Genomic DNA, 144179 nt, shown 5'->3' on the forward strand with positions numbered 1-144179 from the left:
CAACATATAAAAAATAAATTCCATTTATCCACCAAATGCACCATCAAGGGAAAGATGAGTGTTTGAACATGCTCAATTTCTTCTGGATTGTATGCAACCTTGCTTCATGAATGGATACCTTTGTGCTTCGTGTATATCACTTCTTACTCCTATAATTTGTTCTCAAAAGATTCAATTTGTGAGGCCTTTTTCATGTAGCTGGATACTTCTATCATGCATTGTATTCATCTTGCACACCAACATTGCAATACAACTACCACGAGATGTAAATTCAAAATTACTATACTTAGAAAACATAACTTTTCCAAACAAAACTTGTCGTGTCTGTCATTATAATTTAAGTGTTACTTTGAGCTTTATGTTCTATGTATTTGTGCTGATAAAAAAAAGTTGAAATATTGTTGGTACTAAGTCTTCCAAGAGAGAAATTGAAGTCAGTTCAATCAAAGTTTGATATAATCTCATATGTTTATAATCTGAAAACTTTTTTTTTTAATGTTAAAAATTTCGTAGATCCATTTCTCATGAGTGAGAGAAATGAAAAACCAGACAAAGGAAGAATTAAACTAAAAGTAGTAACGCTAAATGAGTTCATCTCCTAGCTTGCACATTTAAGCAACTAGAAATAGAGATTCCACTTGAATTCAAGAAAACAAAATCTATAACTTTCTTTAGCAATTAAAGCTTGTTAGTGCTCCTCCAGCAAAGGCAGGGACTCGAGCTGCACACAACCCTTGTTTTATTTGAAAATAAATTGATTATATAGATGTAGGAAGGGTTTAATTATTAAGTGAAGTAATAGTATAAGAATAGGGTAAAATATTATGATAAATTAAAAGTATTCTTCTACATATTCTTGGCTCTCTTATTTGGTGCATGCAAATTAAAAGTCTATTAATAAATATATTTGTGTTCGTATTAGTATTACAATACAATTATTCACCAAGTAGTCAATTTGCTAACACTTTTTTTTATTACAGGGTGGAAGGCAGGGATGCTTAGCCAACAAATGAATGGGCCACCTTTCCATCAAAGGCGTAGTCCTCACGGTCGGCGTGCTACTTTGGAGATGTAGGGATAGTGTTTTCACATGGAGATGATATGGGCTAGGGTATGTTGGATAAGCTGACAATGTATAAAGTTTTTGTGCAAGCGAATGCTATGTTTTTAGTTGGCTGATATGATAGTGGTAGGGAGCTAAGGCTTGTAATGGGTTGGTGGTTTTTTGCATATGTATGGCTACAGATTGTATTGAAACTAGGATTGGGAATCAGGTTGGGTGCTCAAGCCTTTAGGGCTTTTTTGTTAATGATGTTTCGTTGATATTCGAATGACTTGTATGTAACTACTTTATCTTTTATCTAATATACTATACCATTACCGATCAAAAAAAAATTAAAAAATCTATTTTGATTGAAAACAATTTGTCTTATTAGAACACTTCCTCTATATTACATTTAGGTTTTGAGATACCTCATTATATATGAATGCTTAATAGATATATACTTATATTTAGTGTGAGGGAAAATGTTGGCTTATAAAATCTACACACAATCTAAATCTAGAAACAAAAGCTATACTCATATATGTTAAATTATAAAATAGAATATATATAAAGTTCAATTTAAAATTTCTATCAAAAATTAATATATTTAAAATATCTAAATTTTGATTAAACTTAATAAATGATTGAAATTTTAAAAAGTAATATATTTAAACTACATAAATTTTGATTAAAATTAATAAATGATTGTGAATCTTAACAAATATATAGTATTTGACACAACAATAATTAATATGGCTACACCATTCTTCAACTTTAGTAGTTTCCCTACATACTATTGAGTTTTAGTGCCTCGTAATTAAAATAAACTATATCAATCAATTATAGATAAGTATTTTTTCATTTTAAAATTTTAAATTATCCACAAACAAGTTTTAGGTACTCGATACAGGTCCACGTGTGCCTGAAACCTCTTTGGCTAAGAGCCAAGAACTAAGGAGCATCCACGCAGCCAAATTTGCCTAGGGCACGATCCCGGCCTCATCCCTTATGATGTCTTCGACCCTTGCAACTCAACAAGACTTGATCCCAAGTGGGCTCTTTGTAAGCCATTCAACTTCACCAGTAGACCAAGGGCCCATTGACCTATTTTTAATTTAGGAAAATGTTAATTGCAAAAACCATGTAATTGTTTTATTATAATTAGAATAATATATATTGTTTCACAATTTTATATTATAATTTTTTATATTAAATAATTATTTTAGACAAATTCTTTTGTAAATAAATACTCTGGTTCAAATAATATTTTATTTAGATAAAATAATTTATAAAATTTATTTATTATTAAATCATTATCCTTTTCATTAAATTATCGATTATTTTCGTTAGTTAAATTATATTTAATATTATTTTAATATAATAACTATAAGAGGCAAATTCTAGCCACTACACTGGCTTGTTTATGAATGTTGATATAAATAGATTATGGGACTTATTGTTGTAGTGCATTGTTATTAGGGCATCTTAAGTAGGCATTTGAGGATACTTTGAAATGGCTACTTTTTTATCTTATCAATCTGGGCAGAGTTTTCAATAGTTAAAAACAACAAATTGAATACGGTAATAGTGTGAGCTAAAATGAAAATTAAAAGTTTATTAGAATTTTAGTAATAAGTATTTTAATGACTATTAGGACATTTGTATGTAAGTGTTAGCATTTTTTGAATGATTATTGAGATATTGTGCATAATAATTGACAACTTTTTAGGTAGGGCATCTAAAGTAGGTATCTATTGACACTTTGAAATGACTACATTTGATCCATGGGCACATAACATATCCCAAATGTGTTGTGGCTAGCCAAAAGTCAATATAATAATTAAGTCAAAAAAAAATTTGAAAAGTCATCAAAATTTGATTTGTTATTTAGAATTTATGATTATAGCTAGTAGTTCATTTCCCCTAAGGATAAATCTAAATTGCAAATTATCTTAGGTTAACCAACTACACACCGATATCTATAAGATTAAATGTTAGAACTTTGATGAATGGTCTTAATTGTCTAAATAATCATTATAACAACTTGATGCATCTTAAATTTAAAAGTAATTATAATTGATTACAATTTTTATATTTTATAATATATATTTTTTATATTGTAAAATTTTAAAAAGTTACATTATATAAATATTAATATCTATTATTATTATAGATAGAATGAAACCACTTGCATGGAGAGTGGGTGCAAGTGAATAGTCGATAGTTGTATGAGGTAAATCTGTTGACTTACATGATTCAATATGTAAAAATAAATTGTACATATAACTCTTGTGTAATATATATGTTCAATAGCATAGACATTTAGAAAGTTACTTCGTAATATTTATGTCTATTTCTACCTTCTTTTTTAAATGCACTTGATGTCAATGCTCTCAATATGACGATTTCCGTTCAAAATCATAATTGAAACATAACTGTCATATTTTATTTTCATGCTTTGTTTCTCCCATAATAATATAATAATATTGTAGTTATTAAAGGCCTACATTTTTTTCTTTTTCATAATTATTTGTAATAAATGAATCTTTAATGTTAATATATTTTCAACTAATTTCGTAAAATTATTCTTCCCTCCTACATATGCTACAAGCAATTAATTTTATGTAGAATTTTAAATATGCTTTTGTATTTCTCATTATTACAAATTGGAACATATGTTGAACAATTCCTTCATGCTGAAATGTTTTTCTGATATATTTTTGGCTAGTTCTAAGTTTTTTATAACTATTTTAAAATCTTTTGGAAGATTTTAATGGAGAGAATGATATGCAAAACTATTGCAGCAAATAACAAAAATATGATGAAATCGGTTTGGTAAGAGAGTTTGAATTATGTCTCTAGTGGTAGAAATACCATAGTCAATCAAGAACATATATCAAGAAAATTGTGAGAAATAGATATTCTAAACATTTGTGTAAAGGCATAATACATAATGAATTATCTTTAATTGAAAGATTTGATTATTATTTTAGGAAGTTCTTTGGTTATGAATTTTAGAGTTAGCCTAAAACATGTACTACTAAGTTACCAATTAATAGTGTTCAGAAGTAAAGCTTCACTTTTCGTCAACAATATATTTGCATTCCATTTATCTAAAACATGGTATATCCCATAGCCTCATTAATCTCCTCATTAATCTTGTTAAGAGGGTGTGTTGGGAGAGCTACAAGCTTAGCTAAGAGAAAAGCTTCAAAGAGTTTTTGCCCATCAATATGCTCAACAATGCCATGCGAGTAGATCAAGGATGTGAACTTGAAAGACAGCCTTTGTAATTAGTGAACTTGAAGCCTCAAAACCTCAAATTCCTAGCCATTGCAACTCAACAATTTCAGATATATATAATCTTTAAATGATTAGAATTCTATAACTACAATATACTTCTAAATGCGACCATTCCAAAATTAGCATAGATAATTAAAGTATATAATTAGTATAGATATTCAAAATATATTTATTTGTTAAGGGACAAGTTTATTAATTAAAATATAAGATTTTTATTGTAGAGATTGAAATTTAATTTAAATAAAGACTAATTTAACTTTTCTGGGTTTACAATATAGAGGCGACTTCTTAATCAAAGTAGATTATTGTACTTACTGTAGGCAAATACTATTGCATTCAGTTTGCTCGAAGATTCAATTAGTTTTAGCCAATGACATAAAACTATTTTTGAATTAAACACATTTTTCTAAATTTGAATTATTTAATTATATATTTTATAAACTATATAAATTATATGATTGGCTCAATTCCTTTTTTCTTATAGGAGCCGTTTTCTCGAAGTTGCTCCATATTGCATTTTCAGCAAAAAGATTTTCGGTATGTAGAGAATATTAACTATCCTTAACCTCATAAATGCTAATGTTTTTCTTTTAACAAAACTCTATATCCTTTACTAGTTTTATAAACATAAAATTTTAATAAACAATAAATTACTATAACATTATATATTAATTTTTACATATTTAAAAATATAAAATGTAAATCATTATATCTCTATTCTATATGAATCTTTATATCTTCATTATATCATTGTATACGATTGGAACTCCCCAGAAAATAGGATGACCATTGTCCAAAATTACTAGCAAGTCATTTGCCGATTACTTCAAAATTATCGAAAAATAAAAAGCACGTGGGTGAGACCATTTCGGCAGAGCTTTGCCTTGACGTAAAAGCTTATTGGCTAATTATATTGAAGATACACATGTAGTCTCATTATAACAAGTGACATATCATTTGCATGTTGATACGTGTAAGCTAAAATAGCGTTCTCATATAAATGTTTTACATTGCTTAATTAATGATATCATGAATAATTGAATTTTAAAAATTCCTCTTATGCCTAAAAGGAAAAAAATTATTATTGAATAAATAATATAAAGTTAATAAAGATATTAAAATAGATTTTAAAATGATTAAATAATGCAATGACATTTAGTTTTAGATTTGATGCTGATTTATTTGATTGTGACAAATATTTCTCTATATTATTTTTAAGTCTTGTTAAACTATTGTTTAAGATTTATAAAATGTTAATTATTTTATTGACTCGTATCCATGACTATAGAACTAGTTTCTCAACCAACAAAACCTTGTATGTAGATTTAAAATTTATTTATTGTCATACCAAAAAGTTATTTACTTTAATATTTGTCACCTATTTTTGTTAACAAGTGGTGTCTACAAACAACATTGATGAACTTGTTAGGCTAAAAAGTATTCTCCTTTAGTTAAGCTCTTATTAATGTCGGTAGGCATTCTATAATGGGAGAAAGGGTGGAGTGGGATGATGTGTGTGTGCTAATGTTAACATTTACCTTTTAGGTTAAATTTAACGACCATCTACATGTCAAAATCTTAATATTTGTAGGCTTGTGCCTTTGGTGAAATGGCGGGGCTTCTTGTTTGTAGTGCCTACAACCAAGGTTCAAGTCTCCAAAGGGTTGCTCTCTAGTGTGGTTCTTAATTGAGAGTTGTTGACTTTGACACTTGGTAAAATAGTGGGGCTTATTTCCTGTAGTGTTACAACCAAGGGTTAAAGAACATTGTTGGCTTCAACCTATTACCCCAAAATATTGAAGTATTTAGTGGATGCACACAAAGTTTTGGTAGATGCAAAGAGGCATTGTTTGATCTTACATCCCATACTCTTCCCCTCTCCCCTGTGTGTCCCCATATATGGAAGATGAGGATCACCATTTTTTCCTCAAACTACAAATTAGAGATTCCTCATCCGAAAGCTCCTTGGTTTCAAGTAATTAGCAAAAATTCAAGACATTTCTCACAAGTTTCGCTCGCAAATCCCTCTTTAGTTTGGCAAGGAATCACGTGAAGCTTAACCCTCCTATAATGACTCAAAAGGAAAGGTGGGAAAGAGCCAAAAAACAAAGGAAATCTCCTACTACTTCAGACATTCCCCTGAATCAAGACATGTCACAAAGAATCAAAGGCATATGGGCTATTCCACTATCATCCCAAATCCCCTCCTTTGCTATAGGGGTAAATAAAATCACATTAGGGCAGCTTGTGAAGGAAAAGGGTGATCAAGCAAATCCGTTCATTGTAGATCCATCACATAACCCCAATATCCCAGACCTGAGATTAGTGGAAGATACTGACAGGGAACAAGGTGATCACACATCATCAAGTTGTCACAAAATTTTGGCATACTGGAATGGACACAATTGAGTGAGGATGATGGACTAGTGGAACACCAAATTTCGTGCCTAGGTAAGTATCTCATTCTTAGACTATAATTTCTATTGTATAGAATGCTCATCAAAAAACCTTAGTAAATTCTTGGTTAATGAGAAAAAAATCTTCTTTGAAAAGTCCCCTTTTCTATTTCTCAACATGCCTTCCATATTCAACTCTCACCACTATCAACTACAAATGATAGCTATATGGTAAAACTTGGGTACCCTCCCGATATCATTATTGAGGAAAGACGTTTTACATATCATCGGGGACTACTTTGGTTTTTTCTTAGGAATTGAAAATCTACCATCTCCCCAAGAGGAATGCATGATCTTACTCCTAGCCCATCCCTATTTTGGATTATCAAATATGACCATTCACAATGATACATCCTTTAGCATCTTTACAAAAACCTACTCGAGCAATCGAGGAATTTACCACTTCCCAAGCTCTTCTGAGCTCCTTTAATCTTCTCCCCCCTACTCCTTCCTCACCAAAACATAACTTAGATATCAATTCATAGGATATTCCTCTAGAGAGAAATCCACATCCTTCTCCCCCTCCCCTTCTAATTGATTTGGGCAACAGTGAGGTTGCCATGTCTACTAACATGCAAAATCATTATCTACCACATGGTTTGTCCTTGTTGGATATGGACCCAATCAATCCTCCTCCCCCAATGGTAACCCCTTCAATACCCCCTCTATCTATTCAAAGTCTTCATTTTTCTACCAAAAAAGAAGCAAATTCATTATCAATTCACTTGAAAATAGGCTCCTTCAGCTTAATAACCTCATGAGAGAGTTTACCTATACTAATGAGGCAATTCAAAAGGAATTACTACACTGGAAAGAATTAGAGGCAAGCCGACCACATTTCACAAGTCCTGCACAAGCAACCCTTGAACAAGTAAATGGAGATTCTGAACAAATCCCAATGGAATTAGCTTTTGTCTATGACATGATGAGTCTCCACCAAGTCTCTAACCTAGTCAATGAATCCCTTGGTTTCCCCTCTGGTATCCTAGACATGGAAGCGTTTCATCAACTCGCATACCGATCTTCAAACTCTGAACATTGTATGGAAATTCATAAATCTATGCTCCAACATTTACGTGACTCTCTGGGGATTACAAGAACATCCCAAAGAAATAAACCACCCAACTATGACAAGATATCCAGGGAACGTGGAATGAAATCAAAGTTGGACCTGCTAAAAAAAGAAGGCAAAGTCAATAACCAAAATGAGATTGCCTCTATTTTCAACAATGGTAAGGGTAAGTGCCTTCCACCCCCCTCATGAAGATCTCATGTTGGAATATAAGGGGTTGTAATGCCCCTATCAAATAGTTCAACTTCTAAAACATTGTCTCAAAACCTTTGAATTTGATTTCATTCTCTTGCAAGAAACCAAGCTAGATCATGAGGAATTGGCCCATCTTAACAATAAGTTAGGCATTTGGAAGGTGTAGGGGTGCCCTGTCATCTCAGTCTTTGGAGGATTAGTGTGTATCTAGAATCCAAAATCCATTCAATTCAGCCTGGGCATCAACACTGTTAGGATCAACCACAAACAGAAATAACAATTGCATGCAAATATATCCAATATCATAAAATAATAAATCACATAGAAGAGAACACAAGACACAAAGATTTAACTTGGTTCACCCAATCCTTAGGCTATGTCCACCAATAATAGGTCCAATATTATTATTACCCAGTGATTACAATCTACAACCCCTTACATTAACTCAATACCGCCACAAGAAGCTACAATCTCATCATACATAGTGAAATCCCTAACCCTAAGTCATTTTATACAAGCTTTTTTTGCTTACAAAGTTAGGGTCAGAATAAGTCATCCAATATAAAAATAGCAACCAACACCTTTTAGAATAGTAGTCATTTTTGGCTTCGGGGGGCACCCATAGGGGCATTGCCCATCAACCCCACCTTGTACTATGACAGGTAGCGCACCTAGGGTGTTGTCCCTTGACCTTGTCTTGGGGGTGCTACCCCCAAATCCCCATAGAAATACTCTAGGGCATACCATGTTGAATAAACCTTTGAGTCTAATTAGGCTCCACATCACAACAATCTCCCACTTGGACATTGATCATAGCACTACTAAACCTATAGCTCCCACTAGAATATCAAACCATCTTGGACTCTGTTGTTCTTTTATTCTATTTAGTCTAGAAGACCAACCAAAACTGAAGAGGAGTTCAACTTCTGCCTTGTTACTGTCTTGGTAAACATATCTACTAGATTATCATCTATATGTATCTTCTTCAACTTTAATTGTCCATCATCCAAAACTAATCAAATGAAATGGTACTGCAACTATATGTGTTTTGTCTTTAAATGTAGAGCATAATTCTTGGCAAGATGTATGGCACTCTGGCTATCTATAAACAAATAATTATCCCTCTATGAGTGTCCCAATTCTTTCATGAAGAGCTAAAGTCATATCATCTCCTTGGATGCCTCTGTAGCAGCAACATACTCTGCCTCTGTAGTGGATAAAACATTAACCTTTTGCAATCGAGAAATCCAACTCACTATTGTCCACCAACAATAAATACATAAGATGTAGTACTCTACCTAGTATCAATATCCCCTGCCAAATCTGAGTCAACATAGCCTTGTAAATTAGTAGTAGAGCCCCTAAAATGTAAACACTTACTAGATGTTCCTCTCAAATATTTGAAAATCCATTTAACTACATTTCAATGTTCGATCCTTGAATGACTCATATACTTGCTAACAACTCTCACTGCATGTGCAATATTTGGTGTAGTACAACCATGACATATATTAAGCTCCCTACCGCTGAAGCATAAGGTACCTTGGACATATGACCCTCCTCTTATAGTGTCTTTGGACACATCTCCTTAGTCAATTTCAAATGACCGAGTAAAAGTAACTGACAACTTTAGCATTCTCCATAGAGAAATGTTGCAACACCTTCTCGATATAATCAACTTGAGCTAATGTCAATTTTTTGTTTTTTCTATCTCTACAAATTTGCATACCAAGGATTTTCTTTGCTATCCCCAAATCCTTCATAGCCAATGAATGTGCTAATTGTTCTTTTAAACCCTTAATGTGATCCATGTTAGACCCAACTACAAGCATATCATCAACATATAAATATAAAATAATGTAGTTGTCATCATCCAACCTCTTAAAATAAACACAATGGTCCAAAGATTCCAACACACCTTTACCCGATCATTTGAAATTGACTAAGGAGATGTGTTCAAAGACACCAGAAGAGGAGGCTCAAATGTCCAAGGTACCTTATGCTTCAGTTGTAGGGAGCTTAATGTATGTCATGGTATGTACTAGGCCAGATATTGCACATGCAGTGGAAGTTGTTAGCAGGTATATGAATCATCAAATTTAAGATACCATTGCTGAGGTGTTTGCTTCAAGCCATATAAACTTTTCTTCAATTTGTACACTAAGTTCTCCTTATCTTTGACCTCAAATCCCTGTGGTTGTATCATATAGATCTCTTCACCCAAATCACCATGAAGAAATGATGTTTTAACATCAAGCTGCTCCAAATACAAATTTTTAGTAGCCACAATACTTAAAACAATATGAATAGAAGTCATTTTAACAACAGGAGAAAATATCTCAACAAAATCAATGTCTTTTTTCTATGCAAATCCTTTTACCACTAACCTAGCTTTAAATCATTTCTTACCTCCATCCTCTTCTTTCAACCTGTAAACTCATTTATTCTGTAAAACTCGTTTACCTACAAACAACTTGCATAAGTCTCATGTCTGATTTTTCAGCGAGTCCATTTCTTCTTTCCTTGCAGACTCCTACTGAATCTTTGTATCCACCTACATAGCTTCATTATAACATTCAGGTTCACTAGCATCTGTTAATAATATAGAATACAAAGAGGGAGAAAATCTTTCTGGAGGTCTACTTAACCTTGTTAACCGTCTAACATTCACTCGAGTGTGGTATTTTTTGTTGCGGATGTTGCAGAGCATGAGGAACTGTTGGAACATCATTTTTTGAGTATCATCCAACACCACATAATCAATTTTCTTCTTCTCATGTTGTTGCAACAGATCTTTTTACAACACTTTCTCATTGAATATGACATCCCTACTTCTTACTATTACCCATTTTTATCGCCATGCATAAAATGGATAGGTTGACCAGTTTCCTTCATCTAGGGTGGTGGCCATGTATTCACGTTCATATGTTGACCCATTTATTGTCATGCAATTAGGGATATGTAAAAACACCATGCATATCTTTTATCCCTAAGTCTTTGGTCAATACCTCATTTTTGTCTTTATCTGCTTGGGCCGCAGTTTTGCACCCCTTTTCTTACGAACCGTGTTCTTAGCTGCGACTAGGTAGAAAATGTTATATGTTTGAGTTGCATGGCTTCACAACAATTAAGGCCACATGAACAGTTTGCGACGTGATCGTACGATCAATGTTTAGGTGTTTATCGTGACTTCATAGGTAGGAAGGGATGTAGTCACATTTTTTGCCACGATTGTGCGAGGTGGTCATCAAGCAGTCAGCTAACAGTTAGTCACATCGTCACGAGATTAAATGTCAAGGTCAAGATCTAAGTCGCAAAGTAGCGATTTCTACCTGTTCGCACGGTCACACTGGGTTAGAGGTAAACCATGGTTGAGGTAGTAATAACTCGATTCCCTTATGATCGCTTGGTCACAGAGTTAGGTTGTCAACCCATAGTTTTGACTGCAAAGGCGCAAAGAGATGACACATAGCACGATGGGCCCTCTTTTCCTCAACTTTCAACAGTGTTAATCGTGCATCTTCCTAATCATTAGATCTTCTCATATCTACGGTGGGCATATGCCCGCATTCTGGAAATGATTGATCTTTAGACAATGCGGGCAAGCGCCTTGCCGCCACGTGGACAGGTGGGTCTAGTTCTCAGTGTGGGCCGCAAGCAAGAAGGTTGTTGGTTGAGTTGGCATATAGAAGGCTTCTAGTTGGTCAAGGTACTGACATGGAGAATGAAGTTGGTTGCATGTTTCCAAGCCATCCGATGTAAGAGGATCCATGATCGTCACTTCCCTACTTTATGGAATTGCTCGAACTTTAAAGAATGTGGGGAAGCGAGGTCTCAACATGTGGATTTTGTGACACCATTTCCCTTGTGGGTTGCAAAAGTAAGCTTGTCAGAAAAACTCAGAGACATGTCAGGGCAAGTTGGCAATTTGGTGTTACATCATTGGGCAAAGTCGATGACTGGACCAAGTCATAATGCAGATCTCGCACAACTATTGATAATTTGTTGATCGATGGTTGTCGCTTCCCCGCTTTAAGAAGTTGCAAGGTTTTTAAGGAATGCAGGGAAGCGACATCATGCCACGTGGCCATGTAGGGTCAGTTGTTTTGAAGAATGTCAAGTAGTGTTGAGGTGGAATATGTGTCAGTCAGTTCATGCTGAGTTGCCAAGAGGATTACGTGTCTGCGGAGGTGGATGTTGAGTGTTTAGTGGGCCTGAAAATATTGAAAGGAAGCGCAGTAATACTAGGGTCTTTCATGATTGTCGATCATTTGATGATTGACGATTGCCGCTTTCCCACATTTTGAAGATGCAAGGTGTTTAAACAATGTGGGGAAGCGCCTGTAGGACACATGTCCTAGTGGACCCAACTAGCAAGCCAACATAAATGCATCAAATCAATGGCCGATACGTGGCACTTTTTCAAAAGGAAACAAAGGGGTCAATAGAGGGTGTCTCCTGATCGCGATATCGTGGGTCAACCGGGTCAGCATAATAATATATCGATACAAAGACAAAAGGTGGCAAGCCAAACCTATCATATTGTGACACATAGGTGCGATTTGGTAGTCAGCTATTATTTGACTTCAGGGTGGCAAAATACCAATACAGAGATGAAATAGTGCAAGTTAGCATCGATCGAAGGGATGAGTTGGTGATTCAAACGGCCCAGTTTTAATGAATGCTGATTTGTAATTAAGCACGGGTATGGTGGAGATCAGATTAGATTATTTCTGTGGGATGATCACCAAGAAGATATGACTTATCTCGAACGCAATTGAAGCTGTTAATGGCTATGCCGACAAGGTGGTTGAGGATTTGATCTTTGGATGGCATAGAAAAGAAAAAAGTAGTTAAGGCCCTCCTACAACAAGAAACACCTAGCCTTGCCCATGATGGGGAGAGTATAGAACATAAATGTGAATGTAAGTTCTTCGGAATATTTATACTCTTCCAGTGAATTTATGATATGTGTCCCTCCCATCTAAAGCTTGTTTCAATCCTGGTCTATTTAAGGATTCCCAAGATGTGGAGAAAGGGCTAGCATTTTGAAGTTTTATGCAAGATAGTATTGTCGAGATCTCCCAAGAGTCCATGTTTTTCTTTTGCAGACCACTTTATTATACAGTCAATATGGATGAATGTTGTTCAATGACCTTTGAGAAGGAATAGTCTTAAAACCCTTATTGTGTCTCGTTATTGCTTTTGTAATTGATTTGATATAGCTTTTTGTGATTTAATCCTCGAATGCCTGGGTTGTGTCTGAGTTCTAGTTGCAAGAAAGGTATGAGGTATTCATATAGGTTACAAGTTGAGATACTCTACTTTCCTTCAAGTTTGTGACATTGTGAATGTTAGCATTCCCTTTAACATCTTGTCTGAATTGTATCCTCTTTGTGAAATATTTATATGTGAATGAACCTTTGCAATATTGTGTTCTTGTTAGCTTCCCAGAATTTGTTTCATCGAGCCAAGCTAGAAATATCTTCATCCTACCATTTGGTGTATCACCTCATTTTAATTTTTCAGTATTTATTTCCAAGCAATCCTTCTATGGACCCTTTCCCCTTCAAGTTTATTTTCCTGTTTGAAGAAGTAAATCAATGAAACATCATAAGGAACCAACCTATAACCCGGAGATTCACTCCTAGCTTAGGTACTTCCCACTACCTAGGAGTATTTCCATATTACTCAAAGTTGACTGAGTTAGAATCCAATCTAGGCGCGCAACTTTTAGAGATAGAACTTACAATTTTACAATTTTCAAAATCCCAAAGCCTATAACAAATGCATCAATGACATATCCAATAAATACACATTTCTTTGACTTAGCTTCTGGCTTGGTTCTATTTTCAAAATCAATCTGTGCAAATGTTTCAGAACTAAAGGTTCTTAGAAAAGAATAACTCACCTTCTTATCAGTACATGCTTCTTCTGGAATACCACAACCCAAAGGAGTAGAGAGACCTCTATTGATCAAATATGTAGCGGTATTGACAGCCTCAACCCACATGTTTAAGGGCAGCCTAGCATGCAACCTCATGTTCCATGCACACTCCATTATTGTCATGTTCATGCATTCAGCCAATCCATTTTCTTGTGGAGTCCTTGGAATAGTTTTATGTCTATGAATAGCACTAGTGGAGTAATAATCTTCAAATTCATTGCCGCAATACTCACCACCATTATCAAATCTGAGACATTTTAGCGTCTTATCAATCTCGTTTTCAACCAAGCATTTCCATTTCTTAAAAGTTATAAATACATCAGATTTATGTCTAAGGAAATAAACTCATACTTTTCTAGTTGTTGTCATCAATAAATGTAACATAATAATGAGAGCCACCAAGGGAAGATACCTATGTAGGAGTTGATGAAATCCAACTCCACAGTGCGTCAAGATCACTTACATGAAAATAACCTGTCGAAGGGAAACCAAGAAGGAAGAGGTGGAGCTTGGAAAAACACTAAACGGACTTGCGAGAGAAGATATTGCAAAACAATGAAAAATGTATTTACAATGAGTTGAGTTGTGTTGTGAAAATACAATGAAAGAGCCTTAATATAAAGGCCTCATGGAAGCTTGTAGAACAAGCTGGAAAGTGCAAGAAGATAAGGTTGACAACTAAGCATACATCCACAAAAAGGTGGAACATGCTAGAAAGGAACAAACTCTCATGTTGTCAACAACTCATCACTACAACTATTAACTACATACATTAACCTAGGTAAGCTTAAGTAAAAGAATAAATAATTAATAAATAATTCCTTCGGGGAATGCCTTAAACTCACAAAAACTAAGATGAAATGCAGAATGGGTCCCAGAAATGAGGCCATGTTAGGTACCCATGTTTAATGCAAAGAAATGCAACCTCTAAAAACAGGGAAAGAGGGAAAACTTCATGGGAAAAACTCTCCCCCAAAAAGAAGTAAGACCCTAGTGAAGGACTGAAGAAGCCTCCAACTAGAGGAATGTCCCTAAAAATAGGAACAAAGAGTGATCATGAAGAGCATCACTAAATCAGGAAGAAGCTGCAAATTCTGTCATCAAAGAAACTATTGATCTAAAGAACCTCCATGGAAGAAGAATGCACAAACTAAGCATGTTCATATGGTAGATGATACATCTCACCGAAATGCATAGGTAGCCAGCCACTGCAATTGCCTAGTATATAGGATCAGGTATTGAATACATAGTTCACACTATCGAACCATCAAACCAAAGAAGCATTAGAACAACAAAATAACCCCCCCCTTAATGCAGACGAGGTGAGATGATAGGCAATTGAGAAGGTGGGCCAATATCCTCTACAAAAAGAACCAAGAACGACGAGAGAGTTGAAAAGGTATAAACACCTACAAAGACATGGTCACACCGACTCTGCATGGGGCAAAAAAGGAAGAAGGCAAAAAAACGGCAAACAACTATCCCCCCCATGGTGTTATATAAAATAGTGCAAGTACAACTGTCTCAAAACAACGTTCATGAACCCAAAATGCAAGAGTGGCATTTTATCATATTGTGTGTACATAAAAATGCTTACAAATTATAGCTACAATTATCATAAAAGGAAAAAAGATGATAAAAAAGATAGTACAACCCAAAACAAAAGATCTCATGCTATGAAAACGATCCTCGGACCTGGAACACCCAAGATATCCACCATTGAGCAAAAATGTCAAAAACATGATAGAAAGAGCATGGGGCAAAATTTGAGGGAAATGACAGCATTTCTAAAAAGATGACAAAACCAACTTTTTAAAAATATAACATTTTCAAAAAACGGACATGGGATGCAAAAGATATGCTTGCCGGAGTGAAAAATAGAACTTCGGACTTTGACTGTAAAAACGAGCAACAAAACTACATCAAAACCTAAAAATACCTGCACCGATGTCTCCATCTTTGAACCAACTTTCTGGCGCTTCTTTCAGATCGGAAAAATACCTCTGTATGCTCAAGTTATGGCCAAAAAATTGCGAGTAGGTCAAAAAAGGACCTGGAGTGCTTGCAAGGGTGCTGATACAGGGTGACATCATGCTGACGTTAGCAAACTACTGCATTAAAATTGATGGCCTCCAAGCCATCGCAGCAAAAAAGAAGCCACGTGGCAGTGCCATGTGGCGAGTGACATGGCAGGGGCCACGCGGCAAGTGCCAACATGGTACTCGTGCCACGTGTCACCCGTGGAGTGGTGCAGACTGTCTGAAAAACGTCCACGCGACAGGGCTAACTTTGCACAAACCAGGGACATGTATCGGGTGTTGCAGAAGCCGCAAACTAGTGGCAAACGCTGGCGGAGCGGAGCAGAGGCAGAGGAATCTAGAGGCGTCGTTGGGAGGGTGGCAGGTCGACCGACTTAACAGTGGCCACGGAGAGGTGGCCACATAGTGGCTACCCTACGGTTGCACTGCCGCCGCCACCGCCGCCACCTGGGTGGGGCACAAGCGGGGCCGCAGTGGCCGCAGAGCGGCCTTGCGACCGTGTAATTTTTTATTTTTTTAAGTCGTCTGTATGAGTCTGTACGACCTCCCAAATAAAAAAAAATTGCCTCCCAGAGCTCTTGTCATCAAAATGGACAAATTTTATATGAATCCTAACTGTAATGGGCCTTTTGAACTCAATGGCAACATCCATTTAGGCCCAAAGTGCTCCAAAAAAAATCTCTTCCCCCAATTTAAAGAAAAATGCACAAACAAACTAGGGTTTGTGTCGCCGAATCGCAGCTTCAAAAATCCTTCAGCCAAGAAACAACAGGGAGGCTCTGATACCATGTAGAAGTTGATGAAATCCAACTCCATAGTGCGCCAAGATCACCTGCATGCAAATAACCTGTTGGAGGGAAACCAAGAAGAAAGAGGTGGAGCTTGGGAAAACACTAAATGGACTTGAGAGAGAAGATATTGCAAAATAATAATAAAATGTATTTACAATGAGTTGAGTTGTGTTGTGAAAATACAATGAGAGAGCCCAAATATAAAGGCCTCATGGAAGCTTGTAGAACACGCTGGAAAGTGCAAGAAGATAAGGTTGACAACTAAGCATATGTCCACAAAAACGTGGAATATGCTACAAGGGAACAAACTCCCGTGTTGTCAACAACTCATCACTACAGCTATTAACTACATGCATTAACCTAAGTAAGCTTAAGTAAAAGAATAAATAATGAATAAATAATTATTTACTCTAACAACTTGAGTTGGCCCCCATACATTTGTATGCACAAGCTCTAATTTCTCATTTTTCTTTGCATTCCCACTCTTCACAAAACTTACTCCCTTTTTGTTTTCTATACACAACTTTCACAAAAATCCATATTGACACATTTCATACCTCATAAAATTTTCTTTAAATGAAGTAATTTCATAGCTTTCTCACTCATGTGCCCAAATCTGTTGTGTTATAGCATTGTATCAGAATCTATAGCAATTGTTTGTTCTCCCTGCTCAATTGCAACAATTGTTCATGAACATTCTTTTTTCTCTGAAGCAATTAAAGTAGAAAGAACAATACGACTTGTACAAGGATACAAGGTGTCTACTTTCACAACTTTTGCTACTACAAGGGAACATTTTGAAACCTTCTAGTTTTTTATCATTAAAAGTAACTGTGCAACCTTCATCACCTAGTTGTCTACTAAAATTAAATTCCTACTCAGTCTTGGAACATGTCTTACCTCGTGCAGTAGTCAAATGATTCTAATTCTGCAACTTAATCTTAACTTTTCCCTTTCCAACAATCTGACAGTGTTCATTATCCCGCAAATAAACAAGCCCAACATCCCCTTAGATATAATCAATAAATAACCCCTATGGGGTGTAGCATGAAATGAAGCTTCATAATCTAAAACCCAAGAATCGTCAACACTTTTTAAAAAAAGAAGCAAAGCATCCTCTTCGGATTTGTTACTTACCATATTTGTCTCTTTGTTCCCTTCTAGTTTATCTCCTTTATTGTTCTTTTGAGTCCAGCAATATTTCTTCGTAGCCCTAATTTCCCACAGTACCAACAATCTCTTGGTCCTTTGGATTGAGACCTCTTCCCCTTTGATTTTCCTCTTGATTTCCCATGATTTCCAGAATTACATCCTCTCATAGTCAATCTGCTTCTACTTTATGTGTTCAAAGCACTTCTTGATGTAGATCCACCTAAGGTATTCCTACGAGTTTCCTCACTTAGAATAACACCAATCACATCATCAAATTTTAGGGTATTAGATCCTAAAACAGAATTCCTCACAGCCATTACCAAGCCATTCCAACTTTCAGGCAAAGAACACAAAATCAAGAGAGTCTAATTTCTTCATCGATATTAAAATTCATAGAAGATAACTAACTATTAATTGTATTAAACACATTTAAATGATGTGCAATAGATCCACCTTCTACCATCTTCTTATTAAATAAACGCTTCATGAGAAATACCTTGTTTGAAGCGGAGGGCTTTTTAGAGAGTTTCACTAGAGTTTGCATCAACACTTCTGTTATCTTCGCTTTTGTAATATTAAATGTCACGGATTGTGCCAAGCATAATCAAATACTTCCAAGTGTCTTTCTATCCAAAATTTCACACTCCTCATCTGTCAAAGTTTCCTATTTCTTGGCTTTTCCTTCCAATGGACACCATAAATTCTTCTGATAAAGATAGTCCTTCATTTGCATTTTTCATTACTGAAAGTTCTACCCATTAAACTTCTTAACCTTCAACTTACCCTCATCTATTATCGCTCCCACTCAACCGTGAGACTCCTAGTCAACCATGAGACCTTGCTGTAGAGGATAGCTAAAAACAAAAAATGACAACAGCTTGGGCTTTAAAAAAAATAATGCTTGTCTATCTCTGATACCACTTGTTAGGATCAACCACAAACAGAAATAACAATTACCTGCAAATATAACCAATATCATAAAATAATAAATTGCACAAAAGAGAACACAAGACATAGATTTAACGTGGTTCACCCAATCCCTGGGCTACGTCCACCAACAAGAAGTCCAATATTATTATTATCCAGTGATTATAATCCGCAATTCCTTACAACTCAATACCGTCACAATAAGCTACAATCTCATCATACATAATGAAATCTTTACCCCTAAGCCATTTTATACAAGTTTTTGCCACTTACAAAATTAGGGTTAGAATAAGTTGTACAATAGAAAAATAGTAGCTGAAAACCCCGGTGTGGGCATTGCCCCTCAACCCCACTTTGTACTGCAACAGGGAGTGCACCTAGGGCACTGCCCCAGGACCCCGCAAGGGGCACTGCCCCTTGACTTCGTCTTGGAGGTGCTGCCCCCAAAACCCCGTAGAAATAATCTGGGGGGAAACCACACCAAATAAACCTTCGAGTCTGATTAGGCTCTACATCACAACAAACACTTCCCATTGGATATGTGGTTAGATAAAGAGTATCAATTCAAATTTGTCCTTCATTATTATCAATGTGTATGGTCCAATTTCTGCATTAGAGAAACTATCAATATGGGAGGAATTAATCTACTTTCATCACCACCCATCACTCCAACAATATCATTATTGGTGGAGATTTTAATGCTATTCCCAACCTGGAAGAAAAGATAGGGAAATCAGAATCCTCAATCAAACTTCTATGAACTTTAGGGTTTGGATCTCCTTCAATAACTTAATGGACATTATCATGTCTAATGGATCCTTCACATTATGTAATAGGAGAGCAGGAAATGGCCTTATTGCAAAAAGATTGGATAGATTTTTGTTCTATGGGGATCTATCATCCTTTCCCCACAACTTAACAACAGGTATTATTCCCAGCAACAAGGCCTTATCAGGTACCCAAAACAAAGAAATCTCTGTAAACCAGAGACAAAGGAAAAAACCCAATGGGATAAACCCCTCTCCAAAAAGAGATAGAACAAACATGCTGAAAAAAAACATGAAGGAAGGCCTCAACAAGACCCCCCAAGGACAACTTCCGTAACCCCAAGCATAGATTGCAACTGAAGATAGCGTGGCGATGCAAATGACTTGGTGAAGATGTTGACAGCCTGGGCATCAATGGGAATTTACTCCAAAGAGAGAACACCATCCTGGATCAGCTAACGGATGAAATGCATATGAAGCTCAATGTGTTTAGTGCACTGATGCTCCACCGGGTTGTGGGAAATATGAATAGCACTCTTATTATCGCACCACAAAACAGTGGGATGATCAAGAGGAAAACCAAACTCAATCATCAACTGTCAAAGCCACAAAATCTCTTGACTAGCAAGCACTATTGATCTATAGCCTCTATAGATTAAAGTGCGTAAGCATGCTGCTTCTTGCACAACCATGTGATAGGACCAGAGCCAAGATAGAAAACAAAGCCGAAAGTAGATTTTTGATCATCAACATCACCGACCCAATCTGAGTCAGTATAGCCAACAATGTGAGGAGTCCCTGATGTGTAATGAATGCCATACATAAGGTTGCCCTGAATGTATCTCAAAATACACTTGGCAACTTGCCAATGACTCTCATGAGGCTCGCGAAAATCGAGAGACAAGACCCACTGCAAAGGAGAGATCAAGACAAGTATGTGTCAGGTACAAGAAGTTGCCAACCAACTGCCAATACAATGTGGGATCTACTGAAGGCAAAGTGTAAGAGGTAGAGAAAGTAACACTCGACTGAAAAGGTGTAGGAGCAGGCTTGCAATCAAGCATGTCAAAGCGTCGAAGCATGTCAAGAGCATACTTCTGTTGGTAAACAAAGATTCCAGCAAAGGATTGAACAATTTGTAGACCAAGAAAATAGTGTAAGAGACCAAGATCAATCATCTCAAACTATTCCATCAATGCTCGCTAAACATCCTAGATCATAGAGGACAACCTACCCGTGAGGTCATCAACATATAGCACAAGGATCAAAACCTCAGCGTCAAGATGTTGAATGTAGACTGTAGGATCGGAATGGCAACGTGTGAAACCTGTAGAAAGTAGAAAGGAGTCCATCTTCTCATACCAAGCTCGAGGGGCCTATTTGAGACCATACAATGAGTGTTGAAGTCTGCAAACCAAGGAGGAATCCTGCAAAAATCCCTGAGGTTGCTCCATGTAAATCTCCTCAGTGAGATCACCGAGCAAGAATGCACTCTTCACATCCATCTAAAAAATGGGTGATCCCTGTGAAGCTGAGAGGGATAAGACAAAGTGAATAGAGTTCATCTTGGCGACAGGTGCAAATGTCTCAATGTAATCAATACCCTCAACCTATGAAAAACCCTTCGCAACAAGATGTGCCTTGTGCTTATCAATAAAACCATTAGCAACAAACTTAGTACGATACAACCATTTGCATTGCACTAACTTTCTTCCCTTAAGAAGATAACAAAGATCCTAAGTATGATTCTTCATCAAAGAAGAATACTCCTCCAGTGCACTATCCCACTTAGAATGTCTTGTTGCTATTGCAAATGTCTGAGGATCATCACAAATAGCATGACTAAGAAGACTAGAACCCGCAGTATGAGATCGGGTGTGACGGGAAGTGGAAGGGTCACCAGCTAGAGATCCTGCAGCCTCAATTGTAGCTCAAGTCCATTTAGGCATCTAGGGAGGATCTTGTGGCAAAGGTAAATGGCGATCACCAAGATCATCATCCTCATCATCCGGAAAAGAAACTGAAAAGGATGAGGGAGTAGTGGTAAGTGAAGTAGACTCATGAGACAAGGTATCTACTACAGGAAGGCGCTCATCAAACTGGACATCCCGTCAAAATAGGACCTCTCTGGAATCAAGATCAAACAACCTATAGGCCTTAACACCCTTGCAGTAGCCAACAAAAATGAAGTGTTGGCTCTTCTGCTCCATTGCTCTCTTCTGAGCATCTGGTACAAATGCCCATGCTTCACTACCAAAAACTCAGAATGAAGATACATTAGGCTTGACATGAGACCAAGCCTCCTCAAGAGTCATGTTGAATAGCCTTGTGAGGCATCCAATTCTGAATATAGTTGGCACAATTGACAGCCTTTGCCCAAAAAGACGAATCCATGGACCTGGATTGAATCATACAATTAGCCATCTCCCAAAGTGTTTTGTTCTTTCTCTCTGCCATACCATTCTACTAAGGGGTGTAGGGCACTGAAACCTAATGCTAAAGACCATGTTTAGAACAAAAATCCCTAAAAGCTTAGTTCACATACTCCCCCCCATTATCTGTGTGTATCTATCGAATAGAAAGACCAGGCTGCTTCTCTACAAATGTCTTAAAGAGTCGAAATGAATCAAAGGCATCATACTTGTACTTCAAAAAGTACACCCATGTACATCTAGAGAAGTCATCAATGAAAGTAAGCCCATATCTGGCACTGGAAAAAGGAGTGGGAAATGACATGAGGTCACTATGAATCAACTCCAATAGTGCCAAAGCACGAGTGGCTCGTCCATGTGGAAAAGGACCCCTATGTTGTTTGCCAAGAGCACAACCTTGACAAACACCATCTGTGCAGGAAATCTGGGGAAGCCCAAGAACAAGTGCCTATGTGCTCATCTGCTGAAGATATCTGTAATTGACATTGCCCAAACGCTCATGCCAAAGTTTACTTACTGAACTTGCATGTGCTACAAGACAGGAACCTGTGTCATCAGAAGACTCAAATCCATCAAATCTGTAGAGGTGAGATGCAGAGTCAACACTCCCAGTAGCCACAATCAACTTAGAGTCAAGTAGGTCTTGAATAACCACATCATGTGGTGAGAACTCAACTGTCTTACCAGAGCCAGAGTGGTAGATCTGATAAATAGAGAATAGGTTCGTCGAGATGTCAGGGACAAAAAGAACATCTTGAAGAGAACCCCCAGCTAATTCAGCAGAACCAGAACCCACGACTAAAAGATGTGATGAGTCCCCAATAGCAATCTATGAAGTAGCATAAGGAGCAAGTGAGGTGACCAACTGTTGAGTGTTTGTCATATGGTGAGAGACACAGGAATCAAGAATCCAGGCAAGCCCAGAAGTCATAGCTCATGTAGTAAGAGCGTAACCTTTCCCTGTAGGGGGGATGCAGACTTAGGAGCTGAAATGTGATGCTCCTACATGGCTTCCTCTAAAGCCTCCAAATGTTTCCAACACCTAGAAACGAGATGTCCATCCTTTCCACAAAAACGAAAGGTCTCAATTGATTTCTTCTTAGTCTTGGAGGTAGACTCAATAGACTTCAAAGAAAATTTACCCTTGGAAGGGTTGACTGGAGGTTTGGAATCAATTTTTTGGTGTATCTTTCTTCGGTTTGGCTTTCTGTTTTGGTTTCCCTTGAGAAGTCTAAGCAACCAATGCTTGGTTGGAAGAGCCAGAGGCATCCACCTATCGGATCTTTGTTTGTTCCCGTGTCAACCGATCACAAAATGTTTCAAGAGAAGGCATCTGATGTCTATTACCCAAGGCATCCACAGTGGAGTAGAAAGTGGGAGAAAATATCTGATACTATCCTCACAACTTTGAGAGTATCAAAAAAATACACTCATCATCTGTTTTGATTTTCCCACATCCCTACAAAATTGTACATAGAGATTTGAACTTCATCAAGAAGTCCTCAATGGTAGGAAAGCCAGTAGGTGTCAAAGAAGTCAACTTTGCATCAAGTTGAAGTGCCCAGAACTCATTCATAGTGCAAACAAGTTGCGAAACTTGGTCCAAATAGCCCGAGTGGTCAAACCATCAGGTGAAACAAGAGACTATCTGAAATATTCAGTGCAATCAATCTCATGGCTTCATCCATTTTGTTCCTATGCTGGAGAACCTCAAAAGGGTGTTGCAGGACAGGTTGATTCTCATCCAAACATGACCGCATGACATAAGAAATCGTGTCATGTGTGCTTTCCAAATGTGATAATTGTGTTGCGTTCGCCGGGCCACAGAGGGGTCCAACATTGAGAGAAGACGTAAGCAAAAGGGTCAATTATGAAGTAAATTACAAAATGGAAAATACTCCTTCCCACAACGTATAAATATATCCCTCAAAAACCAAAGAAACAACTATTGGAAGCACAAAAACTGAGAAAAAAACCTGGACACCAGATGTAGAGAGGGAAGAAACTGAAGCCTCTACTTCAATGCCAAAAACGAGAGCTCAAACGGACTTGGAACGAAATGAAACCAATATTATTGTCTCCATCTCGGAACCAGCTTTTCGACGCTTTATTCGGATCGAAAAAAGACCTCCATATGCTCAAGTTATGGCCAAAAAATGAACTGCTGCTCCAAAAACAAGTTCACTGGAGAATTACAATCACGAGAAAAAAATTGATAGTCATACGGCTGTCAACTGCCCGTCGCTGGAAAAAAAATTCGGCTACTAGAAAGATGACATCAGCAGTCGGAAAGATGACATCAACAGTCGAAAAGTGACATCACCCTATGGAAAAATGACGTCAACAGGGGGACCGGGAAGATGATGTCAACACACCTGAGAGTGACGTCAGTCACCTGTCAAGTGACGCCAGCTGCTGATATCGTGACATCAACAGCAGGTTTTCTTGCGTCAGCACGAGGCAGTGGTGGTTGGGTGGTGTGCCACCCGCAGTGGTGGCCGGAGAGCGGCGCTACGCCGCGGAGGTGGCAGGAGGGTGGCCTGCCGGTGGTAGTGGGGCGCAAGCTATGCCGCGGTTGCGCGGTTAGTGTCAAAGGAGCTCGGGCCGAGCGCGGGCGGCGCTCCCGCAACAGTGAGGTCACTAGAGGGTCGTTGTTAGGCGAAGCAGCCCAGACGGCCATTTTTTGATTTTTTTATTATTTTTTTCAAATTTCCGTCCGTATGGTGCTCTTGGAGGCCAAATTTTTTTTTCAAAAGCTACAATGTCCAAAAATCGAAAGTTTTATATGACTTTTTACTGTACCGAGCCTTTTGAGCGCAATGGCAGCGTCCGTTTTGGCCCAAAGTGAGCCAAAAAAAAGTCCTGATTGAAGGAAAAAACTTCGAAAAAGCTGAAATTTTTGTCTCCGAATTGTGGCTTCAAAAATCTTCAAACCAGGAAGCAACAAGGACACTCTGATACCATGTAGAAGTTGTGAAATCCAACTTCATAGATCACCAAGAACACATGCATGCAAATAACCTGTGCTGAAGAGAAACCAAAAAAGGAAAAACAGAGTTTGGAAAATCTCAACAATGTGAGAGCGAAATTGTATTCCAAGTTATAAAAAACAAAAAATACAAAAGTTCAACCTTAAAGGTGAACAAAACCCTAAAGGGAAATAAAACTAAGTTTGCGCATTATAATTAATATAAAATATTAATTATATGCACCTAAGAGAAAGCTTAAGTAGACTAGAGTAATACATGACTTAATTAATTAAATCAACACGATCTAATTAATAAGTGTAAATAAATAATTACTAAACAATAATTCTATAATTGCTATTGCAGATCAGAGTTTATAAATTTGCTTCTAGTCTGATGTTTGTCGTAAGTGTGATTTTTCCTTACAATAAAAGATGCTGTCTCTGATTTTCCTTGATGTACTTAGGAAGAATGCACGATAAACCCAATAAGAGTATATGCATAAATCGGAGGTTGAAGGGTTGCTAAAATATGCAATTGCTGGAATATAACAATTTGTAGATGGAATTATTTGTTCAATTTTCGGATAATCAGAATATATTAATATATCTGCAATTGTTCTGTAGTTGGATATATTCAATATATGTTTATATGGGTTTTCAGTATATATATATATACACACTTTTGGAAGACTGTCTTTAAAGCTTAGTTTATATGTTGCTGGCTGAGATATTGAACGCTGACTGGAAATGTAAATAATAAGTTGGACACTGGGAGTTTTGGTCCCCTGTCTCCTCCGCAATGCTGACTCAGATTTCCACCGTCTTTTTTGACTTGCTGGTGCTAACGCTGCTGTCCTGTACCATAGAGAGTATTTCCTCTTCCCAAAGAAAGAATCATTCATTCCTGCGCAAAGTATTGATATATGTTATCTGTCCACCATCATTCAATTCCTTCTGGATGCCGATGATCGTATGAATTCCTCCATACTTAAGTGATTTACATTTATATTATATATTTAAGATTTCTATTATGCTTATATTGGATTAATATTAATATTATGAGAAATGATTAATTTAGGATTTATTAACATTTTTTATATTAATGTTAAAGAATTTATTATGAATGGCAGATTATGTTATATTCGGTCATTATATTATTGTCTTTATATTATATTTTATATTATATTGGATTATGTTATTTATACAATATTATTTAATGTATTTCAGTTCATAATAATACTTAATAGATTATATTGATAGATATAACAATTTTAATTTAGTATTTCATATTTAGATATATTATTATTATGTATTATTACAATAACTAAAAATTTATCATGCTATGATATATCATAATATATCATATTTTTATAATAGATTTATTATAATTTATCTAATTATATTATTATTTATTCTCGTACTAACTCATTTTATTTTTTTATTTTTTTATTATTAAAGCCTATTCAAGAAACAGGACATCACAGCCTTATGAATGTGAGCATATTTTTGTTTTGGATATCTATTTTTTTAATATACAATGATCTCATTTCAGCACTAACTAAATTTAACATTGTTCTCCAGTGCATCTTGGCAATCGAATCAGCCTTTGCAAGTGAGGAACATAGATTAGCATAGGTAATTTATGTGCTTGGTGCACCTAGGAATCAATTTCACCAAAGCACTAGACCACAAATTGCAATTGGTTGTGTGCTACTCTTCTAGAAGCTTGGACCCCTTATCAACAGTCCTTGCAACATGGCATAGGAAAGTCCTTAAGGCACTTGACCAGTGGAACTACATACGTCGATAAAATGATGAAATTCACATGCATGTCGCTTCCCATCAAACCATAATCTCAAAATCCTTCATCATTAAGTCTCTCCTTATTTGGAAAGAACCTAAATCTTCTTCATTATCAAGAGCATAAATTCCCCCAACCCATTGAACCTAAAGATCAAGAGGATACATGCATACCACTTCTACTAGAAAGCAATTGTCCCAAACAAACTACCCAACTTGCAATGTCACATCCACTCTTGAACTGTTCTCTTTAGTCTCCCCAAAAAAGACACTCTGTGAATCTTAGATTATGATTGCAACAGATGTCTCAATTTGCCGTAGCATCATAATGGTGAGGTGATTGAAACAATGTACTGAAATTTTGAGAGCTCTTGCCAAATTGATGAGTTTGGGTACTGTTAAACATTCAAGCTGTATCATAAGTTACAACAACTTAACTGACTTTAAACTCAAATTTTCAGACTATTCTGGAGCCAATCAAATGATCTTGATTTGGTAGCATGTGTCTAATAGAAACTAAAAAATACTTTCAGCATATAATTTTATCATATAAAGTTTATAACAGTGTAGCAACTCAGTACGTATGGTTTGCAGGTTTGTTCAGCTTGTGACCATTCGAGGATATAGAGAAAACTCAAAAAGTCTACTAGTAAGAATCAGAAAATAGATAAGAGTATTACCTGAATTCACTTGTGTTAAACCTGTGATAAAATAAATGGAATAACTAATCGTGTATATAACTGCAATGAGATGAAAGGAAGTACAATGAATTTCTCCTGTAAATTAAATAATGTGTTAACATCCCCAGGCTCAAACCACCAGCCTGTCACAACGTACTACACCTGGAGATCCTTTGCTTAGATAATGGATCAGATAAAACATTTAAGATACAAAATGTGGTGTGAAAGTCCATCTCACCCTGCATAATCTAAATTTGGCAACAGAGCTACAGCTTCACCATCAAGGACAAGAAGCATCCCTTCCTTAATAAAGCATTTGGTTGCAAACCTCACTCTGAAAAAAAAAGTCACAATCTTATTAACTTATAAAATTGACAATCTTAATATACATATCTACTTTATTTTCTTTATAACAGCATTGAACGATTGAAGAACAGAGCTAATATCTTGATAAATATAAATTTAAATGGATAGAGGCAATAGAGTGCGACACACCTGTACTTTTTTCGATGCTCCCTCAGCTGTAATGCCTGTACTTCAGCAAGTAGTCTATCCTCAATGCAAACGGGAGCCTTAAACTGCAATGTTTGGGATACATAAATTGCCCCTGGCTATATGATTGCATCATCAGATAAACAAACAGATCAAAGTAAGGCAACGAGATCACAAATTTCCAACAAACTAACAGCTTGACTATTGCACAAACCATGCCCAAATCAAAGATTTCCTTCATGTCCTCTACATAAGGCCATGGCACTGCATTCTCATTTTACGTAAAAGTTAATTCAAACAATATGTCTAGACAATCTTAACATCAATAATTTTTAGTTTCAAATGAAGCATCTTGCATGCTATCATGTCATGGATATTAAAAATGCCTTGAATTACAGTGTAAAACAATCGAAGAGAATTCCATTTTTTATCCATCTCAAAATAAGTAACTGCACATTGTAAAATCTTGGCAATAGTTATTAGGTCACTAAGGTTACTGCATTTGTACAAAAGTATCTTTGGCAAGGGTGCAGGACTGCTAAACCTCACCCCTACTTTCAACCATAAGATATTTATCGTTCACAACTTGACACAAAAACTCGTATACTTATATGCACGCATATGGGTGGGGATACCTGAAACAAGAGCAAGATGTCACTTGGCTGTACAGGGATGTACCCAGCTATATCCCACAGTATAGGCGATGTTTCTATTTTAAAATAATAATTTGATTGATTTGTTTGCACTCGTGGGCCCAAAAACATGCCAAATTTGCAATTTCTAGCAGGTAGATACAAGTCAGCCCCTCAATTGTGATCCTCCTGACTCAAGAAACTCTCCAAATTGCAAGAGGAATCAACCCAGCATTGCAAATGATAAAGTGTCTAAAGACCCAATAGTCTTGTATTTGCCTACCAGACAAAAGGGTTTGCCTTGCCCGATATGGCACAGGCTCGAGAAAGAGCTATTATAATTTTGAGTTGGCTCTCAAAATAAACAATTGATAAGGCTAATAGTCTTCTCAGTAAGCATGATGAAAATGAGAGTCAAATGCAAAAATAGAGTAATTTATTTTGAATTACCAATACATTAGCAAATGGTACAGCCTAAATTTTAAAATCTTAAATAATTGTGACACAATACATGCACCTAGCATTTAAGATTAATGATTAGAATGTGGATAAGGGCTATATTCAACGAAGTGGAGTGAGAATGAGGTAGCTATGAAGGGAAAAAATCGCCATTTGAAAACTTGCTAAAACAAATTCCCTAGAAAATGAAAAGCTAGGTTGGTGAAGGATAAAACAACACATTTTAGGTTTGATATACAGGAACTTCATATTCCAATAAATGGCATAAGGGAAGATAGGATCGAGATGCAAGGGACAAACCATAAAAAATTACAGAAATAACACCAAAAACTGTAAAACTTCTTGCATAATACATCATATGATTATACATTACAGTTATGCTTAGGGGTCTTTGTATCCACTCACTTCATTACAAACCCCTTGCTGCCAGTGTAGTTATGCCTCTCAGACTAACAAAAAAATTTAAAATCGAATACTGTAATCTATTTGTGATGTTGGCAGGTGTCTTTTATCCTTTGTTGTACAAATGCTGACAAATTTTGAGTTGGCATTTATACAACAAGGTCGTATTATTATAGTTAAGAGGTTACTTTAAGTTCTAAGTCATTTTCAGAATGCATGTAATAAGATGCTTGCATGGATAAGTGTGATCCAGCTAGGGGTGAAGGACTGCCCTGTGCTTTATACTACAGAAATGCCCATTCATCATGTCTTTGACATGTATCTAAAGATTCTCATTTTATAATTGGTAAGAGGGTTTCAAGGGACTCAAGATAAAGCATTAAGCGCTTGTGGAGTTATGATGAAATGCTGTGAGCCTGTGACCATAAGTTAACAATTGACAAAGAAGTGACTGGATGTAACTGATGTGGGACTCCTCAAAAACTCTAGAATGACATGATTATTTACTTTTGGTAAGGTTACAAGAAAACGATTAAATGTATCTTTCAAAGGTAACATGTCAGGTTAGGTAGCCCACATGGGTAGCAGAGTTGGCTTGGACCTTGGGTTTGCTCCCCAATGGTCTTGATTTTGACTCCAAAACCCCTCACCCGAACACCTAGCTTGCAGCCAGCTTTGTACGTTCCTGACCCCACCTTGTTAGAAAGTAAGACCAAGGTAAGGCAGGTTGGATGCTGGGCTGGTTCATGGAGGTACCGCTGACACAACAAACAACAAAACATATTAGGTTAGGCAATCCAGTGACCAGAAGCAATAACATCCACAAGACCAGCTCACGAAGTCACAATGACTGAAAGGATAACAATGAACTTTGAGGTGGCTGCACAAATAATCCAGTAACTTCAATAAATGGAATGAGGTAGAATACAACTCTAAAAAGCTCCTCTACTATGTTCCACTTACCTCACTTTAGGGAAGGTCAGATTCATGAGGAACTTAATTGAGAGTCTAGCCCAATTAAGAAAAAAAAAAAAGTGCAGAATCCATCTTTGGCCGAATATAATTGTGCTAAAAGAATCACAAACAGACTTCAGATATCATGATGAGATAATGAGACAAAATCTGAGCAGAACATATGACAGCTCAATTTAGTTTTTGGATATCCATCAATGATTGCATTTCATGAAATTGTAACATGTTAAGGCATGTCAACAAATAATTGATGCACGTTCTGAAAAGTGCGAAGTTAAGCTCGAGCCTGACAAAGCCACATTTTACAGATATAATTTCAAAGAAAATTTGATGGACCTTCAGATCTCTGTCCAAAGTTCCATGTTTGGCACAAGTTGGGAGAAAGCTAGCGAAAAAAAATGAGTCTCCTTTTACATCTTCCAAATGTATTTGCTCAAAAAATCTCAAGGTAAGATACCTTGCTTGCACATAACCATAAAATTTGGAGCCCATGATAACATGATTCAATAAAGCATGTACTGCTAATCCTTGAATATTCTATTCCCTGAGACCACATTTCACTGCATCAATTTATCAAAAAAATACATGCCGCCCATGCCCTTACCCATTATATAGAGATAGATATAGATATAGATATAGAGGTGCTTGAAATGTTTTTTAGTCCTACCTTTAGTCTAAAATTTAAATAGATAATATATGATCATCCTTTATGTTTTAGTCCCTTTTGCAAAATCTTCTGCAAATGGGCCTAGGTGCCAAGAAAACATAACTAAAAAAATTAAATGTAATTTTTGTTAAGTCTCCAAGACCCATGTTGAAAACTTCTTCTGGGAGTTTAGGGTAATGCATGAATTTAAAGGGTTGGTTTCACCAGTGATCAAAAAGTCTCCATGCCTATAAGGAAATAAGATTCTACGACTCTGAGTTTCACCAGGTTGCAGGATTGCAGAAGAAGATTTTACCATGTTGCGGTACTATGGGAAAGTTCTATCTGGGGTCTTTCAGAGTTGGTTCTCACCTTCTTCGAGCTCAGACCAATCATCATATTGACAGAGGTGAACGTAGCTATAAGTTGTGTACTCCTGATGATATCGAGATGGAGACTCACTTTATCTTTCGTTGCCCTATCTTTTATGAGATCAGAGGGAGATTTTATTGTCTATTACGGGATTGTTCTTCTCTTTCAGCCTTCTTCCATTATTGTGACCAGCGGTGTCTTGCGCTTTATCTTCAAGAGGCCACTCTGCTCCATGCTAGTACTTTACAGTCGCTACTTCCCCACCGACATACCTCTTATCAGCTTATTACTGCCTTTTTTCACACCCTTATCTCCTTTTGGGTGTGAAAAGGCCGTCTAGTTTTACCAGTTCTACTAGCCATTCCAAATCTGTCAAGCCCGGCAGCCGCTTGTTACGCTAGCGACACTCTTTCACGGGTTCACAACGACAGTTCAGGGCTCCTACCTACTCAAAGTCTTATCCTTTTGTGACTGATTTCTTTTCACCAATGAAGGACTCCTAGTCTTTGCATTGGCCTCTTTCCTCTTCTTGTTTCTTGTTTCTTGCTGTTTGCTTTTTTCGGACACCGTTTGGTGCTCTTGCTGTTGTCAGCTTTCTGGTTGTAAACTTTCAGTCCCATAGACCTTTTGTGATCTTTTGTTGGATATTAATAATCTTATTTTATCTTATCTATCCACTTTGCAGTGGTTTTAAAGGAACTTCAGGTTTCATGCTATGCCATCCACATTGCAGAAGAAGGGATTAAAGCTTGGGATATTGTGGTAAGAGGAAGAGCTTCCAGAATTTTGTTTAGGTCTAATCCACATTACCAAACTTGTATGCTTCTTCTGTCTTCTGCAAGTTATATCTCCTTTTTCCAGCTAGATGTTTTCAAGGAAGTTTTATATGCAGTCCAAAGAGCTGTCTGTAAGTTTTGGGACATTGTTTGAAATTATGATACATTCTAAAAGATCCAAATAGTCATCAAAGGGCCCTGTGAAATCTCAAAGCCTTATAAATATCAAGCATGAGAGTTCACTGTAAGTTTTGTGTATAACTAACAAAGATGACTGTATTATGTTGATGATTTTTACTGTCAATATCGGAATATCCGAAACCCTTGTCAAAAGACCTTGCTACTATTAACATTTAATCTAGTGGGATGAACCCTTGCATTTTATTTATTCATGGAGTAGTTAGTGAAGAGGGTACAGTGTATTGACAGAGCATTTGTGAGAAAGTTAGCAGTTGCAGTGTTGGTATACATACAAGATAATGTAGGAAGAGAAGGGGATATGTATTCCCAGCAGATAGCATGATTTTGGCAGTGGCATTGTTGCTTGGAGCCTCATGCCTATGTAGGAACAAGAAGCCTCAAGGAGAAGCCTTTACTTGTGTGGCTGACCTTAATTCTTCATCAAGGAATTCCCAGTCAATACGAAATCAATGAGTGCAGGTGTTTCATCAAGTACACTTTCTCTGAGGCTACTACTATAGTAGCCTCTTGGCTAACATGGTTTATAAGGTCACTAAACATGGTGAAAGTAGCATTTGGTTTCCAAGCAACTTGAACAGGAAAGATATTGGCTTCTTGTTATTTTGAGTATCATCAACCTTATAATCTTTTTCTTGCTGGTCTATGAGGAAGCCATAACACAGACCTATCAAGCAATGAAGTGAAGGAATGGTTAAGAGGACAATGCACAATTATGAAAAGTGACAAGGGTACCATAATGCCATTCTAGAGAGCAAAAATTCAGAGGACAGTTTTTTTCAAGTGATAATGCATTATGAAAGTTTAATGTGGTGGGCTTAGTAAGCGAAGGCCATTTAATATGCATGGACAGGTCAAAGACAGCCTATTATGCATGATGACATGCTTATGACAGCTTCTTCTAGGTAAAATGGCAGTGGTGTGAGCATACACAGTTCAAGATGGCAGATTACGTGACAGTCATATAACAGTCCTTTAGGTAGTATGGTGTATAGAGATTAAGTACAGTTATCAAGAAAACACTGCATTGTGAACACAAATTATTCTGTTTTTTTAAGTTTCAAAAACAAGAAACTGCACACTACTCAATTTTGATGATCAGATACTGGAAACAACACTAGCTTCTACAGAAGATTTTCTATTTTGTAGAGTGCATGTCCAAACTAATTGCTCTTCCTCATTCCTTTCACTACACCATCAAAACCTCCTACAACTTATTGTTGAGATCTAAAATGGCCAAATATGGATGAAAACTGTACAGAAAATGAGCCATGGCTGAAAGGGATATTCTAAGGCTTCTATTTTCTAGTTAGTCAATACAGTAGAATAAACATGTCAGTTGAACAGTGGACAGAGAACAATAAACAATTTTATGCTCAATAATCAATGTTGACTATCCTCATTATCCATGACCCATAACATATAACACAGAAATGTAAAAACTTATGGACAGAAACTCAACTGAAAAGAAACTTTGAAAAGCAATTTACAGCATTGATTATTCCAAAAGAAAATTCGAACTACCACGGATTTATCTACATTTTCTTAGAGAAATATAACAACACAAAACTTTGCAATCTGGAAAGTATTATGCTAAACAACAATATATCAGAGGTATATCATTTCAAATTCTAATAGACTTACACTTTGTCGTTCGTTAAAATGTAGCTTCAGTCAAATTAAAGCACGTATTAGATTAAGTATATGTATTTGCAATACATTCATATATATGTATGTATGTACATACATACATATATATATGTACATACATAAATATATATATGTATATATATACATATACTTATATTTCTCTGTCTCTTTTCATATATATATATAATCAAAATAATAATTACCTGTTCTTATTGGGCTTCCCTTTATACTCTTATTGGGATATATATATATATATATATATATATATATATATATATATATATATATATATATATATATATATATATATATATATATATATATAATCAAAATAATAATTACCTGTTCTTATTGGGCTTCCCTTTATACTCTTATTGGGCTATATGTATGTATGTACATACATACATATATACATATATTCATAGTTTAAAAACTCGGTATCGGCAATATCTCGGCCGACCCAAAAATTTTGAAAAACTCAGCTAAAAATTCGGCAATAAATCGGCACTTTTATCGAACATTTGAAAATATAAAATTTCTTAAAATATGCTTTAAAATGCATACATGCACCAAATTTGTAGAATATATAATAATTTGAAAATTGAGATACCCACCATATATCATTCAAAGTTTAAGTTAAACAGTAATTTATACTTATAGCAAGAGGAACTTAGTAGATTAATCATTAACAATTTAACATACTACTAGAATCGTATACCAAAAAACAAGTAGAACATTTGAATATAAATAAGTTCGATACATAGTCAAAACTCTACAAAACTACTACTTCTGAATACATATTAAGTTCAAGTCTTGGTATCAATGAAAACTGAAAGTAGCAATCATAAATTGCATCTACAAGTAAAACTCAAAAGAGATCCTTGCTGCTGGGTGGGTGGTGTTGAAGTAGTTGTTGTGGAACATCCTCAACAAGTGCCCTAATAGGTCCCTCACGCTGGATAGAAGCCTCTGATGGATGACCAAGCTCATGTTTCTCCTCACGTGCTGCCACATCTGCATCCCACTCATCTGCTTCTCTCTCAAACTCAGCTAGCTGCTCATCTGTCAGTAAAGGTTCACCAACATCTGCATCCTCACCATCAGGAGGAGCAATCCAATCACCTGAGTATGGATCAATGTCATCCAAGTCTAGTGCTTCATATGAGGCTTGCCCTTTCACCTGCTTCTCATGCAAGAGAAGGTTATATTTGACATAAACCAAATCATTCAGGCGCTTTTGAGTCAACCTATTACGTTTCTTTGTGTGAATGTTTTGAAAAGTACTCCAATTTCTCTCGCAGCCAGAAGCACTACAAGGCTGCGATAAAATTCGGATGGCAACCTTTTGAAGATTAGGCGTTGTGGCACCATAATCTTCCCACTACAGATCTGCAAGGATTAAAAAATTAAAAAACCATTTATAATGTGGTAAAACTTCCAATAAACTTCACGAGAGAAATGAACGGTATGATAAAACTAAACACATTCTTTTTTACTTGGCTGCAAGGTGTATCTCCTACGTTTGCAATCAGGAGAAGAAAACAATGGCCCCTCTTCCCTCTTGTAGCTCTGCAACTCATCAAGTATGAGGTTTCAGAGGTCCGTATCAGCAATCAATCTTCGAATACATGTGTCCAAGCCAATTTGAACCTCTGCATCTGCTTTAAAAGTGTTGGAAAAATAGTACTTGGGGTTCAAGAAGTAGGCAGTTGCATGAACGTGTTGGTGGAGTTGTCGGTTCCACCTACGATCAATAATGTTCCATATGGGGCTATATTTGGTCTCATTTGACCTATAAAAGTGTTGAATGGCCTCTTTTGCACTATCCATGGCCTCATATAGAAACCCCATGGGGTTTTTATCCCCATCCACAATTCGTAGAACCTTCACCAACGGTTCTGATACCTAGACATAATAAAATATACAAAAATCAGCCAAGGACAATATTTCAAAATTGAATATTAAATCATCAATGAATACTTGAAAACTTACTTTGAGGGTCTCTTCCATCAGCTTTTGAAAGTTACTATCAAACACAATCCTCGCAATCTTCTCTGCTTCAGGCTTCCTGGCATAAGGACTCTCTAACCATTTCTTATCAAGAAACATACGCTTGAGGTCTAGCAATGTCTCAGATATGCTTTGCAAGTTTAGAAAATTAGTAGCAAAGCATGTGACCCCTACCTGTACAAGATCCTTACCACCAGTGTGCTCCCTCATAAGGCTCAAGATCCATGTATGATTGTAGATGTACTTAGCAATATTCCTTCCATCTTCAACCACCTTCTCCACCAGGCTTAGTTTCCCTAGATCCTCAAGAAGCAAGTCAAGACAATGGGCAGCACAAGGGCTTGGGCAGCACAAGGGCTCCAAAATAATGTGGGATGTCTCTCCATGAGAAGTCTACCGGCAGCCACATATGCAGCTGCATTATCAGTCACAATTTGGATGACATTAGCAACTCCCACATCTATTACCACCTCATCCAACATGTTACACAAATTTTCTGCATTTTTTACTTAATCAGAGGCATCAACTAATTTTAGAAATACCAGCTGCCCCCCTGAAGCAACTAGAAAGTTGATGAGTGTCTTGTTCCTGCCATCTGTCCACCCATCAGATATAATAGTGCAACCTTTCTATTCCCAAACTGTTCTTTGCTCTTCTACAAGTTGATGAATATTTCTTACCTCGTCCTGTAACAATGGCCCACTCACCTCATAGGGAGTTGGGGACTTGAACCCCTTACCAGACAAAGAAATGGAAGTTACCACTTGATCCCAATACGGACTGAATAAAGAATTGAAGGGAATATCATTGCAGACCCAAAATCTTGTAATTGCCACCCTTGTCTTCTCATGCATCTCTTTGTTCCATGTCGTGCCTAGCAAGTCGAGTTGAGCACCAGGAGTGTTACGTGGAATCCAAAAGTTTGCTAGAGAACCTCTCGTACTTACCGATCCTCATATCCGAGGCCTTATAGAAGAATCCTCTCCACCTATTTCTGATCCCGTAGAACTAAAAGTCCCCATTGGGGCTGCCATAGCCTCAAATGTCCTCTTTTTTTCTACCTTACTTTGTGCATATTTTTGTAGGCTTGTCAAAGCCTCTCTTGTAGCCTCTTTCGGACATTCTTCACACGCTGTAATATCATTGCATGGAATCTTTGCAAGATCGTATTTCAATCGGCTTATCCCTGAAGTCATTTTCTTATGGCAATGGATACATTCGACATGTCCACTGATTATGCCCGGGATCCCACGCTTCCATAAAGGATCCTTACCTCTGCCACCACCAGTCATCCTGTTTCTATAGGTATGTCACTAACACTCGAAGTCTGCACTCTGCAAGTATAAGAATGAACAATCAAATATAAAATAAGATTGATATCAAACACAATTTGCAACAATATGAATATATAGAATTTAATGATTTGTAATCCAACTTTTATCAAAAGGAGGGTAAGATCTACTATCCAATTGTTCGGGTTTAAAATAAACTGGAATTAGTCTATAAGCAAAATAGAATAGAATGAGTATCCAATTGTTATTTACTAATATTAAAAATTTAAAACTATTCAACTGTTATTTACCTTGCTGATAATTAAGGGACATTTATATTAACATTAATAGTTCTTTCCAATTTTGTTATACTGTTGTTATTTACTGATATTAAATTTAAAACTATCCTAAGTTCCTAACTGTGTTTAAAATTGAAATCATACTAAATTACTAATAGTAATTTACTAATTAGTATTACTATATTACTGTTAGTCTGTTACATTATAAATAATAATAATATATAGTTTTATTATTTATACACAATATATATAGTTTTATATAGTTATATTAATATCTATAGTTTTATTTAACAAGTTACAATATGAATATATATTAATTTTTTAAAAAAAATTAAAAAATATTTCACATACCACCAAGAGTTCTGCAAGAAAAGTCGAATGCCGAGAGTAGGAGGTCGAATGCAACTATAGAGTTGAACACTGCCGTCCAAACATCATCACGTACAACCAGACTGCTGGAGGAGGTCGTGGCCGCCTGCACCTCGCTCACTTGTCCAAAATAAACTCGTTCACCTGTATAAAGTTTAAAAGTTGTCGAGGCCACTGAAGGAGGTCATGGCCGCATCACTGGAGGAAGAAGTCACTTTCGTGTGCATATCAAATGTGGTTGGGAGTGAAGATATCAAACGTTGTAAACCTAAAATTTTTACCTAAATTTCTGATGACCACTCAATGCTGTTTTCAACGATTTTTTTGCCGAATTTAGGGTTTATCACGTGATTTTTTCCATATATATCGCCGCGGGTTTTTGATATTTAACGCTGCCGATATATTCAGCGATATATTCGGCTGCTGCAAACTCCCGCGTTATACCGCGGTTTTGGCGATATAACGCCGATTTTTTAAACTATGCATATACTTATATTTCTATGTCTCTTTTCATAATCACACATATATATATACATACATACATACATATAATCAAAATAATAATTACCTATTCTTATTGGGCTTCCCTTTATATTCTTATTGGGCTTTCCTTCATATTCTCATCAGGCATCATATAGTCTGCGATACTATTTTATCGGCAGAATGAACCGACGGTTCAGTTAGTTATTATAAATGATGTTTGGGTCCATGTAGGGACATGACCCTACGTGACCATAAGCCACGTAGAGTCATGTTTCTATGTAGACTTCACCCCAGCCACATATATATATTACTGTCACTGCTGTAGAGAAAGATATCTGAGAAACATCTCAAGTATCTGCAGCAGCAATTTAGATTATCAGTCTTCAGCATTCGATCATCTACAAGTTCACTGTCATATATATACTTTGATATATTAAATTGTTCACTGCAATATATATATATATATATATATATATATATATATATATATATATATATATATATATATATATATAATTGACATATTATATTCAAATCTATTTTGTTCACATCAGATCTTCAGTACGGTATTATCAGAATATTGTATATATCACTCTATCAGAGATCCTGTGCACATTAACATGGTATCAGAGCTAAACTGATACAGCATTTATAATCAGTTATCATCAAAGCTTCAGATTAAAATCATGGTGAACCACAAAGACTGGAAGATAGCCTTGAAGGTGCTTCAAATTTTGCTTCATGGAAAATTTGAATTATGATTATTTTACAAGAACTTGAATTAGAAGTGTATGTGGAAGAAGATAAGAAAATGCATGAAAATGATCAAGACAAATCAGCTTGGAAAAGGCATAATAATAAAGCCATGAAGATTATCATAGATTCTATTAAAGATAACATACTTCCATCCATATCAAATCTCAAAACTGTCTATGAAATGTTCATGACTATTAAAATTACATTTGAAATCAATAACACCAGCAGATTGCTCACCTTGAAACAACTGCTATATATCGAAATGAACAATGGAGAGACTATTACGTCTTATTTCCTGAGAATTGCAGAATTAAAAAACAATCTCGCAACCATCGGGAATCAGTTAGATGACAAATAACTATCTCTAATAGCCCTTAAAGGGTTACCCATGTCCTGGGAAACCTTTATCCATGGAATGAGCTCTAGACCTGAATTGTCAAAATTCGATCAACTTAAGAATGATAGCATACAAGAAGAGTCCAAACTGATTTCAAGAGGAATTGGTTTAAATCAAGAGGGGGAAATTCAAGCTCTTCAAGCAAATTCAAATAATAAAGGGAAGAAGGGTCAATTCAAAAGAAAAAGAGGAAAAGAAAATCAAACATGCAAGAAAAGAGACTGGTCTAAAGTACAATGCTTCAAATGTGACAAATTTGGTCACACTCACAAAGTTTGCCCAGAAAGAAAATGCAAGCTGCCCTAGCAGAAGTAAAGGTTAAAAATTTAGCATTCTTTCTAGCTTTATCAAGTGAGCTAAATACCAACAAAAATACCTGGATAGTAGATAGTGGAGCATCTCATCATATAACTAGATTCGAGGACAAATTTGAAACTTTTGAAGGTCACTCCACTAAAGAAGTAACAATAGGGGATAACTCTACATATCCAGTAAAGGGAATTGGAACATGTTCAATACAACTGAAAACCGGAGTCACTCTTCAACTAAAGGATGTATTATTTGTACCTAGCATCAAAAGAAATTTGGTCTCAATCTCAGGCCTAGCAGATCAAGGGTATCTTATCACATTTCAAGAAGATAAAGTTCTATCCTAGCCCAAGAACTCTAATATTAAGAACACAATCACCATTGGTTTCAGAGATCAAAGCTTGTACAAACTTTGTAATCATCAAAATCTAGCATTAAACCATGAGTTTCAAACTCAAATGAAATCTGGCGTAGAAGACTTGGCCATCTTCAATTTTGTGCCCTGCCATCTATAGAAAAGATTGTAATAGGCTTACCTAGTTTAAAATCTGATCATATTGGAACATGCAAGGGATGTGCATTAGGAAAAAATACCAAAGGATCATTTCCCAAAAGTGAACATAAATCCAAAACCGTACTTGAACTTATTCATACCGACCTGTGTGGTCCTAAGTCTGTCTCTTCCCTAAGTGGGTGCTTGTATTATGTAATTTTTTATAGATGATTTATCTAGGAAAACTTGGATTTACTTCCTAAAACTTAAGGAATCAAATAAGTATTATCCAAATTCAAAGAGTCTAAGGCATTAGTTGAAAATCAAATTGGGAAGAAAATCAAAACACTAAGATCAGACAATGGGGGTGAATACATTTCTAAAAACTTTAAAGAATTATGCACCTCTATTGGGATTCAGAGGGAGTTTTTTGTACCCTATAATCCTCAATAGAATGGAGTGACAGAAAGGAAAAACAAATCTATTATAGAATCTGCCAAAGCCATGATGCATGACCAAAATGTCCACATATCATTTTGGGTTGAAGCCTCTAATACCACAGTTTACATTCAAAATAGATGTCCTCATTCAATCTTAGAGAACATAACCCCTAAAGAAGCATTAAAAGGAATACAAAGCCAAATTTGTAGCTCGGGGATTTTCTCAGAAAGATGGAATTGATTATGAAGAGACATTTGCTCCAGTTGCTCGATACACCTCTGTTAGAACCATTATAGCCATTGTAGCATCTAAAGGGTGGAAGATACATCAAATGGACATTAGGACAACTTTTCTAAATGGTGTTATCGAAGAAGTGGTGTATATAAAATAACCCGAAGGATTTGTTACTCACAACAAAAATAACTATGTGTGCAAATTAAAGAAGGCACTCTATGGTCTTAAACAAGCCCCCAAGGCATGGTACGAAAGGATAGACAATTATCTCTCTACATTAGGATACTCCAAAAATGAAGCTGATCCTAATATATATTTCAAAGTATCTAATGGTGATATGACTATTCTCGTATTATATGTTGATGACTTACTAATAACAGGTGAAGACCATCTTATAGTAAAATGCAAAATGCAAATGGGATCAAGTAGCTAAATTTGACATGAAAGATTTTGGACTTCTACATTACTTCTGAGGTCTAGAAGTATGGCAAAAGGAAAACTACATTTTCTTAAACCAAGGAAAATACACAATTGACATCTTGACCAAATTGGAATGATGGACTATAAGCCTTTGACTACACCAATGGAAACAAATCTTCACAAGCTTAAAAATGACAAAGTCGAATCTGAACCTACTGATCCTACTTACTATAGACAGATAATCAGATCACTAATGTACCTTGTGAATACTCACCCTAATATTTGTTATGCAACCAATACATTAAGCCGGCTCATGTGCGAACCTAAGATGCACCTCATGGCAGCAAAGCACATCTTATGATACTTATGTGGTACGATTGGATTTGGTCTTAAATACGATCAACTTGAGATTCAACTTCATGGGTACTCAGATCCTGACTAGGTCAGTAGCTCCATTGATCATATAAGCACTACAGGATGTTTCAATCTTGGTTTAGCTATGATTTCTTGGTTTAGCAAAAAACAATCATCTATCGCCCTAAGTTCTACAGAAACAAAAGATATAGTTACCTCCATGGGAGCCAGAGAAGCAGTATGGTTAAGGAAGTTGCTAGTTGGACTATTTGGAACACCCTTAAACCTACATTTATACATTGTGACAATCAGAGTTTTATTAAGGTGTTAGTGAATCCAATTTTCCACAACCGATTCAAGCATATTGGAATTCTTATTATTATGTCAGAGATATGGTAGACAAAGATGTTCTCAAGCTAGAATACATCAGCACTAATGAGCAAACTGCCAATGTACTTACTAAACCTCTCTCTAAGCCTAAATTGGAGCATTTCAAAGGTAAAGTGGGGATGATTCAAATGTGATTGTAACTCCTGAGAATGAATCTCAGTTTAAATTGTTGTAATATATATGTACATTTATTTTTTATGTTTATAGAGTTACTATTTTATATATGTGTAATATGTCATGAAAGGTGACAATCTTTCATTGATATATCTAATTAGAAGGAAGCTATTGTAAGGTGACGATCTTATCAATAGTTTGACCTATTGTCATGGAAAACTTGATTAAATTGTTATCCAGGAGTGTCAGAAGTCATGACAACGAATGTATCATGATCAAACTTCATTAAGTTTTGTTCACGCAGTGTCGGAGATTATGATACATGTAATGATATAGATTGTGACATTGTGATTTATTGTTATTTGATAGACTACATTAAGTTGATGTCCTAAAGTGCCGGAAATCATATGACCTGTTCTCCTAATAGGTATCAATGAGGTTGATGCCAGTGTACATATCAAGAGAATATGAGTTCTTTTGTTGATTCACTTCTTCCTCACTAAGAGGGAGTGTTAAAATGTAGCTTCAGTCGAATTGAAGCACACATTAGATTAAGTATATATTTTGTAAAGCCTCAGGAAGCAGAGTATCTATTGTCAAGTCCATAATGTTGGGATGGGAGGAGCAGCCTCCATAATAGTATTGTAAATTTGGTTTCTCCTAGGGTGGCCCTACACACATCGTGAGATATCTGGGAATACCATTCTCAGTCTCTCTAAATCTAAGTTCAATGTGGGAATGGCTCAAGGAGAAGATTGTCAATAAACTCAGCAAACAGAAAAATAATCACTTATCTCTAGCTGGAAGAGTACAAGTTTGCCGAAAGATATTATCAGCATACACCATATATTACTCCTTTGCTTGGTTGTTCAATCAAAATCAGATTTGCTACATTAAAAAAATTATTAGGGATTTCTTGTGGTCTATAGATGAGGTAATCAGAAGAGGCATGCAGTTAAATGGAATTGTTTCACTATGAGGAAAGAAGTAGGTGGAATGGGGCTGAAGGATTTAAGGTTGCAAGAAATTGCGCTAGGAGCCAAATGGATTACCAGGTCCACAAAAGGAAGTGAACCCTGGAAAGTTCTGATAAGACATAACATTGCAAGAGGGGTCCCTTGTATTGGGAAAACATGGAAAGGGATGCATATTCATGACCTGCTCTCAGGTAAATGGAAGATTAAAGTTGAAGGTTTTGTCATCTTTAAAACTCTCTGGAAAGCATGGGATAAGGTGAGACATTGGGTGGTAGGGGCTGACTTGATAGACAACCGAGACAAACTGCGTGGAGAAAGGTCCCCATGGTGGAATTTGGAAAGAAAAGGAAGACCTCTTGCTCTCCTGCAAGGTTGTTCAACAAAAATATGGGACAGGATGGGCATTCATTCCTTTAGCAACCTTGTTATGGATAACCAATTGATATCCTGGGAGAACCTAGCCTCTAAGTTCCAGAGCTCTTAGTCTCAAAAAAGAACCTATGCAGTGCTCAAGGAAGGCTGGCTAAAAGCCAAACTTCTCCAAGTATGTGGCAATGAGATTCACAGACTTCCCCTCCTTACCTCGCCCAATGGCACCAAACTCTTCTCCACCAAAGCTAAACACCTGTATTGCATGTTGTCTAATAACGATGAAGTTTTTGAGTATCTCAATACCAAATGGAACTGCAATTTAGACCATAAAGTATGGACCAAACATTGTTTTGCTATTTGGCACCGCAGAGTGGAACCTAAGATTCAATTTTTTATTTGGCAAGCTCTTCTTCATAAACTTCCTCTGAACAACGTTGATGGTTTTCCTTTCACTTGCTCTTTTTGCTCCAAGCCTGAGACCATGTCACACTTATTCTCAGAATGTGAATTCGCCAGAGAGATTTGAAACTAGTTCGGCATCCAGATAAAACCTGAGCTTCTTTCATTCCTTGCCATTACTGGGAACATCCCTGGACTTCCCAAACCCTTGAATATATTTTGGGCCATCTTTTCCTCTTATTTGCTTTGATCTATTTGGTTAATTAGGAATGATGATGTATTTAAAGATAGAAGATAGGAGTAGAATCCTTATTGAGTCTCTATGGAGACTCATTATGCATAAAATTTGTGTGCAGGTCACTCTCAACTATAAAGTAAAAGAAAAACAAGCGGTGAAGATAATCAATACATGTGCTAAAGTACTGAAAGATGGAGGAATTCAATTTAATATAGAGGCTGAGACATATGAACCAAACACCTTTAAAGTACCCTCAAGGAAATGGTAAAGCAAATCAAGTTGAGGAATCTAATTGAAAATTTGGATGGACATGATGATAGTGGAGGTCAAGCAAGTAACAATGACACTGTGATGGGACTGAGCTCTAGCAAAACCAGGCTGGGCAAAATGGTAAACAGACTTGCTAAAAGTTGTGATGCTCTAAATGTGATATTGGTTACTAAAAACAAAGGAGAATTCAATGAGGTGAGAACCCCATGCATCCTGATTACTGCTTTCCCTCGTGCACCAGCACTATCTTGGAAACAGCTCATGAGGGATTCAAATACAATGATTAGTGATGAAGCCATGAGGCTTAGGTGGTCAGATGGGCCTATTAGAAATAGATAATGCTAAGAGGGGGGGTGAATCAACATTCTACAAACTTTTGCCCACAACTAAATATTGTTAATTACTTTATAACATGCATATGAAAGTAAACCAACAATGTTGAACAGTAAATAAATCCACACACAAAGAGAACTCATAACACCATATTTTGTTAACTAGGGAAACCCCGGCCAAGGGAAAACCCTAGTGGGGATGATACCCACAAAATGATCCACTAAACAAAAGAATTATGTTAAGGAAATTGACCCTACAAAGAGTCTATGAAATACATATAGTGTCTCGATACTTGTTAGAGGACTAGGCCCTGTTAAAAGCCTCAACCTTATTAGGAGTTGCTTCAACCCTGTTAGGAGTTGGTCATACAATTACAAATGTATGCAAGAAGAGCCCACTGCCCAAACATGCAATTATACAATATAGTGCCTTTATACAAAAGAGATAGATACAAAAATCTCTATACTACTGATTGTTATACTTTGCATATCTCTGATCTTACATCAGAATTCACATCACATAGCCTTCACATAAGCTCGCATATCACATACATAGTTCGCAACACAACACACAATTTCGCAACACACAACTTCGCAAGTAATGATTTCTTACATATACCTTACATTTTAGCAAAACTCTATCCAGTCGGCCTTCAAGCTTTCACATGCTTGGCATATTACAAAAGTAACTCTTGCTAACATAGGGTTAACATCTAGGATGTTATCCCTAAATAATTAAGTAATTATTTTGTAACCAAAATAATTCCTTAACATGTTATTCACCTTGTACTATTGTTCTTTGTTCTGCTCTATTCATTGCCTTTACTGGTAAAATAAATATATCTAATGTCATACTGATCATACTGTACTACGCACTTAGCCACGTCATCAGAACAGTCTGTACTACCTGTCCTTGACTACGCACGTGCCAAATATCTTTGTAGATTGCGCATTACCAAAACTGTCTTTGTACTACCAGTGAAATTGTCTAACACTTACAGAATTTTCTGTCATAGATTGTGAGAACTTTAATTGTACATTTTGCCATGTAACAACCTCTTTTCCCGAGTCTTAATTAACAACTATCATATCAAAGAAATACAGTTATTACTTCATTTTCATAGGAAGACAGTTAAATCAGTTACGTTCATATGAATGAGATTAACGGTTAAAATTAGTTAAACAAAATTTCATAACTAAGAATTGAAAAACACCATCAATGAATTTACTATGGAAATTAAATTCTACATACCATGGAATTTGAAACGAGAAATCATTGTAGGGATGCTTCTGCAATCACCTCGATTAGTCCACAAATATCACATAGTATAAATTGACGATTACCATCAAATACTACTACATCAATATCAAATGATGATTACCATGAAATACCACCATATCAATTAGGGCATTACATACCACTATATCAATTAGGGTATCAATTACCATTGGATCATTTAGGGCTTCAGATACCACTGTATCACTTTAAGCTTCAATTACCATTGGATCATTTAGGGCATCAAATACCACTGTATCAATTAGGGCATCAATTACCACTGAATCAATTAGGGCTTCAAATACCACTATATCAATTAGGACTTCAAATACCACTATATCATTTAGGGCTCCAAATACTGCTATATCATTCATTTCCTTCCGATTGCTTAACTGTGGCAATAACATAAGATTAGAAGATATGCTCATATTCAATATTCATATAAATGAAAGACAATCCATAAATCCATCTCTCACATCTAAGTGTAAAATAACTGTAACGATGATATAACTCAATTAATCTTACCTTCTTGCATATACATCATAAAAGTGATAATACCTATTTCCAACAAACGTTTGAATTCATAGCTTATCTTAGTCCGATGCACGTCAGACATCTTGTGGAAAGGGGAAACATTATTAGAGGCTTAACCACCCAACCTCGGACCACAACTTATCCCCACACAATCTCTAACGAGAAAGACCCTCCCTACCCGGAATAGACATGGAAACATTGAGCATCTTGGTATCTAATCACACCACTCAACTTAACAGCAAGAGAATTTATTAAATGTGATCATGCATGAGCTATTAAATGATTTCTTTTAAAAGTAATAAACATTGTTATACCACATCTAATTCAGTTTCATGCTAATGCAGATTCCTTTCTTTCACCTCTTCACCCTTTTCCTTCGCTAACTAGTTGGGTGAGTCCCAGGTGTTGGAATCTCAGAGCAACCTGCTCTTTCTATTGATCCATAACTGGTAAAAGAATATTACAAGTTTCCAGCTTATCTCAAACTGTGACTTAAAACATTATGTTCTTAAAAACTAGCAGAAATATCATTGATTCTTATTTCCAAATTGCATATTTAAATCATGATTTTATTGCATCTTCAATAACTCTTTCTCAAGAGGTTTTATCCAATGATTATAACTAAATTTTAGCTGTTATGGATTTTGGAAACCAAAAGGAAATGATAAGAAGTATACAGCCATTCTTGGAACATGATTGATTATATACTTCCAGCTTTTTCACAATCTATCATTTGAGAGATTATATTCTTTAAAACATGCAGAAATAAAGACCATCCCAATTCTGATGACTAGTAGCAATAATAACTCTTGATGACATGGATACTTTACTATGTTTAATGGTAAGCAACTCCCTAGAGTTATTTAGTTATAAATGAAGATAATCTACAACTGCAACTATGGGAATCGTTTTGCAATAACAATGGAATATAACAATAACTAGGAATGCCTACCACATAACCTAATATAAATCCAAAACTTTCTGGAGTCTTGCTAAGCAAATTGTATCAACTCTTCTTTGGTTTGCTTGCAAGTGAATCCATGGTGTATAAGTACTACTTAAATCCTCAACAAGGATAGAACATGTACGGCAGACTAGATTACGACGGCATTGCTATGAAATGAAAAGGATTCTGAATTGACTTGCAGAAATTCAGCAGTGCATTGATGGTAAAGGACGCCGCATTAAGTAGGGAAGAATACGATATTAAGAAGGAATCGGAAATGAGAGTTCTCACCTCTTTTTCTCACCCCACTCAAAATAAAATAATGAAGGTCGGATGTTATGCGAAGGCGGTAATAATACTAGAAAAGAAAATGTAGCAAGGAAATAGTCGAGTGAATGAAATATATATCCGTCTCTCTCACGGCTTCCATATAATAAGAACAAAATCATGGCAAAATAAAAGGAAGTCGGGTATGCTTGAAAATATAATTCAGGTGAATGCCAGAAGTCAGATATTAGGAAAATATATATATCTTTGCCTCCCTCCCGACTCATGATATAAAAAGGTTTAAAGAAGACTCTTTGGCTTCTATAGCTTAAAGAATATCTTGCTAATTAAAAACGCCAAGTGTTTAATCGGTTATAAACATGGAAAAGAATAAAAAATGGAAAAAGAGTTGGAAGGTTATAATTCGAATATTATTATAATTCGAATGTTATTATATTTTGAATATTATTATAATTTTATATTTATATATGTACATGTAAATATATTAATGGGGTGACATCACTTTATTAAATTATTATAATATAATGGTGTCATTTCATTTTTATATCTATATGTACGTATATAGATATATCTATTATAATAATAACGTGAAAGATCATATTAAATCCTTTGAGGTACGTTTTATAATTCAATTAAATTATTTTACGCTTTAAATTATTTATTTAATAACTCGTGCAGTTTTATCGATTGTATCCTGATGTTCAAGTCGCTAGGTCCTCAACCCGTTTGCCCAGTGATGGTGATGCTCCAATGCCTAATTCTTTTCTGACAATGCTTCCACCCCTTTGACGTGCTTCCTACAAAGAAATTCTCTACAGTTAAATCATATTACCATAACAAGTTATCTAATCATAAATAATCACAATGGCTAACCACCTATTCAATTCCATGAATTCATGATAAATAATTATAACGATTAACTATCTTACCATTTCGCAGGATTATAACAAATTTAACTATCAACTAACTTCATGTGAACCTCAACGGCTATATTTTAAATTAAGTCAAAAATTGGGATGTAACATGTCATCTCATCTTGAGATATATGTTGCCATAAATGACAAGCCTAACTCATCCTACTTAGCCATATTGCCAACAATCTCCCCCTTTGGCATTGATGGAAACATATGGGAAAATTGGCTACGTCCCAAAATGTTGTACAAAAACTTCTTCAAAAATTGGCTTTCAGAACTTTACAAAAATTTGCAAAATTCAAAATTTGTGGATCATTAACCATCTTTCCTTATATCTCCTAATAATACTACTCCCCCTTAGTATATAACTGTTACTCTATACAATTTCCTGTATCCTTCTCCTCATACAATTTTCCTATTACAATTATCCTGTATTCTTCTCCCCCTTTGACATCAATGAAAAAGGTATCAAAACTTATTTACATGTCAAAATTTTGGTTCATTACCTCTTCTCTAGGCTAATAGACGAGAGATACAGTCTACAAAACTTACTGTCAGATTCCATGCTCTTCTCCCATGTGTCTTTTACTTCCTCTGATATGCTGAGGAGAGTGCACAACCCATAAGATGCAATCTCCACTGCATTCAAGTCTAAGTAAATGAATTTATCAAATGATGTCTTTGCTATCAAACATTCTTCTACCTGCTGCTCAATTGTGCTTATCTTCAAAGATAGGTCTTCTCTCAAAAGTGAGAACCTCTTTATAATCTTTTCCTTGCCGATTTCTAATAAACTTATTTCATCATAAGTCTCGTTGACTTGTGTTTCAATTCCTGCAATCTTGACACCAGGTTGGCCAAGCAGATCTGCCAATGCTTCGACTTCATCTTGTTTTTTCTTCAGCGCCTCATCAATGTCCTTGGTGAAACTGAAGGACATGGCACATTTGGCATATAATGCCTTACCTTCAAGTTCGCACCTTCTTGACTCCTTGATGCAAGCATCAAGAGCTCCTAAGTCAATTTCTGATGTTCCAACATATAGTGTAAAACATCTGAGCATTGTGCCTTGCTTGTGCCTGAGTTGCTGCTACCTCTGACAAATTTGTGAATTCAGCATCAAAAGCTTGAATCACAGCTTTGGCTCTATCCTTTGGATTAGGATCTAATGATTTCACTGTCAATGTTCCTTGTAACTTTTCAATTACATCCATAAGAATTTCTGCAAACTCTTTACTTGTTTATTCTTGATGATAATCTTGCTGAGGGATGATATCAATTCTATTTGATCATCATCATCTGAACCTATTAGTGCAGCTAGGGTGAGAAATGTGCTGGGTGCACTTGCCTTCTCATCCTCCTCATCTTTTTTCTTCTTTTGTTCTTCTCTTTTCTTTTCCTCGTCCTCTTTCTTCTTCTCATCTTCCTTCCTTTTGATTTCTTCGTCCTCTTTCCTCTTCTCCTCATCTTCTTTCTTTTTTTTCTTCCCTTCTTCTTCTTTCCTTTTCTTCTCTACTTCTTCCTTCTTCTTCTTCTTCTCTTCTTCTTCTTTCCTCTTCTTTTATGCTTCTTTCTTCCTTTTCTTTTCTTCTTCTTCTTTCCTCTTCTTTTCTACTTCTTCCTTCTTTTTCTTTTCTTCCTCCTTTTTCTTTCTCTCCTCTTCTTCCAATTTCTTCTTTCTTTGTTCTTCATCCTTTTTCTAATCTTCTTCTTGCTTTTTCTTTCTTTCTTCTTCTTCCTACTCATCTTCTTTTCTCTTTTTCTCTTTTGCTTCATTCTTTCTTTTCTCCTCTTCCTCATCTAAGCTGAAATAATCAATAATATTGCCAACAATGTTTGGCCCAAGATCCTTAAAAAGGATATTCTGCAAAGTTAACTGTAACCTTTGTGGCACCAACTTGCATGGTGTCAGTCTCTATTCAGATCTGCGAAGATAAATCTGACATCTTGGTGTCCTTGACTTTCATTGCTGCTGCTGCTGTAGTAATCTGCTCAATAGACATAGGGATTGCTCCCCCTAACTTTGTGCTCTTCTCTGCAATTCTGGGTACAGAAGTCATGTATTTAACAATGACTTCCTCTGTTTCTTTGTTTACCTCTTCATAATTGTCTCCCATCAAAAGAATAGCTCTTCTTTTAATTCTCAACAAGGGCTCAATACCCTTCATTATTCCACTCATGTCATCATCATCATTGACTTCGCAAAGTTTCTTTATTAAATTTTCTCTGATTTTCTTGTCCTCTTCAATGACTCTTCTCCTATTGATCAATCTGTTGTACAGATCTTCTGGTATCTTTCTCTGAATATCTTCAAATCTTTTGTTCTTCAAAACCATATTCCTAACTACAGCATTTTCTAGTTGTAGTCTATCCATGTTGCTATATAGACTATAGTACTTAATTAATTCAACAAAATTGTCATCATTAATTATTTGAACATTTAAATTCTCTACCTTTGGCTTCCAAGGCTTCTTCCCAACTGATGTCCTTGCTTCTCCAAATACTTGTTCAGTTGGTCTGTCTTCTGTTTCCTCTTCATCTTCTTCATCTGATTCTGATTCAATCATCTGCAATGTCTTTCTTCTCTTTCCAGGTCCACTTGACAATTGCTTAGTCCTCTTCTTGCTAGGTGACTCAACCTCTTGTTTTGCCTTGGTGAGTCTCTCTGATTTCCTTGGAGGAATGACTGATTTGACATCAATAGTAGTGACTTCCTCTTCCTCGGTCTTCTTGGCTGGCTGTACAACAGTGGGTTGTACTTGAGCTACTGCGGCATAAGGGACAGTAGGTATCTATGAAGTAGATCTTGCTACTGTTACTCCTTCTGAAGGTCCTGTCACTGCAAGGGGTGTGGCTGCCAGTACCTCAGCTTGTCTACTTGCCTTCATTTTCGAGGCAATTCCTTTAACTTAATTGAATTCCTCTCTGCTCATGCCTGATTCCTTCAAGATAGCTTCTATCTTCTTGTCTACCTTTTTCTTAATATCCTTGCTATATACTTCACTACGAACTTCTTTCATCTTTTCATCATAAGTATCCCATCTAGGGCATTCCTTGTCCCAATCAGACTCCGGGATGATCTTCGCATAGCCTTCATGTAATAACCCCTGTCAGTTATGGCTTAAACAAACATCAACTTTCCTTACTAATCAGAGATTTGGCATTTAGTCAAACACTTAGCAAACAATATAAATGTTGGTCGAGTCGCAATTTTCTCAATTCCCAAGTAACACACCCAAAATATTAAAAGATAGAGGCAATTTTCTAGATAACCATGATGAAGACAACCAATTTACTGAATTCTGAATTTCTCTCTATCCAAAATGTTGATTGAACTGAACAATGTTTTTCTGAAAGTCAAAATGATTACTTTATTTAATTGCATAAAATACTGGTAGCAAAAATGCAACACTTAGAACTTGATTTGTAAGGGCAAGACAATGGATCTTTCAAACTGAATGGCAATGTTCTCCAGTCTAGATTCTCGATGTGATCTTCAAATTTGCAGAATACAATTTTGAAAGAAATATTCAATCACCCCTTTGCTCCACATGAATGCCAATTATGCAATATTCTTTCCTTGAAGTCAAATTGCTGGTGGTAGCAACTAGACGCTATCCAGAATAGGCAGTTCGCTCATCCAATATGTAGATTGCAAGTACAAAATGATGGTCGCCTATCTTGCAAATTCACCCGCAGCTAATAAAGGAAACCCCTCACCACTTGTTATTAATTACAGACTCAATATAAAATGCTGCCCAGCCCTATAGTAATTGACAAATGCAAACATGAATACCCAACACCAATAGTGGGAAGCAACAACACATTTCCCAATCACTTTTGAACATCAATTTGCAGTCTCACAGAATGTGAAGAGACTCTTCGACTTCCTCCACAAATCAATCAATGTCTTCAAAAAACCCTTCAGCTTGACGCCAAAAACAGAAGCTATATGCTCTAGGACAAAGCTATAATAGACGCCAACAACATGCAGAAATATGGCTCCCAAATGCAAATTTAGCAGTCACAAATTCAGATTAATCTTTCAGTCTATAAAACACAAGTATCAAATGTGATTTTTATTAGCCTCTAATTTCCACTCACATCGATATGCACATCAAAACTCCTCACAATAAATTCAAATGAAACACTTACAACTTGCAGGCGGTTATGTAATTAAATTTCCAACAATAGATGTCTTCCAGCCACAGGTCATACAGTAGGAAGACTCCAACAATCTCAAGCTTCACAATTTTCAGAATTTAATCCGCCACAACTCCCAACACAAAGACTTCTTCCAAAGCAACAATAACACAGAAATGGAAGATATAATAAATATTCAGAATATCACAAATCACTATACCTCAGCAGTGAATTGCCCACTCAACTTCAGACCCTTATATCACAACAAGGGCGAAGAAATCAAAACTTAGGAAAAAGCCACAAAGGCAACAAAAACAAATATACATTCAAGCGTGCTTTTCCCAATGAAATGAGCTCTCATTTATAATCTTTTGTTGGCCAAAGTTTCCTAGAAAACTCCACTTCAAAAATTGTGGAAGTTTCCCAAAAGAACTCAACACTTGAAACTTTCCAACATACTTATTATAAATATCACTTAATGTCATTATTATAATAATGCAACTTAATAATTAATGAATAAATAAGAGCTCATGCAATTATTAACTTAATTTACTGCAAGTGACGACCAACAGCCGAAGCCACCCACTACACTGCCAAAAATAGCAACTGCCAAAAATAGACCTACTAAAAATAGTAAATCTATAGTTGGGACCCCCAAAACACCCTGTTAGCTCACGAGTGCCACTATCATGAGCTAACTCCATCAACTACACCGACTTGCCAAAAACGGGGACATTACACTTTAACAAGATCTTCACTCATTTCATAGCCAATTGGGTCTTCGAATTTAATTCTAGGTTCAACTGCTTCCATACATGTGACATCAGTTTCAACCATGAAACATGTCATCGTTGTACTTCTCCACTAGTGATGGAGGGATCCTAAATCTCTTCTTCATCTCAGACCAGAAACTCTTCATCATCTTGGTTATGTCTTCAACATTTCTTTCCTCTGATTGTCTTTTGTAATGATAAGTAATCAAATTCATTGTGCACTTGTTTCCATTCCATTCATGGTCTGGCATACTTGGAAATTTTCTGATAACTTGGAAGAATAGGTGAGTTATCAGTGATTCAAATCTAAAGACAGTACTCTTTGTCCTTTTCAGTTTCTCAATGTTGTCAAGCAATTGTTGCTTCACAATTTCACACTTTTTGATCTTTTCCTTTTCCATTGTCATCAGATATGATGGATGAATAAATCTAGCAAGTACAGAGTTCAACCTTGAACTATGGTTCATCTTATAGCCTATAATTTTGCTAATGATTCTTACATCATCTTCCTTAATCAGATCAATTCTCATGTTTCTGCCTTCTGATTTTGTATTCAGATTGGTTTCAACCAATTTCTTCACGTTCTTCTCATTCACTGGATTGCTCCCTTCATTGCTTAATCCAGTTAGCCTATGGATCATGTCATTGTCAATCATGATAGGGATGTCTCCTACCCAAAACATTCCATCATGGATTTTGCTCAAGATTATTTTGCTCCATTCATGGTTATCAAACTTCGTATAGAACATCTCCCTAATAATATTTAGTTCTTCCAAATGTTGAAACCTTGTTTCAATGATAAATCATTGTTATATACCACATCCAAATCCTTGTAATTATCACTGTCCCCAATGGCATCAAACTTGCAGTGAATGTATGCCCTTACATCCTCTACGTGCAATACATTTGACAATACTTGTGAAAATGCTCCCAAAGGATCATCTTCCATTGACACAAATAGGTGTTTCTTGAACTTATATCGTGGCCTCTCACTTACATCACATACAGTAGGATTTTCCATCTTAACTGATTCAAGCATTTTGAAAACACAATTAAAAAACTCCGTAAAATACCTATAATTCGCGTAACTAGGGTTTCTTACTTCGCACTGTAAATGCTTCAAATTTGCCTTAACTTTGTTGTCAAATCGCTCTCAATTGCTTCTCAATTCTTCACACAATCAAATGGTACTCAAAATCGTGTTTGCATACTTTAAATCTTTTCAAATTGAACTTTGCATTGATTGCGCAACTACCCAATTCGTAAAAGTTGTTAACTATTAGCTACTATACTTGCTTTCATTCGTACGGTCTCATACGATCTCCAAATGACTTGCGCTCTTAACCAAAGCTTCCTTACGATCTGCTAATCCTTTTGCCAACTTCGCAACCTCTAACTCAATCTTTAACCTTTTTTCCATCTTTCTGATAGTCTATCTTTGATAGATAAGTGTTTAATTCAAATAAGATGAATCACACACAATGGCTGACTTCAATCTCTCATCAGGTGCGTCAAAATAATATTCTTCTAAAACCACATGTGACCTTGATGGATCATTTGCTTTCACAAATACTTCCTTGAATTCTTCAACATGCTCTTTAAGCGCTAATTTCTTACTGTTATTGCTACTATCATTAATGTTGTTGTTTCTTCTGTAGTTTGGGTTCCTATTGATGTTCCTCCTATCCATTCTACAAAACCTCGTTGTGTCCAAAGTTATTGCACAACTGAAATACAGTTATACTCCTTCTCTAATTAGGTCCACTTTGATTGACTGGTGCTCTGCAATTCCTCACAATGTGTCCAAAGTTGTTACACTTATAACATGCGATGTTTCTTCTTGTTCCATTAGCTCCTTCTCCATCATTGGACCTGCTTGAGGATCTCCTTCTTTCATTACCTGCAGGTTTAGTATCCCTAAACATTCTACATTTGCCATTATTACCATCAAACTTAGGTTTTCTACAATCTACTACTTTATGTCCAAAACCATGACAATTAACAATAGAAGTTAGTAATAGGTTTGAAAGACTTATCTGTGCAATCTCTCTTCATATGACCAACTTCATTACATATAAAACATCTACCTCTGAATTCATGTCTTACTTCTTTAGGTGATTCAACTTGCTCTATTTGTTTAGGTTCATCACATTTCTCAGGTTGACTTGCTCAACTTCTTTAGGTACTTCTGTAGACTTGCTTGGTTCAATCCTATTCTGATCATTCTCCTTAGGTTCAGGGGTTTCAACAACAGGATCTGGTTCTTTCTAGCTTCAGCTTTGCAGATTTTTTTCCAATGAGATATCCATGACCTATCTTATCTTAAGAAGATCTCTGACAGAATAGTTGTTCATCAATTTTCTCACTACTGGAATATAGCTTCTCTAACTGTTGCTTAGCCTGAGTAAATTCTCCTTTCACAATAGTATTGTACTTCTCTAGTTCTGCATGCTCTATTTTGATAGAATCTAATTCAAATGTCACTTGTGTCAAATGGGATCTTAAATCCGCATTCTTTGTTTTCAGATCTGATTCAATTTTAAAATCATCTTTCTTCAAGCTCAACTTTAGTTCAACAATCTTCAATTCATGTTTCAAAATCTCATTTTCTGTCTTTAGGGTTGCTACCTTATCACTACCACTAATTTTCTCTCTAAGTTCTTTTCTAGATTAGAGATGATCAATCTTATATTCCAGTTTACCAATATAATATTTTGCATCTTCGTACCTTTTTTTCAAGTTGTCTCTTTCTTCAAGATTCATCTTTAATTGTTCCATATCCATAGGGATCTTACTCAAGTTGTTAAGCCTCTTATGAGTAACAAAGCTATGATACCAATTGTTAGAAATAGATAATACTGAGGGGGGGGTGAATCAGTATTCTACAAACTTTTGCCCACAACTCAATATTGTTAATTACTTTAAAACATGCATATGAAAGTAAACCAACAATGTTGAACAGTAAATAAATCCACCCACAAAGAAAACTCATAACACCATATTTTGTTAACTAGGGAAACTTTGGCCAAGGGAAAACTCCAGTGGGGATGTTACCCACAAAATGATTCACTAAACAAAAGAATCTTGTTAAGGATATTGACCCTGTTAGGGGTCTATGAAATACATATAGTGTCTCGGTCCTTGTTAGAGGACTAGGCCCTGTTAAAAGCCTCAACCCTGTTAGCAGTTGGTAATACAATTACAAATGTATGCAAGAAGAGCCCACTGCCCAAACATACAATTATACAATATAGTGCCTTTATACAAAAGAGATAGATACAAAAACCTCTACACTGTTGATTGTTGTACTTCGTATATCTTTGATCTTACATCAGAATTCGCATCACATAGCCTTCACATAACCTCGCATATCACATACATAGTTCGCAACACAACACACTTCGCCATATATGATTTCTTACATATACCTTACATTTTAGAAAAACTCTATCCTGTCGGAATTCAAGCTTTCACATGCTTGGCATATTACAAAATTAACTCTTGCTAACATAGGGTTAACATCTAGGATGTCGTCCCTAAATAATTAAGTAATTATTTCATAACCAAAATAATTCCTTAACCTATTATTCACCATTTATTGATGTGCTCTGTTTACTGCCTTTATTGGTAAAATAAATATATGTGATGTCATATTGATTGTACCGTACTGTGCACATAGCCACACCATCAAGACAGTCTGTACTACCTGTCCTTAACTGCACACGTGCCAAATATCTCTGTAGACTGCACATTACCAAAACTGTCTCTGTACTGCTAGTGAAACTGTCTAACACTTATACAATTTTTTGTCATAGATTGTGAGAACTTTAACTGCACATTCTGCCATCTCATCCTGAGATATATGTTTCCATAAATGACAACCCTAACTCATCCTACTTAGCCATATTGCCAACAGGGCCGTTACCATGGACGGCTTGGATGGAAATTTAAGTTGATAGTTGTTATGAAACAAGTTGTTAGTCTTTTCTTCCATGAACAGATAGTAATTTTTTTGAAGTTTTTTGAATTTCGGTCCAATGTTCAATGAAGATCCGTACGGACCACAGATCAGTTGCATACTCTTTCCTCGTTTTTACTGGTTATTAGGTGGTAAGCAGATGTTGAAATGACTTTACCTTATATTTAATAGAAAAAAATAACCTATTCTTATCGGGCTTTCCTTTATATTCTCATCGGGTGTCATATAGTCTACAATACGATGTTATCGGCAGAATGAACCAACAGGTCAATTAGTTATTATAAAGGATTAGTTTGCGTTTGGGTCCACGTAGGGACATGACCCTAACTGGCCATAAGCCATGTAGAGTCATGTGTTACATCCCAATTTTTGGCCCAATTTAAAATGTTCATATAGCCGTTGAGGTTCACATGAAGTCAATTGACACTTAAATTTTTTATAATCCTACAAAATGGTAATATGGTTAGTCATTATAATTTCATATGAAGATAACATGTTGGTTAATTATTTATCATCAATCCATGGAATTGAAAAGGCGGTTAGCCATTATGATTATTTATGATTAATAACTTATTATGGTAATATGATTTAACTATAGAGAATTTCCTTGTAGGGAGCATGTTGAAGGGGTGGAAGCATTGTCAGAAAAGAATTGGGCACAGGAGCATCACCATCACTGGAAAAATGGGTATGAATCGTGAATCACCATAGTTGAGGACCTAACGAATGCATAACAGGATACACACATTAGACAGGCATGAGCTATTAAATAAACATTTAAAATATTAATTATTTTAATTAAAAATAATGCGTACCTCAAAAGGTTTTTGATTGATCTTTCCTCCACATCATTACAATGTATACCTATGTACGTACACATAGATATAGGAATAAAGTGACACCATAATATTATTTTTATAAATAATATGATGCCACCTCATAAGTATATCTACGTGCAAGTCGATAGATATAAATTATATTTATCCTTGATTTAAAAACTTCAAATCTTTTTCCATATTTATTCATTTCTTCTTACTTAAACCGAAATGAACATTTGGCATATTTTATCGGTAATCAAGAGCCAAGTCTCTTCTTGGTAGGTTACGGCTTCTTGGAAGCCAAAGAGACTTCCAAATACCTCTTATATTATGGAGCCAAGTGAGTCGGAAGACAATATAACTCATCACCCAACTTCTTTAATAGCACCCGACTTCTTTTTGTTGCACTCGATTTCTTCTCCATACCATCCGACTTCCTCTCTTTGGCACCCGTATTCTTCCTATATTACGGATACCTTTGCAGATACAGTACGATATCTCTAAAATTTATCATCGTTATTCATTGTATATTTCATCCACAAATTGCCATTGATGATTTACTGAAGACATGATTGTTAACCACACTGGAGTTTGCACTCCTTCCATGAAGGGTGGGGCTGATTAATAGCGTCCAGCAAGACACCATTCTAATTCCAGATTTAACCAGGTTATGTGGTGTTTATATTCCAAGCATTGCAATATGTTTTATTATCAGATATTACTGCATTCCAATTTACTATAACGGTAAGATGTAATCTTGTATCATGATGCAAATCATCTTGCTTAAATATCATTAGTTAGGCCTTCTCTAAGATAGAGCTATTTATGATAAATAAAAGCCAAGTATCCATGGCATGCTATCATATTTTATTTATACCATTGGAAGTCAAAATTAAATGATATTTATTCTACAAGTTTTAAAGATTACATTTCTCAGAATCACAAATTGTGATGAGCTGAAAACATATAATATTCTTATATTAGTTGAGGATCAACAGAAAGAGCTAGCTACTCTAAGATTCAAACACCTAGGACTCACCCAGTTGTATAGCCAAGAAAAAGGGTGAAGAGGTGAGAGAGAGGAATCTGCATTAGCATGAAAACAAAATTCAGATGTGACATAACAATTATTTATTATTCTAAAAGGAATCATTTGATAGCTCATGCATGTCCAATACATTCTCTGTTGTCAAGTCGAATGGTGTGATTAAGTACCAGGATGCTCTATGGCTGACAAAGTTAACTATGTCTATTCCGGGTAGGGAGGGCCTTTCTGGTTAGAGAAAGTGTGGGGATAAGTTTGAGGTCCGTGATTGAGTGGTTAAGCCTTTGACAATGTTTCCCCTCTCCACGAGGTGTCAGGACGTGCAGCAATTAAAGATAAGTTGAGCATTCAAACCTTTATTGGTAACAGGTATATTTACTTTCATGATATTTATACAAGTAGAAGATATGATGGATTAATTTATTTCGTTGACTTCGGGTATTTCCTTTAACGAAAGCAACCCTTCTCATCAATGCAATTGATGACCATTTAGATTGGTTAACCTTCCAATTGAAATGGAAAATATCCATAGGATTGTTATTTCGATCTTTCATTTATAAGAATAATGATTATGAGCATATCTTCTAATCTTATGTTATTGCCACAATTAGCAATAGGAAGAAAAGAAATGAAACAGAGGTATCTGACGCCCCAAATGATAAAGCAGTATCTAATGTCCAAAATGATATAGTGGTATCTAATGCCCTAAGTGATGTAGTGGTATCTGACGCCCTAAATGATACAGTGGTATTTGATGCCCTAAATGATCCAATGATAATTGATGCCCTAATTGATACGGTGGTATGTGATGCCCTAAATGATCCATCGGTAATCGATGCCCTAATTGATATAAGTGGTATTTAATGGTAATCGTCGTTTGATTTTGATATAGTGGTATTGGATGGTAATCGGTATTTGATCCTAAGTGGTATTTATGGACTAACCTGGGTGCTTGCAGAAGCATCCCTAGATTGATTTCGGTTTCGAATTCCATGGTATGTAGATTTTAATTTCCATAGTAAATTCATTGATGGTGTTTTCAATCGTTAGTTACGAAATTTCGTTGAACTGATTGTAACCGTTAATCTCATTCACATAAACGTAACTAATATAACTGTCTTCTTATAAAAATGAAGTAATAACTGTATTTCCTTGATATGTTAGTTGTTAGTTAAGACCCGGAAAAAGTGGTCGTTACATCATGTCTCTACATAGACTTGACCCCAGCCACATGTAGATATTACTGTTGCTGCTGTAGAGGAAGATATCAGAGGAACAACATCTCAAGTATCTGCAGCAGCGATTTAGAATCTCACTCTTTTGCATTCAATCATCTACAAGTTCACTGTCATATATATACCTTGATCTATTAAAATGTTCATTGCTATATATATATATATATATATATATATATATATAATATTGACATATTATATTCAAATCTACTTTGTTCACATCAGATCTCGAGTAAGGTATTATCAGAATACTGTATATATCACTCTATCAGAGATCCTGTGCACATTAACACTGTTCATATGCATGTGTTTGAATAATATTATAACAGTATTCATCCCAATTACAGATTGAAACATTAACAATTCCAGACTGATTGAGATTTACAAATTTAACATTTAAGTCTTAAAGAACCTGCTAGAATTTTTCTTCAACGATCGCAGGATCCACATTGGGCAGATGATCAAATAGCAGATCAGTATGAGGGCACCTTGGAGTGGCGTCTCCAACGAGGACACAGCTGATCACTTTTCCATGCTCAGTCTTATATCTGAAACATGACTTGATCGCCTATATATATACCAATATATCTGTTTTTCTATTTGTAAGACAACAGCAAAGGAGACAGCAAACTATGCAACACATTATTGTTTCCAATCCTGGGCTACACCCCTGGCACTTACTCTTTGCTCCCAAGTGATGGATCTATTCACTGCTTTTATGCGTGTCAACGTCCGTCCTGCATAATACTTAACTCCACACCTAGACTCTGTAATATCAATGAATAAGGACAATGGCACTGTGAAAGAATAGAGGTGGAAGTACTGCAATATTATTCTGTGCAAGACTATTGGCAAGAATTCCATCCTAACAATGATGAAGTCTCTCAGGTTTGTGTCTGAGATACTCTTTCATTCATTTAATGCAAGTGATAATGAAACTCTTTGATGCCTTAGCCACCATCAGCAACTCACAGATAATATATATACTTGTTCCTTAGGTTGGCCTCAAGATGTAAACTGCCACAAGCAAGCAAGTCGGCCTATAAAGCTGTTTTAAACAAAATTATATAAAAATTGCATTTACTCATAGATTTTTTATTATTATTTATACAGTAATTTGTTTATTTAGCTAAAGCAATGACAAATAAAAGAACCAACCCAGCTCCTTACTGGGGACATCACAGTCCGCCCATCCCAAGTGTTGCTTCTCCTCAAGCAACTTCAGATTTGGATTCCCAATGACTTCCCCACCTTCCCACATTGCATCATCTGTATTCTTATCAGAGACTACCTAGATATAAAGTATTTGTCCCTTTCTCAAACACCTATGACCTGGTTTCCATGGTTCTCTGCATCTGAAGCATAGTTTTTTTCTTTTTAGTTTGTTCTAAGACACCTCTACTTGATTTGGCTTACAAAGTACTTCTTTGGGAGGCATGCTCTGAGAATGTTTCCTCTATAGAATCGGAGATGCTTGCTTGAAGTTAAATTTGTCCCTGTTCAATGTAGCTTCTTGCAATGAGCTCGGATCAGATACCCTTACTAAACCTTTAAGGGGTTTGGCTAGGCCTTCCATTAAGAAGATTATAAGCCTTTTCTCTGACACATCAAAAATCATCACCACAAACCTCTGAAATTCTGCTACATAGTCTTCCACCTTACCCTCTTGCTTCAATTGTGCCAACTCTCTTAAATGAGTTTTTGGGTCTCTCCTATCAAAACTCTCTACTAATCTTTGGCTGAAGTCTTCCAAGGTGGTGATTGAATAATGCCCTTGGGTTATTGTGCCATGATACCACCATTTGTGAGCCACTCCTTCAAGATGCAAAGTGGCAAATTTGATAGCCTCTTCTTCAAACATTGGATTCAATGAAAAATATGTATCTGATTTATGCAGCTAGTTGTTACTGAGGAACTGCCCGCTCCATCAAAAATGGGAGTGGTGATTTTTCCCAAACAATTTTGAATGTCTTTCCTCTGTTCACACCTTCTATTCCTACACCCATTCCTTGTCTTCATCTCATTAAATTTGGTGAGGTCGCGTCCCTACATATGGCAACACTCAAGGCATTCTATTTATCATGAAGCATTGTTATCTCACCTTCCTAGCAAGGTTGCTCTTCCTCACTGCTTGTTGCTCCCTCTTTTTCCAGAAATTTGGCCCTATAAGATTTTTGTATTTTCTGAGGCCTTCTCAACACCCCAGCTGCTTGATTCTGCTCCATTTTGCATAGGTCTTTCAGTGGTTGGTTCATTCCTCTTATTAGTTGAATCATCTCCATCATGGTACGCTCATGCTGGTCTCAAACTCTTTGGTCTCCCTAATGATATCTTGACGATTTGCCTCTTCTCTGTCATCAATAGCAGTGTCCTTTTCTCATTGCTAGTATCTATGATTTCTGTCATTAATCCACAGGCTTGCTGGATGCCAAGCTCTAATACCACTGAAATATACTAGCACAAAATTTTGCAACTCTGGAAAGTATTATACGACACAATGGTAACTTAAAGGCATACTATTTCAAATCTATAATGTTGTTGTACTTTCCAATGAGTTCGAATAACATTATTATTAATTGCAGATTGAAACTTTAACAATTCTCAAACTGAATTCAGATTTACAATTTAATCATTTAAGTGTAAAAGAACCTAATAGAATGCTCCTTAGACAATTACAGGGTCCAGACTGGGCAGATAATCGAATAGCAGGTCAGTATGAGGGGGCCTTAGAGTGGCACAGTTAACAAGGACACAGCTGATTGCTTTTCCATACTGAATCTTAAATCTGAAACATGCCTTGATCTCATAACATAGACATGTATATGTGTGGTGTGTGTATACACTCAACAGATTTTATTTTCTCTGTTGTAAGACAACAGCAAAGGAGACAGCCAACTAAACGAAATAGTTGTTGCTTCCAATCTGTTGGTGTTTTAAAACAACGCAGTTCCAAATTACCCTGATGAGAATAAGATACATCTAGGGGCAGCTACTTTTCATCCTTAACATATCATTTCAGACACCAAACCAACTATAAGGCTAGACCCTTCTTCTACTTCAGGCTCTACAAAACCTAGGCGGGTGGACCTCAGATTCAATTTATATGGTACCAGTGCTAAGCATATTCTTGAATCTATTAACAGCAGATTTAACCCTTATTTCTACTAATGACTTATGCAATAACATAGATCTGCAATAGCTAAATGCAAGACAATGCAATTCATTAGCTGAGTAAGGGCATTATGTTTTAGCTCTTCAACATTATAGGAAAAATATTTGACTAATGATGTTGATTTTCAGCAAAACATGACATGAACAACATAACCCTATGATCCTTCAAAATGATCAGTGTCTTATCTGTTGGGCAGCCATACTAACCCCTAACATAAATCCCTAAAAGTCATTGACATATCCCATATATCAGGACTTCCTAATCTATCTATTCACCTTGTGAACCAAACATCTACATCTTTCTGAACCTCATATTCGACCTATCCCTTCATGAGATTTGCAATCTTATGATGATAAATCAAGCATTTACATAACTCCTTGAGTCATAAGCAAAATAGATCAACATATACAACCAACAAATTGCAATTGAGTTTCATAATCTTTGTTTACAAAACACAAAAGATCACAAACAGCATGAATGGGAGACAAGATATCAGAATGAAGACTAATTTGCTGCTGCCTTTTCATTCATTCCTTTGAAACAAATACAATAAGATGCATGAAATTGGAATGCAAAACTACCTAACAGATCAGAACTATCTGTATTCTCATTTTTTGCTATTCATTACAAGAGAAATTGCTAAAAGAAATGGTATCACAGTCATGAAAACATCTCAAGAATTGGAACCAACCGGTTTCACAGTGAAAAATTGGAACCCCCACAATGAGAGAGAAAGAGAATGATATAGAGGAATGAATTCTCGAATCTGCTCTGTCTGACATGTGTCCACTTGGAAAACTTTCTTAAGAAGTGAAAAGAATCTCTCTAATCTCTCTTTGCAACTGGTAAATCAAATCCTCTATCCTTTGGCCTCCCAAAAGCGTAAAATATCTCAAATACTTGATGGAACAATAACTGCTTTTGATGCCAGATCTCAAATCAAGGCAAAGGCAAAAATCAGTTAAAATGACCTCTAGAGGTAAGAAAAACTTTTTCAGAATTCATTTAGGCTTCAACAAACTTCAATATTTGCCTTCCAACAGATTATGATGCTTAATAATGAATTATGCCCGTTTTGTTGAGAATGCCCCAAAAAATACAAATCTGCTTATAGACCGAACCGGTGAACATCTGTGCAAAATCTAACCTCATATTTGGAAAACTCATCTCATCCCGGTTCCAACAATATATTGGAGTGCACATCTCGGACAAAAAATGTCCCTCTGGCAGCCATTTAAAGTTTCAAGCTCCAAACTATGAACTCAGTTTAAAAGAATTTGAGTTGAAAAGTTTTTAAAAAATTCTATAGTCTAAACTATAGAAAATCATATTTTAAACAAAATTTTCAAATTCTCAAATTAATGTGTTCAAACTAGAAAAGATATTATTTTAAATTTTTCCCTTATATCTTCGTTGGCCACCTACACAACACCACGTGTCGGACTCTAAGTGGCTTGTCTCTTCCTGCGGGCCCCACAACGCTCTACTGTATTTCAACTTTTTCGGGAGGTCGCCATGTCACTTGCCAGCAAAACCTCCTATTTTCCAATGGCGACATGGCGACCACCAGAATCTTCAACTTTTTTGGGACTTTGATGTCTTCGCCAGTCAAAATTAACTTCTTGGTTGCTTCCAGCTGTCCTAGCCGTCTAGGTCAGGCCCACCACACAGGCTTGCCTTTCAAAAGACTCGTGTCTTGAAGACACTTACCATATTGCACGCTACTGTATTTAAAAACTAAAAGGAACCTCCACACTATGAATGTGGGATTAAGCCTGTACCTTTCTTTCCTTTGTTCATGGCGGGCTCTGGGCTCCTTGGCGTTGTCTTCTCTTTGTTGTTCCTTCTTCAACACTGCTCTTCTCCCGTTCACGTCATGAGAGCTCCCCTTTACTTGGCAGATTCATTCCTTACTTTGATGTGATTTATACTCAACGTGGAGCTCCCCTGCCGCTGACTCCCTGCATGCTGCAATTTTGATGGTGTCTCTCTTTCTAATTTTTGAAATCTACTTCCCTTTTCAAAACAAGTTTGACTTCACAAAAAGAAAAACGAGAGAAGGCTGCCACCAAAACGCCTTATCCAATAACCTTTCCACTGGATAAATTACCACTTCTCTACTATCTCGCACAATGAGCCTGAACCATCCCGAGTAGGTATCTGAAGCCTTGCAAAACATGGTGTAATCGAAGGTTTTGTTTAGGTTCGTCGAAGCTCTACCAAATACAAGATAGTTCTTTGCCATGTTGGACGGAGTCATCATGCATGCAGGGGAGATCGTCGAGGATGAATGAGGCAACGTGGATCGTCTCCATTGCATAGGCCACCAGAAAAGCCTCTTCTCTCTGCGGTGCGCCTCCCCTTGCGCTCTGCATGTTCTTCCGTTATCTTCTCCAAAAAAGAAAATCCTACACATTACTTTTGGTACTCTTGATCCTTTCTCTTCGAGAAAATTATCACTTTTAGTTGCTTCCTCAACTAGATGTGTGCCCTTGTGTCTTCCCATATGCAAAATAGCTTTTGCTTCTGATTGCTCACAACTCATACACGAGGGGCAAACCCAAGAAGCCCATTTGAAAAAATCTTTGTTTTCAGCCCAAACGTTTTAAATAGCTCCTGTGATATTTCTTAGTGCAACTTCTGCATGAAAGCATCCTCTCAGCTTGGTGGGTCCCTTCATCTACAAACAACAAATTAAACCCCCTTTTGAAAGTATAAATCGGACTCACGCTATTTATGTTGAAACCAATCTTTGGTGAGTGATACAAATACAGGCACGAGTCTTTGAAATTTTGAATAAAAACCAACAATTCTCCAGAGCCAAGCTGAAAAACTTTAAACGAACTTTCACATTCAGGATTGAGGGTTATTAATTCCACAAACTCATCACATACCGGGACAATTGCAGGTTCAAAATTGGTGGTCAATACGTTCAAGTCTTTCTTCACCTTTCAAAGAAACTTCAAAAGCTTCTCATTGGCTTACATAGAGAAGCCAAATTCATTTGCTCCCCATATGAAACTATAAAACATCTTTCAAGGTAAAACAAGAATGCATCTTGTTTACTAGGTATTTGACATCAAGAAGTGCCATATTCTTAAAAGAAAAGGTTGTTGAAAATGATCAAGACCATTATATCTTATCAAGACAATTTTATTCCACGAGTACTTCTTCGCAAAACTGATGAAATCAGTCGTGCCCCAAAGCGGGTCCGGCTAAAAAAAATTTCGTTTTCAAACAACTGAAGTCTCAAATTGATCTATTCACCATCTGGCACTGATTTGAAACAAATTCGAGCACTGGAAACAAATTTGCAACTCTATACCTTTCTGCAAACTTATGATTTTTTGCCAACAAGGCCTATCGGCTAACCTTAAAAACTGATCCAAACAAATAACTGGGCTCTGAAATCAAACATATTGATTCTCTGTTTTGCATTCTTGCACCATGTCAAATCTCGTCTCATGACGAATTCTTAGTCAAAAGATATTGACTATCAAAGTTGTCCTCTCAGAACTGCCTACAAGCAAACATGTTAGAAAACTACAAATCACGTTCAGAATCGACTCTGTAAAAAGGGCAAACTGGCACTTGGGGGAGCGGGATCTAGGGCGTTGGTTCATTGTCATGAGGACAATATAAATCTGCGATTAGGGCTCATGACGAATAATTGAACGCATTTGGAAACTGATCAAACGGATTCGTCATAAACTCAAAATTGAAACATAGCAAGTCTCTAACCCCTAGAATGCAATGCAAAAGGAATTTTCTCATTTCGATCAACTGGGTCAAAGTTATAACAAGTCAACAGGGCCTCCCAGAATTTTGAACAATTCACATCAACAGGACAAAAATAAATGACCAACTTTGAGGGATTCAAAACCTAGTCAAACGGATTTGAAATGACTCGAAATCTGAAACATAGGCTCTCTGGTATGGACACTAAACACTTCCAAAGTGGCGAGTCATGAAATGTTACTGGGTGCGAGATATTCAAATGCAAACACAGCCTCTTATCGCTGTTTGACACTTCGGCAAAAATGCAGAATTGGACATCGCTCAAAACGGGACTTCACAGAATGGCTCGGAATGAGAATTTATCTTCATGGAACACATAGGCGTACTAAATGCATGGTGTTAGAAACATTAAACACCTCTTAGGCCTCACAAGTACAGCCAGGTACGCATGCATTAAAAAGCACTTATAGGACTTGATTTTTCAATGGTACTCAAAATCAGGGCTTCAATTTGAGTCCCAACACAATCCCAGGCTCCATACTTGGTACTTGCTCCTTTTCTCTCATGCAATGGATCTATTCACCACTTTATGCTTGTTTATGCCCATCTTAGATAATACTTAAATCTACACCTAGACTTTGATATCAATGAAAAGGATAGTGGCATTATGTAGAAATAGTAGAAGTAATATAATATTACTTTGAGCAAGACTATTGATAGAGATTTCGCCCTACCAATGATGAAGTCTCTTAGGGCTGCATCTAAGAGTACATTCATTTAATTCAAATCATAATGAAACTCTTTGATGCTTGCAATGTCCCCAAATTATAAGTATCCAAATTTTGCCCTAGATCACAATTATTGTCAAAAAAAATACGCTTTCAAAGATACCTTTCACTTTGGTTGAAGCCATATAACATAGGATTTATTTTCAATCATAATTCATAGCTAGATTTCTTTAGTTAGATATAAACCAATATGAGGAATGTAGATCAAATCAATAGATTGCTAGAATTAACTTTAAGGTGAACCAACCATAGAAGTGATAAGGTAGTGTGATTTGACGAGGTGTCCAAGAAACCTCCTACCCTAGGCCCAAAAGAAGATATACCATCCCTTTTGGCCTCATGTGGCTCATGCCATACATATAAGGAAGTATACCTAGTGTGAGGTACTATCACCATTCTCCTCCATCTATCCTTCCTAAGCCCAAAGGCAGTCCACTTTGTCCCCCCCATTGGCCCCATGGGGATTCCCCAGTCACCACCATAAGATGGCATGCTTGAAAGGTGACCTCTGTCGTCGGTAAATATTCTGTAGCCGACGGGTCTCGTCGAGACGGTTCTTGTTATATAGCCGACGGACCCCTTCGGGAAGGTTCTTGTTATGTAACTGACGGACCCCTTCGGGAAGGTTCTTCGGAAAGTATTTATACACCCTTCGGGATCATTGTAAATCATCATGGAAGCATAATGTAATGTCTTTGGCATATGCGAATAATATAAGGAGTTTTGTTGTTCGTATCTATTGTCTGTACATTGATTTCTTTACCCAGTACGGTAAAACATTTGGCGCCATTCCCTGATGGACCTGGTACACAAACAGACGGATGAAGACTAAATGCCGAATCAGTTGAATAAGAATAAGAATAAGTTGAAGGAAAAGGACGAAATATGCGTCGCGCAAGAAAATTTAATTTTGGCACAACAGGCTGAATGCAGACGGAGATTTCAGCAAGTTACCGAAGGACACAGAAGCACTAAACAATTGTTGGAAGAGACTTGACAACGACTCGATTTAGTGGAAGAAGCAAGGGAGGAGTTTCTAAACCTGCATACACCGAGGGAAGAGAATCTAGACAGAAGGGGATCGACTCGCACGGCTTGGAGTGCCGAGGGAGCACGAGCGTGGAGTGAACTCTTCGTCCGAGATATACTTCCGGAACAAACAGCTTCAGTTGACGAAAACCCTTCTTCACCAAATAGCGCGGGTGTCGAAAACAGCGCGGGTGTTGGAAACAGCGCGGGTGTGCAGAGCAACGCAGGTGTGTGGAACAGTGCGGGTGTGCAAAACAGCGTAGGTGTGCGGAACAGCACAGGTGTGCAAAACAGCGCAGGTGTGTAGAACAGCGCAAGTGTGATACAAAACAACGCGGGTATTCAGAACAACACGGGAGTGCAAAACAGTGCAAGTACACAACAAAACCCACAACATCTAGTAATGATGGCAGGACCAAAAGAGAAACTGCCGAAGTTTGATGGCGATGGTACCACCGATCCCATTCGACATTGCAAAACATGTGAAACGATCTAGAGGGCAAATGGGATAACTGATGAAGACGACTGGATGAGACAATTTCCGGCCACCCTATGGGGCGTGGCAATTAACTGGTTTACTAGTACAGATCCACAGAAGCTGGATAGTTGGAATAACATTAAAAAGGAGTTTCTAACCGAATTTCAACTGTTGCGTGACGATAATGAAATTGTAGTAGAGATCTTCAATACTAAGCAAGGGAAGAACGAAACTGTCTGTGTCTACGCTAGGAAATTAAAAGATTTGATAAACAAAATGGAAAATAAGCCGGCGGATGGACTTCAAAAAAGGTGGTTCGTGGAAGGTCTACGCCCAAACTTGCGGAAGAAAATGAAAATTGTGCCGCTGTCGTCATACACGGAAGCATACAATCGGGCATTGAACCTCGAAAGTGAACAGAAGACAGAGAAGAAGAAGAAGACCAGCTCATCCGATTTAGATGACGACGAGCCTTCAGGAGAAGATAGCAACGACGATGAAGGCAGCAGCAAGAAAGTCCGTGCTCTTCAAAAGGACATGCTTCGGGTGATGGAGTTCAAAAACATGAACAAGGAGACTAAGGGCAATGACCTATGGTGCACGGAGTGCAAGAAAGAAGGCCATACAAAGCGATCCTGCCCAAAAGATCAATTTTGTGAGATTTGTCAGATTCTAGGACACTCGGTAAAGGAATGCCCTTTCAACCTGAAATCAAGAGCACCACAACAAGTGTTCCTCACGCAGGAAGTGTCTGCGTCAAGAGGGAACGGAAATGCAAACATTGATGGTGCCACTTCGGGTGGGTACAGGAATAATAGCAGAGGGCAAAACAACAACAATAGCGGCAACAACAATAATGGCGGAAGGAATTGAATTCAGTATGATGCAAATGGTCGGTCGATAGTTCAATGCCACGCATGCAATCTGTGGGGTCACTTCGCCCGAGAGTGCACAATGGTGAACACACCAAAGTTGCTATGCCAATGGTGTGGACCTGGCGATCATGACGATGCTAAGTGCTTGAAGTTCGGAGTAAACTTGATTACTATCAGGACGGACGAAGAAGTTTTGGCAATCACTCGGAAGCAGGTGAAGCTCTACCCTGATCCAATGGAGGAAAAGAAGAGACTCGAGGAAGCACGGGCAGAGATCCAGAGAGCAACGTAGGTAGAAACGGCACACCTGGAGGACACGTCGGGTACCTCTTTACGGAACTGCGCATAACAGAACATTGTACGACAAATATTGCAAGCTGAGGTACCCGTCAGGATAAATGATCTCTTGCTCACTATGCCTCATCTCCGATCGGCACTCACAAACATCATTCCTGCTGCTAAACTACCAAGAGAACATGGAAGGGAGCAGGAAAGTGGAGCAAGTACAGTGGACAAAAAGGAGAAGGAAAGTGGCGCAAGTGTAGAAGATCCGATGCTGTTAGCCCTCTCATCGGATGCCATCCGGCAGTAGTCGAAATGGGAATTCTCGGGACTGTATTGACGGAAACAATTGTGGATGGAGGGTCCGGTGTCAATGTGTTGCCTAAAGACACCTGGAAAAGGTTGGGACAGCTGACATTATGGCCGCCTACATTCCAGTTGCTAACGGCCGATCAACATGGAATCAAGCCATCGGGAGTCCTGACAGCGCAACCAGTAACGTTTGGAACACAACCGTTCCTGTTGGACTTCGTCGTGATCCCACTGAAGCGGAGAGGATATGATGCCATTCTAGGCCGGGGGTCAAGGCGAAGCACGATTGGAAGAAAAATACTTTATCACTTGAAAGCAAAGGGCGGAAGTACGTCATCGATCTACACACTCAAATGGTCGGAAAAAAAGCTCTATCGTTAGATTCCGAAGAAGAGGATGAAAGGAGGCAGAATATGGAACCAGATCAGGAGCGAGTCCCACGGTTGGAAGGAGGATCGACAGACGATGATCTAGATTCGGTGAACGGTCTTTACCACTGGCAGATAGAGGACTACGAACTATTTTTGAGTTGTAATATGCTAAGGATCGACGAAGGTAAAAAAGAAGAAGGAAATGAATGACCAAAGGAACACAGAGAAGCCGCAGAAGGAAATGAATGTCCGAAGGAACACAGAGAAGCCGAAGAAGGAAATGAATGTCCGAAGGAACAAAGAGAAGTCGACAGAGGAAATGAATGTCTGAAGGAACATGGAGAAGCCGAAGGAGGAAATGAATGTTCGAAGCAACACAGAGAAGCCGAAGAAGGAAACGTGGGTATGACTGAAGCTGAAGGAAAGAACATACAGTACGAACCTAAAAGAAGGAAAGATTCCACCATACGACCGTGCATGAAGAAAGTATTACGTCGAACCACAGATATAGCAGAAAGGTGCCAGCAGCAAGGAATACACATCATACGGTCCGCACAAGAAACAAAGCGGAAGGGTTCAATAAAAGTTGTAGCAGTACAGTGTGAATGTGCTATTGACGGACAAAAGGGGCAGCTGACGGAGTCCATGGTAGGGAGCTTCGGGAAAATGCTGGGCGATATGGAGATGACACAGAACAGGCGTAGCAGGTTTCAACTTGGACAATGGGTGTTGAAGTACGACGACCGGAATGAGATCAAACCAGGCAAGTTCAAAATTAAATGGGTTGGACCATATCAAATTCGGGAAGTGGGTGATAACGGAGCAGTAAAACAATCGATGGTAGATGGAAAGGAAGTGTTCGATGTAGTGAATAGGTCAAAGTTGAATGTCTGCCATGAAAGAAGTAATGCACCTCCGTGGACGAACAACTGAGAGAAAACTGTAAGTGTTGTATATATGTAACTATTGTACATAGTTGTTCAAAAAGTGAAAAAAAAAAATAATTAATTTTTTTAAAAATTTTTTTAAAAAGATGTGAGAATGCCACCATACGGTTTTTTGGGAAAAGCCACCATACGGATTTTTAAAGCACAGTTGTACGGGTTTTTAAAGGCACCTAGTGTACGGATTCTGAAAGCCTAACCATACGGCTTGGGAAAGGAAAGGTTATGCACCGTACGGCTTCATATCATATAGCGTATGGATTCTAATAAGCTAGGACGTACGGATTTTTTAAAGACATTATTTTTGGCAATTTGTACCGTACGGATTTTTGGATGCTAGAGATTGGCGAACGGATTTTCAGAGTTGATGTATGGTAGAGGCCACCGTACGGATTTTCTAAGCTTGGTCATCGTACGAATTTATAACTTGCTCACCGTACGGTATTTGGAGGCTTTGATTTTGCGGATATTATAAAGTCTAATACCAACTTGGCACATAGCTGTATGGATTTAAAGATTGCTAGCGTATGGACTCTAAGTAACTTTGGTATGCGGGATTCAAGAATCCAAGAGGGGTACGGATTTTGAAAGCCATTCTTACCATACAGCATTCACAATATCTCTTGGCGTACGGTTTTTTTGCATATCTTGGCGTATGGACTTTAACACCGGCGTACGGATTTGGGAAGGCCTGTAACTTGCAATTTCTATACAGATTTCTCAAGCAAAACTTAGTGTACGAATTTCATGGTTTGGGCATACAGCTTCTACATGTTATTGCATAAGGAATTGGCGTACAAGGTTAAGGTTGTAACATAACAGAGGGTGGTAGGAGGTTTTCTTATTAAAAAAAAAACGTCGACAAATCAAGAATGCTCAGAATGAGTATCAGATGATGCCATAGGGAAGGGGAAGCACCAGCAGTTGCTAGAAAGAGTGTGGGATTAGGAGAAATTGCAGAAATAGTCTGTTCCATGCAATTTTGTGGGTTTCAGAGTGCTAACGACAGGCAGCACACCTGGGGCGCTGCCCCAAGACCCCACGGGGGCATTGCCCCCTAGACCCCCAGTCGTTGCGGATATCAGTTATGGGAAGCGTAACCAATTGATGAGACCTGGAGCTGCGGCAGACATAGTGTGCCAGAGGTGAAAAGATCTACGGAACAAGCATTTCGAGAGGGGTGTTACACTTGGAGTAGGTGTTGGCCATGAAGCTGCCTTGGTGGATGCAGGGAGAGCTCGAGAGGAGTTGATCATCCAGTTGAAGGCACTTCAGCGACACTTGGCTCAGTGGACCCAGAGGTGGAAGCAGAGAAAGCAGCACATGTGGCTATCAAGGTTAGCTTGACTAAGGAGACAATATTGTGGCTACAGATGCAATGTGGGTTGGAGACCAGTTTGGTGCAAGCACAGGACGAATGTGAGAGTGATGTGGCAGATCAATATTGTTGTATTAGTTGTTTGAGTTTTTTTCTGTAGTCGTCAGGAGACGACTTTTCTCTTTGGGGGGGATGATGTCGTCGGTAAATATTGTGTAGCCGATGGGTCTTGTCAGGAAGCTTCGGGAAGGTTCTTGTTATGTAACCGACGGACCCCTTCGGGAAGGTTCTTCGGAAAGTATTTATACACCCTTCGGGATCATTGTAAATCATCATGGAAGCATAATGTAATGTCTTTGGCATATGCGAATAATATAAGGAGTTCTGTTGTTCGTATCTATTGTCTGTGCATTGATTTCTTTACCCAGTATGGTAAAACAACCTCATCATTGTTTTTCCAACTGTAACTACCTCATTTTCCTTAACATAGTTGATTACAGCAGTCGAAAAATATTAAATATGCATAACATCTTTATATGTACTTCCTATATTAAGTCATTGAACCAGCAATGTACCTTTTATTGCTAAATCGGATAATTACAAAATGCTTACTACTTCGAAGGTATACAAATGTACCAGAACTATCTTATTAATGCAAGTGTGTACAGAGCTACCTATTATCGCAGATGTACAGAATTGTCCTATTTATGCAGACGTACAAAATTATCCTACTTGTGCGGATGTATAGAACTATCTTACTCATGCTGATACATAATTTTATCATGTATGGAAACTCATACCACAAAATATATGTAACCGCTGTAAGTTGCAATATATCATTTGTACTGTATTTATTTCCTTTTCTTATGATTCCCTTTCCCCTCTTTTTTGGATTTGATCCGTACTATATATCTTGTTAACCACATCTCTCCACAACAGATCATATCTTTTAATAAATGGATTATTAAGTTATTGCAGCCCTTGATATAATGCTTAACAACCAACTAATTTAGGGTCTCTTACTTTGGTGAGGTCAATATGATGATTCTCTTATGTTTTGATGTTTGGAATGCATGTAACACCCTCTCCTTGCTAAGTATGTAACCCGATAATCTTACAGGTCTCAATGTGTAGACCGCACTTGATCTTCTCACCTTGAATATCATACGATTGGCATTAAGTTTTATACTTTCCTTGTGAGCCAGCGATTTCTAAAAGAGTTGTTTAATATTCATTACTAATCTAACACATTGTGTTAGTTAGTAATCAATATGTTTTACCTTGTAGATCGCCGATTTCTAGAGAGGAGATATATGCCAATTTAGGAAGGGACATGTCCCTTTGAGGGACATGCCCTTTAGTGATGATATTTAGATAGGTTATTGTTGTAGTTTGAAGAACACACAATTACATTTCCAGTCTGCTCCTTCAAGCAACAATATCCAGCGAATATATATTGCAGAGATACTTCCATTTCAGATCAGATCAAAGGTTGATCATTCCTCCTTACATTAGAGTTTGAGAAGTTCATTATTTACCACATAAGGATTGTTGTTAAGTCTGATCAAAAGCACAGAATTAGCAGAATATTTACATGGTATCAGAGCTTTGGTAGTCGAACCTAGGCTCTGCAAAATTCAGTTATCAGACTTCATATATATCTAGCAACTATCTCCTATCTTCAATGGCATACACAATCAGACCCAAGGACAAGTTTGATGGGAAAGAACACTTTGATGCTTGGTAATTCAGAATCATGATGTTTCTTGAAGAGAATGATGTAAGACAATTTGTTGATGGAGCATCCAAACAACCTCCAATTGAACCTCATAAATCTATCTAGAGCAAAGGAAATAGAAAAGCCATTCAAATCATTTTAGATGGAGTAAAAAATGATATCGTACCCATGCTTACAAAACATCAAACTACATTTGATATGATGAAAGCATTACGAAATGCATATGAGGTCAGCAATGCAACTAGGGTTCTTGCACTAAAAAGACAACTAAATCACACTCAAATAAAGAAAGGAGAATCAATGAATTCTTACTTCCTAAGGGTTGCCGGCATTAGAGATGAACTGTCAAGTATAGGAACCATTATTAGTGACACAGAATTAATACTAATAGCCATAGATGGATTACCAAATTCATGGGAGACTTTTGCACAAGGAATAAGTGCTAGAGATAATCTTCCTGACCTCAACAGACTTAAGAACAATTGTCTTCAAGAAGAATCCAGAAAGCTAAAGAAATGAGGGAAACTGAAAACAGAAGATGAAGAACTTCATGTTTTTAATACAAACTCCTATAAGGGCAAGAAGAAGCATTTCAAGAAGAAAAAGGGAAATCAAAAGAATGGGAAACCCAAGAAAGCTCTATTTAAAATAAAGTGTTTCAAATGTGAAAAAACTGGATAGTACAGATCTAATTGTCCTGAAAATTCTAAACAACAAGCAAACTGTACAAATGTTACTAAGGAAGATGATACCTATGATCCTAAGAATCGTGTATTGTACTCCTCACTATCAAATGAATCAAGTAAAGCATCGGTAATTGATAGTGGATCTTCTAGGCATATAATGGGATACAAAGAAACAATAGACTCTTTATCAGAAAAGGTTAACGGTGAAGTTACCATTGGTGATAATTCAGCACATTTCGTTGAAGGAATTGGAAATTGCACTTTGAAACTAAAATCAAGAAATACTCTTCTTGTCAAAGGTGTACTCTACGTACCAGGAATTAAAAGAAATCTAATCTCAATTACAACGCTTGAAGATAATGGGCATAATGTTGCATTCGTGGATGGCAAAGTATTAACTTGGGCAAAGAACTCCTCAATCAAGAAAGCGAAGTTGATTGGTCAGAGAAAAGGATATTTGTATGAATTGAATACAGAATCTAATTGACCTATTCAAGCCTTAGTTCATGACGCTGCAGACATAAATGAAATATGGCACAGAAGATTAGGGCATCTAAATTTCAAAATGTTATCAACTATGGAGAAGATGGTTACTGGATTACCTAAACTAAATAAAGACCACTCAAGCATATGCAAAGGGTGCACTCTAGCTAAGAACACCAGAAGTCCACTTCATGATAGCACTAGGAAAACAAATAATGTTTTGGAATTAATTCATTCGGATTTATGTGAACCTATGTCTGTTCCTTCTCTTGGAGGATTCTGGTATTATATTTTGTTCATAGATGACTTCTCTAGGAAAACATGGATTTACTTCTTAAAATGCAAAGAATCAAAAGAAATCCTAAAGAGATTTAAAGAATTTAAAACATTAACTGAAAACTTTTCAAGGCATAAAATTAAAACCCTTAGAACTGATAACGAGGGGGAATATACCTCAGACTTGTTTAAAAGGTTTTGTAAAGAATCAGGGATTAAGAGGGAGTATGTTGTTCCTTATAATCCAGAACAAAACAAGGTAGCAGAAAGAAAGAATACGACAATTATAGAAGCTGCTAAAGCTATGATTTTTGATCAAAATCTAGAATATTATCTTTGGGCAGAAGCCTCTTGTACTGCTATTTATATTCAAAATAGAAGCCCTCACTCTTACCTTAGAGATAAAACTCCTGAAGAATATTTACTAAGGTCAAACCCAATATAAGTCATCTTAGGATTTTTGGGTGCCCCATATATATCCATGTTCCAAAAGAAAAGAAAACCAAGTTGGAACCCTCTGGGAGGAAAGGTATTTTTGTAGGATATAGTGAAACATCTAAAGCATATAGGATTTTCATACCTGGACAGAAAAGTATTGAACTTAGTAGGGGTGTGATTTTTTAAGAAGATCTTGCTTTCAAAAGAGCCCTAAGTTCTGAAGAACCTTCTCTTTTATCTAGTTCTAAAAGAAATAGTGAATCTGGGTCCCAGAGGGAAAACTTAGAAGAAATTGAAGATGAAATTCAAAATCTGAATCTTGAAGAAACTCAAAATTCAAAGAAAAGACCACTTTGGACCATTAAAACAATCGAGGCAGCCCAAGACTTTGTTGCACCTTCCAAAACAATCAAAGAAAGCAAAAGACCTAAAAGATTCTCTAGTTATACAACAAACATGAGTGATTTATCCAAAACAAAACCAACCAATCCTTTTGATGCTATTAAACATACAGCTTGGAAAGAAGCTATGACAGAAGAATATCAATCTATTATGAAAAATGATGTTTGAGAAATTGTTCCTAAACCTAAAAGAAAATCTATTGTTTCTTCCAATTGGATATTTAAAATAAAGCATGTTGCTGACGGCATTGAAAAATATAAAGCTAGATTTGTAGCCAGAGGATTTTCTCAGAAGGAAGGGATTGATTATGAAGAAACCTTTGCTCTTGTTGCCAGATATACCTCCGTAAGAGCAGTCTTAGCAATTGCAGCATCGAAGGGATGGAAAGTACATCAGATGGATGTAAAAACAGCATTCCTAAATGGAAAGATTACAGAAGAAATATATCTAGAGCAACCTGAAGGATTTGACACTCATGATCCTAACGCTTTTGTTTGCAGGCTCAAGAAAGCTCTCTGTGGGCTTAAACAGGCTCCCAGGGCCTGGTATGAAAGAATTGATAAGTATCTCACCAGCTTAGGATTCTCCAAGAATGAAGCCGATCCAAATTTATATTATAAAAAAGATAAAGATGATATGGTAATTATGATACTGTAAGTTGATGATTTACTAATAACAAGTGATGATCATCTCATAGATCAGTGCAAGAAAGATCTGACTAGAGAATTCAAGATGAAAAATTTGGGACTTCTTCATTACTTCCTAGGACTGGAAGTACGACAGATTCTGACAGTATCATACTTAATCAAGGGAAGTATACATCAGGCATTTTGAAGAGATTTGGAATGTGGAATTGCAAGTCTATGTCTTCTCCAATGGAGACTAATCTACATAAACTTAAGGAAGCAGCAGCAGAATCACCTTCCATAGATTCTACCCTCTACAGACAGATGATTGAGTCCCTTATGTACTTAGTAAATACAAGACCAGATATTCGCTATGTTGTTAATGGCTTAAATCAGTTTATGTGTGAACCAAAGGAGATTCATCTAGTTGCAGTTAAACACATTATGAGATACTTACAAAGCACTCTTAATTTTGGACTCAAATACAAGAAGATTGGCTTGGACTTACATGGATTCACTGATTCAGATTGGGATGGAAGTGTTAAAGACAGAAAAAGTACTTCAAGATGTTGTTTCAGTTTAGGATCAGCGATGATATCTTGGATATGCAAAAAGAAATCTTCAGTAGCTCAGAGCTCTACAGAAGCCAAATACACTATAGCAGCGATGGCCTCTCGAAAAGTAGTCTGGCTAAGGAAGTTGCTTGTGGGATTATTTGGGCAAGCCATGAATCCTACAATTATTCATTGTGATCATCAGAGTTCCATCAAGCTTTCAGTGAATCCAGTATTTCATGACAAATCCACGCATATTGAAATTCCTTACCATTATGTAAGAGATATGGTAGACAGGAATTCTGTAAAATTAGAATACATTTGCACTTTAGATCAGACAGCAAACATACTCACCAAACCTCTATCTAGAGTGAAGATGGAACACTTCTGGAGGAGAATTGGTATGGTTGAGTTGTAATCCATTTGTACTCTTTAAATTATTAATAGAATAATTTTATTTTGTCAAGCTATTGATTGTTATGGGCTCCACCATTTGTATTCATTATTTAAGAAGTGACGATCTTTGCGATAATGAACACTTGTATAAAAGACATTATGAGAGATGACGATCTCTTACATAATGTGTTAAACAGTAGAGTTCTACTGTAAGATGTAGATGAGTTTAAGATTATATTGTGATGTTGACATTACTATGTCAATGATTCACAATTTGGATAAAGGAAGAATTTTATTATTTTCCAAATTTATCCTATTTTCTGGTAGATCTTAAGCTCAGGATCATGATTGTGATATAGAAATATCAGTATCTATGAGTCACAACTTGGATAAATGAAAAAATTAAATTACTCTTCAGATTTATCTTGTATCTTATCACTAGTTGTAGTGATTTGTCATATCACAGGTTTAGTAATATGACATTGTATCATGTGTTATATGATACCACATACTAAGAAGATTCAACAAGACATAGAGTATTAATTCTTGCTTATTCATCTCTATTGATGTTGCTAGATATAATATCTCTTTGTATGATTATCAAGTTAAGAGGGAGTGTTAAGTATGTAACCCAGTAATCTTACAGGTCTGAATGTGCAGACCGCACTTGATCTTCTCACCTTGAATATCATACGATTGGCATTAAGTTTTATACTTTCCTTGTGAGTCGGCAATTTCTAAAAGAGTTGTTTAATATTCATTACTAATCTAACACATTGTGTTAGTTAGTAATTGATATGTTTTACCTTGCAGATCGCCAATTTCCAGAGAGGAGATATATGTCGATTTAGGAAGGGACATGTCCCTCTACGGGACATGCCCTTTAATGATGATATTTAGGTAGATTATTGTTGTAGTTTGAAGAACACACAATTACATTTCCAATCTGCTCCTTCAAGCAACAATATCCAGCAAAAATATATTGCAGAGATACTTCCATTTCAGATCAGATCAAAGGTTGATCATTCCTCCTTACATCAGAGTTTGAGAAGTTCATTATTTACCACATAAGGATTGTTGATAAGTCTGATCAAAAGCACAGAATTAGCAGAATATTTACGCTCCTTATAATTTCTCTGGAATACAAATTAGAGTGTAATGCTCACCACTCCTTCCCATAATCAATGCATATTCCATTCTTAATTGCAGTATACTAGCCATACAAATTGCACTATCTTATTCTAAAACACATTGCCACCTTATGGGTGATCTCCTCTAAACTAAGTACTGAATATCGCTACATCAATGACAATGCTTTCTCTTACTTTGGTAAGGTCAACATGATTATTCTCTTAAATTTTGATGCATGGAATGTATGTAAAAGCCTTTACATATAACTTCTCTTAAATACAAATCAGAGTGTGATGCTCACCACGCCTTCCCATGATCAACATATTCCAATCTTAATCACCAATCATAATTGTGGTATACTAGCAATACAAATCGCCCCATCTTGTTCTAAAACACGTTGCCGCCTTTTGAGTGATCTCCTCAAAACTAAGTACTGAATATCACTAAATTAATAACTTGCTGTATATATAATATTTCTTTCTGTTATATGATGCAGGTTACTGGCCTTTTGGAGGCTCTCTGCATGTCATCTTCATATTACTTTTGTTTGTGTATTAATTGCAGTGCTAGAGCTAGTGTAATTATTCTTGATTAATATAATCAGCAGATGTTCATGATCAGAGCATCATTCCTTAGATGAGAACACTGTTGTCTATTTGCTAGTATTCATGAAGAGGATTCTGTAACGTTGCTAATAATGATCGATGTCGTGTCATCCTTCTAGGTTGATCGCTAACCTTCGTTATACATATCAAGATCAAGATCATCGTAGATAAATCATTCATGGTTAACTTCATCTATTGCTCAATGGGAGAATCGATGCATTACTTTAATCTGATTCCTTTATTGCTATTCTTGAATTCATCTTTCCAAATCACGCCCTTGAAAAAAATCATGAGGTCTTAAGTCCAAATGATTCTTCCTAAGGCATTGATTCCCTTCATGGTGGAGACATGACAATGCACTAGCCACAAACTATAACTCATAAGATGGACTTCAAAAGGAAGACCACTACAAGCAATCAAGTTGGCCTATAGAACAGTTTTAGTAAAAAATTGCATTTATTTATAATTTATTTATTTATGATTTATCTAATAATTTGTTTATTTAGTTAAAACACTGGCAAATAATATAGCCAACGCAACTCCTAATTGAGGACATCACACAAAATAACACTTTAGTCTACAACACAAACAATGCTCTTGTTTTAAAATGATACCATTGGTAGTTTTAACTTTTAGCATCTTGGCCATTTTATGCTTATATCAGCACATGCAAGAGCCTGAACTCCACAGAAAACCAAACATTTTGAGTGAAAATCTGAAAACATTCCAACTATGATATTGCTATCAAGATTCAACGGTGTATTTTTTGGGTCAAACTCAATTGACCTATGATTTGTGAGTAGTGGTTCACAAGAACTCATCTCTCATGAGAATGAATGGTCCACTTAACACTCATTGCATCTAGGTGGTGCTCGCAAAGGTGAAGCGTTGGGCCTTCCTAGGAGATCACCCATCCCAGTACTATTCCAACTCAAGCATGCTTAACCATGATCTCACAAGCCTATGTGCTAGAGGTAGAGAAATAGGTTCATGAGCATCTCCGTCGGGGTCTTGATCAGCAACACACAAACACATTTACGAGGCATGCAGACACAGGTCCATAGATAAAATGTTGGTATGGATAGGGAAAGGACCAATAGATCTGATATTGGTAGGTGCCAACAACCATTGGTCTATGCCCGCAACTCTCTCTATGAGAAATAATAATTGAATTATGAAAAGAGAATGAAAACTCAATAATAAAATAAATTCTCAACTATGCGTCCCCCTCCATGGTTAAGCCCACATAGATTGCCCCCATAACAGTCATTGCATCTAGGTGGTGCTCACAAAGGTGAAGCATTGGGCCTTCCTAGGAGGTCACCCATCCCACCCATCCCACTACTACTCCAACTCAAGCAAGCTTAACCATGGAGTTTCCTACAAGGTTAAGCCCACGTAGATTGCCCCTATTTACGAACCTCTAGCAAGTGTTGTGCCTTATCAACCACTCATTAAAGATCTCTTTAGCTCATCAATTGGTAACTAGGAGACATAGTTACACCTCCTTGGGGGACGGAGGGACAAGTTTTTGGGACGGGGGGACAAAGGGGCCTTAATTTGGGGACGGCAGGGGAATGGTGGCAGGGGACCGGGAGAAGGTTGTGTATACTATACATATGGTACTTAAAATGCCAATTATGAAAAGATGTATTGCAATATAAGATATAAAGATGTAGAAGAGTAAATACTTGACCATTACATTAAATTGGAACATTGAACATTAAACATAAATAATCAACGCTGAGACGTCCCCCATCCTCGACAAAGGTGGCAAAATCTGGTGGTGTCGCTGTGGACGAGGGAATGGAGTCCCCAAGTCCTCGGTGTGTCCAAGTCTCCGGGACATGGGGCAAAAAGAGGGGGGATGCGTCCCCATGTTACTATGCTAAAAGATATATTCTGCAGGAAGTCAAATTATGATATTGCTATTAGGATTCAACTATGCAGTTTTTGGGTCAAACTTATTGACCCATTTTTCATGAGGTCCACAAGTACTCATCTCTCACGAAAATGAATTGTCCACTTTGCACTCATTGCATCTAGGTGATGCTCATAGAGGTGAAGCACTGAGCCTTCCTAGGACGTCACCTATCCCAATACTAGTTCGGATCAAGTGTGTTTAACCGTGGAGTTTGCTCCAAGGTTAAACCCACTTAGCTTGCTACACATTTGCAACGTTTGTGTTGTACCTTATGAACCACTCAAAATAGAGCTGCTTTAGATCGTCAATTGATAAGTAGGAGATATTTTCCACAACAAATCAAATTATTATATTGCTACGATGACTAAACTGGTGTAGTTTTTTGGGTCAAACTCATTGACCCATGTTTCATGAGTAGTGGTTCACAGGAACCCATCTCTCAGGAGAATGAATGTTTTGCTTAGCCCTCATTGCATCTAAATAATGTTAAAAGAGGTAAAGCATTGGAGCTTCTCAATAGGTCACCCATCCCATGACTACTCCAACTCAAGCACACTTAATCATGGATTTTCCTCCAAGGTTAAGCCCACTTAGCTTGCTACCCTGTTTGAAAAACCTTCAGCAAGTGTTGTGCCCTATGAATCACTCATTATAGAGCTCCTTTAGCTCATCAATTGATAAGCATGAGATATTTTCCATAGCAAGTCAAATTATGAATATTGCTATTAGGATTCAACAATGTAATTTTGGGGTTAAACTCATTGACCCATGTTTCATGAGTAGTAGTTCACAAGAACACATCTCAAATGAGAATGAATGGTTCACTTAGTACTCATTGCATCTAGGTGATGCTCACAAAGGTTAAGCATTGGACATTCCCAAGAGGTCACCCATCCCAACACTACTCCAACTCAAGCATGCTTAACCATGGAGTTCCCTCCATTCTAACTATAAATAACTGCAGATTGGGACAAAAACGAATTAGATAAATGTTATTTAAAAAATTTAGTACGTAAAAAAACACGCTAAAGCTCAAAAAATGTTCATGTTCCAAACATTTCTCTTTGAGTTAGGTGTTTATGATAAGTATAAATAAGAGCAATGTTAACCTTCTCTAACAAATGGTCCATTCCCCATCTCTCTTCCTATAAAGTAGCACACAGTATGTATGGCTTTTCAATCTATATTAATGAAGACAGATAGGTCATCTCATATAGCTCAAAAAGAATTTGAAAGCCATGACACAAATAGAAAAAACACAATTGTGTCAAAGGCAGTAAACTTCCTACGTATTCCAGAAAAAATCATCATTTTTTCTCTTAGAAAAGACCCAGTCATTTTGGGAAGAAGATAACCCAAAGCTTTACCATAAAGTCCATAAGGCTTGTGCTTAAAAGCACATTGAATTGTATGCCTGCAGCTTGAAAAAAAATCAAAACCACACATCCTGACATTAGTGAGTTTATACAACCATAGTATTTGATTGCATTTGATGGAAAAGCAACAAATTTTCCCATTTGTATGTTTGTTCATTATGTAGACAACTTTTATCGTTTGCAAGTACACCTTGGTCATCAGAAATTTTTCTGAATAATTGGTCATAATATAATTTCCCACAATGATATCAAACTTGAGTCCAGTTTTCTTCTTGCACACTTATAATGCTGACAAATCGGCTCATGCCTTGACTAGAATAGGAAGGGTGAATTACCATGTTAAATTCCTGCATTTTATATTTTATAGTAGACAATACATGTTTTCAAACATAGACTGTTGCTAAAGTACCTTTCGGTCATCATGTTCCATATAAAGCCACCTCCTTGGGTATTTTTCAAACACAATTGCTATGTATCAAATGTTCAGCCACATACGGCTTAAATTGCTGTGCTGCTAGCTTTTTGTAACTTCAACGACAAGGAGGTAATGTTAACCAACCTAAAATGGACTAGTCTAACTAGAGGCCCTATTTTCCCTAAGTCAGAACCTGCTCCTTAATTATGCTAGTACGATTGTCCGATCACCTGCATAATTCAGCAAAATCATCAAAATCCCTAATCAAGCGTCGAATCACCATTAACCAATCAATAATCCTCATTAATTACCTTGGCCTATTTAATAAAATCAATCCGATTAAATCCCTTGGCTAAAGTAATTAATTAAAACAAATTAATAAAAGTTCCTAAATGACAACTCATCAGCAAGTGATAAATCAGTTGTTAATGGACCAATGGGAGTTAACAAACATAGATCACCTCACATGGATCACTTAAGGGTTAATCCTAATCACTCATTAAGAATCAATCTTAACCACTCATTTCATCTCAATTTCTATAAAAGGAATGAATTCAGAGCTCATTTGATCCCACTCACATCTTAAGTGCACATGTTGTAGAGTTTAATACTCATCTAGCTTAATTGTGCACTTTGCATTTAGATAACTTCAATTTCATAATGGAATCAACTCGTTTAGTCTTAATTTGCTCATCTTAGATGCATTGCAATTGCATTATTTCAATTTGAATCTCTCATTCGAGAATGCATTGTCACTGATCATGGTCTGCAATGTCTGAGAGCACCTCAAGATCCATTTCATACTTGTTCTGGATAGATAGCAATAGGACACTCTTGTTAGTCCCTTTTTGCATGATTTACTCATTATGGACTAACAATCTAATGTTCTATTGAAGTGTGGTGTTGTTTGTGCAGGTTCACTTTTTCACACACACAGTGACCATGTGTTTTGTTTCTGTGAGATTATTTTTCTTTTGGTAAAACTCTCCAAGAGGGAAGTGTGATCATCGGTGCTGGTTGTTCAATATAACTTGTCGTTGGATAGATAAGAGACGCAGCTTCTTTTGATTTACAAGCAGCAGAAATATAAAGGAAAAGATAGTCTCTGCTGCATTCATGCAATGTTAAAAGCCCTCAAATTATGGACACGAAGCTCTTAACCTCATGATTGCAGGCTTCAACTTCAAAATTGGTGGTGCATGTTAACTCATTACATAGTTTGCATTCTTTATCTTTCAATAATAGGTTTTGCACCTAAGCATTACGTCTCCATAATTTCCTATTTTAAGCAAGGGATGCTTCATAAAACAAGCAATTGATATAAGTACTCAAATATTTGATTGTCTGAATTTTCGGCTTATACATTTTCAAATCTCTATCCATATGACATGTGAAAGATGGAAAAGGAATGCAATCCTCACGATAGATTCTGTTCTGACAAACAATCTTGTTACAAACATAGTAGCTCGGTGCTAGTCTGTCGCTCATGGAAAGGTTGTTGAAAGTTTGAAACCCAATTAGCCTCAAATAAAAAGAAAATTCGTTGCCAGCAAAAAGAATACCATTCTTGACAGTTTGCATCCAACTTTGCTATATGGCCCCTTGGACTTCAACAATAATAACCCCATCTTTTCATGATTGTTGTATTGATAATTTGAAAATCTTTGAAGCAGTATCTTCTGATGAAGAATCGTAGGAACGGTGATGTAGAGCAGAATGGCATAAAATAGGCTCTCTGACCAGAAAACGAAACCAATTTGATGATCCTTGTAATAGAGGGTGACATGCAGCCTAAAAAGTTGTGTTTTAAGGAAGGAGTAATGGTGGACTGCTTTTTGAGGCTTGCATAAATCAGGTATTTTATTTGATGATAAGATACATTATCAATTATGATCATGTTCAATCCAAGTTCATGTTGCATTCTCTAGTTGTATTGTCGATAATTTTATTTTTAATTTATACAAACCTGTCCAAAGCAATTTTGTTTTCATTCCTTTGTATTGGAAGCTCGTGTGGGGGTTATCAGAAATAAGGCAGCAAGCAACTGGGGGGGTGGTGGGGTGATCACTCTCAACTCTTAAAATCTTTAACCTTGAAATCCTCATGCATGAAAACCCTTATTACTGATTTGCAGTAAAAGAATTATGTAAGCTAAGTCACAGGATTCACCGAATTTCATCCATGAAGTTCCTATTTTAGCTATTTTTACCCTTTTTGAACTTCATCCGAATCTTATGATATTTATTATTTAATATAATATTGTTATTTATAATAATATTATATTATTTTTAAATAATATTGAGTTATTTAATTTAAATATTTAGCAATATCAAACTATTTTTGACAATTTTGTGGATATATTACTTATATTTAAAAATAAAGAAATTTATATATGTTAAACTGAATATCGATTTTTTTCCAAATTTTTACCCTTTCAGAATTTTATGATCAATGAACTCAAATTCAAATTCGAAGCTTGTGACTTCGCATGTAAGCACAAATTAGAAAACATCCACAACACATACAACTAAGATTTTTTATCGTGGAAACCAAAATTAGGTTGAAAACCATAGTGGGGTTGAAACCACAGTAAGGCTAATACCTTGTTAGAAGTATAAACTTAATACAAATGAGGAATGCACATGCATTCAAGCACACTGCCCAGAGCTCACTGCTCAATTGGCCTTGGATTCCAAACCTCAGGAAGACTCACTATCTACAAACACAATTCAGACAACAATCTGAGAATTTATGAACTGTATAATAGCATCTATCTATGCCTTAGTCAAAACCATTCAAGTGCAATCAGATCTGCTATTGCAATTCTCTTTGACTCCTTCAGATTAGCAATTCAACCCCCAGAAGATCTGTAAAACTGCTTCCCAAGCAATCCCTGGCATCCACAACCAACCCTTTTCTGCACACAAATCTTTGCCCTAATTCATCTCCTTATATCCAGAACTAGGTTGACTCTTGCTAACATTCAAGCACTCAATCAATCGCACTGAAATCAACGATCCTGATCAAATAAGCTTTTATGCAACATTAATTTATCTTGCATTATCAACTCGAGATCATAACTCTTTCCTTAAAATGTTTTAGCGATCGCCCATAATACATTTTATCAACATGTTGGTCAAGAACACAAAAACATCACCTATAGTTGGGAAGATCTTTCAAACTCGAACACCTAGATCAATGTGAGCTGCCAGCTCATTAGGCACATAATCCAAGAACATCCTTAGGCATCATGAAGAAGTTAAGAACAATTAAACAATCAAATTCATCGCATCCACTGGATTTGCCAATAGTTCTTGCAAACCCTCAAGAAAATTGTCACCCTCATCTGAAACACTATGCCTTGCAGAGCCTTAGATTCACAAACCTTTGAATGGTAGACACATTACCATATTCTCAACTGCGCAACCAAAGATCACATCTTTCACACATGCACAATATCAATCTCTACAACTTTGTTATATTGGCAAACAATAAAATAGTGGGTCACTTTCTATGATCTCGTAACTCAATCAAATCATCATGTCAACACCTGAAACTTGATGTGAACCATGTAGACAACCTCTAAAACATCCCATGAGGTGCGCAACTCCTCATCCTCAACAATCATCCTTTGTTATGCCAGTAAACATCTTGTTCATTTGATAAAATTGCTTTACAGACATGTTGATATCAATCACAACACATCCAACTTGCCAACAGGTTATTGGCATGTTACACTTCCATAAATTTCGCTACTGGTATGTTTTGAAACAGTTTATCAAGATACATGCACAAAGTAGCGTCTTAAGTACATTTTGCATTAGGCCATAATTCTAAACTCATTTATGCCTTCTTAGATGCACTTTTTGTTGCAGACACTGCAAAGAAATTTACAAGGGACATTTTTCTTATGCTGCCATCGCATTCATGGACTACAGTCAGAAAAGGAACCAGATATTGTTGGCTGATTAATGAAAAACACAAATCAAGCTTGTTCTTAATCTCAATCTTTTACTTTAAAAAAGTTAGAAATATAAGATCGTGATTCAATATCTTCTTAAGTAATTTGCCAAATATTTCTGGACTCCCACATTTATTTTTTTATGGAGGTCATCCACAAACAAGTTTTAGGTACCCGATACGGGCCCACGCGTGCCTGAAACCTCTTTGGCTAGGAGCCAAGGACTAAACAGCATCCACGCTGCCAAATTCGGCTGGGGCATGATCCCGGCCTCATCTCTTATGATGTCTTCGGGCCTTGCACTCAGCAAGACTTGATCCCTGGTAGGCTCTTTATGAATCATTTAGCTTCACCAGTAGACCAAGGGCCCCTTGACCACTCCCACATTTGGCATACATGCCTTTGAGGGAAACACCTCCATGGACATTAAAATCAAAACCATTTCTTTTACAGTTCTTAAAGACGGTTATGTTTTCATTACAAACAGTAAACTCACCGCATACTCTTAGACCTTGATCATGCCCACGTACAGTTTTAATCATAAAAAATGGCACTATACCGTTAAAGAAGAATGACAGCAAAAATGGGAGATATTTATTTGGTTACTCACAAAGTGGGAAGCTATTATAGAGGGAAATAGACCAGCATAGAGCATTCCATGAACAACTGTGTCTTTGAATCCTGCCTCTCGAGCCTGTGCTGAATCCAAGTGGATAGGGTTGCTGTCCTGGCTAAGCTGTGAATATTTGACTACTTCTTGTTGAGTGAAACCCCGTTCTTTCCTCAATGTGTCCCCTTCTTTTAGTTGGGCATTCAACTGCAAAGATGACAGAAATGCTCTGGTAATTCTAATGAGTGGAATCGGCAATGGAATTGGTGGGTAGAGAAACCTCTGACAGAAAATCCTCAACATCTTTTCCAATCTTCCTTAATCTCAACATCTAAAAGATCATGGAACTTCTGTGAGCCATATTTCAAGCTGTTTTCATTCCCTGCTCGCCTCTAATTTCGTTCATTAAATCCCTCACATTTCACAATCGAAACCTGGCTGTCATGGTAGCCATTGCATATATATGAAACTAGAAGCACCAGTGGTGTCTGAAAATTGTTCGTTAATTTTGAACCAGCTCACGGATTTTGTTTATATTTCCTTTTTATGATGTTTTGTCCCGATTCAACTGCTCAGTTTACAGAAAAAATTTGTTGATTTGGTTTTCTATATTTTTATTTTATTTTTATTTTTATGTTTTTTGATGAAGGGTTCATATCTGCAAGGCAACCCAGAGAGGCACAAGGCCTTCGAGCTACCAACCAGCAAAGGCCACCACTTGAAGATTTAGAAACCCGATATGGGCCCACACATGCCTGAAACCTCTTCGGCTTAAAGCCAAAGATTGAGGGGCATCCACGCTGTCAAAATCACTCAGAGCACAATTGCAGCCTCATCTCTTATGGTATTAGAGCTTTGCACTCAGCAAGACTTGATACCTGGTGGGCTCTTTGTGAGCCATTCAACTTCATCAGTAGATCAAGAGCCCATTGACAGGTTTTCTATATTTAGAAGAAAAGGGTTTATAAATAATTAGCGATCTCATTTTGGTGGGCAAAATGTCCCTGACAGTTGTGGAAAGTCAGTTGTGAAAAAAATTTATTCAGGATATTCATTCAACAAATTATGTTGTTTGTGTTCCTTTAGGTTTTTTTTTTTTAATTTGATTTATTAAAAAAAATGAAAATTATAATTGAAAATTTTTAAAGTTTGAAATGAATGTAAATATGAAATATGTAAATGGTCATTTGAAGGAAAAATTTAATTTGTTATTAAATATAGAATAACAAATTTATTTATAATTTTATCTATTTCTCACTACTTGTATCCAACAAGGGCTCTGTGGGAGCAGCAGTTGCCTTGTGCTTAAGTACAATGTTAACAGATGTAGTATATTTTCAATGTAACTTACTCTTATGTTACATGTATATGTTATAATATTATTAAAATTAAAAAGTAAATTTAATAAAATAATTTATATAATTAATCATTAATATTTTATATATATGTGTGTGTATATATTTTTTATTAACAGTTCCAAACATGAGATCTTCTTTTAAATTTATTTTTAATTATATTTAATATTTTACTTTTTTTAATATATGATTAAATATAATATGTTTTGTTACTATTAAAAAAAAATCACAATTGTACCAATATTAAAGTTCTCCAAAATCATAACATGTTATACCATCTTTATCCTTTTACCATCAATCTTCGTCTATCAAATGCATTGAATTCATCTCTATAGTTGTTGTCTGTCAAATGCATTAAATCAATCTTTATCTGCACTTATCCTTACATCCGCATGTTTTTAATAATTTCATTTATAAACACCCTTTAACCCCAGGAAAATTACCATCTTCCAATCATAAAATCAAAAAATGCCAAAGAAAAATAAATTTTAAATAAACAAAATTGAGATTTATTTGGTTTCCAAAATTAATGCAAATGGGAAACCAGGAACATTAGTTCCCAATAAGGCAAGGACTAATAAACATATTATAACAAAAAATTATTCTATCTTTATAAAAATATTTTAACACACACTATTATAAATGGTTTACTTTCAAGATTGAAAAATATTTGAATGCCTTCTCATTTATTATCATACAGTCCAATTAGATTTTTATCTTACTCTTTTATCTCTCCATCTTTCTCCCAATTTGTTTAGTTGTCCTCTTACAAGACTTAGTTGTGTCCAAAATATATTGTAAACAAAATAAACAAGTTGTCATTTAAATGATTTGATAACTACCTAATGCAGGAGCTTTTAGTAGTTTTCTAAGTAGGAGTTTTTAGTAGTTTTTTAAAGCTTTTAATGTTTTTCTTAGTTTTTAGAAAGTTTGTTTTTATTAATAACCTCGAAATAGTACTTCCAATTTTGAATGTTAGTTGGCAGTTTTATGAAAAACTATAGTTTTATGAAAATGACAAAATATAGTTTTATGAAAAAACTACCAAAATGGTAATTTCATATTTGTATTTAAAATTGTAATTTCTCTCATTGTAGGAGGAGGAGGATTTGGAAGTATAATTAAGAATAATTTGGAGTTCTAATATTTATTTTTGTGTTCTTTGTCTCTTATGTTTCTATTAATTATTTGAGAAATTTTGGCTGCATCATCTGGTATCAGAGCACAGAAGATTTTAGAGAAGGAGATTTTTGTGGTTGTGTGGTTTTGATTTTTGTTTATGCAGGTTGAGAAGAGGAAGTAGTTTCTTGAAGACTAGGTAGAGAAGATAAAATACCTAGGTTGAGGCAAAGGCAAAGCAAAAGCAAGGTTAATGGACTTGTTTGAATAACTAGATTTATTGATGAAGTATTTGCATAAGAGAAGAGAAAAAAATAAAATGAAAGAGAAAGAGAGGAAGAGGAAGGAGGAAGAGATGAGGCGATTAGAGTCAAAAGAAATGTTAAGAAAATTACAAGAAAGATGGCAACAATTAAGAAAGCTAATGGAATTAGAAATGCAAAAATGGTACCTATCAATTAAGAAGAAGATCACATGGCCTATTCAGAAGATTATTCAGAAGAAGAAAAGGAAAGAAGAGACACAAAAAATAAAGGAAGATCCCAAAAATGAAATGGTGAGTATACTAATGACTATTTTGACATCAAGAATTGAAGAAGCCAAGATGAACATAGCCACGGAAGAGTCTTTTTGTCATTTTCAACCTTATGTTCAGAATGAGAAAACAGAAATGGTTGTTTATAATGAGATTTCTAATGAAGATGATTTAGATTTTTTTAATGAGGTATATGAATTTTTCCAAAGGTATTATGTTAATTGTGGTCATGGTGAATATGTTGATATATTATTTGTTGAAGACATAAATGATTATGGTACAAAGGTTTATACAAAAGAAATGGAATTTTGGATTTTAAAGGTTGAGAAGATATTGAGTAGAATATGGATTAAGAAAAACAAGAGGAAGAGGGATCCAATGATAGATGCAAAGACAAATGATAAAATGTCAAAAAATTGGAAGATCGGGAAGAAGGAATAAACTTCCATTCCTCTAAGTCAATAAAATCAATGTTTGATACGATGGAAGGAAAAGTTCTAGAAAATAAATTATACACATTCAAAAACAACTTGTAGGAGCTGTGTTCTTTCAACTAGAGGAGAATGATGCAAGAGCTTTTAGTGGCTTTCTAAGCAGGAGCTTTTAGTAGTTTTTTAGAGCTTTTAATATTTTTCTTAGTTTTTTAAAAGTTGGGTTTTATTAATAACCTCAAAATATTACTTCCATTTTCGAATGTTAGTTGGCAGTTCATCTTATCTCAGTTTTAGGAAGCTTCACGAAAAAAATCAGCTTTTTCCAAGTTGTTTTAAAAATTATAAAAAATGGCAAAAAAATAGTTTTATAAAAAAACTGCCAAAAATGGTAATTTTGGATTTGTATTTAAATTTGTAATTTCTCTCATTGTTGGAACGAGGAGGATTTGGAAGAATAATAAAGAAGAATTTGGAGTTCTAATATTTATTTTTGTGTTCTTTCTTTTTGTAAGTTTCTGTTAATTATTTGAGGAGTTTTGGCTGCATCACTACCATATAAACTAGTATAGATATCTAAAATAAATATATCTAAAGAAATGTTGATAGATATCCGCTGCAAAATAATTATAATTTAATTTACTACATCTAAAATTATTCATATTTCCTTTATCTTTATTTATTTAGTTTTTAACTAATTTATGTTTTTTATTTTAATTTCTTAAAAAATGAATGATTTATATCTACAAATATTATAATTTAAACGGATATTTTATGTTCTATCTAATAAATTATTTGTAAAAGTATATTTATAATAAGATTTAAAATTTTGACATGTAGATGGTTGTCAAATTTAACCTAGAAGAATAAAAGTTAACATTAACACGCTCACACCATCTCACTCCCCATTCTGCCATTGTAGAATGCCTATCTGCATTAATAAAACTATTATTATGAATTGGATATGGTTATGAATTAAAATAAAGAAATTGTCAAATGTTCAAGACCATAGATTAAATATGTGGCAAATACTGAATGGTGGAGAGGAAAATATTGGATAGACAGTTGCAATCTATATAGTGTGTATGCATAAGTTTGCATGGACGTTGGGAGAAGACAATTTCTAATTAATGGACTTGTTTCCTATATCATAAAACAATTATGTTGTTATTTGTTAATAAAGGCACGAGTTGAACCTATTTGTAAAATACAAAAGCATCTATAATGTTGGGTGTGTTAATTGTAGGTTTTTTGCATTCAATGTCTTATTTGATTCTTAAAACATGGGCAAGCATGCATACCCACACATACACTGTAAGTTAATTTTTTAAACATCAAGTTTTCCAATAAATTAAAATTTGATTATAATTGGTTCTAGAGGTTGTAAAATCCTTGTTAATACATGTTGGATTGGGTCTTCCTGAAGTAGGAGCCTCTTGGGTTCATGGCAATCTTGCATCAACCAAAAAAATATGTTTGCTTTCAAATTCTTGTTTGTATAGTCTCTAAGTTTTCTTCAGCTAGCCTTTTGTTAGAATATATTGTTGTTGTGAACCTTGAAGTCTGAACCTAAAGTCATGTTGGACCATTGTCTAGGATCGCACCTCGATCCAATGCTTCTTGAGAGATATATGATGGACTCTTAGTTAGACCTATATGTTGTGCATATTTCATGGCCAATTTGTGTTTCTCGTTCTTTCAAAGTTATTTATTAATTAGTAAAGCTTAATGTCGCACATATAGAGGTTCTTGGGTCCTTGGTTGACATATCTCTTGGATTGTTGTTCATATTTCTTTATTTTATGGGTGATTCACATGAATTGGGTCCTGACCTATATTTCTAATACATTTTCATGTTCTTGGGGATTGTAATCCTTTTAAGGTCGACTTGTGGCATTTGTAGTTGTTCCTAGTTTGGCAACATTAAAGTATTTAAGGATATGATTAGCTCTGTGGATCTAGAAGGTAAGGAATTCATGTCTAATCTGGCTTGTATGTATGGTGTGTAAGACTACATGTATCATATCTTTTATAATTGAATTTGTTGATAATAAGAAAGTCGATCTTGTTTGTCTCTCAATTCTTATCTATTGCTTATTTTGTGTTACTCTTGTTTCAAGGATTGGACAAATCTTTTGAGGTCCTTCCTATCCTTAGCTACACCAAGTGGTATCAAAGTAATTTTCCACTCCTTGTAGAGGTTGAATCTTAATTCTGTATGCACCCTAAAATTGGCGCCTAGACTATGGGCCCCAACTCTTCAATTTATCAATTTCTTGAATCAATGCATTGCAATATTTTATTCAATCAATTCAAATCATTTTCTTTGATCAAATTGCAATTAATTTAATTATTTCAATATTTTCTAAGGTTTGATCATTTCATCAATAATCTTATTTAATAGATTAGATTTCCTTACTTGCATTGTTTTGTATTGTTATTATATAGATTAGCTTGCATCTTCATTTGCATGCATATTTTGATCTTTAAATCTCTCATTTTATGGTGTACTTGCATGGGTACAAACTAGGTCAAACTGAGGGTCTCCATTACAAACCCTTGCACTCCATGAATAGAGAGCTATGAGTTGACATTTGAGACATCATTCTTGAGTAATCTTGGATATAATGACTCATAGAAGTGTGTCAGCATTTTAGCACACATTTTTGGCACCCACCATGGGGCAACCCACCTTTATATGGTAGTTTTGGCTATTTTTGGAGCTAACCCGCTTGTGCGGATTCATTTGAAGACAAAAAAAACCCTAGATCTTAAAGATCTAAACATATCTCCCAAATGGCTTGGTATTTTGGCCTGAAATTTGTTTTGAAGGTTGGAGAAATGTCAGGGAAGCTGAAGTTAAAAATTCAGATTTTTCTTAAGTAATTTGTATTTTTTATAATTTTTTCTTTATTTTTCATGAAAAAAATTTTTTGGGCACAAATTATTTAGAAAAGTCTACTTTTTTGGAAAGGTCTCTGAATTCTAAATCGGGTTGTTTCTTTGTGTTTTGAGTTTAGAGCTCATATGAGTGCTCAAACACTCAACTTATAAAAACTGGTTTGTTTTGACAAAATGGGTCCCTAGGGCACAAATGAAAATATTTTCTAAAATTCTAATATTTTTGGAAAATTTTCTATTTTTTAATAGGGGTCTCTTTTTTATATTTAGGGTTGTGGGCTTGAATTCATGGCATATATGTCCAATCTTGTTAACTAGGTCAAAAATTAAAATTAAAAAAAGTGCATTTAATGATTAACTTGCATTTAATTTTCACATGGTTCAATGCATGATGTGAGTTTTCATTTGGGTTATTTGCTGGTTATTATTACTCCTAACAATTATATTTTGAGATCTGACCCTAGGCTAACCCTAGGGTTTTCATAAGACATATCTATCTTGTATTGGTTTGCTTGGTGTTTGCTTGGAGCACTTGCTTGGTTCGTTAGATCAGTGGAGTGATACACATGTGTTGCTTTGGATCTGAGGTATTCTTATACATCTCTATAACTTTTGGAGTTTAGAATTAAAAGTGAACCTCTCATGTGTTTGGCTTGAGTGTTTTACATGCTTTTGTGATTCACATTTCAATTTGTGCTCTAAAATTGGACCTAGATTTGCTTTCTTGCATACATGTTTCACATAGTAATTAAGCCCTGCAAACAATATTGGTGGTGATCTTGAGAGAGTGGTCTTCATTCACTTGCCTTACATATGAAGCTCTTCTTGATGATAGATCCCCTTGTAGGTAGGAAAGGATTTGATACTATTTCATTATCTTGTTTGGTTTGTCTTCGACATTTGTTAGTACTTTCTTTCTTGAGATTGGTGGTGATTGTTGTTGGCTTTCCAAACCTCAGTGAAGTGATTTCAAATTAGTGTGTCAATGAATCTATTTGTTATGTTTGGGTGAGGTGAAGAGGTTAGAGGAGTATGATCTATTTCCTTTTGTGCACATCAGAAACTTAGAACCCTTGAATCTGAACTAAGTCCCATGTGGTCCAATTTTGTGAGTCTTCCTTGATTAGAGAGGGTTAACCATAGTGGACACTCCCTTTATTGGGTAAACCACATGGACAAAACATCAAGTGGTAGTAGCCACTTTCATTGTGGTAGCAACACCCACTATATAAATTTCTATGTGGAAGAAATCTCCACGAGTGTTATCTTTTGTTGGGTTGTCAGATTTCCTCAGCATCTCTAATTGATTAAATTCTCAAAATGTGTCAAAACCCTATTGCACTGGGATTGGATTTTGCCCACTTGAGATTGCAAGAGTTATAGAGTTAACCATTACTAAGAACCATAGTGCAACCCATTTTTTTATTTTCTAGGACTATGTGTGTGATTGGAAAACATTTCAAGAACATACACAGTAGTGGTTCTAGGGATTAGATTCATACTAAGACATTATTCTTGTTTATGTGCAAGGTTGCTTTTTCCCTTGTCCATTGCTTGTAGATGTTTGCTTGAACTTCCTAAGTGCTATCTTGTGTGCCTGATTTATGATAAAAATCTATTGATGCATCTAGTTGGTCAATTAAAACGAACAAGAAAATTGAGTTCCCAAGTTGAAACCTTTCTCAATTTTTTATTTTGTCATTTCCTGTCGTCCTTGGTTGATCTGGGTCAAATTAGGTCACTTACCCCACTATTGGAAGCTTGTTTTCACCTTGGATTGTTGTGTTTTGACCTTTTGAAATAGTAATCTTTGATTTTATGAGTGACCTTTCTTGGAGTTGGTGTGTTAGAAACTGTCCTTCTTGAGAAGATAAACCTTTGGATTCTTTGATAACATGCTTGGAGAGTCTTAGTAATATATTGTCCATTCACTTCCATTCAAATTTAATTTTAATTAATTATAATTTGGGTAAACCATCCTCCTGATCCATATGTACTATGGTATTCACCCAAAGTGGGGGGCACCACTATAGCAGTGTTGGTTTATGCCTATTGCAAAAATTCTATCTTATAATATCTCTTTTGGGCAAGTGAGTGCTTTTACTATCCTAGTTTGGTACTAACATTTCTTAGGGTTGTCCTATCACCTAATACCTTTTGTTTCATGTTGATTATAACAAGATATCAAGTAGATCAAGGAAAGCAACCTCAAGTAGTCTTTAACCAATTACCCTTAGTTCAAACTCACCAAATATGTAAGGGAAAAGAACTTGTATTTGATCAATCACCCAGGAACAACTCAAAATTTTGGTTTGATCCCAAGAGTAACCTTAGTGAGTTGAGTACACCCTTAGCACCTTCTCGCTCGGATATGGATATGAGTTACATGATGACTTAGCAAGAGAGGGAAGAAATAGATGAACACCTTGATGACATATTTGAAAAACATCGAGATACCATTTTGTTTGGCAATTCCTCTCATGAAAATCGACTAGTCTCACCCCTTATCTCAACTAGATATCTGGACGCACACCAAAGGGGTGAAAGAGATAAGAGGCAAACCTATCAACAAGAACCATCACAACATAAAAACCAAGATAATGAACATCATGGCACTCATGTGAATGCAACATATACCAATAACTTGTTTAGACATTCAAGACCAAGTTCACCTCTCAAGATATCTTCAAGTTAAATGAGTGAAAGACTTAAGAGAATTGAATGTGAAAAGAAAGCCTTCCTAGATGAATAAGCTGCAAAGGAAGAGCATATTAGATTCCTAGAGTTGGAGAGACAAGCCTTGTTGGAGATAGAAAGGAAAACCTTCCAAGAAGAGCATGATAGACTCTTGCCTCAACAACTTAATGGTCAATTTAACAACATATGTGTTGGTGGTGGAAACAACTCTCCTCCATCCACCCCTCTTAAGACTCCATGAAGTGGAAGATGTTCAAGAACACCTTCATGATCTCCTAGCCCTAGAGGAAGAGAGGCTTCAAGATATAATCATTATAGGAGACCAACACTTCCTAGGATTTCAAGACAACCTTCACAATGTGTTCACCATGGTTCACAGTATGGAGGAGGTAGTTCAAATTTTGACCATGAATCTCAAGATTTCATGAGAATGCAACAAAATTGTTCTTTCTAAGAGTGTGTGGAGAGGTATATATATCAAAACAAAGAAACATTCCTAAAGAACTTAATTGATAAGGATGCTAAAGTTCCCTACAACTATGATGTAGACAAAATAATTAAGAGGTAAGATTTTTCTTTGGAAGAACAATTTAATCAAGTGAAGAGTATGTTGGACAAGTTCATGGCACTTGAGAGTTCCTTCTCACTTGATTTGATTTTTCCTAACCCTTTTGATAAGAGTGTTGATATGAAAGACTTTCCTAGAAAGGTTGAGATCCCCCAATATGATAAGTATGATGGGAATGGGGATCCAAGTGATCATGTGGATCAATTTTATACCATGAGCTTTGAGTTTCATCGCGAAGACTCATACCTTATGAGATTGTTTCCAAGGAGTATTAAGGGTCAACCAATGGAATGGTTCACCAACATAACTCCTCCTCTTAAAACTTTCAAAGAGCTTGTTCAAAGATTTGTTCAACACTTCGCATACAACCTTTCAAGATCTGTCACCCTATTGGAATTGTCTAACATGAAGCAAAATCAAGGAGAATCCTTTGTCACTTTCTTGCAAAGATGGAGATGACAATTCTCTTGCTACTCTAGGAGTATCCTTGAAAAAGAGAAGATTGAAATCCTTATTAGAAACATGATTCCCGAAAATGTGGTATGAAGTTAAGAAGATGGTTTTTGAGTCTTTTGACATGATGGTTGAAACCACATTTAGAATTGAGGATGTTTTGAAAGAACAAGGAATTTTGACCAAACATGGAAACAATAACAACAATGGCCAAAGTAACAACAACAAAGATAAAGGAAATTATTCGTATTCGAATAGAAATAAATAAGTGGTCAATGATGGAGTTTTGGACTCCTCAAAATCTAATGATCAAGGTGTCCCTCATTTGGTTAGTGTTAATTAGCAAGGAAATAAGCCAAGATACCAAGATAGGCCAAAGGGAGAAAGGTAAGATTTTGCAACATTTGGTGAATCATATGACGAGATATTGACAAAGCTTATTGCTCGCAACTTGGTGCATCCTTTTGATCCCACAAATTTGTATACCTGAGGTTAAGCCATGGTGGTGGGATGAGAAAGCCTATTGCAAGATTCACAATGGCATTGGACACAATGTTGAAAACTATGGGAAAATCGAGCATATCATTCAGGATCTTATTGAGAATGGTAAGCTTCAAGTGGATGGATTGAACACTAATGTTGATCACACGACCTTCAATGAACCTTTTCCCAAGTATGATAAGGGGGAAACCTCTAAACCTAAGAATGGAAAAGATGAGATCAATTACACCTAGGCAAATGCAGAGAATGTTGTCAACATGTTTGAAGTAGTAGAAGAGAATGTCAACATGATAAGAAATAAAGATCCTTATGGTTATAACCTAGATATGGATTCTCCTCCCATCTTTGATGAAAATCCCATCTTGGTGCTAAGGGATCCTCACTCTAGAGTGTGATCTCAAAGTTTCAATGTTGTCACACAAAAACAAGGTCCCCTTGTCATTAGAGGACCCAATTCAAGTCAACCAAGTAAGCCAAAGCAAGTGACATCTAAGAATGTTACCTCAAAACCAAGAGTCAATCCTAAGTCAAAGTATAGTCTTGTCAATTAGTTGCAAAGAACCCCAGCTCAGATTTTGATCTTTGAGCTCTTAGAGTTGTCTCCAAGACATAAGCAAGTCCTTGAGGATGCTTTGCACACAACGAATGTTCCCAACAATTTGGATGTTGATCAATTCCAAAACATTGTTAATCATATTGCTAGCCCTCATTACCTCACCTTTTCAGAGGAAGATGATAAATCTATGAGCCACCCACATAATCTTGCTCTCCATATTGAAGTCATGATTCACAAAAACCTATGTTAGGCACGTGTTGATAGATGGGGGTGTTGGGCTTAATATTTATTCTTTGAGTCTTTTAAAGACATTGGATTATTCTGAACAAGTCATAGATACTAGAAGAATGATCGCTATCAAAGCTTATGATGAGGCAGAAAGAAGTTCAAAGGGGTTGGCCATCCTTTCTATTAGGATTGGCCATGTTGAGAAGATATTTTATTTCAAATAGTTGACGCTAGTCCCCTTGTGTACAATATATTACTTGGTAGATCGTGGATTCATGATATGCAAGCAATGTCATCTACCTATCATCAGTGTGTTAAGTTCCCTTACAATGGAACACATATTTGTATACTTGGGGATAATACTTTATCTATTAACTCAATTTTAGTGAGTACTCATGTGCCCCTCAATAGATAAGAAGATGATTCTGATGTAGCCTTAGCTAAATATAGAAACAAGTTCAAATCAATAGACCTTGGCATGGGAGGGTATCAAATCAACTTCTTCACAACATTACCAATTTCTCCTAGGTCTTATGGAAAACCTTCACAAGAAATGAGACCTTCCTCTTCAGCTATGACATTATTTGACACATTTATATAGTCATCAATGCCTATTCAAGATGAGAAAGAGGGAGTAGTTGTTAGAGACTAGATTTATAGAGAAGAGAAATATGTGCACAATGAGAACTTCTCTCCCTCTCCTAAGGCCTATGGAAGAGGGTATAGTTTTTTCAAACAAATGGGCTATCCTAGACATGGACCTCTAAGTCATAGATTGGATGCTAGAGTCGAACCCCTTGACCCTGTACTTTTTGGACGCAAGTCTAAGGAGACGGTTGACCTAGGATTTGCAAATCATAATAAGAACACTACTATTCTTGAGAAGTCAAATAATGAAGATGAACTAGAATATGTACCTGATTTGGAAAATCAACAAGATATGTGTGAAGATTGGGTTCCTTCCACTAGTCTCCTTTGGGAAAATTCAAATAGTGCAGTCACTCATGAGACAATTGCAATTGTGGAAGAAAATGAATCAAATTTAGATAGTTTAATGGAAAGAGAAGGTGTTACCCTTGATGATATTCAAGCTTCCACATCAAGGCATCCCAAGCCTTCATGGTGTAAGCACCCTACTAGAAGTTGAAATGAGTTCACATGAGTATGAATGGGATTCCTTCTCGGAGCCTTCCATAGTTAACATGGATGTTGATGTTATCCACTCTTATAGTTCTCAACCTAAGGTAGCTAATGAGTTACATGTAGGATTAGAAGATTTGAACTCACATGTTGACTTAGTGGACAATTCGTCATTTGTTAGGACGAATCTTGATTTGGGTAGCTTAGGAAGTTCCTTGATGGACTTCAACTTTTTGGTGACCAGAGATGAAACCATTCACATTCACAACCTTGAACTAGTCATTGACTTGCCCCTTGTTCATCCCAACCTTATTGATTGGTCCCAATGTTATCAAGAACCTAAGCTCCTAATGTTTCAAAATGACCATGAGATAGCATGTTACTTGAATGCCATTGAACCTGTAGTCTCTTCCACCAATGAATTGGCTACTAGCATGACAAAGCCAAACATCAAGTACCTTAGTTGCAAAATAAAAAGAAAAGAAAAGAAAAAGAATGAGAGTTTTGATGATGAAAACCACTATGTGGTGGTGTCAGAACCAAAAAAAGTAAAAAGAAAGGGCGTATCCAAGGGTGAAAACTTCTCTGAGGTGCCCAAGGATGAGGTACTTGATCATCTCCCTAGCTATTTTCAAGATAGATCTTCAATACTTATTGAACCAACAAAAGAAGTCAATTTGGGTATGGATTAGACTCCACAGATGGTACACTTGGCTCAGTCCTTGTCAGTGCAAGAAAAAGAAGCTTACATTGAGTTCTTACAGAAAAAAAAATAGATAAATTTTGCATGGACTTATTCAGATATGCCAAGGTTGGACACTAATCTTGGGCTTATTCAGATATGCCAAGGTTGGACACTAATCTTATCATGCATCACTTATCCATAGCTTTGAGTGTCAAACCAGATAAGCAAAAATTGAGAAAGATGCATCCTCACATAGCCCTCCTGGTGAAAGAAGAATTAGAGAAACTATTTGGTGCAAAATGCATAAGGGCTATTGACTATGCTGAATGGATATCAAACATTGTACTAGTTTCCAAGCATGACAAAACTATTCAAGTTTGCATAGATTTTAGAGATGTCAATAGAGCATGCCCAAAGGATGACTTTCCACTTCCCAATATAGACATGATATTGGATATGACCATGGGTTATGAGATTTATTTCTTGATGGATGGTTTTTCTAGATACAATCAGATTAAGATAGCTCCTGAAGATCAAGAAAAGATTGCATTCACTTGTGCATGGGGTACTTATTGTTGGAACATTGTGCCTTTTGGATTAAAGAACGTAGGAGCCACCTACCAATGAGCTATGATGACTATTTTTCATGATATGATACTTAAAAACATGGAATATTATGTAGATGACACCTTGGCCAAGTCTAAGAAAAGAGACACACACTTAGATGACTTAGAAGTCATTCTAGATCACATGGAACAATTTCAACTAAGGTTAAATCCTTAGAAGTGTGCATTTGGAGTTACCTCTAGAAAACTAATAGGATTCAATATTTCAGCAAAAGGAATAGAGGTAGACCCTGAAAAGGTCCAAGCAATTATGGATATGCCACCTCCTAGAAATATTAGTCAAATGAGGAGTCTTTAGGGATGTCTTCAATCCATAAGGAGATTTATTTCACAGTTGGAAAATAGAGCTCAACCTTTTAACAAGAGCTTACATAAAGGAGTCAAATATGTATGGAATGAGGATTGTCAAAAGAGAATAGATCAAATCAAGAAGTACTTGGAAAATCCTCCAATTTTAATACCTCTTAGCCCAAAAAAACCACTTATTCTATACATTTCAGCCACAAAACCTTCCTTAGGGGCATTACTAGCTCAACTTGATGAACATGGGAAAGAAAGAGCAGTATACTACATTAGTCATACTATTTTTTCATATGAGGTTCACTACACTAGTATTGAGAAAGCTTGCTTGGTGGTTGTGTTTGCCTCCCAAAAGTTCCAACATTACATGCTTTTACACACTATACACCTCATAGAAAAAATAGATCCACTCAAGTATTTATTGGGTAAGGCTTCCCTCGTAGGTAGACTTGCTAAATGGATGATGATCCATCCAAAGTTTGACATAGAGTATGTTGAGCGTAAAGCGATAAAAGGACAAGCCATAGCAAATTAATTGGTTGATTTCCCAATACAAGATAATGCACCTATTCAAGTTGACTTCCCAAATGAGCACCTCATGTATATGACTAAAAGAATGTGGAAGATGTTCTTTGATGGATCCTTTATGCAACATGGTTTAGGAGTTGGTGTGTTGTTTGTTTCTCCTCATGGGTACACGATTCCTAAATCTTACAAGTTATTATTCCCATGTACAAACAACATTGTTGAGTATGAAGCTTTAACAAATGGACTTAAAATGACGGTAGATTGGAGAGTCACAAAGTTACACATTTATGGAGATTCACAGCTCATAATCAACCAAGTTAATGATGAATATTTAACAAAAAATGAGAAATTGGTACCTTACAAGTAGATGGTTGATTTCTTGAGATGATATTTCACATTTGTTATGTTTCAGCAAATCCCTGGAGCAAAAAAAAGTAGCTGATGCCATGGCTACACTTTCTTCACTTCTTCAATTAGAGCAACATGAATCCATATTTGAATTCTTGGTGGACGAGCTATATCACCCTATCTATGATTCCCAAGCAAGTCATGTTATTTGCACCCTTGTTGGTCGTGAGTCATCTCATTATGGTGCCATCTATTCATACTTCGTGATGGTATTATACCCAAAACCTTTAACTAATTTGAATGCAAAAACCTTATCTAAAATGTCTCTCATCATTCCCTTATCTTTGGTGATTTGTATAGGAAGGGTCTACATAAAATGCTTCTTAGATGCTTAGAAAAGCAAGAATCTGATCAAGCATTAGTTGACATCCATGAAGGCATCTGTAGGGGACATTCCAATGGTCTTTCCATGGCTTGAAGGTTTCTTAGGGTAGGATACTATTGGCCCATGATGCAATAGCTTTTGCAAAGTCATGTGAAAAGTGTTAAAAAATGGTAATCTAATACATGCTCAAGGTAGGGAGCTCATTCCTTCTATTTCTCATTGGTCATTTCAGCACTAGGCCTTTGATCTTATTGGGAAAATTCATCCCAACTCATTAGGTGGACATAAGTTTATTATCACTGCTACTAATTACTTTACTAAATGGGTAGAAGTTGTACCACTTTCTACTACCTCAGGCAAAACAATCTCTCTATTCATTATGAACCATATCATATATCGATATGGAGTGTGTTCTGAGATTATTACTAACAATGAAGGCCAGTTCAAAAATAAGGACCTTAAACAACTCTGCAAGATATTCAAGATTAAACAACATTGGTCCTCCATTTACTTTCGATAAGGAAATGGTCAAGCAAAAACATCAAATAAGGCCATTCTAAAGATTCTACATATGACAGTTCAAAAGAGTGGTAGAGATTAGCATTTACAAATAAATCCAGCTTTGTGGGCCTATAGAATAAGTATTCGTACTCCAACAAGGGCCACTCCTTTTTCCCTCACATATGGCATTGAAGCAGTGTTACCTTTAGAGGTTAAGATTCCTTCACTTAGAGTTTCTCTCAAAGGTAGTTATAGATGAAGACTACCATGCCATGAAACTTCAAGAGTTAGAACTTCTAGATGAGAAACATAAAGCATCATTTAACCATATGAGGGTTTATCAAAAGTGCATGTCCAAAGCCTTTAACAAAAAGGTTCACCATAGAGAATTCCAGGTGGGAGACCTTGTCCTACGTGAAAATCCTAAGAATCAACAACATAGAGATCAATAGGGGAAATTTGAACCTTATTGGCTTGGACCTTACATCATTACAACAACTTTTGGGTCTAGTGCTTATTTACCATCTACAGAAGAGGGAGAGCAACTACCTAATCCTATCAATGTCTTGCAGCTGAAGAAGTTCTATCCATGATGCTTGTGGGCATCCTTTGTATATATTTATTGATCCTGAAAAATTCAAGAAAATGATATATTAAAAAAATCCAAAAATAAAAATAAAAATAAAAAAATCCAAAAAAATGATATATTTCAAAAATCCAAAAAAATGATATATTTCAAAAAATCCAAAAAATCCAAAAAAATGATATCTTTCAAAAAAATTTTAAAAAATGATATATTGTCAAAAATTCTAAAAATTAGAAAATGTCCTAAAAAAATGACCATCTTAGTGAAAACCTAGCAATAGGTGCTTTGATGTATCTCCAAAAAAATTATATTTTCCAAAAACAAAGCAAAAATGAAAAAAATTGCAATAAGATCCGAGTGGTGAAAACTTGGAAATGGGTGCTACTTGAGGCCTTTGCACCCCTATATCTTAGCACGTATCCTCGACACTTAGCCTTTCTCCATCATTCCTTGTCTTTGTTTCCTTGGTTTGGAATTGGTCTTTGTCTTTGTCTAGGGGGGCATAACTGTGTTAACTTTGGTCTCTTGGATGCGTTAGTCTTTAAGACACCTCATAAATGGTGTTTTTCAAAACCACCCCAACTATATTTTTCAATACAACCCTTGACATTGAGTGGTTTTTTTAACACTTATTGGTTTGGTCTTACCCAGTTTTATCATCTGATCTTATCTACTTGCAAGCATTTGATCATTATCCTTGGAACTCAGTATTAGTTAACACACTTAAATTTTTTAAACACAAATACTTAATGCTTGAGCTATGTCATGATCTTTTCTTTGTGTACAGATTGTTATTAATTTTTATTAATTGTCTTTGTCTAATAAATCTCTTTGGTATGCATATCTAGAGGACTTGGGGCATGGGGCATATTTTTCATTTCTTTCTACTTGTGGGTGTTGTCCTAAAACTCTAGGTGTCTCTTTTTGTTCCCTTGAAACAGTTAGGATATTTGAGGCATCATCCTTGACTGTTTTTGCACAACCATTCTTATGGTCCTCCCAACAACTATGCCTTGAGGCAAGCATGATTTTGCTACATTAAATGGGGTAAGCTAACATCAAAGTCATCTTGACCTTTAAGTCTTTAATGCTTATGTTAGAATCTTTCCAAATTCCAATCCGATATAAATCGCATTCATATCTTCATAGTTGCGCTTGTGACTAGTGATGATTGTGTAATTTTTGAATGCCCGTTAATAATGGCCCAATGATGAAAATAAGTTCCTTTGCATTCTTTCATGAATGATGAACATAAAATCCTATGTTATAATTTCTCTATTGCAAGTACACATTTGCATTTTAATGTATCTTGCATTGTTAGACTTCACGTTACTTTGCATTTTTAGGTTGCATTATAAGTTTGAGAGGGTTTTCCTTCATCTTCCTTTTGGACTTTTAATCGACTATGGTGGGTTTTCCTTCATCTTTCTTTTGGACTTTTAACCTTCTTTCATGATCTCAATCGATTTTTTCTATCTTAAATAGTTGATTGATTTTGAGGCATTCTCTTTCTTGAGGCAAACTCTCTTTCTTTTTTCCATTTCTTTCCACCTTTTCCAAACTTCTATCTTCCATCACTAATACATTTGGTAGTGTTTTGTGATGTTAATTTGTGACCTCAATGTGTATTTGGCATTTTTTTTTGTCTTATAACCTGACGACATCGCAATTGCGATGTCGTCGGGTTATAAGACAAAAAAAAATAGGCGCGTTGCTCACAATGTTTAAGAGAGCACCCAACGAATCAGATCTCCCAGAGTGAATAAACCCCTTAGGGCTGAACTCCAAGCACAACTTATCTGCCCACGATCGATTCCAGGAATGAAAGATGGTACTGTTTGAACTTCTCTTGATACCGAATGTGGGGTGCGTAACATTCTCTCTTGTTTACCTAGCTATATACTTGTGGAAATAGAGCATAACTAGTTTTATAGATGGCTTTGGTTAAATTTCATAGCATCAATATACATATGAGCCATAAAGGGCTAGTACACACCATCATGATTAGGGTACTAAAGATCAAGCAACCACAACTCATTTTAAACTCCCATCAAGGCAGTAGTTTTTAGAGGAATAATAAGCATTTGATCAATGCATCAAGCATCAACTTCCATGTTTCTGAGTGTTTGGTGAGGAACCATTTATGTTGTGTGTGATATTATTTACTTTTCACCAAGATTATCTTCATCAATAGGAATCATCCACACCATGGGTACTCAACATGACTACATAGATGTATTGATATGTGTGTAACTTGTAAGATTTAAATTAGTTAACCTTCCTTTCAACATGGTCTAAGTCTAACAACAGAAAGATGAATGACAATGCTTTAGGAATTAACTCTTTAGCTCTTTCTTGTATCAACAGTTTGGATTTTACAGATGTAAATCTTGAAGCATACTAACTGATTTGCACTGACTGAGGAACATCATATCTACAACTGGAAACATGTTTTAGAGCTAAGGATTAGTTTTTGGTTAGAAAGATAATTTCTTTCAGGTTGTGACAGTGTATTTCAATACACATTCAAATTTACAATAACAGAAAGAACTATGCTTCTATTGCCAAACAAAGTATAGCTGCAGATTTGCATTACAAGCTATTTTAGAAATAACTGAGTCACATTTATATAGTTCATGTGGATTTGCAAGCACCATATGTGTGTTAGTAATTTTACGAGAGCATAAAAAACCAGGATCTGCACACCCAGAAGTAGCCCCATCAACCAAGAAAGATCTATTTTTTGCTCACTGTGAAGATGCTAGAGCAACTATAAGATAAGCTCCTAATAGTTTACAGAGTAAGGATTTCACAATGGAAACATTGCTCAGAAGATTAGAATCAAAAGAATCAGATATGGGATAGTCTAGAGAACTTGCAATTCCTATATAGTGACTGCAGTAAATTGAAGTTCTTGTAGTTAAGGCTTGTGGTCAATATCTCCAAAACCCTTCTAAGGATTGTTAGTCTAGTTTCCCTTGACCTTGAAGAAAATATGTTGAATGGAAGCATACTAGTAGAATCACAATCATATTACCACCACTTTTTCTATTTTGCACGACCATATTATCAGCTTCGTGTCATCCAAATGTAGACAAGGAAAAGATTTTCCTTTTAAATCTTAAATAAATTCCAAAATGGATTTGTTCCTAGAAAACTAAAAAATTCTAAAGGCTTAACCAAAAACTAAAAATAGAGCTGAGGCCATCCCATATGTATGATCCATCTTTGATTGAGAAAATTTTACAAGGCACAAAACAAGTCTCACATGTTAACTTGCATTCAAAAAAACAAATCCTACAGTTGCACACCCCAATACCTCCATTTGCTAGTCTTTTCTTCCATGATCAATGTTCTTCGGCATTAAAAACTAAAATGTCTCTGCATCATACTGCAACTTCCTAACAATTTAGGATTGGGCCTCTATTACTACGCTTTTTCTTGCCTTGTAATGTGTAGAGCCTCTGGTGGAGAAACTTAAAGTCTAAAATACATCTGTAATGACCAACAGGGACCTACCAAAGCACACATAGTACATGAAAATGTTAAACTTTGATAAAATTTTAGTAGTAAAAGTTTAATAATAGTCTTGGAAAATAAAAAATGAAAAGACATAATTGGTTGTAATAAAAATGATTAATCATTGTTTGAAGAAGAGCCCTTTCACAATAGTTCTCTTCCATAACATGGTAGGAACTAAAAATATGCCCTAATCAATCAACTATACACAATAAATATAGGATAGTGTACCCACTAAAATGAATTGAACAAGAAAAAGTGGCATTTAATTAGAGCTTGTTTGGTTGTAGGAATACAACAGGAATAGGAAGAGAAAATTATAAGATGTTTTATAATCTCTGTTTGGTGTGCCAAATTGAAATTGAGAATGGGAAGACATATTCTCATTTCCCCCCTAAAATTAGCATATGGTCGTTCCAAAAAATATCTTTTACTGTAATGAGACATTCCTATTCTCAATTTGATTTTTCCAAAATATATAATTCTTTAAATATGCTATGGGCTCACATGTAGTTCTACACTAGCAAAATATAATGAGTGTTTAATAGTTAAGGCTGTCATTATTAAGTATGAATTCATTTGAGTTTTCTTACTCAATAAAAACTTATGACTAATTATGAACTGAGAATGTGGACTGAGTGATAACAAGAAGCTCATTAGAGCCCTCCCTTGCTATGAAATGGTGCGATAAGTTTAGAAGGGGTTTTATTACCTTCTATGTCTATGTCATTCATCACTAGGGTAACATTTTCTTTGCTAGATCGAAGAATTTTTCCAAGGATGATGCAAGATAATGGTGGATTCACAGGTAGTGACCATGATCGTTAGAAATCTGGTGCATGACCACTCATGGTGTTGGGATCTTGTTAAATTTATGCAAGAATTGCAATAGAGAAGACCAGAGAGCTTGTCAAGAGTGGCATCTTGCAGAAGTTGATGATGCTACTTCACATGAATTGCTAGCCTAGAACCTATCAAAATTCTCTTGCCCTTGGAAAACTATGATTCTTGTACCCACTTTTTTATTCACTTGTAATTAATCTAACCCAAGACAATCATTTATGTTATGAGTCTTCTACTTTTGTTTGGCATATTTTGCAGAGCACCATTGTGCTCAACAATTTCCTCGATCACACTATCACGTCTTTTGGAGAGAGAGGCATGGTTTTTTTTTTTCAATACTCTTTCTTGCATTGTTACACTTACAATTTAGGGGCCTTGGAGATAATCAAGAGGTGATTTCATTTCTTTCTATTTTGAATTTGATTTGTGAATAAACTTAACCTTATTCTAATTCTAGTTTTGTACAACCAAACAAAGGATAACAAGATTGTAATTTCCATTTTCTATTCCCATTCCCATTCCTATTTTCTATTCTAATTTTCAATTCCTATGCCAACAACCAAATGAGCACTTATGATTCATGTATTTTTTTCAAGTGGTGTCCAAAGTTCAAGGAAAATTCCACCCATTGGTGTGAAATAATGCTAATTTCCACAAATACACCAAATATCATCCCATCTGTAATGGGCTTTATCTATCTTCATCTTTAGGATTGGGGGCATTTATTCCTCCAAGGTAGATTTGGTCTTCCACTACCTCATTTAAAAGAAAAATATTTTCCTTCAATTATTGATCCACACACATTCCCCACATGCCATAAATTTCAGCAATTTGAACACTCCTTCACTCAAATCTATTTCTAAATGTTGTGAATTCAAAATTAAATATTTAACAACTTTGAGAGAACAATGTGGATGTAAAAGGGATTTTATGTATGGCTAGGGGTGAGAATTCCTTAAACTCAAATCAGCTTAAAAAAATTAAGAAAAAAAAATCCACATTGATTTGAGATGAAAAACTACATATTGAAACCCTTACTCAACATTGACACATCTCAAATCAATTGAAGCAATGAAAACTTTAAAACATTATGAAATTCAAGCCAAAAATCATATATTTAAATGCCTTACAATGTAAAGAAAGAAAAAACCTATGCTTGAGGTTAGCCTCTTTGAACTTGGAGAGTTGAGGATTTTATTCTCCATCACCTTCATTAACATCACCACAATCTCTTCAACACACTTAGTGACAACCTAATCATTATCAATGATTAAAAAAATTTATCACAGAGCCTGTCAATGAGCTTGCAAAATGGTAGTGTAGAGGATTTTAGAAAATCATGCATGTTGACTTTAACCCATAGGAGGACAAAAATCTAAGTCACATACATCTCAAGAGAAGGGGATGTTGAATTCCCTGGGAGATTGTGCAAACTTGAGCACATATAGGCAAAGCTATTGCACAATCTTTTTTAAGAAAAAGTCATGGCAGACACAATAATAAATAATCAAGGGAAGATACATATATATTGTTTGGTATTGTAGCATAAATTAAGTTCATTACATAATCATATTCTTTATAGAGGTGTTAGAGGATGAGTAGATAATAGCTATTCATATTACTTCTAATTTGTGCTTAAGTAGTAAAAGTGAATGATGACAATCCTGAATACCCAAATTTGGATGGAGATAGAACGTGGTAGTGAACACCTTATTCCTACTAGCACAATAGATGTGCCACCAAGATTGTACTACCCCATTGCGCCTTCAAATTTTCTTCCATGGTCACCAAGGGAAATGTGTGTATCATTTTCTCTTAAGATCTGTTTGGCTGTAGGAAAAAGAATGTGGGAATAGGAATGCATATTCTAGAATTATTATTCTAGAATAGAAAATAAGAATACATATTTCTATTCTTGTTTGGTTGAGTCAAAATTTGATGGGGAATTCACAGACCCAAAAATTTATATTTTCTAAAAAATATAAAATTGAAATAGGAACACATATTCCAATTCCACCCATTTAGGTAGAATTACAAATGCTCAATTTTACAACAATGTTTTTTCCAATTTGCAATATCCTCCTCTTCACATGCTTAAAAAAAAAAGGAAAATGTTATAATCTATCATAACAATGGTCTTTTATGTAATGCGTATACTACCATAGTCCATACACAATTTTGAAATACTACAATCAAAATCTAGACACCAAAGTGATGTCTAGTTATAGATTAATTAAAAGCAAGGCTTTTCAAATTACTCATAGGTCATTAAGATTATAGATTTTATTTTAAAGATTTATTTAGAATTTTTGTTTCTTATCCACCAAAGCTATATTCACCTATAGAATCTTGTGAAAACAATTATTATACAATCCACATAAACTTTTCAAAGAAGGTAACAATATAAACTTTTCAGAAGTCACCCATGGCTTAAACTTTTCAGAGAAGGTAACAATATAAACTCAAAAGACTTGATTGGTCTTCACCAAGAGTGCAGGTCCCAAGATGATCACACAATACAATAACATGACTCCATTGGCCAACATGCCAAGAGGGTGGATCTCAATAGCATTTAAACAGCAACAATGAGTATATATCAAATCTCCGAACCAGATAATAACAAAGCATTATCAACAACAATATGTCAAAAAATCAATAACCAGATAATTTATGTGCTTTTTCATGACTATGTTTGACTCATATAATTGTGATCTCTCTAGCACTATGATGTTGTTTATTATGTCTTGCTAAAACTTGTAAATTTTGTTCCTTTTGCCATGCCATATAATATGTCTTGCCTTGTAGCTTATATGTTTTGAAATTGTTGTTAGGCCTTGTAGCTTGTATAATTTGATTGCTGGAGAGCTTCTATAGCTAAGCAAGAAGGTCGTTTCACGAGTTATATAGTCGTACACTTGGGTATGAAAATTGCATATTTTAACTAGAATTTTAGCTTATATGTTTTGAAATTGCTATTAGGCCTTGTAGCTTGTATGATTTGATTGTTGGGGAGCTTCTACATCTAAGCAAGAAGGCCGTTGCACGAGTTATATAGCTGCGCGCTCGGGTATGAAAATTGCATTTTTTTAATCTAATGTATATTTTAACTAGACTTTTAGCTTATATGTTTTGAAATTGCTATTAGGCCTTGTAGCTTGTATGATTTGATTGCTGGAGAGCTTCTACAACTAAGCAAGAAGGCCGTTGCACAAGTTATATAGCCGTGTGCTCGGGTATGAAAATTGCATATTTTTTAATCTAATGTATATTTTAACTAGACTTTTAGCTTATATGTTTTGAAATTGTTGTCAGGCCTTGTAGCTTGTATGATTTGATTGCTGGAGAGCTTCTACAGCTAAGCAAGAAGGTTGTTGCACGAGTTATATAGCCGCGCGATCGGGTATGAAAATTGCATATTTTTTAGTGGCTTAATGTTGTAAGGTCTCTTGAAATAAGACCTTTAGGCAGTTGGTCAAAGTTTTACAAATATTCTTATCTAGAAATTTTCCTAGAGCAATTGATTGAATGCTATAAAAGGTGATTGGATTAAATGTCTTAGGAATAAAGTCAAAGAAAGTATTTTTAAAATATTAAAGTATTTAGCTAGGTCTAAGAAGATTTGTGTACTTTTGATAGTTTTTCTTAGTTTGTGAAAGTTGTAGACCGAAGTTTTCATAGCCCGATTTTTGCTTCTGCAAAGAACGATCATGTCAGATAATATAAGTGAAGAACAAAATAGGGAGACAATCGCTAGATTGTGGTCTAACTTGAAAAGAAAAGGTGATGGAAAATGTTATTGTCCTTGCAAAATTTGTAAGGGCTTAAATCGTAGAAGACTATTAATCAAAACAACTAAGAGACATTGTAGGGAGAATGGTCACATTGAAGGGGAGCATGACTATCATCCACTAGTAATTCATTCATTATATCATTTTAACAATTTATATACACATGAAATCACTTGATGATGAGTTGATGATCATGGTTTATTTATGTTAATCAATTTTATATAGGTTGATCTCCCCAGGGAAGTACATGATATGAACCACAACAATTCAAAGAATATAGTTTTCGAAGTGGAGGAACATGGAGGTGCAAATATCCAAGGTGAAGATAATGATCCCATGGAAGATGACGATTATGCACTAGAAAACATAATTGAAGATGATGGTATAAATACATTGATCCATGACACATTTAGTGATCATGATGATGATGATAGCCTTGATGTACCTCTATTTGAGAAGGCATATGAGCCCCTATATAAAGACTCCCAAACAACTCTTCTCTCTGTTGTATTGTTATTGTTGAACTTGAAGGTTATGAGTGGTTTATCCAACATAACAATGTCACGTATGTTAAGGTATGTCATATATGTCTTTATAGTTAACAAAGGGTGAATAATGTACCACTAATATTGTTTATATTAACAACTTATATTTTTTCCTGTAGATTGATAAGCGAGTTTCTGTTACCATCATCAAATATTCTACCTCACTCATATCAAGAATTATCTGCTATTATGAAAGATATTGGAATGGAGTATCAAGCAATACATGCTTGTCCCAATGATCATATTATATATTATAAAGAACATGAATTTGCAACACAATGCCCTCTATGTCATATGAGTAGATATCAAACAGATCGACTAACAAAAAAGGTGCCTCAAAAGGTTCTTCATTACATCCCCATTATTCCACGGATGTGACAATTATTCAGGTGTAGTAGCTTGGCTCAATTTATGGATTATCATGCACGCAATAGAAGTCGAGATGACATTATTCGAATCCCTGTGAATGGTTCAGCATTTATGCACATAGAGGAAAAGTGGCAACACTTCAAAGAAGAACCTCGTAATCTTAGGCTTTTATTGGCAGCGGATGGTGTCAATCCATTTGGAGAGATGAGATATGTTTACTCGGTGTGGCCTATTTTTGTTATCAACAATTCCTCCATTGATGTCAATAAAGAGGGAACACATTATGTTGGCAATGATTGTTCCAGGTATCTTATCATTTGATAGTTATTAATTTACATGTACTTACAAATCTTGCAGTAAAACGGTCACAATAATTATGTAATGTTACTATTCATTCAAGTAGGTAAATATCAAGTTAAAGATATGAATGTATATATTGAGCCTCTTATCGACGAGTTAGTGGAGTTATGGAATGGTGTCACTATGTATGACGTGTCTAGACCAATAGGAAAAAGACAATTTCAATTCCATGCAATACTTGCATGGACAATACATGATGCCCTGGGCTAACACATTTTTGTGGTATGTTATAGTGAATTCAAGTTGCGCACGATAATTCTAATTATAAAAATCAACATATTTAATAATCCAATTATATCATTATCTTGTAGGTCTTCAAAGAAAGGGAAAATTTGCATGTCTAGTTTGTGGTCCAAAAATGAAATCTCGTCATTCAAAAGTTTAGGAAAGCAGGTGTTTGATGAGTGTAGACACTTCCTCCATAGGAATCATAAGTATCGAAGTATGAAAAAACATTTTTTCAATGGGAAAGAAGAGACTACATCAAAGCCACGAAGAATGACACCTCGCCTATGGAAGTTGGAATATAATAGAATTAATCATCGAGGTAATGGCATTCCACCTAATGGTTTATGTTTGTAATTTATATATTTCTATTGTGATTTTTGTTTACTAATTGTGTAATTGATGATCATGAAGGTCATCAAGGCAGTACTGACAACCTTCCAAAGGGACTAAAAAGCTATCCTAGACAATTTAGTAGGTTGCCCTACTATGAGCACTTACAAATTGTGCATTTGTTTGATTCTATGCATATTGGAAAGAATATAACAGAGACATTGCGGAAAATATTGGATGGAAGGCATGACAAAGAAAAAATTGTAAAAATTTGTAATGACATTCATGAATCCAATCATGCATTGAAGAATTTCATTCACTCAAATAGCAACAGAGATCAGATTAATATAAGTGCCCTTCCTTGGTTATTAACAGAGTAGCAAAGTGATGCCATAAAAGAAGTCATACGAAAAATTCGATTTCCCACAGGATTTGCTGCGAACATAAATAATCTCATATAAAAAAAAAGTGAATTTGGGCCAGGGCTCAAAATGCATGATTGGCATACTTTCATCAAGGTAAGTTATGTTCTTCTATATTTACAATATATTCGTAAACTATGTGTACTGTTCATTATGTTATGTTAGAAAATAATGAAATGATTGGTTTATAATTACTACAGTACATGCTTCCTCTATCTCTCCCAGAGCCCTTCAACAATAAAATCAAACAAGTGATATACGATCTTGGAAAATACATGAGGTAAGCAGTAATATCTGTTCAATTTGTTGTATATATTTATTATATTTGTGATTTATTTTTCTTTCTATGTAATCTATTGTATATTATTTTGTAAAGTCTCGTATCTATATATTTTTTGTGACTTGAATCTCTTAATGTAAGTGGTTGTCATCTAAAGAAATCCATAAAGAAGATATAAACTATTGGAAGAGAAGAATTCCTCATTTATTGTGTGAAATGCAAAAGTGTCTACCTCCAACTTTTTTCAATGCACAGGAACACTACCTCATACACCTAGTTGAGGAGATTGAATTGTGTGGACCTATACACACTAGGTCAATGTGGATGGTTGAGAGGCACTTGAAATCTTTGAAGGCTTTGGTTCAACAAAGAGTACATCCTAAGGGTTCTATGGTAGAGGGATATACCAGACTATGGTGTATATTACTGAATATCTTCCTAAGTTTGCATCAAATATCCGTGTAGATCGCATTTGGGATCTCGAGCCTTTTAAAAAATTAGAAGGGGAGTACTTGATGGGGAAAGGTCGATTGAGGAAAGTGAGAGGTAATAAATTATAAGATGTTATTGTAATAAATTATTTCTTAATTTTCAAAATAAATCGTGTAGTGCCTACCCTCATTCACATCTTTTCTAGACTTATTGTTGCTATTATTATTAGACTTTGATGGATTAGTATTATGTTGATGGACTAGTGGTATTGTTTTGAGACTCTCAGACATTATGTTATGGATTCAGTTGATATATGAAGAGATCACTTAGACTTTACATTTCATGCATACATGATGATCATTACATTGCTTTCAGCTATTGTTGATGTTTAGTTGGATGGTTATTATCTTATGTGTTTTATTATGGATACTTACCCCATACTTGCATGTGTATGGTGTGTGTGTTTTCTTATTGTATGGTGTTTCTGATGTGGTTAAGGAAGGGAGTCGTAGTCACCTGCTTAGTCGGGATCTACATGATGCACCACTTCCTGCCATTGTCTATTTAGCTTAGCATTATATATATTGTATGTACATGCATGGTTTTTCTACAGGTTGCAGGTACCAGGTATCGACTTCCCTGAATTGCCAGGATGAGCGTACCCTATTATACTATCTCAATGATAAGAGAAGGGAGATAAATTCTCAAGTCCAAATCCCAAACCTTTAAGCCAATTGTTGTAGTGAGGTAGGACAAGTATTTGGATATTTTACCCACCGAATGTGCCGGATGACATAATTCGTGATTTTTAACCCTTTAGATTGATTTTGAGTGATTTTCTCTATGATGGGTTTTCATATTTTATTCTTGGAGGTCTATGGTGAATTTTCTATTAATTAAGTCTTAATAAATAGATTTAATTAATAAATTAATTATTTGAGAAAATTAATATAAAATATCATGTTATTTGATATTTTGATTATAATTAATTAATTGAAAAATTGATTGAGGAAAAATGAATTAAATAAAAGAAAATTAGAAATTAAAATTAATAATAATTATAAAATAATAATAAATTAATAAATAAATAATAATAATAAAAGATATAAAAATTAAAATAAAAGTTATAAATATTTAAATAGAAATTATATAAAAAGTAAATTGGAGTTATAAGCTTGCATGTGAATTAACGCACTTTTCTATTTCTCATGTGTCAACAACACGGGGGTTTGTGCATCAATTAAACACATAGTGTCTACAACCCTATGGCTCATCAAAAAGGTTGGAAAGGACCCATGCTTAGTTGATGACACCTTCTAGCTGTTTCTAGAAGCATTCTAGATGTTTCCTAAAAGCTCTTTATATTTAGGCATTCTTAGAAGCTTAGAGATAGCGTTGGGAGTGCAATTGGAGCATTGGAGGACTCGAGAATTTTGAAGAAGGGAGGAGCTTGCTCTGCGGATTTTCTGAGGAAGAGCGATTTATCATCAGAATCCGGGTAGTTTCTTATGATTTTACTTATGTTATTTCCGCATCTTGCATTCCCTGTCTTCTTCGTGTCTTCCATATGTCTTCTGAGGAATTTCTTATGCAATTCTCAATATGGTAGCTAATTTTATTTGAGAATTTCATATGCATAGATTTGAAAAGAACACGAGGCTAGGGTTTAGATTCTTAGTCAAACCCAGAACATATTTTTTTAAAATCTGCATATATATATATATATATGCATTATTTATACATATACTGTGATACAAAATTTGTATATATACATATACATGTATATATATATACATGTATATATATATATATATACATGTATATATATATACATATACATGTATATATATATACATATATATATATATACACACACACACACACATATGTATATATATATTTAATTGAAGAACCGAATAACAAATCGCGATAGAGTTCCATGTTAATAATATTTCATATCGCATGGAAACGTTTTTATAAAAAAAACGTTATTGAATAATCGCGTTAATATTTAAAGGGGCGAATGGACCGTTTTTCCCACCCTTGTGGACACCATTATGACACTGCAGTATCGCAGGGTACTGCATGATCACAGTGTACCTGCAGTTTGCAGGGAACCTAAGACCCGTAGCGTACCTGCGATCTGCAGGTCCTTTATGCGTCGACGGTACTATAAACTCACCGCTCGGTTTGCGTTTTATTTAAAACATTTTTTTTAAGACATTGTTAAATGTAATTTCATATGTTATTTGAGTATGAATTTTGACCTTTCAATATTGCATTATTAAATTTTATTATATATATATACGTATGTAAGTATGTATGTATATATAATTAATTACAAAAGATTATTATGAAGATTTGAAATAATGGATCTCTCTTTTAATAATCTAAAATATTAATATTAAGCTTGACAATTATGAAGAGATATTAATAATTAATTTAATTATACTCAGTTTAATTAAGATTAATTATCGAAGTTTTAGGATTGATATTATTGAATTCATTAGAATTGCTAATTGATTATTGAAATTTGATAGAGGTCAATTTTCAAACAATGTTTTTATAAACAAAATATTATTAGATCAAATAGAAAATTGAGTCTAATTGTTTGAAAGAAACTTTTATCTATGGGTTAGGATAAACATGAAAATTTCTCCACTTGACAATCAAATTGGGCAACGTAAATTGAGACTTTTGCATTTAAGTTGTAAACTTGGCAAAACCAAAACATGTGTTTGCATTGTGTATTCTTTATGCTATTGTTTTGGGTTTTGGGTTGACTAGTGTTGACCAGTATAGGACATCTACCAGAGGCTTGGGGGCTATGTGATTGTGATGTCATGATGATGTGTTTAATCTCGATCTTTATAAACCCAACCATGGTTATGTGATGGAATGCTCTATGTATTGGATGTGATTACTGATTGTTATAGTTGAGATTCTTATGTATGAGACACTTGACTTAACCATTATTTTGGTCATCGATCAGTTATCCTTGATTATTTTCTAGTTGCCATGATGGGATTGAAATGTGGATTTATTCTTGATGATGTCATGTTGTGACATGTTTGACTCAACCATTTTGGAGTCTTCGATCAGTATGATTGAGATATATTTTGGTTATTGAGAACCATTGGATACTTTTGATTATTAGTGATGCTTCAGTTGCCAATAGAGAGCTGTTGTGATCATGATTTTCTATGGATGCTTGCTCATGGAGATTTGATGCTTTTATGCATATTTGATGATTTTATTATGGATTATCTTTTGTGATTTTGAGATTTATGATTCCATGAGCATTAGGGTAGGATATCTGCATGTAGTGATGGGAAGTGGCTTGCAATGGGGGCCAGGGCCCTAAGAGGCTGCTAGGGTAACTCATTGTAAGTTGGATTAATAAGTGATAAAATTCACACCTAATACTAACTAAATGAACCTAAAAAGATAAGTGTTTTGTTCTCGCCCATGCCTTGAGTGCTTGTACAAGCTAGGATGGGAGTAGTGAGATGCATGGTTCTGACCTTGCATTCCGTAGTATGCCTCGTCAGAATGAGAGGATACTAGTGGCCACATGAAATCAGTATGGACCCATGGAGTTTAGCTAACTGCCAGGGTAACTTGTACGTGATAATTGCGATGACACTTTCCCGCTTGCATAGTAGGTTCCTACATGTCATTGTGTGCCTCTGGGAATAGATGTCAGATTTTGTGTTTGGAACCTTTGAGTTAGTATACTTTTAGGATTCCTGGACTTATGGAGATTTGTGCTATGTGATTTTGATAGCCTGTTTGAGACTTGAGATTATCTCCTCAGCATGGTGGGAGTGGACCACTTAGGTACCACGCGATCAAGTGGTAGTGTATTTTCCACTCTTATCATTTTGAGATTCATTGAGACATCGTGGCTATTGCATCCTTCATGATGGTGGATATGTATCCTTTTCAGTGATGATTAGCATATGTTAGATGATGTTATCTTATGCTTTTATTTGCATGTTAGATTACTTTCTACATATGATGTTAGATTACTTTGATGTATCATGGATTAGAATAGGATGATGTACCTTATTCTATGTATGTGTATTCTTTTGAGCTTGTCATACCCTGTGACATGTACAGTGGATGATTGAGTATTTGAAATGTAATGTATAAACATTGTATTTATCATTATTATTTCATGTGGATGTTGTACCAGATAGATTCATGTACGTTAGATGTTTTTTAGATGTAAACCAACGTTAAGGGATCTTAAAGAATGTAATTTGTTATGTATGTTATGTTTACTTTCATATGGACATTACTATTGCTTCTGTTATTGTGCATAAGTTATACGTGGTGTTTACTTTCATGGAAAAAAAAAAGCTACTAAACTTAGTGAAATTCTAGGTTAATTCTTTGGATCCCTTGGTGGGGCATTACATTTGGTATCAGAGCCCAAGTTTCTACATTGGGAGCTCTGGGTATTTTGGAACAACTAGAACTTTGAACTATAAAGTGTATCTATTCAACTTGAAACTAGGTGAGCTGAAACAGAACTTGAGCTATTACTTGAATATTTTTCATACTTCAACACTTAATTTCAAAACTGAAAATTTACTTAAACCTAAACATAGAACTAAACTTAGTACCTTGTACTGTTGTAGGATGGTATCTGGGACTAGGTCTTCTGTTAGAGGTCGTGGTCGTGGCAGAGCTATCAGTGTCCATGAGTCTGCCCATGAGGGATCGACTCATGTAGAGAGCAGGGAAGAGCACTCTAGTAGGCAGTAGGAAGAGAGCCGTAGAGAGGACCAAGCTAAGTCTGAAGAGGTCAGTTTGAGATAGATGATGCAGACTATTCTAGAACGTCTACCTCCTATTCAAGAACAACCCAAAGTGCATTAGACAGAACAAGAGCATAGACCTAGATCTAGAAGTCCTCGAAAGGATCATCAAAGGTCCATTGTGTCCACTCAGATGAAGGATCTTTCAAGATCCAAGGTTAAGCCTTTCAATGGGCAAGGTTCTGGTTATGTGGGCGAGCAGTGGCTTATTTCTCTTGACAGGATTTTTTCATGCAGGAGTTCGACAACAATGTTAAGGCAAGATTTGTGATCACTAATTTAGAGAATTTTGGGGCCACTTGGTGGACGATAGAGGAGAAGAAGTTGGGAATTGATATGAGCAATGTTACATGGGAGTTATTCCTAGAGAGTTTTCGTGAACGATTCCTACCAGAGGAATGGAAGCAGCAAAGGGCTAATGAATTTCATAATCTTAGACAGTACACTTTGTCAGTGACCGAGTATGAGTGTAAGTTTTATGAGCTCGTGTCTTTTTCAAGGTTCAGTGAAAATTCAGCTCAGTTGACACAACATTTTATTAGGGGTTTGAATAACTGTATTATTGGGGGAGTTAAGGTATTTGAGCCAAAAACCCTCAAGGATGTGGTGCATCGAGCTATCCTTGTTGAGAAAAGTGTCAACCTTGGTCAAGGTGGTTTTGTAGGAGCGCCAGCAGCATCAGGATCTAAAAGCAACTACAATTCAGGTGGTAACAAGAAGTTTTCTTTTTCTAAGGGGAAATAGTATCAGCAGCAGTCTCAACAGACACAACAACATAAGGGCTCAAATTCTCAAGCTCAAGGTGGTGGAAAAGGTTCTAACACCAAGAACAACAACAATTCTCAATGCAGTAAACATAATCAGTCCAATCAGCCAGCTCAGAGTAGCCAGTCTTTTGTGAGCAGGAACAGTCATCAGCAATCAAATGTACCACCTATGGGAAGGGGTTTCGGTAGGAATACAGAATGTTTTTCATGTGGTCAGATTGGACATTATGCAGCTCAGTGTCCTTAGTGAGCACCTCAGTTTTTAGGACCTAGACCTACCATTTCAGAGCCTACAGTTGGTGATGCAGGTAGAGCTCATAGAGTCTTTGCAGCAGTTGATCAGCGTCAGGCAGATCATCAGGGAACAGTGGTTGAGACCACAGGTGCTATTAGAGGTATATCTCTTTCAATATTGTTTGATTCAGGAGCTATAGATTCATTTATTTCACCATCTATAGTTTCTAAGTGTAAGCTGGATGCGGTGAAGCAAGATCGTGGTCGGCAAGTGGAACTAGCCTTAGGGATTAAGGTCTCCACAGATTCTGTAGTTCATAAGTGTGGGCCTAGCTTAGAAAGCTTTGATACTGTAGTGGATCTTTGAGTCATACCCCTTGGTTCCTATGATGTGGTGTTAGGCATGGACTAGCTTGGATCTCATAGAGCCAGTATAGATTGCAGGAAGAAGATTATTATGTGCCAAGATGACCAAGGGAATGATGTGCAGATAGTTGGGATACCGAGGCCTATATCTCTGCGGATGATTTCTGCTATGCAATTGAAGCAAAATTTCCATAAGGGATGTTAGATATTTGCTATTATGATAAATGATCTTGATGGGGAAGATCCCATAAGGGAGACTGTAGATCACCCGATTTTGCAGGAGTACGCAGATGTTTTTTCAAGTGAGATTCCAGGCATGCCTCCAAAGAGGGACATTAACTTTAGTATTGATCTGATTCCTGGAGTGGAGCCTATCTCTAAAGATCCTTATCGCATGACTACATAGGAATTGGGTGAGATACGTCTTCAGCTAGAAGAACTTCTAGCCAAAGGGAGCATTAGACCTGGTGTATCACCATGGGGAGCTCCAGTGCTCTTTGTGAAGAAGAAAGCTGGTTCTTTGCACCTTTGTATTGACTACAGACAGTTGAATAAGGTGACTATTAAGAACAGGTTTCCTTTACCTAGGATTGATGACTTATTCGATCAGATCAAGGGAGCTACAATATTCTCCAAGATTAATCTTAAGTCAGGATACCACCAGCTTCGCATTAAGGAAGCAAGACCACTTTTCAAACACGCTATGGGCATTATGAGTTCATAGTGGTACCTTTTGGGTTGACTAATGCTCCATCGGTTTTCATGAGTTTGATGAATGGTGTGTTCTGATCTTATCTGGATAGGTTTGTACTCGTGTTTCTTGATGACATATTGATATATTCTAAGACTTAGAAGGAGCATGAGGAACACCTGCGGTTGGTTTTGCAGTGTTTGAGGGATAATCAACTTTATGCCAATGCAGCTAAGTGTGAATTCTTCAAATCGGAGATTCAATATTTAGGGCATGTTATTTCAGGAGATGGTATTTCAGTGGATCCTGCAAAGATTCAGGTGATAATAGATTGGCCTACACCGACTAATGTGTCAAAAATTCGTAGCTTCATGGGTTTAGCTGATTATTATCGTAGATTTGTCCAGAACTTCTTTAGGATAGCACATCGTATCATTTCTCTTCAAAGGAAAGGAAAGAAGTTTGTATGGATAGAGAAATGTGAGGAAGCTTTTCAAAAGCTCAAGGAGCTTTTGACCAGTGCACCGATTCTAGCTGTACCTGATCCAGGAGGCAATTTCATGGTATGTACAGATGCTTCTCTTGAAGGGATTGGGGCAGTGTTGATGCAGAACAGATGGGTGATTGCGTATGAATCATGCAAGCTCAAGGATCATGAGTTAAATTATCCTACACATGATCTTGAGTTAGCAACAGTAGTTCATGCTTTGACAAGGTGGAGACATTTCTTGTTGGAGCACAAATTTGAGCTACACAGCGATCATCGTAGTCTTTAGTACATTTTTTCTCAGCCCAATTTGAATGCTCGCCAGAGGCGATGGATGGAGTTTCTATGTGAGTTTGATTTTGAGGTTAAGTACATTCAGGGTAAGGAGAATGTGGTGGCAGATGCTTTGAGTCGTAGGAGACATGTGGTATCATCAATGACCCTTAGTGTGGATTTGAAGAGTCGAATTCTCCAAGCACTTCCTACGGATTCATGGTATCAGGAAGTGTGCAGAGAGATTGATTCAGGAAAATCTTTGGAAGGTAAGTTTGTAGGTTATGTTTGAGAATCAGATGGTCTTTTGAGACATTTGGGGAGGATTTATGTGCCATTTTTGGATGAGCTTCACACCTTGATACTGGCAGAAGCCCATCATACACCTTACTCAGCACATCCAGGTGTCAAGAAGATGCATGTTGATTTGAAACATTTTTTCTTTTGGTCTGGGATGAAGCGAGATATTGCTGATTTTGTGGCTAGGTGCCTTGAGTGCTAGAGAGTTAAGGCAGAACATCAGCACCCAGTTGGACTTTTGCAGCCTAATCTCATTCTTTCTTGGAAGTGGGATATCATCTCCATGGATTTTATAGTAGGATTACCTATGACTGTTCGTTGTCATGATGCTATCATGGTCACCGTTGATCAATTGACTAAAGTGGCGCATTTTTCACCGATCAGGTCTTCCTACACAGCAGCTTCTGTAGCTAATGTCTTTATGAGTGATATTGTGAGATTATATGGTATTCCTAGAAAGATCATTTTTGACAAGGATCCTGTATTCACATCTACATTCTGGACATCACTGCAGCATGAGCTTGGAGCGCAGTTAAACTTTAGTTTGACATATCATCTAGAGACTGATTTTTAGACAGAGAGGGTGAATCAGGTTTTGGAGGATATGTTACGGATGTATGTGATGGATAGGCAGACACATTGGGAGGATTATCTCTACCTGGTGGAGTTTGCTTACAACAATGGGTATCATAGTTCTATTGGCATGACACCATTTCAGGCATTATACAAACGTCCTTGTCATATACCATTGAGTTGGGACAGTCTTGAGGATCGCATCTTGTTGGGTCCCGAGATGCTTCGTGATATGGAGCAACAAGTAGTGCGTATCCGTGAGCACTTGACTACAGCACAGGATAGGCATAAGAAGTATGCCGATGCTCATAGGACTGATAAGCAGTTTACTGTGGGAGATAAGGTTTTCTTGAGAGTGCAACTGCAGAAGAGTCTGATCTGATATGGAAAGGGTTCTAAGCTAGCACCTCACTTTGTGGGACCATTCAAGATTCTAGAGAGGATTGGCTCGGTTGCTTATCGCCTTGCTCTACCGCCCTGCCTAGCTCGCATTCATGATGTTTTTCATGTTTCAGTGCTTTGGTAGTACATACCTGATATTGTACATATTCTTGATTGGAATGCATTGCAGGTAGAGGACGGGCAGCTAGCTTTGGAGCCGGTTCGTATTCTGGAGCAGCGGGAGTTGACCCTCAGGGGTCGAACCATCGAGCAGGTAAGGGTCCAATGGGACCCTACTGATGATTCTTCAGCTACTTGGGAGGATGCAGCTAGATTGACAAAGTTATATCCCTACTTGTTTGTAGGCTTCCAGAAGTAAGCCTAACCCAAGGGGGGGTGGATGTAGTGCCTACCCTCGTTCACATCTTTTCTAGACTTATTGTTGCTATTATTATCAGACTTTGATGGATTAGTGGTATTTTTTTTGAGACTCTCAGACATTATGTTATGGATTCAGTTGATATATGAAGAGATCACTTAGACTTTACATTTCATGCATACATGATGATCATTACATTTCTTTTAGCTATTGTTGATGTTTAGTTGGATGGTTATTATCTTATGTGTTTTATTATGGATACTTACCCCATACTTGCATGTGTATGGTGTCTGTATTTTCTTATTGTATGGTGTTTCTGATGTGGTTAAGGAAGGGAGTCGTAGTCACTTGCTTAGTCGAGATCTACACGATGCACCACTTCCTGCCATTGTCTGTTTAGCTTAGCATTATATATATTGTATGTACATGCATGGTTTTTCTGCAGGTTGCAAGTACCAGGTATCGACTTCCCTGAATTGCCAGGATGAGCATACCCTATTATACTATCTCAATGATAATAGAAGGGAGATAAATTCTCAAGTCCAAATCCCAAACCTTTAAGCCAATTGTCCTAGTGAGGTAGGACAAGTATCTGGATATTTTACCCACCGAATGTGTCGGATGACATAATTTGTGATTTTTAACTGTTTAGACTGATTTTGAGTGATTTTCTCTATGATGGGTTTTCATATTTTATTCTTGGAGGTCTATGGTGAATTTTCTATTAATTAAGTCTTAATAAATAGATTTAATTAATAAATTAATTATTTGAGAAAATTAATATAAAATATCATGTTATTTGATATTTTGATTATAATTAATTAATTGGAAAATTGATTGAAGAAAAATGAATTAAATAAAAGAAAATTAGAAATTAAAATTAATAATAATTATAAAATAATAATAAAGTAATAAATAAATAATAATAATAAAAGATATAAAAATTAAAATAAAAGTTATAAATATTTAAATAGAAATTATATAAAAAGTAAATTGGAGTTATAAGCTTGCATGGGAATTAACACACTTTTCTATTTCTCATGTGTCAACAACACAGGGGTTTGTGCATCAATTAAACACATGGTGTCTACAACCCTATGGCTCATCAAAAAAGTTGGAAAGGACCCATGCTTAGTTGGTGACACCTTCTAGCTGTTTCTAGAAGCATTCTAGATGTTTCCTGAAAGCTCTTTATATTCAGGCATTCTTAGAAGCTTAGAGATAGCGTTGGGAGTGCAATTGGAGCATTGGAGGACTCGAGAATTCTGAAGAAGGGAGGAGCTTGCTCTGCGGATTTTTTGAGGAAGAGCGATTTAGCATCAGAATCTGGGTAGTTTCTTATGATTTTGCTTATGTTATTTTCGCATCTTGCATTCCCTGTCTTCTTCGTGTCTTCCATATGTCTTCTGAGGAATTTCCTATGCAATTCTCAATATGGTAGCTAATTTTATTTGAGAATTTCATATGCATAGATTTGAAAAGAACACGGGGCTAGGGTTTAGATTCTTAGTCAAACTCATAACATATTTTTTTAAAATCTGCATATATATATATATATATATATATATATATATGCATTATTTATACATATACTGTGATACAAAATTTGTATATATACATATACATGTATATATATATATATATATATATATATATATATATATATATATATATATATATATATTTAATTGAAGAACTGAATAACAAATCGTGATAGAGTTCCATGTTAATAATATTTCATATCGCATGGAAACGTTTTTATAAAAAAATGTTATTGAATAATCATGTTAATATTTAAAGGGGTGGATGGACCGTTTTCCCCACCCCTGTCGACACCATTATGACACTGCGGTATCGCAGGGTATTGCGTGATCATAGTGTACCTGCAGTTTGCAGGGTACCTGCGACCTACAACGTACCTACGATTTGCAGGTCCTTTATGCGCCGACGGTACTATAAACTCATCGCTCGGTTTGCGTTTTATTTAAAATGTTTTTTTTGTAGACATTGTTAAATGTAATTTCATATGTTATTTGAGTATGAATTTCGACCTTTCAATATTGCATTATTAAATGTTATTATATATATATATTTAATTTATGTATGTGTGTGTCTATATATATATATATATATATATATATATATATATATATATATATATATATATATACACGTATGTATTTATATATAATTAATTATAAAAGATTATTATGAAGATTTGAAATAATGGATCTCTCTTTTAATAATCTAAAATATTAATATTAAGCTTGACAATTATGAAGATATATTAATAATTAATTTAATTAAACTCAGTTTAATTAAGATTAATTATTGAAGTTTTAGGATTGATATTATTGAATTCATTAGAATTGCTAATTGATTATTGAAATTTGATAGAGGTCAATTTTCAAACAATGTTTTTATAAACAAAATATTATTAGATCAAATAGAAAATTGAGTCTAATTGTTTGAAAGAAACTTTTATCTATGGGTTAGGATAAACATGAAAATTTCTCCACTTGACAATCAAATTGGGCAACGTAAATTGAGACTTTTGCATTTAAGTTGTAAACTTGGCAAAATCAAAACATGTGTTTGCATTGTATATTCTTTATGCTATTGTTTTGGGTTGACTAGTGTTGACCAGTATAGGACGTCTACCAGAGGCTTGGGGGCTATGTGATTGTGATGTCATGATGATGTGTTTAATCTCGATCTTTATAAACCCAACCATGGTTATGTGATGGAATGCTCTATGTATTGGATGTGATTACTGGTTGTTATAGTTGAGATTCTTATGTATGAGACACTTGACTTAACCATTATTTTGGTCATCGATCAGTTATCCTTGATTATTTTCTAGTCGCCATGATGGGACTGAAATGTGGATTTATTCTTGATGATGTCATGTTGTGACATGTTTGACTCAACCATTTTTGGAGTCTTCAATCAGTATGATTGAGATATATTTTGGTTATTGAGAACCATTGGATACTTTTGATTATCAGTGATGCTTCAGTTGCCAATAGAGAGCTGTTGTGATCATGATTTTCTATGGATGCTTGCTCATGGAGATTTGATGCTTTTATGCATATTTGATGATTTTATTATGGATTATCTTTTGTGATTTTGAGATTTATGATTCCATGAGCAATAGGGTAGGATATCTGCATGTAGTGACGAGAAGTGGCTTGCAATGGGGGCTGGGGCCCTAAGAGGCTGCCAGGGTAACTCATTGTAAGTTGGATTAATAAGTGATAACATTCACCCCTAATACTAACTGAATGAGCCTAAAAAGATAAGTGTTTTGTTCTCGCCCATGCCTTGAGTGCTTGTACAGGCTAGGATGGGAGTAGTGAGACGCATGGTTGTGACCTTGCATTTCATAGTATGCCTCGTCAGTATGAGAGGATACTAGTGGCCGCATGAAATCAGTATGGAACCGTGGAGTTTAGCTAACTGCCAGGGTAACTTGTACGTAATAATTGCGATGACACTTTCTCGCTTGCATAGTAGGTTCCTACATGTCATTGTGTGCCTCTAGGAATAGATGCCAGATTTTGTGTTTGGAACCTTTGAGTTAGTATACTTTTAGGATTCCTGGACTTATGGAGATTTGTGCTATGTGATTTTGATAGCCTATTTGGGACTTGAGATTATCTCCTCAGCACGGTGGGAGTGGACCACTTAGGTACCACGCGGTCGGGTGGTAGTGTATTTTCCATTCTTATCATTTTGAGATTCGTTGAGACATCGTGGCTATTGCATCCTTCATGATGGTGGATATGTATCCTTTTCAGTGATGATTAGCATATGTTAGATGATGTTATCTTATGGTTTTATTTGCATGTTAGATTACTTTCTATATATGATGTTGTATATATTAGGAGTGACATTCCTACTATGTAATACCGATGATCTCTTCGGTGATTTGGAATGTTACGCACGGAGGGATGGCTAGGATCCACGATGGTCTAATGATGCTATTAATGGTTGGGAGGAACTGTGCACTTAGTTTATTATGTTTGATCTTTATGATGGATTTATATGACTTCTATGATGATGTATCATGTGTATCATGTGATTATCTCTACTTTGACGTATCATGGATTAGAATAGGATGATGTACCTTATTCTATGTATGTATATTCTTTTGAGCTTGTCATACCCTGTGACATGTATAGTGGATGATTGAGTATTTGAAATATAATGTATAAACATTGTACTTATCATTATTATTTCATGTGGATGTTGTACCAGATAGATTCATGTATGTTAGATGTTTTTTAGATGTAAACGAACGTTAAGGGATCTTAAAGAATGTAATCTGTTATGTATGTTATGTTTACTTTCAGATGGACATTACTATTGCTTCTATTATTGTGCATAAGTTATACGTGGTGTTTACTTTCATGGAAAAAAAAAAAAGCTACTAAACTTAGTGAAATTCTAGGTTAATTCTTTGGATCCCTTGGCGGGGCATTACAAATCGGTTGTAAGTTGTCTATTTTTTTTGTATAGGTGCTTGAGAGTGGGATGCACTACATTTGTATATTGCAAACAATTTTGATTGGATGATGGTATGGATTGAACGATGTCAACATTCTGGTGGAACATTAACATGGGAAGGTGTATCTTCATTGGTTAAAGAAGCTCATTGTAATGGAGATTCCAATGTTACGCAAAGTGAAATAGATTTATCACGTGGTTTAAGAGATTTCCAGGTATGTACGAATTTATTAATGACCCGTATGTTTATCAACTCATGATACAATAATTTTGACATGTTTCACATATTATTGCAGGTTAAACACCACAAGGCTATGTTCTGTAATGGTAAAAAATTTCACATCAACGTATTGGATGACACGAAGAAAAATTGTGATTCAGGAATAACTGTAGTCTTTCAAGTGACTAATATTTCATCTATAAATGACTTACATCCTCGAGAGTCTGAAAATCAATACTATGACATTTTGGATGATATACTAGAGTGTGACTTTAGTTCCTTCAAATTAGTACTCTTCATTGTCAAATGGTACAGGCTACGACTTAATCCAAATGATCCTGATAGAACTGTTATTGAACATGATAATGAATTTACAGTGGTTAATACAAGGTCATTTGAGCTAGTTGGGGATGAGCCCTATGTTCTTCCAAGCCAATGTGAGAAGATATTTTAGTCAAAGGTTCTACATAAATCGGGTTGGTCATTTGTTGTTAGACATGAACTAAGAGGAAGGCCAACAAAGTATAATGCGATGGAAGAAGAAGATACTGAAGAAGTAGAAGATGATGTAGATGCTGCTACTGATGATGATGATGAAGATGATGGTGATGTTGATGATGATGATGTTGATGGTGATGATGACGACGACGACTATTATGATGGTGAGGATGATGATGATGATGACGAGGAGGATGATGATGATGACGACGATGACGACGAGGATGATGATGATGACGAGGAGGAGGATGGTGATGATGATGATGATGATGACAACGAGGATGATGATGATGAAATTTAGAGGTATGCCATCAATCCTTAATCTATTTAATATTAATTTCTTGATAGAAATATATTTGTCTTATATGGTTACATAGTTTATTCACTATCTATTTAAAAGCTACAAGTTTCAACTAGAAATAGAATAGTGCTAATCTAAATTAACTATTAATCTAAATAAATTAAATAAAACTATTTAAAACACATATTGATGCGTGAATGTATTGAGCCTTATTTTCTTTCAGGTCAAAAGCATTTGTAAGTGTTTAGTTTAGAAAAGGGAATTCATTAAATATCTATAAAAGGGAGTTGTACCTAGAATAAAATTCATAGGGAAAACATAATATAAGTGCTTAGCCCTTCACTAATTTAATGTTTTTAATTTTTATGTGAAGCTTATGATGGATGTGATTATGATTATGATGTGATTATGCTCATGATAATTGAATTACATTTGCAGGAAACTGAACCCCTTTTAGGAGCATCTCGCATAGTCTCATGGATCGACAGGTATAAGTCAATACTCCTTATAGACAGTCTGTTTAATACACTTATCAATAGTAAGATTGATGTCTTCTAAGATCTCTCCCATTTGTAGGTACCAGCGAATAGGTATTTTTCAGAAGTGTCTTCCTCGAGTGAGGGAAATATAGGAATAGAAGAGGAAAGTGAGACATGTAGTTTATCTAGAACAGGGAGATTAACTAGAGGTCAAAGGACTAGAAGGAAATTCAATAAACAAATGAAATTTTTTCTTGCTCAAGGGGGGTCATGTTCTTATGATGATGAGATGGAAGGCGATATCAAGGTGCCCTTGAGGTACCAACATCTACAAAAACATTGGGTACCCAAGGAACTTCCTCCAATAAACACTGATTTTTGTGTTAACGAGAGGATATATCGCATAGCACCATCATCATTACATGGTTTGGACCTATTTTCTATGGACGACATAAAGGTTTCTTACAACAAAGTTTCTGAATTGATGGAGTATGTTGGACCATGTTACGATTACAAAAGTTGGATGCATATTGTCCAATAAAAAAAAGTATGTGTAGGTATGCCCTCTCGGAAAATTATATACAACAGAAAGACAATAATCAAAGTAAAAGTGTGGCTATATACATTGATGGAAGGCCAAAAGCAACAGGGAATATTGCGGGTTTTATAAATAGTACACGACCTGGGTCAACTATAAAGCAACCCAATTGCATATTTGAGGCATGCGAGGGAAATCGTGTATTCATCTGTGCAATAAAATCAATACGTGCAGGGGAAGAGCTTCTTATTGATTACAATTTGAACCGCATAGATACAAATGAGGCTACTATCGTGGGGGTGGTACATACTATTAAACCAACTTCTAATCAATGATTCCAACATACCATTTAGTCAATAAATTTTTGGCTAACATTTTTATACTTGATCTTTGACACAGGGGCACAATATGGAGCAACCGTCGGGAGGGGATGCTAGCGATGTTCCCGGCTCATCTACACATGAGCAGGTAAAACTCATTGTAATTGTGCAAACTAGATAGAAGCAAAATGTTATTTTTTTAATGTTGTTTTCTTCATTGTTTTGGAGTAATTTTGATAATACTAATACTATTGTTGTCACAGAGGGCTAGTGGTCGGAGGGAGGGGAAGGAACCTACACTCCCTCAGCAGTCTGCCCCTGAGGAGGACCCATTTTATATTGATTTAGTAGAGACCGATGACCCGATCAGTTCGATTAAAAAGTTGCTAAAGAAAATTGGCAGAGAAATTATACGTTTGGCAACCATTAAGCCTACTACTCAAGAAATAAAAAATAGGGCATTTGAATTGTTGCACACCTCTGAAACCTTAAAAGTAAGTATTAATGAAATTTTTAATTATAACAAGAGTTCAATAATGGTTTTTATGTTATGCTATTTTATGACATTAATTAAAATATGGATGCGTTGTCTTTACAGAGTTTTTTGCGTGATTTTAAGCCCCATTCCCATGATGAGGGTGCTGTAGGTGGTTCAGGTAGATCGCATGTTCCATTCCCCACTTGTGTTTTCCATTGAATATATATAGGAATTATCATAATCATTGACAATACATGCAATTAAGACTGAATTTATGCACGTGTTCTATATTTATGCATGCTCTAACAATTTTATTCTTCAGCTTCAGATCCTATGATGACGTCGCCTCCATCCAGGACAACCACAAATCTCTTTTTGATTGTTGAGTCAACAACACATAGCTTACAGGCATCGACTATTGCACCATCTACTGGTACACAAATCCCTCTTTTTCTCTCTTTTGTTATGTGTTTAAGTGTTATGTGTTTACGATGTCATCTTTGAGTACATTATATATCAACTTACAGGCTCATTAAATATGTATGGTTAGCAATATTATATTGACGTGATGATCCTAATCCTTGTTCCAAAACATATTCTTAATTACTAGAATGTTTTCATCACACTGAAGAACGAGCCCTCAAGTGAGCAATAGGGACATCTGTGATGCTTTTAGAAGATGAAAGTTTTCCAAAAAAAACTTAAGGAAAAGCAAAAGAAACTAATAAAATGAGGCATGAGGTGCTTAGGACAACCTCTGGACTTGAAAAATGCTGTCCACATACAATAAACATAGCTACAAAATGAACATGAGATGCCTAGCAATAAAAGTTCCTCAAACATAAAGGGATGATCAGCTTCCTTGAGGTCAGTTGTTGATTCGCATTAGATGCTCCTACATCAAACTCCCCAACCAGGTAAAGACTGGTGAGAATGGCTCACAAATGGAGTTACATAGTAAGACTACTCTTTTAGACTGTGTCAACCTACATAAAACTCTATCCTTGACATAGATAGAGGTAGTTCTACCTATTCCAACACTTGGCTGGGATTCTCACCATCCACCTACATAGTTTGTTCTCTTCTTTTCTTCACTCTTGTGGACTTGTGCTCACCATAGTCCAATCTCCTCTTCCAAAGAATTTTCTCTTCTTTTCCTCCACATAATCTCTCCTCTCCTCCCCTTCTTTGTGGAATCATATCCACTACAAAATGACCACCTCCATGGATGCCCTATAACATTCTCAACTTTCTCTATATGTAATCAATTGAATCCCGCAAGAAAATCTGCCAACATCTTTCCCTACCTTCAAAAAAGGTAAACCAAATTCTTTATCACAAAATTCATCAAAATTTGCACCATGTTCTTACACTGCTCCATCATCCACAAGCTCTCCATATTTCACTGCTACAATCACATCTTCCTCATCTTCACTATCCCATCTGTCTTACACCTTCCAAGTTTATCCATCCACTCATGCTCTATTGCGAAAAACTATGCCCACAAATCTTCCTCTACCACTTCCTCAGCCTCATCTATCTCTTCTTTCAATCTTTCTCCAACACAAGATTGTCAAAATCCATCTAATAACAAATCCTCTCTTCTTTTTCTTTCTTTTCACCATCAATCACTTCAAGTCTTTCCAACTCTCACCTTTTTACCTTCTTTTCCAATTGTTCTCACTTCTATCCTCTATAACCAATAGGATTCTAGAAGAGGTACCTCTCCAAGATCTCTTCCACTCACTTCCATTCAATGGAAAAAATTTGCACACATCTTACCTAGCTTCATCTCTGCTAGAGGATAGACAAATTATTTTGCACAACTTCTTTACTATTCACCTTTCTTGACATGTAGATCATAGTGCAAATTGCTTCCCTTTGACGAAGATGGCTGTACACTTAGGAACATAGGCTTTAAAATACTATTTGATGGCAATGAAATCCACAATCACCAAAAAAATCCAACCTTGTCTTCATGGCAATGAGAACTAAAACAAAATAAATTCATTTTCATAAAGCACATCTTCTATGACAAAAACTAAAGTAATGTAGTAAATAACTTTCCCACACAAAGAACATTCCATAATCACTTCAAATGTCAGAATACAATACAGATACACAGAAACAATATATTTCCAGCAACAAGAAATTTAAAAAAATCAATAAACAGAATATATCTTATAATAATCTCCTTCACAATTCACTTGACTAAGATATGCAATTCAACCTTGCACAACTTTAACAAAAATATGAATATGTAGAGTCTCCTTCCATACAATTTGACAATTAATGGCATAAAGAATACAAAATTCTCCACATAAACCTGTGAATATTATCAATCAGATGTAGGCTTCTCCCATACCCTTATTCTGCCTCCTTTCTTAATTCCTTGTATATTCTCTGCACACAATCATCCCCCAAATCTAAGAATGGGAATCATTGAAGAAGAAAGATCATAAGTTTTATTGAAAGTTTGAAGCTGCTACTTGATAAATTACTATTAGCAAGACATAGTAGAAAATAAGACTGAAAAATACATTAATTATTGATTTTGTTTCACTGATGTTTACACAGCGTAGCAATTTCAATACATAAGAAGGACATATTTCCATAGCAAGTCAATTTGTGATATTTTTATCAAGATTTAGCTATGTAATTTTTTAAGTCAAATTCATTAATGTATGATGTCCTCATCCTTACCCTAGTGATAGAATATCAATAGAATACTTATGTGGTTAAGGGGTGTCAGATCTTGAGCACCAACAACTAGCTAGCTTGCTTAATATGAATTACTTGAAGAATTTGCATAGCAAATCTTGAGAAACAATGAGAAAGCAAGTCAACCATTTCTGAATGATTGATGTAACCTTGCAAACTTATTCATGTAACCTTGTAACCTTGTAAACTTGTAAAATAATGAAACTTTTTGCAATAGGAGCTACATCATCATTCCCTAGATGTTCCTATGTTTCTAGCATGAGAACGGTGAAGGATGTCATATTGATCGTCAGCGACGATGAAGGCATTCCATTAAAAGTAGCCAAAGTTCTAGGTACTTTAAAGTTATTATTCTATAGTGATATAATAGTAATTTAGTTTTTGATCACTCTTCATCAACTAATGATCCCATGATTGTTTTGTAGGGAATGATGTTTTTTGGAAAAAACTTGGTGATGAGTGTTTGTGAATATTCGGGCCCACTGTGCATACCTGGCCCACTGTGCATACCTGGTAGAACATCATATCCTAACTAAAACCCCAAACCACTATTTTGATTTCATATCATTGCTAGAATAGTTTTCTTTTTCATCCATTTCTTGAACTATATTAAAGGTAGCTTCACTTCAGTTATGAGTCTAACATGTTTTTTTTTACTTAAAAGGTGGAATCTCCAAGACAAAAAGCTGAAGGATGATCTTATAGAGAGCATGACCCAACTCTTTGGACCTCATGAATTCGAGAGAAACAAGCTCCTTGAAAAAGCTAGTTTATGTTTGAAGTATATTAGGGACTAGTACAGAAAAAATTTACAAGATAACCCTAGGTACGAGCGTCCGCCCTATGTTCCTTAGGTTGAGTGGCAGGCTCTGATTTTGGATGGAAAGTATAAAGTTGACAAGAAAAATACAATTACACCAGTAGAGAGTACACTGCCAAGGTATGTGATATTGTTGAGAATGTAATTATATACTAATTAACCTCTATATTTATATTATCTAACATATTTCAAACTTTTCATAGATTGCCTAACACATCAAAGGCAACAAAGGCAAGACTAGAAAAGCACGGGACACACAAGCTCGGCTCTGGTGGTTTTTCGAAACTTCAAGCACGAGTTGTAAGTATTCTTGATCCTCAACTTTTGCAACTTTTGTATTTCCTTTTGATATTTTAACTACCCTCCATTGGTTGATGAAACAATGCAAGTAAAATTCACCATACCATGCAAAAATGCAGGGCTCAGAGTTCAAGAGATGCCTCACAGAAGAGGATAAGAGAATTGGCTTCCAACAAGGCTATAGAGCTGTGGCTGAATGGCTATGAACTGAAATTAGTGTGGAAGTTTCTAATAATGATGCATCTGAGCCACAGGTAAATAAGCTAAATGAAATTTATTTCAAATTGAATACTTTACCAATTAGTCTATTTGATGTTAAGTTCCAATATAAAGTGAGTATATATGTTTTAAGCAAGCAATGATAACAATGCGTAGGATGTTGGAATGCAGCCTAACAATCCTTCTACACAATCTGTGAATGCTGAAGGTTCGCATGATGTGCATCCCAGTGGTGGAGGTATACATTTGCTATTAAATTTTTTATATGTAATTGCAATTGGTGTTTGGATTAACGTAACATTTTGTATAGCAGCTGTAGAGGATTGAGGCGTCAATGTTCATGAGCGTGTTGACGTTGAGTCCAGACAAAATGATGTGGTTAGATCAGGTAAAGAGCACCACAGTTATGTTATTTAAAATAATTAAATACTTGTAACAGTTATAATAAATTATTTTTAATTTAACTCTTATATTTCTTATTGTAGAGGACCCCACTTTGCAACAGCATAGGAATTTGAGATCATCAAGAATAGAGAAAAGAACTGATGAGGGGGGAATTGATGATGACACTAATGCTCTTCTTAGAGCTTACATAGAAAAAAGAAATAGAAAGAAAAAAAAGAAATGATTGTCATCTACATACCTTAATTGATAATGACTGAATTTCATGTCTCAATGAATTTAATTATGTGCTAATGAATGTTCATGAATTATGTGTTAATGCAAAATATTGATGAATGTTGCATGCTTATGAATCTAATGTGTTAATGAATGTTATCATGTGATATTGATTAAATGTTACATTTTATTAATGGTTGAAAGAATGAATGAATGTTAGATGTTAACGGGGAATGTAGAGTGATGTTAAGGGGAGGGGGGTGGGGTCAAATGAGCTTCCACCTTCATGTGGTTGGCCCTGTTTAGTAGAGAATATTAAACTATTCTCGAAACAAAGTGAAGCTCAATAAGATGTAAGTGAAGCTCAAATTGGCACAAATAGGGAGTCAATATGATGTAAGGGGTCATTTGAAGTCCTAGGGTGTCCTAGGAAGAGTTATGGGTGGATGGTAGTGTTTACATGATGTAATAGGCTATTAAAGCGCCTAAATGATGTAAAATGCACTCAAAGTGCAAGATCCGTTATTTCCCGCCCCTTCCCCAATATCAAATGCTTTAATTTTGATCTCCCTAAAGTCATCTCGAAGGCTCCCAATTACGCCAGTACTTGCTTTAAACACATATTTGAACTCGTTTTCTTTCTCTTCACAGATTTTGGGTAAAAAAATCCTCACTGGTTGTTTATGATCTGTTTGTGGTATAGGTGTGCAACACATTGTAGGCGACATGTTTGTCAGTGTTTCAAAGGAAAATGCTATATTTATGAAGGTAAAATCTCTAAATGATTATAAATCACTTTTAGAATCTGATTTAAATTAGGAATCCATCTTCTTCATCGTCTGCTCCTTTTTTATTAGAAATTTTCCTTTTGGTAGTGCTCTGCTCCATTTCATAACTTTACCTTTTTCTGAAGCTATGCTCTCTGGTCTCCATGTCTATCTTTGTGTTTTTGCCTAAATTTTGAGACTCAGATCCCTGTCCGATGCTTATTTATGAAACTATCCAATTTGTTTTTTAAGGTACAAGGTCTATTTATTTGTAGATACACATTCATTTGTCCTGTTCTATCTGGAAGGGCAATGGGATTGGCAATATGAAGACCCAGTAAGTGTAAAATCAATTATCATCATCATAGTTATAAGCCCAATAGAGACTTGGAGGCGCCATTGTTTCACAAAACATATGAAAAGATGCAATCTCAGGATCACTGTGAGAACTTAATGAGGGATCAAATGGAGCAATTTCTTTTAGATGGGGATTTTTTATCCGAAGTGATGAAATACATGGATGCAAGAACACTGGAAACAACTTCATGTGTTAATAGGATATGGCATAAAGCTGCACAAGATGACAAGCTGTGGGAAAACATATGTCTCAAGCATTGGGCTAACACTGGTTGTGGAAGCCATCAACTGAGATCTGTTGTTTTGGCTCTTGGTGGATTTCAGAAACTATATTCTCTTTCCCTTTGGCCTATGCTTAATCCATCTGCTTCTTCTTCTTCTTTTCCATGTCCATTGCCTTCTCAAGCCTTGTCTCCCTTCTTATCAAAGCCTGATTTGAATAAAAAGCACAGTGCAAAGACTCAATCTTGGGGTAAGGATGAGATTCATCTTTCTCTTTCTCTTTTCTCTATCCATTGCAATGAGAAAATGAGTAGTCCTCCTATGCAAAATGTGTCCTCAGCCTAGTTTCAATCTTCCAAGCATCCCATATTTGAAGATGCAAGCAGGCCCAAATAGGTATAAATCCATCTAGCCCCACAATAGATATTGCTGGTATTTTAGTTTTGTGTGTTAAATTTTCGTAAAGACCAAAGTTTGTATCTTCTCATTCCTAATTTGATCATGGACTTGTAAGTAAACATCAGAACTAGACAGACCTTATAGTTTTCATGTTAGATGTAAATATATAGCTAGTTTGATGCCCATACATCTTACACTGCCTGGTCAGAAGGAGCACTCGTGTGCAGCCTTAAAACCCTTCCAGGTGGCTTATAAGAAGGTAAAATTTCCAAATTTGATTTGTTTAGAGTGTTCCGTGATTGGTCATAGCTATTGATAAACTTCTTAACATGGGTATGACGCTTATGGTGTTTGTTTCAAGAATGAATCTTGTCATCTGAAGTAACACCATTATGGACTACTCATGGATTTCTCTTTTAGTGTAGGGTTCATAACTACTTCAAGCCCAATTGCTAAATCTATGTTCAACAGATGTTCAGTAGATGTAAATAAAGATCAAGTAACCGGGCTGGATTTTGTTTACTTTATAGCTAACGTTGTGTTGATGCAAAGTTGTGAGTCAATTACAAGGTTTCATGGGGATCATCTCAGGTTGGGTACTAGGCTTTCTTTTTGTGCCTACAAGGTTGTGGCCTAATTCCTCTTGTATGCAACCAGACTCTAGCAAACAAGGCAATAAAGGCCAGATTGAGAACAAGAAGTATATTGTAAAGCCTGCCTTATTAATATAAATCTTTAGTATCATGGCTGTTTCTGTAAACCCATTCTTGCCTATCTTGAGGGAAGTTTCCATAGATCTACTGGTATATATTATACTTTTTGTTGGTAATGTTCAACTAATAGCAAATTTAAAATGGAAAAACTTTCTGGCCAGTTCCCTAGACTTTGGGATCTGTATGCTACTAGAACTTTAAGTACACAACTCTCCATTCAAATTCTCAATCGACAGGAACTAGATGCTATGAATCCTTGTTGTCTTTTGGCTTAGTGAATATCATTGTGGTTTCACTGTCAGAGATCAAAAAACATCTATTTTTTGTTTCATTAGTATTCTTTGTAGCATGCAACAGTGATTTCTGTCAACTGATGCAGTTCCAGAGAACGGAGGTGAAACTACAGAGTTGGAGGTATATGACTTTAAAGGAGATGGAGGAATATCATTAGCTATGTACAATACTAATGAGGTATGTAGTCCTCTCTTTTATGACAAATATAATTTCCTGTTCTAATTCTAATTAAGCAAATCTCAAATATTCAATTATGATTAATTATTTCTGTGCAGTCTATTCGTGCATTTTCTAATGCATCAATTGCAACAGCTTATGAGAAGAAATGGCCACTTTACTTGAGTACTAAAAACACAATTTTAAAAAAATATGATGGAAGGTATGTTTTCAAATAAATACAAGGATTGATGATCTTATTTTTACCTTTTTCTCTAACACACCTTACTTCCCATGTTATCATTCTTTATGATTCTCTAGCTTAAGGATCCTCATATTCTCAGAGATTCTTCTTATATGTGACTTAAATTGGTAGGTTTAAAGATATCTTCTAGGAGGTATATGAGGCCAGTTGGAAAGCTAAATATGATGCAACAGGAATCTGGTTGGTTTTGTTTCTTGGCACAATAATATGAAGATTGCAATGTTGATTATCTTGATTCTGTCGGGCACACAATAACTTCTTTCAATGATTGATTCATGAATAGGTATGAGCATAGACTTATTGATCAAAGAAAAAAATTAATTCACACTACTATTTATCTTTGTAACATTTTAAAACAAAATCAGGGATCTTTGGATAGTGATCTATACTATTATAATAGATTTAGTGTTTGAATAATGTTACTTTAAGCCACTGTATCATCAAATGTACGATCCCTCAAAGTGACCAGTGATTTGATGATAGGCTGTTTGGAAGAAATGTCAAACTTATTTGCATTTTTGGTAATGGAGTCTTTGATAATAGCTAAGTGACTTTTGTATGTTTAGTCTTTGAGTTGTTCCTTTCCTATCACATCTGATGCATGCCCTGGATTTCTACACAATTTATGAACAACACTGATAATGACATTTCATGAAGTTCACATTTCATATTGCAAGTTTTTTCAGTAATTGTCACAAATCTTTAAGTTGTGGATGTCTAGGTTAGTCCCTAGAATCTAGTTATGAAGTTGTATTCGTGAGAGGCACATCTATGAAGGAAAATCAGCTTTCTGATTTTTAATTTATCATTTATGAAATTGATCAATTTGTTGTTGTTAATAAGTTTTGTGGATAAAGAAGGGATTAATGGAAGCCTGATGGTCTACATCATCATATATTATGGCACAGGTTCGGACCAAGGACTTCTGGGAATGTGTGTTGGAGAGAAACACAAATTGAAGATACCTTCCAAATTGGGTTATGGAGATCATGGATCTCCTCCCAAGATCCCAGGTATGAAGTTAGTTGCATGTTTAGTCAGATTTTGATGGCAACACTTTTATATAATTTTGATATAGAATATAAGCTTCCCATATTTTTTCTAATAGCAGATCATTGTACTTCCAACTCATACTTCATAGCAAGAGATTTGTGAAATGCAAAAACTGATCAAGATGCAAGAATACTTGTTTAGTTTACAATTGCTATTGCTATTGAATTTTGTGCACAAATATCAATAGCTAACGATACCAAGCCTCCACAATCCATTATAAATGTTCAAAACTTGATTTTGGATTCAATTGTGGTTCATTTTTTTTTTATTGAATCTAGAACTAGATTTTAACAAATATTAATTTTGTTTTACTACACATACACACAATGGGCAAGAGTAACCATTTGTAGGATTTACAATTTGTGTTGCTGTTGAGTTTCATGCACAAATATAAATAGTGACTTTGATATATATATATATATATATATATATATATATAATATTACACACATACAAATTGTGAGACACAAAAACTTATAAAGATGCAACAACTACTGAAGCTAAGTATGAAGAATATGACACTGATATATTTTTTACTAAGGAATCAGATGTTGTGAATTCCAAATATGTCACTGCCTAGACTTTCTAAATGTTTTCTTTTGTACCTAGTTCCAATAACTCAATGTAACATCAAAATCTCTAGTCATTTTGACACAGGTTTTACTGTACTCCTGTACAATAAAAGTGGTCAGGCTAGGCAATAGCTTTGTGGCTTTGACCAACATCTACATGATAGTGTATCCACTAACTTCTTTCAGATCTGACAAGCATTCATCCTAAGAATGATCTAGATTCACTTCCAGTATCTTCTCTATGTTTAATTGCTTTTACTACTTTTACGACAAGGCAAAACTAGATGAAAATCCAAGACTACTTGAATTTTCAGAGAAGCTAGAAGCTACCTGTGTAGGAACTGTTGAGACAGGGAAAATGACAAAAGATTATTTAGGATATTTAGGTGTGGAAAAATATCTTTTATTTTGTTTGGACTAATACAATAATATTTGACATTTTGAAGTGTCTATTTGTATTTTTTTATTATAAATATAGGATGCATACATCTCCTTGTAAAAGCTGATGATAGAGATGAAATTAATTAAGAAATAAGTCATAAAG

The 144179-nt window shown here is 35.8% G+C and overlaps 1 protein-coding gene and 1 pseudogene across 2 annotated transcripts; one reads left to right on the forward strand and one right to left on the reverse strand.

Annotated features, from left to right (window-relative positions):
• Nucleotides 1-27584: 27584 nt before the first annotated feature.
• Nucleotides 27585-90593, reverse strand: LOC149533153 (hydroxyacyl-thioester dehydratase type-like protein). Of its 2 annotated transcripts, none has more exons than XM_089805331.1 (3): nt 89981-90593; nt 28070-28152; nt 27585-27908 (listed from the first exon to the last, which is right to left on the reverse strand). In XM_089805331.1, exons 1-3 carry the CDS (start codon nt 90281-90283, stop codon nt 27809-27811), a joined length of 486 nt encoding a protein of 161 aa, XP_089661457.1. In that variant the 5' UTR covers nt 90284-90593; the 3' UTR covers nt 27585-27808. The 2 variants fall into 2 exon arrangements, with proteins under 2 accessions (XP_089661457.1, XP_089661456.1); XM_089805330.1 differs by having other exon boundaries at nt 28070-28185; nt 89981-90588.
• A 49323-nt stretch (nt 90594-139916) lies between these two features.
• LOC149533154 (F-box protein GID2 pseudogene) lies at nt 139917-140579 on the forward strand (annotated as a pseudogene).
• The last annotated feature ends 3600 nt before the right edge of the window (nt 140580-144179 follow it).

Source organism: Cupressus sempervirens, chromosome 10 (genome assembly GCF_028749045.1).
Source record: "Cupressus sempervirens isolate cs-2001-9-10 chromosome 10, ASM2874904v1, whole genome shotgun sequence".
Classification (NCBI taxonomy): Eukaryota; Viridiplantae; Streptophyta; class Pinopsida; order Cupressales; family Cupressaceae; genus Cupressus; species Cupressus sempervirens.

Coding starts and splice junctions, on each gene's coding strand:
- LOC149533153 (XM_089805330.1), bottom strand. CDS start 90,283: ATGTTGAGGATTTTCTGTCAGAGGTTTCTCTACCCACCAATTCCATTG. Junction 28,186..89,980: donor CTATAATAGCTTCCCACTTT/GTGAGTAACCAA, acceptor GCAATCATATAG/CCAGGGGCAATTTATGTATC. Junction 27,909..28,069: donor GAGCATCGAAAAAAGTACAG/GTGTGTCGCACT, acceptor TTTTTTTTTCAG/AGTGAGGTTTGCAACCAAAT.